Here is a 144,179-nt window from a genome sequence, read left to right as displayed (position 1 = left end):
CGGCCACATGTGTACACACAATATCCGGGGTCCACTCCACATTCTGTCGTTGTCGTTGTCGTTGTTGCTGTCTGCCTGCGTCTCCAGTTCCCAGTTTCCGGTCTCTTCTGTTTGCATAGTAATAAGTATGCATTATAAATGCCATTTTGCAGACTTTTCTCTGCTTTCACACTCACACTCACACACACACACACATACACTGACATGTATTGTATTTATGTCAATTTAACCACAAAACATTTTAAGTGAATATTAATTTGTGTAGTTTTTTTTTATTTTTTTTCTTGCCTGATGCTTTCAAAAGCATTTTAATGGCATTTAATGTGTGCACTTAAAGCTATTTAAATCGATTGGATTTATTGATCGAGACAAGAGAGTGAAGTAAAAGAAAAAAAACAACAAAATAAAAGTAGATTATAGGAGAAAGAGATAGAGAGAGAAAGAGACGGAGTACAGGAAAATGTAAACAACAAAACAACAGGCAAAGGCGGAGAAATTGCAATTTGTTGTTTAAAACACACGGAAGCATGCTAGAAAGCTCGTATCTCTAGCGGAAAATCCTTGCCAACGGAAACCTGCAACAACAACAACAACAGCAGCAGCAACTAGGGTCAGTCATCAATAACCGAGGAACACAGAGGAACTTTAAACACAAACAGCAACGGCAACAGCAAGCACACGGCAAAATAAGGAAGAGCAAGAGCGTCTAGCCCCTGGCCATAGGTTTATCAGATTAAGATAGAAGGCACATGATCCTAGCCAAAATGAAGTGTAGAATGGAATGGTAGTGTGAGACACCAGACCAGCTAGCTAACCAGTCAGCCATTTTCTAAATTTGTGGTCTCCAATAGACGTCTCTCGGCTGTCTCGTTTGGCATGAGACTAAATGCTTTTGCGGTCTCTTGATGGTTTCTGTCTAATGAACGGCGACATTAAATAAAATGTCGGTCAATTGTCCTTGTGGCTTTTGAGCACTGAACATTGGCCCCCTAAAACGAGACAAAGATGCATTCACGAGCCAGTTTGAGCTATGCGTGTGGTAATTGATTTTGTGAAAGATTTATCCCACTTTTTTGCACCCCTTTCTATCTCTCCATCTCTCCATCTCTCTTCTCTCTTTTTCCTCCTCCATCGCTGTCTGTGTATGTAGCAAAGTTTTGGCAAAACTTCTGGCGGCTTTGATGCACTTGTTAATGTTTGAGAACAAAAAAAAAACCTCTAAGAACTTGTTGGTTTCGACAAGAGCAACAAGCTAGGGGCCTTAGTTAACAGAGGAAGAGTCAAGAAATTATGACAATATTGTATGCTCTTCTATAATATTGAAAACAGAAAGGAAATAAATGTATTAATCATTTTTTTATACAAAACAAATGAAAATTAAAGATCGACTTAGAACAATGAACTTTGTTTTAAGCTCAGAATATTGAATATAATCATTCACAGAGTACTGCAAATATTCTACAGATCGAATCATAAATTAAATTTGTAGCTGATAAAATGGTAACATAAACATTTCGGAGAACAATCGACGAATTGAGGACAAATCGATGGAAATCGATGGGTCATTCGCCAAACTGTATTTTTATTCGGTCAGTTTCATTGGTTACTTATGACACAGTACTTTAGGAAATAGTTAAAATGCGGTATAAAAGTGTTGAGATCATAAAAGAGAACAGTTTTAAGACCCATAAACTGACAATGACAAAAAATGTACTCAATAATAGTTGGTAGTATTTGACGGACGACACAAGTCACTGAAAGGCATCTGAGCCTTACTTAGATAACCAATAAGTAGGGTAAAGTTTTTCTAAATAAATTTAAAACTTATTACAAAATTATTATACCCACTTTAAAAATCTTGATCTCTCAATATCTCTTTCTCTCTCTCTCTGTTTTTTGCTGTCTCTGGTTTAAGCTTTCAGTCAGCTTGTATGAAAAGTTTTCGCGTCTTGGCCAAGAGCCAATGAAGAGGAGCAAATAGGATAGATTCAGTTGGCTGTAAAAACTTGTTATACTAATGCATTCAGGAAAATGCTGCACCATTTTTTGCTTGAACGTACTGGTTTATTTTTTTTCTTTCTTTTTTCATTCAGTCAGTCAATATTTATATAGACTGTGTGAATTGGAGACTTTTTTTCTTTTTTTTTCTTTCTTTTGCAAAGTTTATATATTGAATAACCATTCAGCATAACACACACACATACACTGAAGAAAATAGAGAGAGACAGAGAGAGGGAGTAAGCTAGACAGACAGAAAGATAGAGAAAGAGAGAGAGAAAACAGACAGTCAAAGACAGAGAGAGACAGCCAAAAATAATTCAAAGCGACGCGCTTATTAAATATTAACACTTTAATCTACTCGATGGTTGTGTGGGTTTTGTTGTATATATATATATATGTATGTATATATGTATGTAAGAATGTGTATGTATGTGTGTGGGTTAGCTTCCGCCATAAAAATGGCAAGTTATCCTATACAAATATCCAAGCGACTTCTCAACAGACTTTTGTGAGCTGCATGTTAAACAGTTTTTCAGCTCTCGGGCAATTGAAAAATAAGTAAAACCCAAAAGCCAAACACAAGACATAAAACTAAAACTGAGGCAAACACGCGAAGCCGCAGCCAGTCCGTAGACCATAAATTTCGCTAAAAAGAAACATGGCTAACATAAACACACACATACTGTAACACACACACACACAAGCACACACAATAATTATATGCCTAAAAACCAAAAGACCGAACAACGACCACAAATTAAATCAACAAGCAACAGAGCAAACGCCCACTGAGAAAATTTTCATAGTTCTTGTTTCTGGATGGTTTTTTCTTTTTCTTTTTTGCTCTGTTTTCTTTATTCTTTTCGTTGGTTTGTTCTCCGTTTTGTTTGCAAAAATATGAAAAAGGCATTAACATTCACGCCCACGTTAAAAGCACATAAATAGGCGTGGCTGTGGCAACACTTCCGGTTGGCTCCGCCTGAAATTATGCTACACAAAATGTTGCATATAATTTAGTCTAGGAAGAGGCCATTAAATAACCAAGGCGCAAAGACAATTGAAAGGTGGAATAGAAGAGAAAGAGAGACAGTCAAAGAGGGTGTATATGTGTGTGTCTATGTGAGCTTGGTAGACAAGTGTTGAATTGGAAACGCCTAAGCTTACTAAAAGGAAATGATTTAGAATCAGGTAATGCAATTTATTAACCACAAAATGGAATTTCAACTCGCTCTCTCTCTCTCTCTCGGCTTACCCTAATAAAAATAATAAAGCTCTAAAAGATAAACTATGTTAAAACAACACTAATGCAAGTTGAAAGAACTTCCAGGAACTGCAAAGAACATTTATTATAGACCTTAAACACACATATACATATGTATTTAACACACACAAGCATATTTTAAACAAAGGTTGCAATAATCACAAATATTTATTTATAAAGTAAATTATTCAAGAAAAGAAACCATGTTATGTTTTTTTTCGACTTGCAGACAAAGAAGAATATCTCTCTCAGCCAGATAACCTGCTTATATCACAGTAGCAGGTAAAAGTACTTATTTTTGATCCCTTTGTAGATGGAGTCTATATAGCAGATGAATTTAAGTTTATAAAGACCACTCAATTAAAACAAATATACAAATTATATTAAATTCTAAATAAATTATATTTTTGGCAAATTATTTCATTTGGCTAAAAACTATGAATTTGAAGCGAAAATAGTTCTTTTTGTTACAATCTCTTATCGATTCGAGCTTATTTCTCAAACATTTTGCCAGCTAATTGAAAGCATAAAAATTCACACTTGTTGCCTTGAAGTTTTTGGCGGCAAAAAAAAAAACAAAAAAACGAAAGGTGTAGATAGAAGTTTGGCTTCAACCACAAACACATATTAAGCCATTGAGTTGTGATTTTTATTGTTTCGAACTTTATGCCCTAAAGGTGAGTTTTCGCCATCCGCCCCATTCCATTCTTTTTCTCCATTGTGTTTTTGTACAAAGTTTGGCAACATTAAAAAAGGATTGTTGTTGTTTGTTATAGCCAAAAAGCTCAACTTTTGGTGTTTATCTGACCCAAGACAAACTCATTAATTTTCGGCAAGTTATTTTTTGGTTAGAGGAGAAGCATTTGAATTGTTTTTAGATAATTGATCGGTTAAATAAGGTGAAGAAAAAAAGAAACAGAAAAACACATATTTTGTTAATGTAAATTTAAAATTGATTAATTGCCAATCATTTATCAATATTTATTATTCAATTAAACAAATTGCATAAGATGAACAAAAGAATTAAAGGTCAATAATTCGCAAAATGTTGTGGAATTTTTGGAATTTAAAAACATTGAATAAAATATTTTATTGATAAAATTTGAAACAAACGAACGAAACTTTCTACCCAAAATGTTGCTCCCGGTTGTGATTTTAATGATGTTCAAGTATTTAAATAGAGTGACAAAAATATTTTATAAAATAGACAAAAGAAAACTCTTAAAATAATGGACTCAAATTGTTGACCGATTCTTAAATGACTAATGAAGTTTACTAATTTCTCTGATTTGCCTGCCTTCTATTCGACATGTCATTTCCTTTTTGTTTTTCTTTTGTTTTTTTTTTTTGTGTTTTTTATGTCTGAAAATATAAACGAAACAACTTAAAAGCTTTGGCTTGTTTTTTAACTATTTGACGTTGTTGTTGTTGGTATAAAAACTTTCTAATTTCATCAAATTCACAAGCCAAAATTGTGTGCATAATTTTATTATTTTGGGCAAAAAGCACTTGAACAAACTTCATCTAAACATGCAGTCAACTTAACCCCTTCTCCGTTTATTTCAACCACCTCTTAGCAGCCATCACAGACAATTTTGAGGTTTGTTGTTATTGTTGTTTTTTGTTTTTCGTTGTCTTCACAAACAGCAATTAAAATAAATTACATTTTGCGATTTTAATTGCGTCTAATTGCAGGTAAAAGCCAGAAAAACTTTACCTAAAGCGGTTTGGCAATGAATGAATGGATGGATGAATGAATGGATGGATGGATGGATGGGTGGATGAAAGGAGAGAAATTGCTAGGGTTACTTGCCAAAAATTAATTTTGTCAGTTGTCAGTTCAGTTGACGACAATGATGAGAAGCATAATGATAATAATAAAACAGAAGGTGATCATGATGATGGCAAAGCCAAAGCCAAAACGAAACGCATTGCAATGGAATGTTAAACTTTTGAATGGCCACTCACCCAACCCACAAGCGGAAAATGGACAATTGCATTTTGCATTTGACTAAAAATACTACAAAATATACACGACACATGAGACACACACACATACAGAGAGAGAGAGAGTGAGAATACACATTGCGTATACGTAATTGTTTGCCATTAAACTTTTATGAGTGACAATTTGGTCGAGTTTTCCACCCATTGCAATTTTCCAAAGTTGATTGACACAGCAAAAAAAAAAGAAAAAATCATAAATACATATGGATGTGTGTATGTAGAATCTACATTGTATAGGTATGTATATAAAGGTAGAGAAAACAGCAATTCGAACGATTAGTGCAATTTATGCAATGCGCATAAATAATAATCAAAAGAGCTCCAACAAATGCCACCTAAATTTAAAGTTAGACGCTTCAAAATTGTTATGCAATTATGGTGATTAGCGAATGCCCAACGGGTCAGCTCCAAAATGGTGTTTAGAACAGGCATTAGAAAATAAATTTTTAGTATAATACACAACAACTAAGGTCAGTTATAGTAGAGTGGAAACGAAGGGGCGAAGTAAATTTTTCAAATTTATTTGATGGCATGAAATGTTTTCCTCCAATTGCTGTAAGTTTTGTTGTAAGCAAGTGTGGCTGAAACACAGACACTAAAGATGACAAACAGTTGGCTTAGATTAATGAAGTAAAAAGGTTTAACTACCTAAATTTAGCTTGGTATATAATCTTGTGTCTAAATTGTAGTTTTTAATAGGCATTCCACTGGCCATTGACTACAAAAAGTGCTTCACATTAGAAAAGATATTTTTGTGCCACCTTTATCTGCACTTCAAAATGTTTCGAACGTGACTAAAAGTGCAATAGAAATTTTCAGTGCCATAACTTTCAACTTACCTAACCCCACGACCTATCACACCTCTCTATACATACATTGAAAACAATTGTGTGTGCGTGTGTGCCAAAATATGGTATCAAGTAATCCCAACCGCAAAATATATTTACTGCAATTTATAATTCATACATTTCACTCCAATGGCATGTACTGAAGACGATAGAAAGAGAAACTCAATCCAAGACTTTATTTTACCTTTTCATTCGTTTTTCTTGTTCTTGTGTTTTTTGTATTGATGCCATTCTGCAATAGAGAGAGAAAGAAATAGAGAGAAGCATACAAATGCTTGAAAATTTCTCAAACTAGACATTAAATGATGGGCCATTTAGTTGAATGCGTTGAGTGTGGATTGGTTTATGGTCTGCAGGTGCTTGTAACCCTAACCGCTTCCCCCTCCTCAACTCTTCATCAATGATTTTTTCAGATATGTTATCGATGACTCTTAAAGATATGTCATCGATGACTTTTTTAGAAATGTCATCGATGACTTTTTTAGAAATGTCATCGATGACTTTTTTAGAAATGTCATCAATGACTTTTTCAGAAATGTCATCGATGACTTTTTTAGAAATGTCATCGATGACTTTTTTAGAAATGTCATCGATGACTTTTTTAGAAATGTCATCGATAACTTTTTTAGAAATGTCATCGATGACTTTTTTAGAAATGTCATCAATGACTTTATCAGAAATGTCATCGATGACTTTTTTAGAAATGTCATCAAAGACCTTTTTTAGAAATGTCATCGATGACTTTTTTAGAAATGTCATCAATGACTTTATCAGAAATGTCATCCATGACTTTTTCAGAAATGTCATCGATGACTTTTTTAGAAATGTCAAATGTAGAAATGGCTTTATCAGAAATGTCATCCATGACTTTTTCAGAAATGTCATCGATGACTTTTTCAGAAATGTCATCGATGACTTTATCAGAAATGTCATCCATGACTTTTTCAGAAATGTCATCGATGACTTTTTTAGAAATGTCATCCATGACTTTTTTAGAAATGTCATCCATGACTTTTTCAGAAATGTCATCCATGACTTTTTCAGAAATGTCATCGATGACTTTTTTAGAAATGTCATCAATGACTTTTTTAGAAATGTCATCGATGACTTTTTTAGAAATGTCATCGATGACTTTTTTAGAAATGTCATCGATGACTTTTTCAGAAATGTCATCAATGACTTTTTTAGAAATGTCATCGATGACTTTATCAGAAATGTCATCCATGACTTTTTCAGAAATGTCATCGATGACTTTTTCAGAAATGTCATCGATGACTTTTTTAGAAATGTCAAATGTAGAAATGACTTTATCAGAAATGTCATCCATGACTTTTTCAGAAATGTCATCGATGACTTTTTCAGAAATGTCATCGATGACTTTTTTAGAAATGTCATCGATGACTTTTTTAGAAATGTCATCGATGACTTTTTTAGAAATGTCATCGATGACTTTTTCAGAAATGTCATCGATGACTTTTTCAGAAATGTCATCGATGACTTTTTCAGAAATGTCATGTATGACTTTTTCAGAAATGTCATCAATGACTTTTTCAGAAATGTCATCAATGACTTTTTTAGAAATGTCATCGATGACTTTTTCAGAAATGTCATCAATGACTTTTTTAGAAATGTCATCGATGACTTTTTCAGAAATGTCATCAATGACTTTTTCAGAAATGTCATCGATGACTTTTTTAGAAATGTCATCAATGACTTTTTTAGAAATGTCATCGATGACTTTTTTAGAAATGTCATCGATGACTTTTTTAGAAATGTCATCGATGACTTTTTCAGAAATGTCATCGATGACTTTTTCAGAAATGTCATCCATGACTTTTTCAGAAATGTCATCAATGACTTTTTTAGAAATGTCATCAATGACTTTATCAGAAATGTCATCCATGACTTTATCAGAAATGTCATCGATGACTTTTTCAGAAATGTCATCAATGACTTTTTTAGAAATGTCATCAATGACTTTTTTAGAAATGTCATCAATGACTTTTTTAGAAATGTCATCAATGACTTTTTCAGAAATGTCATCAATGACTTTTTTAGAAATGTCATCGATGACTTTTTTAGAAATGTCATCAATGACTTTTTTAGAAATGTCATCAATGACTTTTTTAGAAATGTCATCGATGACTTTTTTAGAAATGTCATCGATGACTTTTTTAGAAATGTCATCAATGACTTTTTTAGAAATGTCATCGATGACTTTTTTAGAAATGTCATCAATGACTTTATCAGAAATGTCATCGATGACTTTTTTAGAAAGGTGATCAATGCCTTTTTTAGAAATGCCATTAATGACATTTTAAGAAATGTTATCGATGACTTTTTCAGAAATGTTCCTGAAATAATTGTAGAATTGCTTTTTGTACAATGAAATTGAAATAGTCAATCATCGTCTACATACAACATCATCATTATCTTTTGTGTGCTTGTGCTAAGGCAAGGAGGCTTCCTGTTTTAATTTTTGTAATATCTTTGAAGAAGAATTTGCTTTTCTGTTTTCCACACCATAGCTTTAGGCTTACAAATTCCTTTTTCATTTTCTTGACACCGCCAAAAGAGAAATTAATTATTTCGCAATCTTTATCTTTATCTTTATTTTCATCTTTGCTTTATTTTATCTTTTTCTTTCTCATAATGTTTTTTCCTTAAACGTTGGATGTGTGCCTTAGCATCATTTTGCCTTCGTTTCATTCGTGTCGTTTTCTAGAATGCATTCCGCTGCTTGAGTTCTTCTGCCATTTTGAGCATAAGTGGCAACTTGGCAAGCAAATTTTGTCAGGTGTCACACTTTGAGTGTGTGTTTTTCCACCTGGAATTTTCATAAAGTAAACTAATTATGGCAACATGGCTAAATTCCACATGAGAAAAATGACAACATTTATCTTCCTCTATTTTAAAGAAAGAAAGAAATGTCATGAGAAAACGCAAATTGTCTTACAACTCTAGATTTGTTAATGTTCTTGTTACTTGATTGTTCTGCAAGTGAAATAAAATTCTTGCAATTAAATCAATATCAGATATCTTCAAAAAATATCTTACAAAACAATTACCCCTCAAAAAAAAAAAATAAATAAAAACTTTGCTTAACAACATTATTTCTGTCAAGAATTTCATTCAGACTACACCCAAATGCAAGTTGATGGCTTATTTGTTAAAGTCTAAAACAACAGCAACAACAACAAAAAAAGAAAGGGAAGAAAACGGAATAAAAAGGAGCAAGCTTGTTGCTTTTGACTACAAACTGCTGCGCTGTTCTACACTCAAACCTTTCTATACAGCTCATCATGTTTTCCAGTGCCATGAGCAAAACTGAGCTCGAGCCACTAAGAACAAAACAAAAAAATAAAAGTGAAAAAAAAGACGACGGAAAAAATATTCAGCCAACGGAAAAAACACTTAAATTTACATAATTTCCGGTTCACATCACTGGCGATGAGGCAAATTCAGCTACTGTTCATGCTTGAACAAAGAATTTAAGAAATTATATCCACCGTCCAAGTTTAGTCATGGAACCATTAAGTCACTAAGTCACTAAGTAGTCATTGAAAGACCAAGAGATGTGTCATATTTTTAATGGAAATGAGTTTAAGGAGAACAATTTAGCTTTTGAATGTGGTTTCTGTGTCCACAAAATCTTTAATCGAAATGGCGATGGTTTCTCTTTGTGTCTTTCCTCTTTTTTTTTTAATCAGCATTTTTAGAGCCCTTAAACCACATTAATTGGAAACAACATAAACCATTCATTGAAATATTCGCCTAACTTAAAGACTTTTATTTGAATGACTTGTTAAACATTTTTGGTTTAGTTTCAATTTTCAGCCCAAAGGCAGAATGAATAAACAAAAATCTCTATATTGCATTTAAAATATAAAATATAAACTTATTTGACATAAACTAATGCCTAACTCTGTGGAGACAAGACAACAGAGTAAAAGATATTTAACTGTAGTCCAACTAACTGATTAAGACAAACTTCAACTAGTAAAACTAAACTAAGAACTTAACTTTTGACTTCTTGCCTACACATTTTCTATTGCATATCATTTTGATAGAGAAGAGCAAACACATTTTTCTCCATTTTTCATAGATACAGATACCAGATACCAGCAAGGAGCAGGAGCGAGAGTTTCGTTATTAGTTTATGCATTGCATGATTTTGTCCAGTTAAATATGAGTTGACTATTAATAAAAATTTCTCGAAATCTGATGAATGTTTCGCTAATGCGTTGAGTGTTTTATGAGCTGTTGACTAATTGCTTTAATCACGCAAACTAACTAGAAAATAATAACAACAAAAAAAAAAGAAGGGGAAAAACCAATGAAAATTCTTCAAAATTTACGCAAGATATTTTGTTGAAATTTTTATATGTCGAGGGTTGTTAAAGACGATTTATTTTTTAGCTATATTATAAAAGACTTGACTTGTGAACTTTAGGGCGTACCAATTTAAAGAGACTAGAAATAGTTAATGGAGACAGAAAATTAACATTAACAAGGATGGGCAAACAATGAATGCATTGACATTTCATCTATTTATTAAATGTCCCTCGTATATATATATATATGTGTGTATGTGTGCGTGTGTGTTTGTCTGTATGAATATAGCAACATATTGGAAGTAAAAGAAACTTATTGTAATACAAAGTGGCTATGACCACATTGCGTATGCGTAATCTGACACTCCTGCCATTTGGCATATAAACATGTAAACACATTTGCGTTTTCTTCAACAACTTCCAGTAACCCCCTCCCCCTCTCTCTTACTTCTGGTCTCATTCTCTCTCTCTCTTTTTATGACAAGCAAATGCATGCAAATCTCGAATTTTTACAAACGATAAACGCCTTGAGGCAAGCTGCTGCTCCCTAAGGTTCTTTTCCCATACAATTTATGCCATTTTATGGGCAAGATGTCTGTGGGTGTGTGTGTGTATGTCAGAGTGACTGGGTGTTTGTATGTGGGAAAAGAAAATCCTACTAATGCCCCAATGCGTATGCGTACGCATTCTATGCTCATTTTTCTTTCCATTTCGTGTTTTCTTTACTTCTATTTTTTGTTCTTTTCTTTTACTTTTTTTTCCTTCCCTCAAGAGTAAATCCGCTTTTTATACACAAATCAAACAGAAAAATCAAACAGAAATATAAAACAATACAAAACATAAAAAAAAAACCAAACACCCAAAACCAGCTAAAACAAAAAGCACAGTGAATGCAAAATCTAACCTTTTACAGTTTTCTCTTTAGGATTCGTTTGGTTTGTCCGAGTTTCCGGAAAGAATGTAAGCTTCTTTCAGCAGGTTTGCCATATCTACTTACTATTGTTGCTTATTTAACAGTTCGACTCTCCTGCTGCTGCTGCTTTTCATATTCTTTTTATTTTCCACTCAACTCAATGCGGTTTTTTGGTGAGCCCTAAAAACTATGCTATGATAAAATTGTTATCCTCAAAAATTAGTTGGCAATTCTTGTTCAAACCATTACAGATTTAGTGTAATGAATATTTAATACCCTGTGAACTTGTTAAGTGATAACTGATACATATCTAATACATTCGTTTTTTTTTTTTTTTTGCAATGTGCATAACCGCATTGCAAACGAAGGAATTCAGTCAATAAGAACTGACAAATTAAGCAACATACATATATGAAGCTAGAGCTAACATTTAGTCGAGATTATTGCATATAAACTGAACAAATTCTTTTACACAAAAAAAAAATCAAAATAAATAATAACACAAAAAAAAAAATGTTACAAAAAATTTTTACATTTTTTTTTTTACACAAAAAAAAAATCAAAATAAATAATAACACAAAAAAAAAAATGTTACAAAAAATTCTTCAATTTGTGTGGTGCTTAGATTTTGGTATATTTTTTTGTCTATTTTGCCAACTAGGTCAACTAAATATCTCAAGACATTCCATTGCTGCTAACCAACCGCAAAACCAAGTCCAAGCTCAACATTTCCTTCAAACCAAACTCCTTTCACCCCACGCATCCATCTATCCATCCATGTAGCGCAACCCTAAGAAAATGGCCAGAATTCCCCAACAAGAAGATGAATCTATATACATTATCTTATACAACGTTGAGTGACACAAGCTGCTGCCGCACTGAAACATCTGTTGTCCTTCAAGTTGTTGTTGCTGCTGTTGTTGTTGTTGTTACTTTTGCCGCTGTTGCCGCTACTTGCTGCCCGAGTCGAATAAGAGTAAAGGGAAGAAACATGGGAATCCCTCTAGGGGGTAACCAAGCAACAGCTGCATTTGAAATGAAAAGCATTTGTTTCTGACACAACTCGTCTTCGCCTCTGTTCTTTCTGCCAACCAACCAGCGCGCACAACCATTCCACACACCCCACCCCTCTCGCGTTACTACTCACCTACCTACCATACATCTAGCGTAAAAACCCCTCATATTACATACATAAATACAAAAGGCCGAAGTAGTCCTGAGAGCCAAAGAGACTAGAGTGAAGGAGCAAATATTCGCCTGAATGCGCCTCACTCGCTCACTCATTATGTTGATTATCCCAAGCGGCAAAAGCTTAACAAAAAAAAACAAACTAAACTAAACTGCGAAAAGAAATATGAATTGAAATAAATGCGCTTACTGAGCAGCTCCTTTTGACTATGACTACTTTCTTCATTAGAAATGTAATAAATATTGTGAGACAGAACAACGTAAAAGCAAAAAATGGCAACTAGAAAATAACAAAAATTTACAATAGAAAACTAGCAAAAAAAAAACAAATAAAAATAAAGGAAACAAACAAAAAACCGCACCATTAACCCTTCTTTATGGTAGCTTGTTTTGTCATTTCATTTTTATACCCTATAAACGGAAAGTAAATGGGTATATAAAGATTAACCGTATAAAGTGGAAGTCAATAAGATTATTTTTAGATCACAACAACATCTATAGCCATGATAATCGGGAGTTTTATGAAATGATGTTTTCCTCGCTAGGGGTGCTAGTGCGTAGGGTAACTTATAAACGACCCCATCTCCAACTTTCAAGTTCAGCGTTCTTTTTTTTTTTCATAGTGACCCTTTTGTTTTTTTTTTCCCCCTCCTTTTTCTTTCGTTTTTGTTGCTGGTTTTTGTGGGCAAATCTTAGTGGCCACTCGGATTTATGGTCTTGCCCCTTTTTTGGCGGTAGTATCCGTCTCCCTCTATCTATTCTAATGCAATTTCCACATTTCCTTTGCAAATTGATGAGCCACAAAGCCAACAAGCATGAAATGAAACTTGAAACTGAAATCTGTAGTCCAATTCTCGTTTTGTCGTGGTTAATGTGATAAATCAATTTTATGTGAAAATCACAGAGCATAAATTTATTTAACTAGCCCATAAGTCATGCGGGTGGTGGAGGGTGGTCCGACTGAGCTGTATGGTGCGAGGCATCTGGGGATGTGAGAAAACGTGGCGGTGATAGGGATAGGGGTAAGGGGGGTGGGTTGACTATTTGTGGCCAGAGATTTGCTGTTTGCATGTGTCCTATCAATTAGTTAAGAGTTTATATTCGAATTTAAATTGAAAAAGGAAACTGGCCAAAAGGAAGGCGCATGAACAAATTAAAGGAAACATGGCTGACAGCAAAAACCTGATTGAAATCGGAATCTATAAACCAGTCAGGACAACAAGGAAGTAAGAAATATTAATGCTATTAATTTGTTTCATCATATTCATTTCAGATTCCTTTAAATTGTTAAGCTTAAGAATTTTTCGATGCCAAAGCGTTCTCGATAATCTGAAGTAAACAATTTGAAAGCAAAATCATTCACTGTCATTCACTGAAAATATATCTACAACAAATAAGGCACAAATTTTTTTCAGAGAATATATTTTAAATGTTTTATGAATCCACTTAAAACGTAAAGAAACAAGTGGTAAACATTTAGGCTGTGGATCATAGACAAACAGACTTAGAGACAAAGTAGTATAATTTATTAAATAGATTTAAATAGAATTTATTTAATAGATTTCTAGTTGCAAAAAGTTAATAGAATTGGCTTGACTAAAACGTTGAACAAGAAAAGAAACAGTTTAACTCAAAATATTGCTACATTATTGTAATTTTCAGCCATGATAGATTACTAGAATGAAAGGAGAAGTTTAATGTCCTTTATTAACATGGTTATTATGCTTATCCAAGCTTCATTGAGTTGACTTCTTTTTCTATTATTGCGAAACAAAAAAAACTGAACAAAAAATGTTATTTGCCACGATCTCTTGACACTGACTGTACTCTCTTTCGCTTAGTCTTTGCCTCTACCTCTATATGTACTTCTCTTATCCTGTTTTTTGATTTAGACCTTATATCTAAAAATTGCCCAAAATTATTCACACGTAAAACAATAAATTTTCATAATAGCCAAGCAGGACTAGATCCTACACTCACCTACACACACATATACACTCACAAGCGCACACAGACAGAGTGAGCGAAAAAGGGAGAGGAACAGAGAAAGAGATAGCCACACACATGTCGCTTTTCACGTGTAAAGTGCAAAAAGTGCAGGCATCAGCGAATTGCTAGGCCAAAATGCAGATGAAGAGAGGACCAGGACCAGGACCAGGACCAGGACCAGAGCCGGGAACAGGACCAAAAAGATTACCGTTATTTGTATGCAAAGCAGCATCAGACCAGCAACAACAACAATAACAGGCAATAACTGCTAAGGGACGGGGTGATGGCTGGGAGTAAACTGGGAAACATGATGCGACACTCTGCAGGCCAAAGCCCAGGCCAGGACCAGGCCAGAACCCGGCCAACAACTGAACTGCCAGTCAAAGTCAGCCAAAAAGAGTGGCAAAGCGAAGTGGGGATGGGGCAGAGTGGGCGGGGAAAACCCAAGAGTAGGAGAGCCGAAGCACAAGCAGGGAACCTCGAAACGTGTTTCAATTTTTATGACATTTCAATGCAGTTTATGTCAGCGAAACGGGTTTGAGAGTGGCCACCAGCAGGAACAGCAGGAAGAGAACAGCAGAAACAGGGAATGTCGGGTAAGCAGCAACAGGGACAGAACAAGAGAAAAGCTCGTTACAATTTTTGACAATTCAAATTTGCTTCAAGCTAAAAATAAGAATAAAACGTATCACATTTTTCCCCCTTTCGCTCACTCGCTCTCTCTTTCAATTTCAATCATTTCGGTTTCCGAGTTTTAGAGTTTTGTCTACAACAATTTCAATTGGAAAAATATGTTGCATATTGCTCAAACGCCATGTGTTTACGATTTTTTTTTGTTCTCCCCTCTCATCATTTTTTTTTTCGCTTTTCTTTTCCACCAATGCTTGCTTTTATTTTTTAAAGCTCATTTTAAATGTAATGGCAATTTTTCAGGTTTTTCGATGTTTATTCTTCTTTGGTTTTTTTCCTTTTTTTTTTTTTGTTCTTACCTTTTTTTCTTTGAAGGCATCTTTTTTTTATGATTTGGCATAAATGTTTTATTTATGAGGGGAACTTGTCTGTGTGTTTGGTCTTGTTGTTGCTATTATAATGATCTATGATCTTTAAGTTGGGTTCTTGCTCTCATTAAAGCAGCTTAGACTTAGGTTAAAATGCCTGCAGGCGTTCAATAGAAATATTTATATACCTATATTTATTATTATTGTTTTTTTTTTCTCTTTTCGAATCTATTATGTCGTCTGGGAGCAGTTTCTTCAAAAGCAAAAAGTGCGCAAAATTATTATAGACACAGAGAATGAGAGTGAGAGAGACAGAAACAAAATTGAGACAGAAAAAAAACAACTGAGAGAGAATATTTTTTTACTTGAAAAATATTTTTACAGACGACTGAATGTTAACCTTTTTTTATGCACTACAATCACTAGAACGGGTATGCTCAAGACACCCAAAGATATGCAATTGTCTCGTAAAAGTCAGTTTTGAACTAAATCATTACGAGATCAATTCGAATTCTCATTCAGCTGAGGGGCTAACTCAGAAATAAGCATTTATTAAGCTTTTTCAATTCATTGACAATGGCTTAACTTGGCTTAGAGTCTATACTAACTTTATTATCTTTCCGATGATTAAAAACTTTACGCAATAATCCATACATAATAGTTGCGAATCGTAGAAGAAGAAGTAAATCTTAAAGTGAGAGCAAAGTATAACAGACAAAATAAAGGGTATTTACCAGTCGACACATTGGCATTGGCATATCGAATTGGATTGTTTCTTTTTTGATTTTGCCATGTAGTGAGTAGTGTTTGGTCCTTTGAGTAAGTAGCTGCTGGCCTTGCAGAAAAGGCTAGAGAACAGCATCATCACTAGCAACTTAAGTAGCTTCAATAAATCTTCAGCTTAACATTTTCTTTTCTCTTCTTTTGGACGTGCCCTGAGTAGCTCACACTCTCTTCATCTGTCTCTAGTCATGTGTGCATGAAAATATTATTCAAAATAGCCAAAAAAAAAAAAAAAAAAAAAAAAAAAAAAAAAAAGCTTTTCACTTCATGAGTTTTTCCTTACTCTTCAATTGGTATGCAAATACTCTGTTTCATTTCTTAGTTGACTTCATCAAAGTCAACTCTTTGTAATTAAATTTAATTAAAAAGCTTAACTTTTCCAGCTTGGTTACTCCATCAGTCAGTCAGTCAGTCGCCGACACTTAACAATTCCATTTATTCAAATGAGGCAAAAGTTGGTAAAGCAAAAAAAACAGAATATATACATATATATATATATATAGTATGCATGTACAATATCAACACCCGCCGCGGATTATTTTAATTTTACTCATCGTGTGCTTGGGCAAAGATAAAAGGTGAAAAATCTAAATGAATTTCAAATGACAATTAAGGCGACAAAAGAAAATGCCAAACGGCCGAAAAGGTAGACAGGTAAGAAAACAAAAAAAAACGAAACAAAAATATATTTTCTTTGCCTAGCAAATTCGAAAAATGAGAGAATATACCATTAAACATTTAAAATTTTAGTTTACATTTTATATTTGTACCCATCACTCAGTCTTATCAACTTATAAAAATTGAGCAACAAACTTTTTAGTTCACCGAAATCTCAATGTTTGCTCTCATTAAGCACGCCGATGAGGTGAGAACAGATAACAAGTTAATCTTTGAATGGTTGGCAAAAACCAAATCTATAGACTAATAATTTTTAGCACTTAAATCATTGCTCTAGCAGATCTTATTCCACTCGAACGTGCGAAGTAAAAATTTATTCAAATAAAATTTATTCAAATATAAATATTGGACGACCGAATCACAAAAATGAATTTACAAAGTGTTGTTTCACTTTGTGCTTTCGTTCTGCTTCTCGGATTCCAAAAAGTAGTCTCTGAAGGGAATAACCAAGAGGTGAGTAAGAAAAAAAGTGAAATTGCTGAGAGGTTTCCTTATCGTAGAGCTGTCAGTTGTTGTCACAATAAAATATTAGAAGCTTCAAAGTCTTTTTCAAGTTTTTAAACCGAAATTAATTCTCAAAAATCCATTTATAGATTCGCCGAAATGCCGATAATGATACAAATCTTTGTGCACATGATTGCTACATGGCAATTCAACCTCTACTGGCGCACATATTTGATAACAAAGAAAACCAAAACCAACATCAGAACTTTATTAAAAAAGAAAATATTGAGTTACATAAAATAAATGATGATTTACGTAAATCAAATGAAGATTTACGAAAGCTTCTTGCAGAATCAATTCAACAGCAAAACAATAATGCAAAAATTGATGAGTTAACTGCAAAAATAAATGAAATGAAAGAGACACACAAAAAAGATTTGAACAACTCAAATGAAAACTTAGAAGACGACAAGGTGATTAAAAACTTTAAGACAATAAAGAATGATTTGGAAAATCAAAATATTAAGGAACATAAAGTCTCATCTTGTAAAAACAGTTTTTTGAAATTAAATCGAATCGAGAGTGCCTTAGTCGATATCAAAGATAGATTACCATTTAGAAAGACACCAAGTTGCAGAAGTCTCCCATCGGGAATTCATCAAATTAAACTTCGACCTGGTGAATTATCTGTTCTCTGCAATGCAGATATTGACGATGGTGGATGGATAGTTATACAAAATCGATTTAATGGCAGTGTTGACTTTAACAGAAGTTGGACTGACTATAGCCAAGGTTTTGGCGAATTGGATGGCGAGTTCTTTATTGGATTCGAGAATTTGCATCGCATTTTAAAATTGCAACATTTTGAACTGTATATACATATGGTTCATTTTAATGGAACTGTTGATTTTGCCAATTACGATAACTTTCAAATTGGTAATGAACAAGAGGCATTTGAGCTAAAATCTTTGGGTGACTATTATGGGACAGGTTATGATCAAATGATCGAAAAATTAAATTGCAAATTTGCAACATTTGATAGAATCGATCTTAGAGATTGTGCAATAAGAAAGGGTCCTTCTTGGTATAGGTATTTTTGTGACGGAAAGTGAGTAATCAATTAACAAACCATTTACTTAAATGAAAATCAACAATGTATTTATTTTCTTACAGTAACCTGAATGGCAAATATTTCAACAGTTCAACAGAAGATTGGAAAAGTATGAACTGGAACAATGTTGATTCTCTCAAATCAATGCAAATGCTCATTCGACCAGTTAAATAATTATAAAGAGAAAATTCATCGAAAATATTTCAATAAAATGCAATGCAATATCAAATAATTGAAATAATGTCTTGCAATTAACCAGCGAGAGGGCCAGCAAGGGTCAAGAATTAGTTTTAATTAGTTTTAATTGGCCCAATTCTTTACAGCATCTGACTGAAGCTTCCAAATTCTTTTCCTCTACAAATGTAAAACTATTATTATCATTTTTTGTTTTTGGCTAGTAAGACTAGTAATTATAGTTAAACGAAATCGATTACGATTAAAGTTGGTTAGAAGATTCGGTTTTGTCAATTCTAGGCTCTCATTTCATGGGCCGTAAACTGAAACCCAAAATCGAATTGACATTTCTCGCCTGTTTGAATGGGTTTTTGCCTACTTATTGTCTGACAATTTTGTGTTGCTGTTGGTGTTGTTGTTGTTGTTGTTTACACACTTTACATGGTGCGTGTGTTTTTGTGTGATGACCAATTTTACTGCCTGTCCATGTGACAACACCAGCCTCATAAACACATTTTCTCTCCTCTAGCTGAATGTGTGTGTGTGTGCGTATGTGCGTGTGTGTATTTATTAGTCAAACCCACAGACAGAGAATGCTTTTCAGGCATTGCTTTTGTTCAACAAAATGACAATGCAAATACGTAAACGAATAGAAGAGTGGAGAATACGAGTAAATTCAAATTGTTGTATGTTTATTATGCAGCAATTATCATGGGGGCGTGTTACGTGTTAAATAGCAAACGAGAAACAAAACCAGAAACCAGAATCACACAATCCGAATATCTGAATCAGTGCCCCAAGAGCAAAGACAAATATTTGCACGCATCTTCATCATCATCAACATCATCATTATTGTCATTATCCTCTCTGTGGGCATTGAAACTTTTGTTCACTGTCTCTCTCTCTGTCACTCTCTCTCTTTCTCTCGCCCACTTTGTCAGTATTGTAATCGTCTCACTTATTATTATTACTACTATTATTATTGGTTTTATTATTATACAGATTCCTTTGCATTTACTGTATAGTATTATTCCCATTGGTCATGACAAAACATCTAAAGTTTTCGTCTTTTTCCTGTTACATATTGTGGCTAAATGCTCTAGAGACGCATTACGCATTGTCAGAAAAGTTTACTTAGCTTTTGTTCTTCAAGTTAGTTATTTTGTTATTGTGTTGCATATTTGAATTGAGGCCAAGAAACATAATCTTAATGCTTGGACCCATCAACCATATCGCCAAGACACATTTATGAATAAGTTTTCTTTTGATGCTTAGTAGATTAAGTTGACTTTTTTTTTGTTTGTTAATGTACTACTAGTCAATGGGCAAAAGTGTAATCCTTCATTCATTTGGCAATTGCATTTTATATTCTGAGGCTTTTGCTCTCTGTACATCTCTCTTTAACTGTCTTGCTCTCTCCTTTTCTCTATCCCTTTTTAACTTGCATTCGTTTTTTATCTCTTAAGCCAAACACAAAAAACGACAATTTTCTAGGCAAATAGGGTATATTCGATTTTCATTTTGCTGCATCGCAAGGGTTTCAGAAACGATTAAAACTAAGTTGGCAAAACCTTAGATTAGAATAGTTAGTTCACAAAACTTAACTCAAATGTAATAAATGGAAGCACTTGAGTTAATAAAATCTTGGAAAAACAATAATTGAATTTGTAAATGTGGAAAAATTGCGAATTGCCCCAATAAGTAGGCAATAACAAGTTCATAAATTTCAAAAGAAATACAGATTTACTTTCAATACATTTTAGTTTAAATCGAATATTACAAACTTCTCAAGTATATATGAAAACTTTTTGAGTGAAACATAAAATGTTAAAAAATTGTAGAATATATTTTCTTAGACAAAGGGTATGGTGAAGCCATTATCAGGATGACTTACATGAAGAATTTTTTTCTGTGGTTTTTTCCTAATGTTTTCTTCTTTCTTGCTGATTGATTTTTAAGTCGATTACAATAATTCGCCTTGCGGGGGGGTAAGGTAAAGTGCCCGCTGAATTGCTGTAAGTGCCAGTCAGTGTGTCTTTTTATACCATGCACATCAATCGAGTGAAATGGTATATTGAAGCCACCAAAAGAAGCTTCATGGAAAATGGTTAAAAAATAATAAATTGCCGACTAGTTTTTTTTACTAGAAGAACCAGAAAAGAGGCCAAGTTGATCGCTAGAGGCGGCAAAATGAGAGAGATGGAATTTTAATATATGAAAACTTAAGTTAAAATTGATTTTACCCTTGTTGCATGGTATACAAAAGTCGTCGCTGCGACTTACTTACATAATTTTTCATGGTTTTTTTTCTGTCATTAAGTTTCGTTTCACTTGCAGAACAATTTGCCAGCCATCAAAATCAAGAGCCACGCAAAGCAGGCAGAGTAGAGCAGGCCGTCAGGCAAACCAAGCTAGAAAGCGCTTTGAGCCCAAAAAGCGCACTTTCAATTTGGAGAATTTTACGCTATGTAGTTTGGTTTTGGATTTGGCTTTTATCGAAGCTTTTAGAAAGAAATAAAAAACCCTTTTCCAGCTCTCTTTTAAGGATGAGTGCTAAGCGACAGAGAGACAGAGAAATATGCAGATAGAGATAGACAAATTGTTGGTCCACCTTTTAAGTAGTCGATTTCTATTTGGGCATCACATTCTTGCTGATCATTTATCTGGCATATTTCATTGTTCTGACACAATTTGCTTAATATTTTGTACTAGAAAATTTATTCATTATTTAAAAAACCAATAGCCAACAACGGGAAAGAGGGTGCAAAAATGGCTTTTTTCATTTTTATTTATTTATTTATTTTTCTTTTCTTTTTTTATTTTTGTGTTAGAAGATTGATGAATGACGCAATGAATGAATATATAAACTTGAAAGCGGCACCCAACATAGCCACAGGTGTGAAACACTTTTGCCTAGCACATCCTTTTATGATGAATTACCTAAAGGACTTTTAGTCCTTCACCGTGTTGTTGGCTCTGCCGGCTGCTGTCGTTTGTGCTCTCCATTTGATTACCTTGTCACGCTCACTTTCCCTCGGCTGTCAATAAGCAAAATGCTAGCCATAAATCTTCACAATCAAATGTTCGACTTGAGATGAAAATACAAGTATGCATGAGCATCTCATAACTTTCTGTATAAAAGCAATTTTTCTATGACGTAATTTCTATCAAAGTTAGTTTTTTTTCTGTAAATAAAAAACTTTTCCATTTAAGGATTTTCAGTGGAACCTTTCTCACTATTAAATAATTGAATGTTTTTATTTTAAGATATATTCTGACTTAAATTAAACTCTTAATGCTCAATTATCGAGCCATTTTATATACAAAAGTTGAAACCTTTTTTTTTTGGTTTTGTCTGACTGACATTTTAATTGAAATTGTTTCATACATTCTTTTTTTTTTGTTTTTTGTTTGTTTGCTGTTAAATGCCTGTCAAAAGGGCACTTTGTATGGATTATTATTCATATTATAACGATTATTAACTGAAGTGTAAACTGAATGTTATTTAAATCTTCTCCAACTGGCAGATGAAAAAGTTTTTCTCTCGGCTGTTATTTTTTTTCTTTTAATTTTTTTTTTTAAGTCAAAACTTTGCAATGGTTTTTCTTTATACCCTTAGTTTGTTGTTGTTGTTGTTGTTTTTGTTGTTGCAGTTGTTCCTTAGTTTTTGTCTCGAGTTCCGCCTGCCAATCGGCTAGACAGAGAAGTGCAAACAAATCAAAATGGATGAAAAACTTTTCCTTTCCTTCAACTAAATGTTAGATAAAGAGAACGCGATGGAAGGGAATGCCAGCAATTGATCGATTTTCTGCTCAAGCAAGAATCTATATAATACGCATTAATGATGTTTTTCCATACTTTTGTCAGACTTTTGCTCTGATTGTGACTTTTGTTATTTAAAGTTGAATGAGTTTCAACAATACAATCCGATTATATTCACGTTTTTTTTTCGCTATTTATTTCAGATATTTGTTATTTATTAAATTATTTAAGTGAGTTTTAGTGTGTGAGTGCAGGTGTGACTGTTCATTTGTGATTGTGAGTGTGTGCGTGTGTGTGTGTGTATGTTGTTTTGTATGCCTGCCCCTAATGCATTTTTGCATTTTTTCTCTACCTGTACACAAATTGTTGATAATAAAAAGTTGGCTCTTGGCCAAAACGCAAAACTATAATCATAAATTACAGTTGCACAAAACTATTATTATGAGGAGTGTGAGTAAAAGGAAAAGAGATGCCATTAAATTGTATGTTTACAACATGTAACCAAAAAAAAATATTACAAAAAAAAACGAGAACATTTTATGCAAAATAAAATCATTAAATGTTTCTGTCTCTTGCTAGTTATATGCACATATAAACTTTAAATTATCCATAAACTATCAACACTTTAGCTAACTCAATTATGTATGAATAATCGATGGGGATTCATGTAAATTATTCATTATTGGCCAAAAGCCTTATTAAATGCCAGAGGAATTAACTAACGCAAGATACATGCACACACACACAAACGAAATGTTACTCATACGTCATGTGTGCCAACCCCAAAATTCTAATGATGATTATTTTGCTACACAGGTGTTTGTTTCTACGAGCAAAAGAATTTAACTTCATAATTAACCCATTCAAAAATGTTTACCTTCTTAGGCGTTTAACACAAACCAAGTGGAAAACCAACACCCAAATTATGTCATCTCAATCTCGGTATGTATGTGTGTGTGTGTCTCTGTATGTGCGGTGTGTGTGTGTGGGGTGGAAGCTTGACAGCATGTGGACAGCGTGTGGGAATTCATGTATGTATGAGCTACCAAAAATCTGTACACAAATTTTGTAGGCAGGGACGGTTTAAATGTAGAATGCGAGAATATTTGTGAATTTTTTAATATTTTAGTTGTTAAAATTCAATGCGAGTCTTAATTTTTAAATCTATTTTTACATCAAAGTTTCTAAATTTTTCTAAATTTTTACAATCAATGTTTTGCATACTTTTTGTAGCAAACAAAACATTCTAATTCGCTAGTTGATACTCTTTTGATCGCTCATCCTAATTAAGATAACTAAAGTTTCATTTACAAAGTAAAATTTATGTTTACCAGACAAGCTAGAAAGTAAATCTTGTCCTCAATCAAATGAATCTTGTCCTTATCGCCAAAAACATATGACATTCTATGCCCTGCCGTTTTGGTAACAGAACCGCTCCTGAACTATCGTGTCTATGTCACATTGTTTGTCACTGTCGCGTGTCACAAATGTGAGCTCAACCTGTTTGGAATGATAATGAGCCATGGTTAACTACCTTCATGTTGTTATGGCAGTAGACAACATTTGGTTTAAGTCATAAGAAACAAAACGCTTAAAGTTAATTAACTACTTATTAGAAAAGAAACAAAATAATAGGGAGAACATAATACAAATCAATGGTAAAAAAAAAAAACAAAAATAGCTTCTAATTGGTAAGAATAAGGTCAATATATGACTTATACACCTGTTGCGCTTGTCTGAGCTTTGTATGATTTTAATCAATTACAATTGCATTTAATATGCGTAAGAAGTAATTTGATTTAATAAGTAAAAGCAAACCACTCAATTATCAAACAGCTTATACGCTAATTGGTTAGCTTAAAGTCAAGTGCTTCCCGCCTCCCCTCCCTTATTGCCATCGCCCACACATTCCACCTTACTCTGTAAGTTGCTTTCCATTGGCTTGGCCCTTTGCAGCTGTCACTTTTGAAAAGTTGTTGAAGAGTTGTTGCCCCTTACCGTGTCTGAGTAAAATTTTAGCTTGGCTCTCGCTACTTATATATAAAATTTAATTAAGACGCATGAAAGTTTTTCACACTTTGACACAAATGTACAGAGAGAGAGAGCGAGAGAGACAGAGTCAGCGGAAAAGCAGCATATGCACACTGGCCAATCTGCTCGGAACCGATCTGGCTGCACTCTTATTCCTTGGGGGCTTCTACGTACTTTTACTTTACATTACTTTTACTATACTGTACAATCTGTACGGTTTGGTTTTGCTTGCTTTTGCTGGGTTAAAAGTTTCACCCAGTCGCCCAGGCGCGGACCCAAAGCGCCCAGGACTCAAGCCAGACCGTCGAGTGTAGCATAATTTGACGCTGGTAGCGGGCACAAAATTATGCGCCCTACTGAGCTCTTTGTTAATTATGCCAAGCTCCTGCAGGTCTTCCTTGCTAGAGGATGTTGCTCTTGCTTTTGCTGTTAATGTTGCTGCTGCTGTTCCTCCTTTTCTTCTTGTGTTGTGTTTTGGTATTCCTTTTCGTTTTTCTCTTGACTACCGCAAAAGAAAACCAACAAAAAACAACACAAAATAAAAAATTGGTACAGGAAAATGGGTTTTTGTTGCACAATTTGCTTTTTAACAAAGCGCGAAAAACAATTTAATTGTCACAGACGATAAAAAGTCCGAGAGCCTTTTTATAGCAAGATGCACTAGATGAGTTATTAAATTGTCTCCTCTAGATTAGCATAAATCTTTTCTTTTGGAATCAAACGATGGGCTTTACATCTATAATGTGAATGGCTTGGCGAATAGAAGGCATCGAAATTTCATGTCTAATTTAAATTCTGTTTCCATTTACTTCTATGTTACACCCTTCGACTTAAGAACTTCTGAATTTAGTCTTAGAAAATAGCTTTCAGAAGGTCTTACAGTTTTTAGAGAATAATAAACATCTTATTTGTCCTCATTTAATTTTCAATTCTTATTCTAATCAAAAATAAGAATCACTAAAACACTTTTTAAGGCTTGAGGCGTTCAAGGCAAATCAGATAGTACTAAGTATGCTAATTCCAGTTACTATATAACATTTTATGCCCAATACTTTAAGCTAGTTCTTAAGCCAAAGACCTATATCTAATTCTGACATAAGTTGCAAAAATGTTGTCCATGACTTTAGAGTTGTCTTTTGTGATACACATATCCTGTACATATATCATTTTATTTCGCAAAAGGCTAATTTAATTGTTGAAAAACTCTAGAATTCCCCAGTTGAACAAAAAGTTTTCGTAATATTTTCTTATTTTTGCTTTTCTTTTTTTTTTTTTTGCATGGAAATTCAATTAAAGTGACAAACTGTCAAAATTTATGACATGGGGGCGATACAATAAAACACAAAAATCCAAATGAATACCCAAAGGACAGGCAAACACACACACACAGGGAGGGAGGGAAAGAGACTGAGTTAAATAGAGAATGAGAGACAGAGATGGGAAGTAAAACCCTCATGCATATTCATATACAAATGCAATTTGGTGTGTGTGTATGTGTGTGTGTGTGTAGAGGGCATATCTCATGAATTATGAAATTGTAATTGAATGAAAATTGAATAATGACCATGTGGAAAAGTGAAAATACCAATGAGCGATTTATGGGTTCAATTCAACAAAAATATTTGACAGCCACCAAATGTCAAAGACATTGAGAAGATATGAATAATTGAATGCATTCCTATCCTTTTCAACTCACTTCAAACAACAAGAAAACAAAAAAAAAAACAAAAATATTTATATATAAATATGCCAAGTTGCTTGGATTTCGCCATTCAAACATTGACAATGCAGACAGCGGTTTTATACATTGGACTAAGCCAGCTACTGTGGCATGGAAGTGCCGCCATGGCAATTGGAGAGGAACCTCATCTCACTGCTCTCATGCAAAGCAGTTTGATTCGACAATTTGCCGAGCAGCACAAACACATACCAAGGTTAACTTACTTCACCTGCCACCGCAATCCTATCAACATAAATGAGGCGGCAACGACCAGCAGCCACAATGAAGGGATTCAGGTGGAGCAGCAGCAGCAGCAGCAGCATCTACAGGATTTCTATCGGGCAAAGAATGTGGAACTGATTAAACTGCTGCTATATCAAGGTAAACCCTTTATCAGGATTGTGCAAATGGATGTGCTACGGCAAGCAGCGACTGGTACCAAACGCAACTACATGAACAAAAACAAGAACAACAATGTCAAGGGTAGGCCAAAGGCTCGTGGTTCTACTTTCAGTTATGTCGACTGGCTGGATGATGTCCTCAAACTGGAAGCCCTAAAACAGTTTGTGGTCGTGGATTTGGCTTGTGGACCTTTAAGTCGTCGCTTTCTCGAGCTGGTAAGTGATGCAAAGACACGGGGATTTGTTAAAGCAAAAAAGGGAGTGGAACTTTTCTATGAATATTAAGTACTCAACTCAGTCAACATTTTGCGCAAAGGCTTCCGCCAAGATGTACTTTAATGACAAATTTCACTGGCTATTGATGGAGGATTATGCGCTGCATATGAAAGCGAATTTTCAACAAATTGAGACATCAGAGCTCCTGCTGCAGCAGACTGATGACCTTATCTCCATTGAGAGCTTTATGGAGGGACTTAATTTCTATATCAACACTGAATTAACTTTGGCCAAAAGCATGCCAGCCAACATGGGAGTTGGTTATACACTCTATGATGTTTGGTAAGAGAAAAGTTGAAATTCTTTTGCTCAAGTCTTTTACATAAACTGAAAAACTAAACTAATTTTAAGCCAAGTAAACTATTATTAAAAAATTCCAATACAAAAAACTATGCCTATACTTACAACAAATTTATCGAACTCTCGATAGCTTAAGTCACTTTGAAAAGGTCACAATCAATTAAACGGAGTCTCAATCCTTACTCGAATTGACACCAGAGAGACAAATGTATACATATACGCACCATAACCCGTTTACGAAAGCATGATAAACATGATGAACTTTTATTATCTACTCCTTACTTCTTCTGGTGACGGAAATGCTTTTAGGAATCCCGGCCTGAACTATGGCGGTCATGTCAATCTAACGGAAATTGGCAGCTTTACGCCAACACATGGACTGTTGCTACAGAGTTGGTTTCGTACCACATCGACGGTGTTGCGTCGCCAGAATATGCAGCATGCCAGAGTCCGTTGCATGGTTGTGGTAAGAGTCCTTAACGGTCAATGCTGGAGCCCTTTTTTGTATTTTGCTTTTTTTTTTGTTTTTTGCTACCCCACCACTGGTTACGTCTGCTTTGCATCCTTTTGGCAGGTGACCAACAAGAACATGACGGGCACTTTGATGTACTACCTAACGCACCCGGTATCGGGTCACATCGATACGATGAATCGTTTCAATTTCAATCTGCTGATGGCCGTCCGTGACATGTTCAACTGGACATTTGTCCTATCCCGCACATCCTCATGGGGCTATGTGAAGAATGGCCGTTACGATGGCATGATTGGGGCACTCATACGCAACGAGACGGATATTGGTGGAGCACCAATTTTCTATTGGCTAGAAAGGCATAAGTGGATCGATGTTGCTGGCCGTAGTTGGTCGAGTCGACCATGTTTCATCTTTCGACATCCACGTAATACGCAAAAGGATCGTATTGTATTTTTGCAACCATTTACCAACGATGTTTGGATACTGATTGTCATTTGCGGTGTATTCACAGTATTCATTTTGTGGTTATTGACGACAATTGAATGGAAATTAGTGCCCCACGATGGTGCTGCATTAATTAAACCAAAGGGCGGAGCACCACAAATGCATCATCATCGCCATCATCGTCATCATCATCATCCGCAGCAGCAGCAGCAGCAGCAGCAACAACAACAGCAGCAGCAATCTCAACCTGTTAGTGCTGCGGCAAAGCCAGAAGACGACAATTTATCGAGAATTTCTGTAGAGATTTTACCAATCACTGGAACATTTTTTCAACGTTGCCTCATACGCTTAAAGAACTATGTCAATCTACGTCGCTCACAGCATGGCGGCAATGGCAAGTCCCCTGAACGTGTGGGCCTATTCTTAGAGTCGGTGCTATTTTTTGTTGGCATAATTTGTCAACAGGGTTTAGGTTTCTCCACCAGTTTCATTTCGGGCCGTTGCATTGTTATCACTAGTTTGCTTTTCTCCTTTTCCATCTATCAATTCTATTCGGCCAGTATTGTTGGCACGTTGCTTATGGAGAAACCGAAAACAATTAAGACTCTAAGTGATTTGGTTCATAGCTCTTTACAAGTGGGCGTAGAAGATATACTCTATAATCGAGATTACTTTTTGGTAAGAAGTTTTTCAGGTTTAGAAGTATTTGGTTTAAATATTTGTTTCTTATTCTTAGCACACCAAAGATCCGGTTTCCATGGAGTTATATGCCAAGAAAATAACTAGTTTACCTCCTAGTAAAGATAATGAAGGAGCTAGTGGATCTGTTGGTGGTGGAGCTGCTGATGAAGAATCGGAATCAACACAAACTGGAGCAAGTGAAACTGCTAAATCTTATCGTGATATTGTTCACAGTCACGAGACTGGGGCTCATGCCAAGGACAATGCGGCTACTAATTGGTTAGATCCTGATACTGGACTACAAAGAGTTAAGCATGAACGTGAGTGAAAATTATAGAATGTCCTTTACCTCTTCTACGGATCTAGAAAAATAGATGAAGGCATTTTGTCAGAATGAGAATTAATCGAAATTGCACGACCTCGCAGAAAACTTAGTTTTAGAGATGAAAAAAGTAAAAAATTATTCAAAATATGGAAATTTCAGTGGGTATCCAGACTCTCCGGACTTTTCGCCAAGATTTTTTGGGACAAAAGCTATCGAATTGAAAGAAATCACATAAAAAATCATGAGTATTTATAATTTTTAATTTAATTCCAGGTTTCGCTTTTCATGTAGATGTAGCTGCTGCTTATCGTATCATTGCGGAGACCTTTGATGAGCGTGAAATTTGTGATTTAACCGAAGTCAGCATGTTTCCACCTCAAAAGACAGTGAATATTATGCAAAAGAATTCACCCATGCGCAAGGCAATTGCTTATGGGTAAGTAATAGACTATATAACACATACATTACATTGAGATTAATTTCTGTATCATTTGACATTTAAAGTCTGCGACGCGTTACAGAGACGGGTATATTGAAATATCATTTCAATATCTGGCATTCTCGTAAACCGCCATGTGTAAAAAAGATTGAGACCTCCGATTTACATGTAAAGCTATGCAAATTTATGGGTAATTGCTTTTAATCTATTTTTTTATCTTTTATTTAGGTGGACATGGATACAGTGAGCTCTGCTTTATTGATATTGATATTTAGCTATGTCATGACTCTATTAATATTGGCCATTGAAATACTCTATTCAAAATGGCAGTATCGCATAGTTATTAAACTTAATTAATTTTTGTAAGAGACTTTTTCACTTTTCAACTTTACAATTTCCAGTTCATTTGATATGCACAAAGGGACACCACCCAAACAAGTTGTCTTGTAAAAGTTTAATTTAATTAAAAGTAAATGGCACTTCTCTCAACCTATTCCTCTTGCTGTTTGTTATCTAATCCACTTGATTCGAATTGTTTTTAATTTATATTTAATTTGTCACTTAATTAGCTGTTGATTAGAATTCAAGGCATCATCTAAGCAGCTTCCAGCAGGCGACTGGCAGCAGGTTGGCACCGATGATAGATTTATCTTCGTTTTGGCTCACACACACACTGTGTGTGTGTGAGAGAGAGAGATAGAGATGATGTACCTTACCTATCTTCTATTTTTGGTATTTTCTATTTGCCCGCTCTTCTTCCGCCGCCGCCGTTGCTGCCGACTATCTTTGCCCATCCCATCGCAACGAGCCAAAGTGCCTTGGGCCGGTGGCACGAACAGAGTGAGTCAATTTCTATACCACAAACGAAGTACAAAATATCCATTAAGATAACAAGTTTTTCAGTAGTTTGTAACACAGTTGCCATTTCTTTTTCCTCTCAAACACTTCTTCATCTCCTCATCTCTCACTCACTCATCGACTATCCTTTGCTTTTGCCTCGTTTTTCTGCCTTTTAACCAAAAGGCTTTCTTGCCTTGGTCCTTGTCCTGGTCTTGTACTAGCATTGGCTGCCTGTTGGTTCGTTGGTTGGCTGACTGGCTGGTTGGTTGGTTGCCTGGTTGCCTTGGTTCCTGGCGCAGTGCCAAAGTGACGCTCTTAGGCATTTTTAAATTTGAAAAGACGTTTTTTTCGCCACTTTCCGTGCCCTCTCTTCCTTTCCGCTCAGTCTCATTCATATCCCTGTTGTTGTTGTTGCCGTTGTTCCTGTTGCTGTATTGTAGTGGTGGAAAGTGCCTCGCGAGTCCTTGTTGAAACATTAAGCAAGACAACCGCAACAAGCCTAGAAATCAATTACAAGTCGCCACTAGCCTCAAGTTGCTAAAGCATTACGTGGGCGGTGGGGCAAAATCTGAAAACTTGTTCACTGGCATTGGCCAAAGCTGCAAACATTTTATTTAATGTCCTTGCTCATTAGTGACACAAGAATATATATATAAGTACATAGATGTTCCGCATCACCGTAAACAATGTGAGAAAAGTGCAATAAAGACAAGAAAAATGTAACAGGAAAAACTCGGCAAGAAAAGAAAAAAAAAAACACAGGAAACATGGCATACTCAGTGAACATTTTACGCAAGTGAAAGCCAATGAATTGAGTATCATTAGGTCAAGCTCCTATCAAGTACAGGAGGATACATATATGTACATATGTGTATATATAGTAGGTCATTTCATTTCTATAATATTAAAAATTAATTTATATTTATAAATATTTGTCAAATTTTGTAAACTTTCAATGACCGATCTAACTCACAGTCGATGAGCAGTATTTATCCTCGAATTTCAATTTATTTTACATGATTTTTATAAGTCAAAATTCTTTCCTTTTCAATTGCAATTTACAGCTTAAGCATTTCAATTTGAAAACTATTTCAAGGCAAGAATTTCGTAAGACAAACAGAAAGAGAGATTCTCTGTTTTAGCCAGGTTATCCAAATGCCAGAGAACTAAAATATTTATTTAATTCTGTTTAGGCTTTGCCCCATGCTCTTCTTCCTTTACTTTTCTCATTCTTTTTTTCTCTCTACATTTTTGGCCTTGTATCTTTACTTCTGTTTTTTTCCTTTATTTGTGTTAAATCTTACATATTTTTGTTTTCTAAAATTTGTTTTTTTTTGTTACTTTTAATTTCCCATTTCGTGGTCAACGCGTAGAGCTTTGAATGGCTGAGGCGAACTCGGGGAAGTAGCGGTGGAGGTGTCTTCCCTTAGTCATATTTCCTTATTATCTCATCCCCCGCCGTCACCCGGAAAATGGAATTATTAATGGCCACTGTCCATTTTGTTGTTAAGTGGCGCAAATTACATTTTTTGTTTATTTTCCTATTTCTCTTGTTGCTTTTTGACTTGACTTTTTGGTTACTTGGCCTTGGGCCTTGTACAAGGAGGGGATGGTGTTTGTGTCCTTTTTTTTATTCTTTATTGTTTTCTTTTTTGCCAAACCACAAATATATATATAGGTATGGCTTAATTGTGCCCAGCGCACTCAAGTGTAGAACTTTAATGGGCTTTCACCTTTTTCTGTTCTGTTCATGGCAAACAGGGAGCAAAATGTTGAGAGTTTTCATCGGCAACAACAGTAAACAACATTGCGTATGAGTAATATTTTAGTTAAGCGGATTGCTTACCTTTTTCTTTCTGTTCAACTTTTTTGATAATTCAATTAAATACGCTTTAACCCCATAAGTAGGCTTAAACTAAAAAAAAAGGAAAATGAAGGTAAAACTCAAACGTAATAAATTTTACTTAGTTTTTATTTTTTATTTTTGCGGCGAGAGTTGTTATACCATACACCCATAGGGTGAAATGGTATATTAAAGTCGCCAAAATGTATGTAACAGGCAGAAGGAAGCATCTCCGACCCCACAAAGTATATATATTCTTGATCAGGATCAAAAACCGAGTCGATCTAGCCATGTCCGTCTGTCCGTCCGTCCGTCCGTCCGTCCGTCCGTCCGTATGAACACCTAGATCTCGGAGACTATAAGAGCTAGAGCCACCAAATTTGGTATGCAGTCTCGTGTAGTATGTACGCTTATCGAGTTTGTTTCAAATTTTTGCCACGCCCCCTTCCGCCCCCGGAATTTACATAAAACTGTTTTTCTTAAAAAGTATGGCAGATAGAGACATCAAATTTGGGTTATATACTTGTTTAGTTAGCGCGCAGAAAATAATTGTTCCAACTTTTTGCCACGCCCCCTTCCGCCCCCGGAATTTACATAACTCTGATTTTCTTAAAAACTATGAAAGCTACCGACATTAAATTTGGTATGTAAGCTAGCCTAATAGACGCGCATATATTGACTATTTAAAAATTTTGCCACGCCCATTTCCGCCCCCGAAAATTAAACAAAACACATTTTCTCGAAAACTAACAAAGCTAAAGTCACCAAATTTAGTATGTATATTGGCTTAGTATGCGCGCAGAATATATATATTTTAACATGTTGCCACGCCCACTTATGCCTCCATAATTTAGAAAAAACCGATTGGCTCTTGCAATTTTTTGACCATCGCGATCAAATTTAGCAGACTAATAAATCTTATCTATTTCTATCAAACTACCAAATTTGTTTGAAATCGGACTAGAAACATGCAAAATATACGTATGAACGTACTTTGCTACGCGATCCATAAGGGCAGAATTGGCCGTTGGCTAGCGGCGGCGCTAGAGTGCTCGTGTGTTTGTAGAGTGAGCGTGATAGCATATGGTATGGGGGCATGTTAAAACAATTTAATAGACATACATTTGTTTTTCGAAATTTTAAATATTTGTTTCACCTGGTGTATGGTATACCCAAGTCGGCGAGACGACTTACTTACTTAATTTTTTTAGAATGTTGTGGTCCTTAAGTGACTTTGTCTTTGAGTGGAATAAGAAGAAAACACTTGGTAAGTTAAAAGCTTAATTTTGCTTAAGCTTTGTAAACTTTTTTGTTAGCCCTCGCAAGAAAAAGCGAAAAGTTAAGAACAAAATATTTACTATCTTGCTTAAGAGCTCTCTAATGACTGTCCAAAGAAGCCTCAATAAAAATTAACAACTCAAACGACAATTTCCTACTAACAAAACCAAACAACAACAAAAACACAAAGAAGAAGTTTTCATAAAAACGACCAGGCCACTTGGCCACTTCGCTTTCCCGCCCTCCCTAGTCCGTTTTCTTTTTCGTTTCGTTTCGGTTTTTTGTATTTTTTTTTTTTTTTGCTGCGCTCGCGCGTGCAGTGAATATTGGCCAAAAGTGTCAACGACAGTTGCCAACTGTGGCCAGTGACCAGTGAAAAATCCAAAAGCCATAGCCAAAGCCAACTTCAAGTCCCTTGGACAAAACCACAACAAAAGCGTTGCACAAAAGCTGCTGCTGTTGCTGCTATTGCTGGAAAATGTCAACGGCATTTGCATGCAAATGATGCAGCTTGCAACTTGCCATGCCACCAAGAGCACGTGAAGAGAAGGGCATAGTGAGGAATGAGGGGTGAGTTGACGCAGATGAACTTGTTTTGTGCTAATGAGATCAGCATGCAAATCGCCAACTAAGGACAGGAAATTGCAATGAAGAGTAAGCATAATAGCCTTGCCCACTTACACAGGAGCAGCAGCAGCAGCAGCAGCCAGCAACGCCAGCAACTTCCTTTCTCAGTTTCCTCTTCCTTGGGCCAAAAGGAGTGCTGCAGGAGAGCGAGAAAGCGACAGAGTCAGAAAGTGTCAGAGAGAGAGGAGAGTGAGTGAGAGTGTGTAGTATATTCATCACACAATCAACAGGAATATTATGACAAGACGCATTAATCAACCCAGCAAAGGCTTTATATATACATGCAAGAGCTACAGCTTTGCCACTCAATTCCAGATGTTCAGATGTTGATGCTGATGATTTTCAATTCAACTCACTGAACTTCCCGCTCGTTCAACCAGTCACCCACACCACTTCATCTACAAATCTCACACCTCCTCTCGCTCTTCCATCGGGCGGTCGGGCACCCCCCTCCAACCAAGAATTTCTGAATTTTTTCCATTTGAGCGATTCCGACACGACGACAACAGAAAAGAGCATTTTCATGTGTAAATGGAAAATTATATGGGTCAAATGGAAAGCCAATAGGGAGAAGAAGAGCCAAACTAAGCTTGACATTTGCAAATGAAAGAGATGAGAGAAAAAAGCAAAAAAAAAAAAAAGCAAAACTGACTTAAAGTCAAAAGTGAAAAGCAAAGTTTTAATTTAAAAGCTAGAAATCGTTTCTCTTACACCTTTTGTTTTAGGATCAAGCTATGCCTGTTGATCGTGTATAATTTTTATTCTGATCAAACAAGCTATTCAATATTTAAAAATTTTTCTGATAAAGTCTTCTAATTTTAAAAGTTTCTGTTTAGCTATCCTCAAAGGTTACAGCTCCTTGAGAAATTTCAATATTTTATAGCGGCTTCTAGCTAATTTGAACTCTAAGCACATTTTTATCGATCAGGTTAAAGAATTAAATACTTTATTTATTTTAGTCGAAGTTCCGAGTTTCTCATTTAGTTCTTTTAGAGTATTTGCATGAAATATTAAATAAAAAACTTCGGAAAGGTTTATGATCCTTAATGTTAATGAATTTTATAATCTAATCTAATCTGATTGCAGGTAAATTCATTTTTACAGGTGAACCTATACTGAAAGGATGGGAAATCAAACGAAGGTGGCTAAACAAAATATATTTGTTTTTCCAATTTGCAGTTTAAACCAATTGAATTGAAAGTTATGATTTTAGTTTTAATTTGTAGCTAAATGTATGACGAAATCCTCTTGAAAGATAACGATCTAGCAACTGGTTGAAAGTCTTTCTTTCCTTCACTTGAATTTTCTAAATCTAATTTCAATTCCAACTTCTGTTATGGCTTTATTTCAATTGAAAAAGAAAGTGAGTGAAACAAATAAAAAACGAAAGAAAAAAAAAGGAGAATGGAAATGAATGTTAACCAAACATTTATATTTCATGCCACACCACATGCCAAGCGGTTTCTTTAAAGTTATGCCATTTTTGTTTGCCTTTTTTTTTTTGTTATTTGTTGTGTCGTGGCTGTTGGTCTAGAGGATTGGTTAGTCGGTTCGGTTGGGCGGTCCGTCGCTCGGCCCGTTGGTGGGTCGGTCCAGGGGTCCGTTGTCAACGAGCGCGGCAAATGGTTCAGGTGTCAAAATTGTTTGGTTGAAAGTTTTGTGGCTGCTTTTACGGGGATTTAAGAGGGAGTAAGAAATATTCTTCTACTGTTTTCCTTTTTTGGTTTTTTCGTTTAGCCCAGTGTGCCGCCAGTGTTTTTTGCTCTGTTCAAGTGCAGACGGATGGAAAGTTTTTTTTTTCTGCCTCGACTCCTTCTCTGTCTCCGTCACCGTCTTATACACACACACACACACACAGGAGTGGAAAAATATGCTGAAAATTTTTAACGCGCTGGGTAAAAGTTGGCAAAGAACCTCTCTCTGTCTCTCTCTCTCTCTCTCTCTCTTGCCCGCTGACGACAGCTTGCCTTTTCGAAAAATGCCAAGCTGGAAAACTATTACATAACACGCGTTATACAAAGGAAGGCAGAGGACAGATGAATGAGAGGGGTGGGTGGGACGTGGCGGGGGCTGTTCGGGGATGATTGCAAGGTGAGCGCAAATGCATAAAGAGCGCATTTTATTATTTCACTCGAAACTTGTTTACGAAGCGTTTTATTCAACACACCGCCAGCCCCCTCTTAAGCCAAGCTCTTTAGCCCCTCCCCACCTTCCACCATTCCTGTGTGTCTACGTTTTGCCCTTTCGTCGCGCATTCATTATGATGTAATATGTTTTAAAACATTATTTATATATTTTTTCTCTTGTTTTTTCTTCCCTTTTTTTTTTTTTTGTTGTATTATAAATCAACAAAATGCACTCAGAGCGTTTGCTTTCTCTTAGTTGACGTGGCAACTTTTACCTCACACTTTCCTCCTTCCCCCCACCATTCCTCCAGAAGCTGTTGCAGTAGTAAAACGCGTGAAAAGGCTAAAGAAGAAAAGTGCCATAAAGATTGGACTTTTGTGATTTATTTAATGCTATTATAGCTTGAAAGTGAAAGAAGCAAAAGAAAGGGAAGCAAAATGAAAAGTTACTTATATAGTCAAGGGATAATGAAAGTATTCCTTCTTGTTCTTGTTATTATTCGTTTTCATTGGTTAATATTTTTATTGCACGGTTGCTAATTAGTGAACAAAAAAAAAAAGAAAACGAAAAAGGAAAGGAAATTTGAAAGTTTCTTTTTTTGCTTTCTTCTCTGCTTAACAAATGTCACACAGCTGTCAGTCAGTTGCATTTCTTGTTTGTTTCAAGGATAACCGAGTAGCATCCTGGCTAAGTTTTCGTTTGTTCCCTTCCCCTTCCCCACCAGCCATTTTATGCTCATTCTTTTGTTTTCGTTTTTTTTTTTTTTTTGTTTGAGCGACAAGCCCAGAAAATGTCAGCGAAATTTGTCTTTGCATAATGATGAAAAATGCCACAAGACAGTTGCAAGTTGTGAAGGAATTTTTCTTATTTCCTATCCAACTTTTCGTTTTTTCTTTTTCACTTTTTCGTTTTTTGTTTTGTGGTTCATGTCATTCTTTTTATTAATATGCAGAAAAGGCAAAAGCAGCAACGGAAAATGTGAAGGAGTTGTAAAAGCGAAAGTAAGTGCTGAGCACTAAAAAAGTGAAAATTTGTCTAGTTTGCAATGGGCGTTCATTAGAAAAGTTTGTCACGCCATCTGAAAGGGAGAATTAAGTGCACTTACTCGACCAAAAGTGGCATCTTTTCTTATTTTCAATTGTGAAAAGGAGACTAAAAGAAGAGACTAACTAGTTCAATGAAACAATTAAATTAAACTTTCAGTTAAAGGGACGATCGTGACAAAATTGCAATAACCTTGAACGTTTTTAAAGTTATTTTTAACCTACTTACAGCGAAAACATAGAACGATCTACAAAGCGAAGGAAGATGTTCAGCCCACATACATGGTTTCAATTTGTTATTCCATCAATTTTATCATAGAATTATAGCTGCTAGTCTTACCAAAAGTTAAATTTGCTCTCTCAAAGAAACATATAAATTCGATGAAATAAAGAAAAGAAATTTATTTCATATTAAAGACAAGTAAATTCTACTACTAATCTATGTATTTGAAATATATTCATTGCATTTTGTATGGCAAATGCTGGGAGTCGTGTAAAGTGACAGCCACACATACATTTTGTAGCACAAAAAGAAAGATTTTTCGTTCGTTGTCTTAGGCAAATTTGTTTTCTTTAAGCAAGTGAAATTTAAATGAACTTTTCGTATGACTGTGACCTACTTACCTAATATGCATATATACTTTAGAGAGTTAAATGTACTCGCTCGCTGCTAGACATACTTTATCCAATTTCCCTTACCCCCCGTAAGCCCCGCTCACCAGCACACACATACACACATATATGCGATGGTCTCGTTTTACCCACCGTTTGGCTTCAATCAACAAAGCTCAGACACATATGTTACGCTGAATTGTTATGGAAAACCATAAATAAAAGCGCACAGACACATGTTCTACAAGCTCATCAATTTTGCACGCAAAAGTAGTAGAAATAGAAGAAGACAAAGCTCAGGGAAAAGTGTGTCTGTGTGTGTGCAGGAAAATGTGTTGGCGGGGGAATTGAAAGAGAAGGAGGGGTGGACAAGGCATTGCAGCAAAAGCAGCAGCAGCAGCAGCAAAAAGGCAGTCAAATGTCAGACGTTTGAATGTTTGTTAATCTCAACTTGGCGGCGAGTGTTGACAATAATTCATGGCACGTACCTGCAATAAACTCAGGAGCTGCGTTTTATGGCCCAAAGAGAGAATGGGAACGGATGCGAAATGTTGAGACAAGTTAAATAGAGACAGAGAAAGAGAGAGAGAGAGACCGACCATGAGAATCTCTTTTTAAAACAATACTAAAACTTCTTCTCTGTAAACAAATTAAGTCCCTTCATTTCAAACCCACCCCCTCCCTGCCGCCCACTTGTGAGGTCGTGCTGTGCGTGACCAGCTACAATTCTAATTTCGTGTAGATTAAGTTATAAACAAATACCAGAAATGCGTTGTAAAGCAACGCGGGTAGAAGCGGAGGGCTACTAATGAAGTGTTGTTTGACTTTCGGCACCCACCAAAAAAAAACCACAAAAAAAACACAAACGAAACAAAAATGTCAACAAGTTTATTGTGTGAAGCTGTTTATGGCCTCGACACGCAAACCAAATTAAGTCACAAAAAGCAAAGAGAATGAAATTGTGGGTGAAATGGACACAGACATCTGGCCAAAAAAGGAAAAAAAAAAAACAAAACCAAACGTTGTATGCCCCCCCAACTGCACCCACCCACCGCCTATCTGAGTCCCTCACTCCCTCATCATATCATTTGCATAATTTGTCACCCAAAAACCAACAAACAAAATAAAAAGAGAACAAACAAATGTATAAACATGGCGTATACGTAATCTTCAATACACAAACACATACAAAGTGCAAGCATTTGTCGCCTAATACTTTTTCATGCAAATCGACAAGGCGGAGGGCGGGTGAGGGAGGCAGAGCCCCGCCCCTGCGCTTCTCCAATAAACATAACAACAATTGTTGGTTTGGGTATACAAAAAAAAAAACAGAAATCCCCTACTAATACCAAATCCTTAGCCCTTTTTTATGCCCTTCCCTTTCCACATCTTTCAAATCAAACAACAATAAAAAAAAAAAAAAATCCCCTAAGCGATACAAATCAAGAACATTGGGATACCCTGTAACTGCTTAGCCTTTATTTCCATGACAAGCATACCATCAATCGACTTGACTGCTGATCAAGAAGATATAACTTAAAGGTTACCCAGCAAAGGCTTCTTTTAGCTGTATATACTCCAGTTCCCTTTATGATTGCAGACGGTATAGAAACCAGCAGGGAATCAAGAAATACATACACCCTTAACGCACACTCACACACACACTCACACACATATATAACACACACAAAGTAGGGGAAAGCCCCCTTTTTTATGGTTATCCCAAAATGTTTGCCTTCCCGCTAAAACGGATGAATAAAAGCAGAAAAGGAAAAGCTCAATGAAACTCAATGAATGCTCAATATAAGTGGAAAATTAAAGTTATACAATAGACTTAAAAACATGCCAAGGAAAAAACTATTATATTGAAAATGAGTTTCAAAACATTTTCCAAAACAAACACCCAGAGACTAATTCTAAGCTAAAGGCTATGAGGAAGTAATCCTCCCAGGATGCAACAACACAAGTCTCAAGGAAAATTAACTTTGTTAACTGAACTATAAAACAAGAATGAAATCTAATTAAGCACCGTTTTGAAATATACTTTCATATTAGCAAATCCTTAGCCAAAATATCTTAATGTTTTATTAATTGAAATATTTATTTCTTTGACAAAAAGTTTGTCGTTATGTCTTAACATTGATATAAACATTTTATAAAAGGTAAAATTCCCTTCTGCCGGTCCTGGTACTTCAACCTAACTATGATTAAAATGTTTTCACATTAAGCACTAAAAATAACAACAACAACAAACACTTACACTAATACCACCACAAAAGAAAAAACACAACTTTGACATTCAACTCAAACGATTTGCTCCTCTTTCTTTCTCTCTTACTCTATATCTCTCACTATCTCTCTCTATATCTCTCGCAATCTCTTTCTATCTCTCTCTGTTTATTTCTCTGTTTCCACTTTTCTCTTTCTCTGTCTATCTCATTTTCGGTTAGCCAAGAAAAACCCTAAAACACTTTTAACCCAAAAAGACTTTAAATGACTGGGCCAAGCCTCAAATCGTTGGCTAAATCCTTACAAAAACACAAACCAAAAAAGGGTTTTAATACACACATACACACACACACAGGGAATGAGAGGTGAGAGAGAGAGGGATAGAGAGTAAGTGAGTGAAAGGGTTAGAATATAGCCCGAACTTAAGCAAACTTTAAGGACAACATTTTGCATATTTAATTTTTATTTTGGGGTGAGAGACAAAAATCTTTTTGGTAAATAAATAATAAATTTTTGGATAAGTACGAAGAATAACTTGAGCAAAAACTTCATGATGAATTGTTTTTGACTTTAAATAAACTTTAACTGAAACTCTAACAAACAAAAACCATGTAGGAGACGAAGGCTACCAAATGACTATAAGAAAGTTTCTATACCCTCTTTTGGTTAACTACTAAATACAATTAATTGATCAGAATCAATAGAATTGAATAATGTGAAAATTATACTAACTTCAGATCTAAGGATAAGGCAAATTATCTCAATATAATATTGAATAATTAAACATATAAAATAATTAAAACCTTTATTGGAAAATCATGATCTTCTCTCAATAGACAATTTAATTCTACTATAAATTACTTGTTGTTTTTTTTTTATCTACTTCAGTCTTTACTTTAGTCTCTACTTTAGTCTCTACTTTTGTCTCTACTTTAGTCTCTACTTTAGTAACTACTTTAGTCTCTATATTGCTTCCTGGTTCATTTTCAAATTTTTTTTGTGATATTTCTTACCGTTACAAATAATTCAACCAAAGCTAAAATGCTCTCTTGTGAAAGGGTATAAAATGCACAATGAAAATCTATATCAAATATCCTTTTCATAAAAATTAAACAAAAGACTAGGATGCAATTTCATATAGTTGAGTCTCTAGTATTTTTGCTTTTATACGTTTTTTGACCAGACAAAAGAATATATATATGTATATATATATATGGATATATATACATATATAGCTGCTGCACTTTTTTTTCTCCGTATTTGTGTGTGCATGTGTTTGGCAAGGACAATAGAAAAGAAGCTGTTTTTAGTTGATGCTGACCGTACAAGAATTCTAAAATTTAATTCATATTAAATGGCAGAACAAATACATACGTTCATAGTTGCAACACCCTTTCAGACCTGGGCCTTGTCCCCGTTTCCACCGCCTTGAAAATCTTCTGACGCATTTGCTGGGGTTTTCTTTTTTGTCGAAGACACAAACCATGAAAACCCAGAAACAAAAAAAAAAATGGTTTCATTAAATTATATGAAACCAAGAAGAGAGTAAATTTATTCAAATTGATTTAAGCAAACGAAAGAAGAGACCAAGAGGAGGACGACAACAAAGAAGAACAAGACGAAACTAACATAAATATCTAAAGGTCTTAAATATTAATAATGTCACACACACGAACACACACACACACACGCAGAGAAATTCCCATATTCTGACACCATTACGGACACATAATTGTTTTGAAAGCCTCATTAAGCCGCTGCCAGCGACCGACCCTCTCTTACCCTCTTCCCACCCGAAAAAAAAAACAAAGTTTCCTAGGAATTGTCTGCAGGACACTTACACACAGGACATTGACACACACACACACACACACACACGCACAAGTCAAGTCAATGGCACAGCAGGAGATTATAATGATTACGATTATGAACTTTAATGAAATTTTCTTTTCCCTTTTTAAAGCCTCCTTCTAGTCTATGTATCACCTAATTCCCGACTTCTCTTTCTGCAGCTGCACTCCCTCCCTCTTTTATTTTTGTTAGGGTGCCTGTTTCTGTTTCGAATTATCCTTTTTAGATTTCCGCATAATTGCCAGATCCTGCTTTTGCGTGTTTTTCGGCTATGGCCCAATCATTTGGGCGTTTCATAGTCATTATGTCAATCTTTGCTATGCCACTCGACTATGTCACGTGTCCTTATATCCTTCAATTTGTGTCTGTGTGTGTGTGACGCAGTGTGTGCGTGTGTGTGTGTGTGTGTGTGTGTGTGAGGAATGATAATGACTGTTTCTGTATGTGTATGTCGTCGTCGTTATCTTTTCCATGTAGTTAGCCTCGTGTCTGTTTTTGGTAGTTCATTTCAACGTCGTTAAACACACGTTCAAAGTTAATTAGTTGAAGGCGGAACAAGGCTAGGCGATTGAAATTACTGTCGGGTTAGAGAAGGTCGGGGCTATAAAAAGACAGAGACGACCATGTAATTTGCCATGTATTTGAAAATATAAACCAAAGGTGTAAATCGATATTACCGACTTGGGTATACCCTTTAATAATTAACGCTCACAAACTCTGGACTTAAATGTTCCTTAATTTTGTTTATTGATTTATTCATTAGTTTATTTGTTTATTAATGAATCATTTGTTTATTTTGAATCATTTAAAAGTTCTATTCTTTTAAGTTAAACCGACTCAAAGTTGAGATTTCAACATTTTTGAAAAGCTTTATGAAATCGACGTTTAATTTGAATCATTTTGTATTCAATTATAAAAGTGAAAGAAAACTACGTCAACTGGTTTCTCTTTCAGAAGATTGACCTGAAGATGGACCTTGAAGATGGATCACAATCATATATACTTTTATTTTGTGTCTCTGGTTAGGAATATAATGACTTTTATTTCTCTCTATTTACAAACTGCAACAACTTTAAACATTTTAAAGAACCATCTACCTCAAAAGCAAAAACTATAACAATTTTGTTAAGTTTTTTATTATTTTTTTTACTTTAGGCCATTCTGGCAATAAAAAAAATAGTCTCACAAAGCGTTCAAATTGCATATTATTAACTTACTTATATTACATTTTTTTCCAAAAGTTTTCAAAGAGAATATGAGTGAAAATTTGTCTTTAGAACTTTTAGTGAGCACATGAAACAACTTATATGCATACATATATTTATTAAAAATTTCATGTAAAAGATAATATAAAAAATTTGTTTTAAAAACTTAGTTTTCTACTCATTTTCTATATGAAGTTAATGCCTTTTTGGTGTAAACAATAATTTAATAGAGCTCAAAGCTCATGAAAAATGAAGATTTGTTGAGACCAATAAATTTGTCTGCATGTCTAATTTTCGCATGTTGAACACACACACACACATACGCACACAATTCAAGTGGCATCACCATAAATTATTCTTATCTACTTCGTCATCGGGACTGCGGAGAGTTTACCTTGTCGTGGCGGTGGTCAGCAGCAGCAGCAGCAGCAGCATGTGGAAATTTAACCGCAAAACTTTTATGGGCACCAAGTGAGAGAATGTGAGTGTGAAGAAGTGCACAAAACGAAAAGAGATATTGGCGGGGTAGGGAAAGGAGGGGGGGGGGAGGCGGCCAAACGAGTGGGAATGCACCACATATGAGACGAAATACCCTTTATCACTTCCCTCCCGAATCGTTCACCGAACAACTTGCTCATATTGTCCAAAGAACAGACGCATTTATCTGATATGGCGGTCCCAAACCCCCAAACCAACCAACCAATGCAATGTGGCCATAAATTAAATCAACACAGAGAGAAAAGAGGAGGCAGAGGAATGAATGAGCAGAGGAGAGAAAGATAGACAGAGAGAGGTTGGATGATGTTGCTGCTGCTGCTGCTGCTGCTGCAATTGCAGCATCGATAGATAGATAGACCATCTGCAGACAAGACAATGGACTCCGACGCTCCTCGACTCGGACTACCAACTCTCGGTTGCCTCTTTTTTACAAGCACTTACAACCTACAAATGTCAGACTCAGTTTAAGCTTCTCTTTTCTACTCTTACCCCTGTTTTCTTTGTTCTTTTTTTTTTTTTCTTTCCCTCCTATAGGGATTTTCAGAGTGTGTGTGCATTCTTTTTTTTTTTGGACTTGCTCTGCCCTTTTTCATTCAATTAAAATCACAGCCAAGCTTAAAATTAATCGTTAGCCAATGGGATAACACTTTTATGACAAGCAAATCCATTGAATAAATTCTATAAACAGATGTAAATTCAATTCAGTTTCAGTTGTAAGCATTATTCATTGATCCTGAAATCATTTAGGGTCTAGTGCAATAATTTTGGGGCCCATTTTCATGTTGCTTTGACAACTATAGCTTTGTCTAGTCTAAATTTGGATATAAAAGACTCTGAAACACAATAATTACCTGTATCTATAGCATACTTCTTAGCGTAATGGACAACTTATCTAGCGGTAATCATAATTTGAATATTTTTTTCCTTTTTTTGGAAACTATAAAAAGATTTCGAAGAGTTTTTTCAACTGGATAGGTTAAACTCTATATATATATTTGTAGATTTATATATGTGTATACTTAACATGACCTATACAAGAAACAGTTTACCATTTTCTATAGCTTACTTCTTAGCGGAAAAAAAGAGTTATTTGATGTGTATATGTTTCAGTTTTGTTTTCCTAGCACAACTTTATGGTTTATTTATACAAAATACAAATCAATTGAAGAAATCTGTAACTAAATGGCTCAATATAAAGATAAAAAGAAGTTGCAGAACAATGTTTCTTAGCTAATGCAGTAACCACCGATTGAATTGAAATATTATTCTCTTATAAGAAGACTTTTTGTAATATAATTTTTTTTTGTTTGTTAGAAAATTTTAAATTTAGTTTTAAACTTCTTTTTTTTCTACCCTCGCCAGAGAATTCCATCAATGCTTCACTTAATGTCTATTATTATCATCATTATCATCATCATGAATAGCATCAACTGTAAAATATCTGTCAGATACAAACACACACACACACAGTCGAAAAGTGAAAATCTACCCACCACAAGCCAAGTCAATGACCCAGTAAAAGAAAATAAGCAAGCGACGTCAAATAGTATTTATTTTTATTGACATTACCATGGCAAACTGAAAAGCGAGTGCGGTGGCTTGTGTGAGGGGAGAGGAGAGTAGAAGCAGAGCCCTTTGCAGCAATCCACAACCCACAGGCAGAGTCAAGCGATTTACGTGGCGGGCAACGTTGGCGTCCATTTAATGCTGGACAGGAGAAAAACGGGAGGAAAAGTCAGGGGAAAAAAATGCCCAGCTCCACAAAGGAAAAATGCCATTTTACGTTTTGGTCATAATGAATGCGTAAAACTTTATGAGGGAAACCACCAAGACCAAAAAAAGAAAGAAAAAAAAAATAAGGAAAAAGCAAATGAAATGCCCCGGTAGAGAGGTCAATTGGTTTCGACAGGTGAATAAGGGGTCAGGGGCAAGGCAATTCGATCAGGATCAAGAATATTAATGCCCATTAATCTAAACTAAAAGTTGCCTATGAATATATTTCAGCATTATCTATTTATTCCCCTCTAACTCTCAACATCTCTTGTTCTCACTGTTTGATTCTCTCTATGTCTAATTTTCGGCAATTATTCAAATGAGACCAGGAAAATTTATGCGACAATTTTCCAGCATTCCCAACACCAACCCCACTCCCCAATACCACCATCTCAGTAAAACACATCAAATTAAGCCAAAAACAATTTGCATTTCATTTCATTTTCATTTCCCAGTCTAAGGTCAGAAAGTTCTCAAGAAAATTGGAACCAATTAAAAAGCTAAACAAAACTGAATATATATATATACCGTTGGCAGAAAAAGGAGGAAGGAGAAGGAGGGAGAAGGTGTGAGGAGTAAATTTTTGTGTCGACCAAAGCGAAAATCGGAAAAGTTGTTGAAAGATATTTATTTATATTGTATGTATGTATAGACAAATATATGTATCTATACCTGTTCATCTTAAATAGAGAAAACAAATTTGCCTAAGGACCTAACAACAAGGACCTCTTATTGCCTCTGCTTGTCGCTTTGGTGTTGGTGTTGGTGGTAGTTGTCGACGTCGTCTCTCTGTGGCTGCGGGCCGTTTTGTTCGGCCAATTGAACATTTCGGAAATTGGAAAATTTCTCGCACACACACACACACACACACACAAATTTAGTAGTTACACACAGTCAGAGAAATTGGCCCGCCCAAGTGCTGCGTGAGACGATGAGAATTGCGGTTTTTCTTCTCCTTTTTTTTTTTGCCTCTTTGGCAGTAGGACGTTGCACTACTAAACTATTCCTCACATTTTTGCTCTCACTTTTTCCTTTTTTTTTTTTGGCTAAGGACCCGCAGACCCGTTCATACGTTACGTTCATTCTCGTTTCTGTTCATATCGGTTTGCCGTCTCTTTCTCAGTTTGATTTCATTGACACTTTGTTGCTGGACATTTGATTTCCCTCGAGTAACCCCTTAGGTTCTCCCCAACTACGTCATATAAAGTGTTTATGTGGTGTCCCTTTTTCCTGTCTTTTTCCCTCCCTTTACCTATCGACCTTCTCCTCTCTTGATCTTTCTCTTTGTCTTTGCCTTTCTCTGTGTGTGGTGGCAGTATTACAAACAAAAACAACAAAAAAAAAGAAAGAAAATACCTTTTATTTGCTCTTACACACACACAGAGACAGAGAGACACACAGCTTGAGCTTTATCCTGGCCATATTTTACAAGGTGTTAAGACGACAATTTGTGGGGCATGGTAAAAATGAAAATGGCAAAAAGGAATTGTTCGCCAATTATTCTTTTTAGGATTCATTTTGAGAGGCTTATAGAATGCGCAATCATTTATATTTATGATAGATATAGTATTCTCTTTCCATATTTAATTCCATGATGGATTATCTATGACATTAGTTTCAAATGTGTTACCTTTTTGTGGACATAAATTGTATTGTTGACTTTTTCATACGCCCATGAATTTCTAAAAATTGAAAGAAACTATTAATTTTATAACGTTTTTTGCACGTTATTTAACTAATTTCAAACTTATCTTATCGACTTCGTTTTACTCACACTTTTCCAGTTGAAATTTATTATTTCTGACCTTATCTTATCATTCCTTCTTCATTATGTACATATATGTCATGTATCTTCGGGCATTTATCTCGACAGTTTGCGGTGTTATCAACTAAATATCTCCAACAATGTCTATGTATTAACCTAATCTGTAAATAAATAGCTTTTAAGAAATATATGGAAAATTTTAAGTGTAAAATTAATTTAGCCCATGTTGAGAGAAGCCCTTAAATGATCAAAGTAAAACCCTCAAGTTTTCTTTAAAAGTTCTTTGAATCCTACTTTATTTATGTTTAATTATGTTTGGTTATGTTAAAGGAAGATCTAAACTAAGTATTTAAAAGATAAAATCGAAGTTCGTTCACCCAAGTATATATCGTCTATATTCGTCTATATTCATTTTGAAATTTTCTGCATTTTTGACATAAAGAATTTCTAATGTTTACATTCGCATAATGTAAATAAAATAAAAGGACATCCAATGCAAGATCTTTGCCAACTCGATATACCTAGAAGGATATTTGCATTTAGCATCCCAGACTATTCTGCTCACTTCAGCACTCAATTTGTAGTAAATTGAATTGGATTTTTATTTTCCTCACAATTTAATTCCATTGTCTGATTAATTAACATCAACACAAGCCCCAAAGATATTTGCAATGAAAATGTTGTCAATGTTATTGTAGTTGTATCTACACACAGTTGTGTTGTGCTTGTCGATGCTGCTTCTGATGCTTTTGTTGTTGTTATTGTTGTTGCTATTGTTTAGCATTGTTGCCTAAGCAACTTTTGCCAGGGCGTTAGATATTTTGCATTCCACAAACATAACACGGCATCCGGAAGGTAGACAATATACCGCGTGCCACCAGCGGTAACAAGAATTTTCTCAGACATTTTCCAAAGCTTTTGAGGTTATGTAGGCTTGAGCAAGAGTTGAAAAGGGGTGGTCGTTGGGTAGTTGACGGAATGGTGGAGCTTGGCGCTCTTTAGTTTAGATGAAAACCGGAAATCGTCACCGCAAATGCCTAAGAAGCGTAAATTTGTCAGGCAACATCTGGCAGGCAAGACAGGCAAAGGCAAAAGCATGTTTTGCATTTCGAGGCAAACGAAATAGAATTAGGAAAAGGGAAAGGCAAAGAGAGAGTGAGAGACATAAACATATGGCAGAAATTAACCCAAGTTTTTGTGTGTTTTTCCTTTACTATCTTCTCTCTTTTTATTTCTGCAAAAATTTATGCACAACTTTTCGCAGTCTTTATTTTTGTGTGAAACTACAGTCCTTTTTTTTTTTTTTTTGTTTTGGGTTATTTATTTATTTTTTTTGTTTTGTATATTGCATGGAAATTCAATTAAAGTGACAAACTGTCCAAATTTTTGACATGGGGAGCAGCAGCAGCAGCAGCAAGAACTGTATACAGAAAGCAAAGCAGAGCCCAAAATCTCCAAATGAATGCTCAATGGACAATCTGTGCCAGAAAGTGAAAAAAAGGCACAGAGATATAACGCAATTTAAGGTTCTGATGAAAGTGTTTCTACCCTGAGAAAATATACATATAAAATAAAATTCAGAGAGAAAAAAAATAATCTCAAATGTTAAATATGGTTTGAAAAAAAAAAACTATTTCCTTCTTTTGGGTTAAATGCAAATTCCAAATTAAAGATTTTTATGTTATGCAATCTTACACTTTACTTTACTCTATGTTGAAATGCACATGAAAAAAAAACTATTGCATACTTTTTGGTAGAATTTTCACTAACTAAATTAAGCAATTTGGATTGCCCTCTCTTATAGTCCAATGAATATACCCAATTTATGCAAAAGAGTAAAACAGACTGCATACAGACACAGTTAAGTCCATTGGGCATAAATGAATATGCATTGTTCAGATAGTTGAAATCTGAACATGAAAATAAAGCCAAAACTTACAGATTATGGGGAATTGAACATTGAAAAACTGAAAAACTGATTGAAAATTGTGTATGTGAGGGTGGACGGGGGCGGGGCAAGGATAAAAATAGTTAGACACATGTATACTTGGATATAAACGAGTTGATGGAAAATGCATCTTCAAATCAAATTGATTTCCATAGAATTTTTCGTTATTAAGCAGATGTTGTATATCTGTCTATTTCTGTTGACTTGGTTTATTGATGAGCTAAATGCCGAGGCCTGGCTCATCGGCCCCAATGATTGTCATTTGAATTTTTGTTGAACTTTTGCCCAGTTTCTCTAAAGTGATTTGGCAGCAATAAAAACTGAATGCCATTTGGCCCGCTCTCAACGTTCAATTTGCATACAACAAATGTCAAGTCATAGAAAATGCTGATTTAGTATACAAGGCAATCAGTGACAGCTGCAACGAAACTCTGTTTTGAATGGACATTTAACTATTTCGAGCCATTTGTAATTTTGGACATACATATATCTTTATAGATGTAAGTATGTATGTATGTATGAATATAGAAGGAGTAGATAGATAGAAACAATTGCCGAATACAAATGAGGAGTAAAGGCAACTTCATTAGAAGTAAAAATTTCAATTGTAAGAACATTCATTTGCACTCCTTAGAAATCGTTTGTGCGTAAACAATTCGAATTGCTAACAGACAGAGGAAGGAAGCTAGAGGGATGACGGGGGATAAGGGATGGTATATAAGAGTGCGCGGGTCAATTCCAAAACAACTTACAGTTCATTTGAGTGACGGTATTGTAAGCAATTTTTTGGGTTTTTCTTCTCTTCTCTTGTTTTTTTTTTTAGCTGATCTGGAACAGATTGAACAATCAATTACTGGCACCTAGAAACGCCCACACTAGCCTAACATCCATGAAATTTTTCCACATCTCCCAATACTTCAATTTAACCCACAACGATGTAGACGATGACGACGACGACAACGACAATCTGGCAAAAGGCAAAGGCGAAAAAAAAAAATAAAGAAATCGCGTATACGTGACGTTGTCCAGGTCGTCCAGGTTCATTCGTTTCGCTGTTGCATGAAATTGACCCGCAATGCCAGGGATTTATATATACATACATACAACTATATATGCACTATCGACTACCACTACTGCTATCCATAGAGTCAGTCAATCCTCTTCTACCGCCGCCATGAGAAATGCAAGAAATCAACCAAAAACGAACGTGCGATGCATACAAAAGGCTGAAACAGCAGCCAAAGAGGGAAAACGGATTGTTTTCTTATAGGGTGTTCTAGGCGGCAGTCTGTGTCGAGATGCCAGTGTGTGTGTGTGTGTGTGTGTGGTAGTTCTTACAGCAGCTGGTAAAAATGCAATCAACTTGAGGCGAAAAAATTTCACATGTAAACGACAACGACGAGCAAAAAGGACGACTATGTGAATGTTCGTATGGAGCTAGGGAAGCGGAATCAAACCGGGCAACTCCACCTGTGCAGGTTAAGCATCTTAAATGGATGTGAGCCAACACAAAAAACACAAAAAGACATACCGCGAAAAGGTAAATTCTTTGAGCATGAGAAGTGAGAAGAGGTCAAGTACTTGTCGCTGGGCTGGCATTGTTTTCCATAATGGTTTATAATCTGTATTGTCAGTACCGAAAAAATATCTTTAGTTTGGTTTCCATCACCATTTATCTATATACATAGTTACATATATGTATCTCTTTCATAATTGAGATGTTTCCATTTAATTTGTCAGTTTTTTACCTATTTTGTTATAAATATTTATTCATTAGCCTCACACTTCTGGGGCGCAATCTCTTCGCCAAGTGTCATAAAACAGAAAATCGTAACAACTGTCGAAACAAAATGTCATTGGGGACTGCTTCTAGCACCCACCACCCCTCTCTCTTTCTCTCTCTCTCTCTCTCTCTCTCTCATCCTGGCCACACCGTCGTCTGTAAGGGGCAACAATAATGTAATATTATTGTTATTATGTTCATGTAGATTCTTACACACGAAAACTGTGTACGTTATGAGAAAGAGTGTGGAGGAGGCGTGTAAATGTTTCATATTATTTATCCCTTGGGCAGACATCCTACTCTCTCTCTCTCTTTTGCTTTACTCTGTCTGTCTCTCGACTGTCTGTTTGTTGGCATTAAATATGCAAAGGCAAGCGATTTATTCAAACGACTGACCAACTGACTGACAGACGGCCCAAAAATACAAAAATACAACCGTCAAACCAAACCGGCAAAATGTTTCATCAGCACAAAAGAAAACAACTCCAAGCGGTTCACACAGAGAGCTAATCTCTGTCAAACACCGAATTTGCAACACCCTAACAAGTTTTTTCCATTACTTTTATAAACATTTTCTAGGCTAATCCTTGACTTTCATTTCAGCAATGGCCAAATAATTCGCAACCACCAATCACTTTATTTTTTGTCATATTGAAACTGAATCGAAGACGATTTCAAATCGGAATATTCATACACTTCGACGAACCTATTAAAATTGAAAGGAAAAGGAATATATACAAAACAAAAATGTTCCACGAAAATGTATAAATTTTATTTACCTAAAAGTATAAAAGTAAATAGTAGAGAAATGTTATCAAATGGAAAATTGTTTAATGTTTCCAAATACCTTGTTTAACTTTTTGCAATAAAAATCACACCTTAAATGAAAGATAGAGATAGAGAAAGAGGAAAGGGGAGACGGGGACGGTTAGGCCACAAAATCTAACCGGAAAATCTACTTAAACGAAAGTCACAAAAAGTTGAACGCAAAATTTAATGTTTTCAATTAGCTGTCAGAAATCGTTCTACTCAATTCTATTCCCCCAACCCCAACCCCTCCACGAACCCAACCGTTGGGCACTTCACCACCCTTACCCCTTTCCCACCGCCTTTCTTTACCATTCCCACCCATCATTTTGGCAAACACAATTCGGTATACGGTATTCGAATTTTGGGGTAGGGGGAACTTTGAGGCCGTGTCCTTTTCTGCCTGGGAATTGAGCGTTGATTGTGTATGGATCCTGGCTGGGTGTCTGTGAATAATTTCAGCATTATTGCCTGGTGCTTAATTCAAATGAAATTAATTTCGGTAAAGGTAAAGTTCGTGAGGAGCAACAGCAACAGGAATAGCAGCAGCAGCAGCAGCCGCAGCAGGACCCAAGGATCACAAGGCTCAGCTCATTGTTTTGGGTGATTTAATGGCATGATGTGTGTGTGTGTGTGTGAGTTTGTGGGTGGGTGTAAGTGTGTGTGTGTGTGTGTGCAATGTGTTTGTATAGCTCCCCTCCCTCCTTCGTCCCCAAAAACCTGCTCTCAGTTTGTGTGTTGTGTGTGTTTGTAAATGAATTCATCCCTTGGGCAACATTTTATGGCATAATTTGAGGCGTCAGGAAGTTGCGGCCAAGCCAAAAGGTCAGTGCCTCATTCTCTACCACCACCCCACCTCCCATTCCCTATCATCATTTCTCAGTGTTTCTCTTTCAATGTATAGATGGACACGCCCATCGTTGCCCATCTGCCGCCATTCTATTCATGTGATGGGTGTGAATATTAATGCCTCATATTTTATTTTTAGCATTGCAAAAATTCCCCTTTTCAATCCCTTTGCGTTTCGCTTTTAACTAATTTTCTGCGGGGGCGTATTTGCTTGTTGATTTTTTTCTCCTAAACATACAGATACATATATGTTCTATACATACATTAACTTTTTAAAACCAGTAATTACATTTTATTTACATTACATAATCATTTATAAATTTCAAAGCTTTTAAACGCATTGCAATTTCAGATTCAAAAATAAAATTCCTAAACAAAATCTAATTAAACTTTAAGACATATTATTAACTAATTATTCTGTCAAGGTAATAAAGCCGTGAATAAAGCAGTGATCATTCAGATGGGAATGATATATATAAATATAAACATTTATTAAATCAAAATAAAGCCGAAATCATTACCAATTTGATTTATCGCTTTAAATTTGAATACATTCACAGAATAGAATAAACATTATTGAAAAATTGGACCATGCAAAAGGACTTTTTGGCTAAAAGAACGGGCACAAAAACAGATGTACGGATATGATTTTAAAATTTTTGGATACAGATAATGCTTCATCTGGTTAAAGCTTCTTCATCTTTATCAGTTTTCCTTCATCAAATATAATCCATAAAAGTTTATAATGTGTTAAAACTTAAAAGTGATTGCCACTTTTCCTTGAAGAGTCTTAAGTATACATTTTGATTGTTTTCAATTCTTCTTAGAGCATTCTTTTTTGGTGGTGGTGGTGGTGGTGGGGGATGGTAGGTAGAAAACCGGATACTAGAAAATATTTTTGCATTCATCACATAGCCAAACACTCGAAAATCTTTTTCTACCATAACCATGTCATTCCATTCCACTCCATTTTATATGCCATTCTCATTCCTTTTCTCTACGTTGCCGTCGTCCTCGTCGTTATCGTCATCGTCTGCTGGGAAACGCCAAAACGCGTTTCTCTTTCTGTCTGTCCGAATGTCTGATTTGGTAGATATTTTGCTATTTTTTATTACCCTTACTAGCCGAGTCAAGTGCTGCCTTTTTTTTTTGTTGCTGTTGTGACGTCAGCTTTCAACTGATTCGCTTGCCTTCACTTTGCCTCCTTTACCCATTGAGTAGATTAAAGTGTAAATATTTAATAGAGATGATTTTCTGCGGTTTTTTTTCCTCTTCCTGAGTGTAAACGTGTGTGTGTGTGTGTGTGTGAGAGAGAGAGTTATTGTTAAAGTAACTTTTAGCTATTCAGCTTGACTCTAAAACCTCAATACTTTATCTTAATGTCTTTATGTTTTGTATTTGAAACACATTAAAGTTGAAATGTTTTGCATTTGCACTCATAGAATTTGTAAAAATGCAATTTTAATTAAGTTGTTGTGTTTGCCTTAATACCCTGCAAAAATGAAGTAAGTAAGTCGTCTCGCCGACTTGGGTATACCATACACCAGGTGAAACAAATATTTAGAATTTCGAAAACCAAATGTATGTCTATTAAATTGTTTTAACATGCCTCATACCATATGCTAAGTCGCTCACTCTACAAACACACGAGCACTCTAGCGCCGCCACTAGCCAACGACCAATTCTGCCCTTATGGATCGCGTAGCAAAATACGTTCATACGTATATTTTGTATGTTTCTAGTCCGATTTCAATCAAATTTGGTAGTTTGATAGAAATAGATAAGATTTATTAGTCTGCCAAATTTGATCGCGATGGTCAAAAAATTGCAACAGCTAATCGGTTTTTTCTAAATTATGGAGGCGGAAGTGAGCGTGGCAACATATTAAAATATATGTATTCTGCGCGCATACTAAGCCAATATACATACTAAATTTGGTGAGTTTAGCTTTGTTAGTTTTCGAGAAAATCAGTTTTGTTTAATTTTCGGGGGCGGAAATGGGCGTGGCAAAATTTTTAAATAGTCAATATCTGCGCGTCTATTAGGCTAACTTACATACCAAATTTAATGTCGGTAGCTTTCATAGTTTTTAAGAAAATCAGAGTTATGTAAATTCCGGGGGCGGAAGGGGGCGTGGCAAAAAGTTGGAACAATTATTTTCTGCGCGCTAACTAAACGAGTATATAAACCAAATTTGATGTTTCTATCTGCTATACTTTTTAAGAAAAACAGTTTTATGTAACTTCTGGGGGCGGAAGGGGGCGTGGCAAAAATTTGAAACAAACTCGATAAGCGTACATACTACACGAGACTGCATACCAAATTTGGTGGCTCTAGCTCTTATAGTCTCCGAGATCTAGGTGTTCATACGGACGGACGGACGGACGGACGGACGGACGGACGGACGGACAGACGGACATGGCTAGATCGACTCGGTTTTTGATCCTGATCAAGAATATATATACTTTGTGGGGTCGGAGATGCTTCCTTCTGCCTGTTACATACATTTTGGCGACTTTAATATACCATTTCACCCTATGGGTGTATGGTATAAAAATTATGATCAAATGAGACATATAAGACAAATACCTTTCAATAAGATCAAATTTTTAAGCCGTCTCAAGTCAATTCTGAAAATTACTTTTTATTAAAAACTGAGCTGGAAATTACTTGAGATGTTTAACGATTTTACTTTAAAGAGTTTGTTTTTAACTTTTAACCGTATTAAAATAATCTTGAATAATTTCTATTTTTGGTAATCAAAAGCTTATATACCAAGTTTCATTCCAATAGCTCTTAAATTAAGTGAAAATGATCTGTTGAAATATTTCTGGTTACTTGGCTTCTCATGCTGATAAAGTATATAGATACCTTATGGGTTTTCACAGGTAAACTACTACAATTTTATGAACTTTACTACATATTCATTCATTATAAACATTATCAGAAAAGATTTGAGTTTTTAACTTAAGCCTTACGTTGGAATTTTGGTATTATAAGCTTTGTCAATCTTTTTCTCGCTTTGTTTAGTTGCCATTCCCAAGTAGTTTAAGCGTTGAATTTATGGAGTTTTTTTAGCAATGTTTTTGATATAGCTATATGGACATACTGCTTACCTTTTTGTCCTTCCTTTGAGATGGCTTAATGGTTTGATTTCAATTTAAAAATATTAAATAGATACAAAAAACAGAGCAAACTATACAGGTCATGGCAAAAGTCGACTTTATTGAATAACTCTATAACTCTTAGTTGGCATTTTACTTATATTTTTTTGTTTTGTTTTTTATACATTTGTTGTTTACAGTTGATTTTTTGTGATTAAATGCAGGCAAGTGCTAAATGAAAGCAAAAAGCAAAAAAAAAACGAAATGTTACAACACAGTGTGAAATCCATTGGCCCCACATTAAACTATTATAAAACATTATTTACTCAACTTTTTTTTTTTTGAATGGTTTTTATTTAAACTATTTTTTATTTTTTTATTTTTTTTGTGTGTTTGTTTGGTTTCATTTCAATTAAAATATTTATTGCAGAAATTACAAATTTAATTATTTGATTTGAGTAAAACGATAATGATGATGGTAATATTTAATGGCCACCTGTCGTCTATTCGTGCAATTGTGGAAGGTTTTTGTTTTTGCTTTTATTTTTGGATTTTTATTCATGACTTTTTCAGACCCAGAAGATTAAAGGAAAGAATTTTAATAAAATTATTTTGATTTCACATCTTATGTGGGAACTAAATATGTTTATCTAACAATGGCAAACATTTATTTCAATGAGCTATTAAAGTGGATTTCACATTTGTACCTTGGTTAGATGGACGCTATAAAATCATTATCATCCACATTTCCCGCTGATGTTGGCTTGTTTTGGCAGTTTAATTTAAATGCCAAGCCAAAAAAGATGATGATGATGGCATAAAATGTGAATGGGATGTGTACATTGTACATATAGTTTTGGGGCTGACTGTGCTTGCTGCTGCTGTTGCTGTTGCTCCTCTTCATTTTCATCCTTTTTGGCATTGCCTTGAAGTTTGTTGCCAGTGCCAAATGAAAATAATTTTAATGACATTTAATTTTAAGGCAAAATGCCATTAAAAGCTTTTCACTTTTCCACAATTTCACCCCCTTCTTATCTCATTTCAACCATTTCACTTGTGTGCAACGAGCAAAATCTGATTATTTTGTGCGTTAGTTGGCACTAAAATTATAATTGTTTTGTCAGCTGACAAAACGTTAAATTAATGTTAAATGGAGCAACAATATAATGCAGAAGTAAAAAAAAAAAAAAACCCAAAAGAGAAGAACTTTTTCCCATCCCAAAATCCTACAAAAATCCAACAAACACTTGAGTAATGAGTTAGCTTCATCTACATACATACATATACCTTTTGCCACTCAACCCCTCACCTCAACTCTTTACCCTCACTCTCACCATCACCCTATTTGCCCCTATGAAATGCAACCAAAAAGCTGAACCGCAAAAGCATTTTGTAGATGCGGTCAAAGTGGCACAAAAGTAAAAGCTTTGTGCTCACCATTTCTGTCTGCACTAGACCCCAAAAACTAAAGGGCTAAGCCCTCAAAATGGACAACATTACAAATGTGCGGTTGACTTTAATGTAGAAGAACCTCATAGAGTGAACTCAACCGAACTGTTCTGGAGTGGGGGGAGTGGGTAAGAAGAATGAAAGAGTGGCTAGGGGGCACTTACAGGTCGGGATTATTATATACAATTGAATAATTACGTGAATGAACACAAAGGTAAAACTTTTTGGTTGAACACCAGCAATAACGTGTCACAGAAAGTTGGCTAAACGAATATAGTTTTTTTTGGGGCAAATGTATTTCAATATATTTGTTAGATTGAGATCCGGTTGTTTATTTTCCTTATATGTAGCTTCAGGATGACCTCTTGCCAGTTTGATATTGTTTGAAAAGTCCTGCAGGTAAATGAGACAAGAGCAAGCAATTAACTCGAGTATCCTTTCAAGGATCAAGAGAAAAGTGTAAAAGCAAACCCATGTAATGTATGACTATTGAGTATATAAAAGACAATCAAATTTTAAGTAGCATTTTACCTATTTTGATTTTTATGTATTTTTTTACCAAAAAAAAACTTTAATATTAAATATTATGACGATCAAATAACGATTAATCAAAGCTTTAATATTATGTTAATATAAAATATATATATTAAAATTGAAGAGTATATTTTTTATATTTAGTAAAAACAACGTATCTAGTTTTTTTTCAAAGCTATGTAGTTATCTAAAGACATTTCAATGCAAGGTACTTGAATATTTTAAAATGTTTTAGAACCTTTAATCCGATATTTCGTCGCTATTTTCTCTTTAGTCTCAAAATAAATTGCAGTAAAATAGGCAAAAAAAAGAAAATTGTATATATATTTTCATTTATCATTGAAGATCTCTCAATTACCCTAACTCCACCCCTGGCATTCTATACGCTTCAGATGGTGATGAAGAAGTTAGTTGTGACATTGATTTGCAATATTTTATGCACAGAGTCATCATTACTTGGCTGCTTTGTTTATCCATCAGCTTTTGGTATCATCATCTAAAATATGTATACTTGTCAGAGCTTAAATTAAAAACAAACAAAATCAAACCAATTCAAACATTAATGCAATTCTAGCAAAGTCAAACACACACACACACACACACACACACACACACACTGGCACACACTGGCACACACTGGCACACACTGGCACACACTGGCACACACTGGCACACCCACCAATCCACCAATCCTGTTGAGATATGTTTTAACATAATGTTTATTTTTTCTGTTTTTTTTTTTATTATTATTTTTTATGCAGAAACGTAAATGTGTAACTTATTGATTAATTCATTGATAAACTTATTAGTTAACTCATTGACAACTTATTGTTTAATTCAGTTATTTTTTCAACAGATATATGAATTAAGATGTTAAAGAAACTTATTGACTTGCTAAATACAGTTCTAAGAAATGCCATACAAAACTAGGAAAAGTGCCTAATAAATGTCAATGAGGTAAACTTTAGAAAATTTTGAAAAGTGGAAGTCATTGTTCCGTTTTCCAAATGATTAATTTCCAAAATATTTAAGTAAAAATTGAAATCAAGATGATGAACTTGGTAATTAGACAACCGAATGGATATTAAGATTCCTAAAATTTAAATAGCGTAAACATTTTCTTTGCCAAGATTTTGAATTACATGATAAACCATTTAAAATTCAATCAAAAACTTTTGATATTCCTCGTTCCTGTTCTACTCTACCCCCCTCCCGCTGCTAACTGTGTGATGCCTGTTTTCTGGCCAACGTTGTTATTGACTATCTTCAATGCAATCAAAAGGAAGCAAAAGAAGAACGAAAAAGTCATGGAAATCGCAGCAGCAATTATCCAGCTAACGTTCCGTCCCTCCCCCCAAACAAACCGACAAGGATTTCCATCCTCTCTGTTTCTGCTTCTGTTCCTCTGCTGTGTGTGTGTGTGTGTGTGACCCTGTGTGTGATGCCTGTGAAAAAAAATATAACAAACTAAAATCCAACAAACGTTGTTCAGAAGCAAAAAAAAAAAAAAAAAAAAAGGAGAGAGAGACAGAGAGGAATGAAAGGAAAAAATAATATTTACTTTTGCCATGACAATGTGCAAAGCAAAAGGGACAAGGGAAAGAAGGCTGACTGTCTGTCTGTCTGTCTGACTGACTGACTGACTGGCAGAATGACTGGCAACGGTTGTCCCATCGCGTGGTCTTTGGTATATGCCCCTTCCTTCTGATTCTGGTATTATTGGCTTCTGATTGGGGATTATGTTTTTAATTGACAAACTTGAATAGATAACGACGTTGTCAGCACAAAATGTTCCCTTGTTGGAGTTAGTTGATAGAAAAGAAAGTATAAAAAGTGCCGACAAACGAATGCATAACAAGCAGGATGCATTCCAATAGATTCAATCTGGAAACCCCCAAAAGGAGACCAAACTGAAGCCACTGAGAGAGGCAGATGTAAAATGTAAATTTCATATGCCTAACGCTGGATTGTAACGGACTCAAGGTAGATTGAATAAAAAGCCAATTGACTTGCCAATAATTTTTACAATTGGCCAAATAAAACAAAAAGTTCATTCATTTTTCTTTTAATTTTCAAAGACACAAATCAAAGAAATTGCATTTCAGATTGAAAGAATTTACTTCAATTTGAGTTGATTTTCCAATTCTTCATATTAGTTTATCCGCAAATCTTTTAAACACACTCACACGAATATTTACCTCAATAATTACGCAATAAACAAAAAGGTGTGTGAGTGTGTGTGTGTTGTTTTATTGTGTGTTGTGCTGTCAACTATGGCAAAAACACTTAACACTCGACACTCTTATGGGGATTAAACACACACACACACACACAAACAAATCGCTTGTTAAGTTCTCAACACACACCCGAATTTCGTGGGCTGTGTGTGTGTGTGTGTGTATGCCCCCAAAATTAAACCAAACAAACAAATTGGATAAACATCTACGACAATATGAACAATAATTTCCATTACAGAACTTGCCTCACTTCATCTTACCACACACACACACACACACCCATACACACGCATTCACACACTTACACACATTCTAACCCAACAGACCAATGCAATTAAATGCAAATCGATTTGCTGTAAATGTGTTTGTGTAATTTATTAAGTAAAGGTGGAACGGAGACACGCCTACCGTTACAATTGTATTTGTATGTGTGTCTGTGTGTGTGTGTCCATGTAATGAACTTGCCTTCAAAACTTTAGGTAATTGACCTTTACCTCATGTGGGAAAGAAGTTTTTGCAAACAGAAAATAACTTACAATTTTTATAAAATTTTCTTACAATTAGCCAAAAGCAAGGAAAAATGGCTCTATATATATGTACTTTATGACAAATGTTTATAACTAATGATTGGAATCTGATTTGTCTGGGAAGAGATATATTTTAAAATAGGCTCCAAAGGGGTTAAAATTGTCAGAAATTCCACCAATTTTCCTCCGCCTATATGCATTTCCGCCAATTTCTAACCAATTTCAAAAAGTTATATACCAATTATATTGTCACTTAGCGTATTTAAAAACTACATAAGAAACTTGGAAATAACCAAAAAAATGTTTTTTTTTTTTAAATTCATCGTGTTGATCAGAAATTTTTGCAAAAATCTGAAAAGTTTCAGTTTTGGAGGTTTTAATTCGAACTAAAAGATTACTTTCCAATCACAAGATTGAAATTTGAATTATGAAAATCTGTCGAAAATTGAAAAAATTACAAATTCATAAAGTTAGTCTTTATCGAGAATATTTGAGATAGTTTCAAAATAATTTTTGGTGGTTTCACCTATTTCCGTCGGTCAATTTCTTTTTTTAGCATATTTAATAACGACATTAAAAACTTGGAAATATATAAAAATGATTATCGACTCGATTAAATAGGAAAATTCATCGTTTTGATTAGAGTGTTTACAAAAATCAGACAAGTTTTAGTTTTCGAGATTTAAATGCAAACTAAAAGAATATTTAAAAAAAAAATAATCGTTTTGATTGGAAATGCACACTAAAAATTTTTTTAAAATAAAAACAAGGTATTAACTTTCACAATCGATTAAAAATTGGCCAAATTACAGATTTTCAAAGTTAAGAGTTTTAAAGAAATTTTTAAAAGTAGTGCAGAAAAGTGTGTTCTCCAATCGCAAAACAAGTATATCCACAATTTATTCATTTAATACCAAACGACTAAACATTTTGAAAAGTTTTCAAAAGTCCAAGAACTCCAAGAACTTAATCAGACCTCATTAGGGAATTTGCAATTTAATTAATTTATTAATTTTTTAATTTGGTACTTAATATGAAAGAGACTAAAACCTAAGCAACAGTCAAAAGAAAAACTATTCTGGCTTATTCCAATATGTGAAATACCACGAAATTTGTTTCGGTGAGAGTTATTTTGATATAAAATTAGATTCGATGTTCTTCTTAGCCAAAAATCGACGCCCTCGAACTTGCCTCATCCTTCTGGGGGTCGGCAGTCCCTTATTTATGAGCCCATCATCGTAATGAAGAATATATTTTCTTTTTGGCTTCTTTTTTTCTTTTTTTTTTTTTGCTATTTAAATAATTGAATACAGACAATTTGCGTGTGTCTAAAGACATGACATTAATTTATCCCTTATTCGCACGTTTCAATGCCATTTTACAATGGACGAGAAAATTTACAATAGAATTATTTATTACAACCAATCAGAAACAGAAATTCCTGGCAGCATTTCCATATATATGTATGTATATATATAATCCACTTAAAAGGATTTCAAAAGAATGATTTTAAAATAAATTAATCTATTATATAAAATTATTAATAGCATTTACTTTAAGAACTTTGGTGTGCTTTTCAAATGAAAGGATGCTTTTGTATTATAAGTGGACCGTTAGTCTTGGCATTATATTGACTTTCTTGACTTTCTCTCATTAAAATGCCATTAGTTGTCTACTTCTACAGGTAAAAGTGGTTTATGATTATTATTCATTTTTTTGGTTTTAGATGACTCCCACTCAATGGGAACGAGGGAGTCAGAGTTAGAGTCAGGTCCCGCAAAAATTTAAGTGGGTCAATAAATCTTTAGGCCTTAACATATGTACGTACTTACCGTATGTCTGCTGAGAGACCTTTTTGGCATAAACGTGACTAACATATACGATACGACATGAATGTATGTATACATTTTCAGTAGATTTTCGTAGAGTGATAAATTATAGCATTTAAAACACACACACACATACACACACCTATACACACGCACACACACACACACACCCACACGCAGACAGAAAAATGGCAAAGAAGCCCATGTCTTTGCATTTAATAACACAAATTGCAATCGAAAGATGCGCACCAACAATGAGAGAAGAGAACAGGCAAGAAATGATACGAAAACGGAATAAGAAATGAGCCAGAGAAATGATGAGAGAAAGGCGCTAGGAGAAAGAGGTTTGGCATAATGTTAATGTTAACTCAATTTGGTTCACAAAAAAAAAAAAACGAAACCAAGAAGAGGAAACGCAAAAAATTAGCTTAAAGATTAAAGATTGAGAAGTCCAACAAAAGACGACGACGGCGACGACGACGACGACAAATCAACTTTCAAGCTGTATGAAGCTAAACAGGACAAAATAGATATAGAATGGGAGAAAAAGAAAGTAAATACAAATAAAATGTACTGCAAACGGATACACAAATATCAACCTTAAGTTTGTCTTAATCAAACATCCTACAGATATCTATTCTAGCTCGTCTTACAAAATAGTGTGAAATCAAAGACTAAGTTCCTTCTATTCGAGGGTTTACACTAAAGTTTTTAGCCTGCTAATAAATAGGTTATACACATCAGTGTTGAGAAAGTATAAAAATTCGCTAAAAAGACTGCATTCCCAAACTAGTGTTGGTAATGGGACATTTTTTTAGCGCTTCACTGCATATTTTGCCTCTAAGAAGACTTAAAGTGAGTGTGAGATTAGCAAAATCAACATTATTTTAATTTTTAAAATTTATGTATTTAGCTTAAGGCCTAGTAGCTATAGCTAGTAAGAAGATTGGCTTTAATTCACAATCACTGCCCAATCACAGTATAAATAAATAAATAAATAAAATTTATGTATTAAGCTCTCTAAACAAAGGATTGGTACATCCCCAAGAAGTCATCAAGGATCGTTTCTTTATGCCTAGCTGATCTCTGCAAAATGGAGAAACAGGGAAGTATCAAGAATTTCCGAACGAAATGACTGCAAGGTTCCTCTTTATAGTTATATATTTCATTGTTTTTTTTTTTTTGTCAATTTTATAGACGACCCTCGTAAGAATACATTGAGGAAATTGTAAATAAAGAACAAAGAAACTGAGTAGAACAACTATAAGATACGTTTCTTTCTAGCTGCGGGTCTTAGTGTCTTTTTAGTGGCCAATTGCACATTTTTGGCAATTGGAAATTGGAGAAAATGGGGGAAATGGAAAACCTTCATCAGTTACCAAACAAACACAACAACAAAAACAATTCCAACTCCGATTCTAACACTACTGATTGACGCCCATGTCTTTCCTTTTGATTTCCCTTGGTGTTGTTTGTGATGACGCACTAGAAAATCCTTTTTCGCCTCCAGCTTGTCATAGGTGGGACATATCGGTTGGTTTTATGTGCCAAATTTGGGTCAAATTTACACACACAACAACAACAACAACAACAAGAGCAAAGAGAAATGAGCAATGGAAAAGGCAACAAAGGAGCAAAAGGCTACATATGTATGTACATATATGTACGTTTGATACAAATTTAACTTGATTAAAGATTAACCAACTGTAAAATATTTTCCCAATTTGCATTCTTTCTCTCTCTCTCTCTCTCTCTTTTGCAGTCTGGCTCTCTCTGGCATTCTGTCCCTGCACTTTAATAATTTCTATATTCAATTTTGGCAAATTTGCACATTTTCCTAAGAAAATGACATTGTTTTTGCGAAGAGGATGAGAGAGAGAGATTTTCCGTGCATAGTTAACACTGCAATTTCATTTTCATTTAATTGCATTTGCATATTTTGATCATAAGCCAAATAAGACGCTGGGGTTGAGAGGGATTGGAGGATTGAAAGGGGGGAAGATAACGAAATTCAAGAAAAGGAAATTTCCTTTGCAATAACCAAACGGAAATTTAATTGCAACCATTCAAATAGTTTCTCTATCTGTCTCTCTCTTTCTCGGTGGGTGTGTCTTTGTCTGCGTGTGTGCGTATGTGTGTGTGTGCGAGTAAAAAGGAAATTCCTAACTAATTATGTGACATGTGCGTATAATTAGATATCAAAATTAGCTATAACTAACTGTGTGTGGACTAATCAAACAATGAATGGAATATTAATTTTCTATTCAATTTTTGCCGAAAAATGAAATAATTAGAAACTAATAATAAGCGAACGATGAATTCAAAGAGAAACTAGCATGTGTGTGTGTGTGTATGCTTCTTCATGTATGATGAGTTAATAACAGATCAGCAACAGATATTATTTTGTTTATTTAATGAAGAATAGTGTCAAAAATTATTTCCATTTACAATTTACTAACCTTTTGCTTTAATTAATTCAGAATCAGAGTCATTTTGTTTTTGCTTTCAGGGCTTTCTAACAACACTTTTACACTCAAAAAGCCAACACTATCACCATCTCTTTTTCACTCAGGACATCAGCCACATAACTTCAACACTTACACAAAAAAGAAAACAAAAAAAAACACACACAAACATTTTTCATTCACAAAACAAAAACAAAAAAAAAAAGAAGCCCAAGCGAAAAACAAACATTGTTAATTCACAATTACATATTTCATTTTTAATATCACCAAGTTAAGTTTAATACTCAACGAATTTTTGGACCGATCGCACTAGCCATTGAGAAGGCTATATAAAACAACTAAACATATTTCACCACACAATTGCAAAAGCAAAAACTTAACAGGAGCTTCCCGCCGACTAACGGCTTGATAGATAGGGGTGATCGATATTTTGATCCTCACATATCGATAAGTTATTTCGATGAGAAATTTATGTAGATCATTTATTATTATTTCAAACTGAACTTATTTCGACTGTAAATATTTAAAAGCATTAAAGTCAATGCAAGCGTAAACAATATTATGTATTTAATATAAATTTACATAGAGTGCTTATGTGTTAAGCTGCCATAATATATTATTAAATGACTATATCTACACATTCTGTGAGAAATGCTTCAAAATTTTCATCTGTTAAAAGTAATGTAAGTCTGTAACAAGTTGTCGTTGACTTTATAGTTTATAATAAATTCTATAGACAAATAAATATAAATTTTATATCAAAAGTTGGTAGTGTCATAACAGCATAAAGCTCAAAGTGAGTCGTTTTGGTTAGTGCCATTCTGGTTTAGCTCATTTTTGGCCCTATCGCAACGCAGCGATGAGCAATGCAGTAACAACAACAGCAAAATCCTAAAATATTAGATTCTCCAAAAAAAAGGCAACAACTGTTTGCGAATTATATTAAATAATTTATATTTATCACATAAAATACCAATAAAATGGCGGCAAAGGTGGCAAGCAGCACAAATAAAGTATTCCAGAATGTAAGTAGTTTGGCAAATGAATCACGCCGGGAGAAATATAGAAAAAGCCAAAACTCAACCTCACTTTTTGTCTGCCTGTGCCCTTCTAATTATTCTCCTCTCGCCCTGTTCTAGCACGATGATGTCCACATTTCTTTCGAGGATCAACAGCGAATCAATCGATTTGCCAAGCATAATGCCCGCATGGATGACCTAAAGGTTGAACTGGATGTAAAGAAAAATGAATTGAAGTGTGTAGAGGAGGCTCTCGATGAGATTGAGCTGTTTGATGAGGAGGAGGATATACCATTTCTTATAGGAGAGGTTTTCCTTTTGCATAAACTGAGCAAAACCCAACAATTGCTGGCAGAGACCAAAGAGCAGGTCTTGAAGGAAATCGCCAGTGTTGAGGCCAAAGCCAAGGGCATCAAATCGGAAATGGATGAACTGAAGGCGCATCTATATCAACGTTTTGGTAGCAATATTTCCTTGGAAAACGATGATTAAAGAGATTTAATTGATTTACCTGTTCGAATGTGAAAATCTACGAGTTTTTCTTGATTAGTGCACAATATATATTCTGCAGACATGACTACACCATAGAATTTGTATAAAATGAGTCATAAAATAACCATCTAGATGTTTTACACCTCTTTGGGCTGATTCCCCTACCAAGTGAAGGAATATATGGAATGACTCTTTGTGCTCTAGTATACATTTACACACAATTTATTTGATATATCAGACTAAATAGTAAACGATTAATCCTATAATTAGCAGCGTAACGACTACTCCACCCCAAAATATGCGACGATCCTCGACCAAGCGCCGTTCAATCAATTTCATTGTATGATTCGACAAGCCCAATGTGCTGCCAATGGCAAGAATCCTTTTGTGTGCCCCACCCAATGTCATACGCTGTGATATGAGGCTCTCCAGTATGCCACTACCCGAGGCAATCATATCATCTACACCCCGATGGGCATTGCCCAATTGTGTGTGGTGCTGTAGATCATAATCCAACTGTATAGACGTTTCACCCGCTCCCGCTACCGGTTGCTGGCTATTCGCAGAGAAACGATGTTGTAGCAATTGTTCCCTCTCCGAAATCTCTTGCTGGCGCCTTTGTCGCCGGTCTTTGGCATGCTGAAGAGAAGTTTGCAAATGCCTCAAATCATATTTCAGTTGATCCACACGCAATTTGGAGCTTTGCCTCTGTGAGGGGGGCACTTTGAAGAGCAAGACATCGAGGCGATCGCAGTTGCTATAATTGAATGGACATTAATTAATTGGGAAATTCTTCGTGTAATTCAGCATTGCAATTTACCTATTGGCTTGTGTAATTTTCAATTTAATGTTATTTTCCTCAGCTATGGTCTCTTCGGTGGTTGCTAGTCTGCTGAGGCGTTGAAACGCCTGTTCGATCTCTTTGACCGTTTGATTTGTCTGATGATATAGCGAGTCCATTTACTTAAATTTCATTAATTTATTATTAATTTGAGTGCTGACGCGTCGCAATGTTAATTACCAGCGACAGCTGTTGCTTTTGACACTGTTAACTAACATGCTCACAATGAGACTGTTACTTAACATTTTCAATTTGAGACTGTTAATTAACAGTTTGCCAAAATTGTCAGTTCAGTGTAGCCAGATCTTGTCATTCCAGTGTGTCCAACGTGCCCATTGGTCACACTATTTTATACCACAATGGCGAATACATCGGCGAATAGTACCGGCGTTGGTAAGAATTAATAATTTTTTGGACAATTTTGCAAACAATTTGCCAAATGTCTCTGCCCGAATGGCCTAAGCACGTGCTAGTCCAATCGCCCATCAAATTATGCAAATGCGTTTGCTGCCCCCAATCACTGTGCTGTCGAAGCCAAATAAAATGGAAAAAAATGTGATTAAGAGAGCAAGGCGTCGCAGTCGGCTTCGCCGTCGCTGCGGTAGATGTGAAAATTGAAAAGAAGGCAAAGGCAAAAAGAACCAAAAAAAAGAAACGACACACACAAAAGCCGATAAAATTTGCTCGTATGTGTGCTAAGCGTGTATATGTGACCATGTGTGTGTGTGCGTGCGTGTGTGTTAACAATTTTCCATTTTCAGTTGGACTTCAACAACAAAAAAATTACTTCAATCTGGCCGAAAAAGAAATTGCAGCAGCAAACATTTTTTCTTCCTTTTTTTTTGCTTCTTTCTCTTTCCTTCGCAGCAGCAGAAGTTTTTTTTTTGCATTTGCTTTTGCCGTTTTTTCTTTTGGTTTTTGCTTCGTGACTTGACAATTTTGGACTCCTCTCTGCAACTTTAGCGAGTTTCTTTTGGTCCCCTGGCCTGCTGCTGCTCTCTCCCTCTCTTATTGTTTTTGTCCGCAATTCAATTATTTTTTTTTTATTTTGCAAAAATTTTCTAATTAAATTAACAATTTCTTGTGTCTTTGCAAAGGCACAAGAAAAAGAAATTTTAAAAAAATCATTGCTTTTGCTGCGGCGACGGCCGCTCCCCTTCCTATGAAACTAGAGAAAGAGAGGGATAGAGAGAGAGAGGAGAGCGCGAAGAAGTAGTAGTAGAAAAACAACAACAAACACAAATTTCCATTCCATTTCTTGATTAATATTTTTGTTTTTAAATTGTGTGCTTCTTTGTTTCTTTGCAGTGGTTCCACGAAATTTCCGCTTACTGGAGGAGCTGGATCAGGGCCAAAAGGGTGTGGGCGATGGCACCATCTCCTGGGGTCTTGAGAACGATGATGACATGACGCTAACCTATTGGATTGGCATGATCATTGGTCCGCCACGAGTAAGTTACTACTAACCACCCACCCCCTCCCCTTCGAGGATCAAACGCACCTGGCCCCGTGGTCGGTCTGTGACGAGGCAACAAACTTAATCAGTTTGCCTATATACCCTGTAATAGATCCCCCCTTCGGTTTTTGGGTATATCGTAGTACTAGGATGGTTAAACTATATACATATAGATCCTTCAACCATCAAATAAGAAGAATCTACTATCATTTAGATCATTTAAATGTCTCAATTCTTAATTTTGCTCTAACAAATAATGTTAAAAGCATTACAAGGTATCGCCTTGTCGTTCTCAAACCTTTGATTTCATTTTGTTGATAATTTTATCATTTTTAGATTGCGTAAAAGGTTTTCGTTGTGCCCAGCCGTCGCCTATAATGAAATTGTAATGGGATATAGCACATAATCGAAGCCCCTCAAGCCCCCCAATCCCCTCTATTGAGCAAACAATGGAGTTTCAACAAAAACCCAGAGACCCATAGAAAGATCACTTGAACTTGAATCGAAGAAAGAACATTAGATGTTGGTTGTTTACGTCATGAGCAAAGTTTATGGATCATGTGGCAAGTGCCAAGGCGCGACAGCTTTTAAACAAATGTTTAAACCAATTTCAATGTATAAGTATCATTAGCTGCAATCTGATCCTCTTATAAAGGTTCTAATGTTACCAATTCGGGGGATTTATAGCCCCTATAAACGTTATTATAGTCTGTAGGAAATGGGAAAGTAGGAAATGATTATCTTCGAGAATGTAGATTTGCCTAAAATTGATCTTCAGTTAGTGTCTTTTGGTGATTTCAGCTTTTAAAGGTTTCAGTTTGGCAAATTAAAGTTTAGGTTCATTGTTCTACTATTCAACGATTTTGATTTTAAGATTTGGAGTTCATCATTTCACCCATCGACCACGCTTCTCCTTCATTTTAAAAGAATCTTTTATACTTATACTTTGCAAACCACAAAATTTAAATTTTATAAATGTTATATTTACTTCAAAAAATTGTTTGCCCTTCCCAGCTTTTTGGGTTATTAATGATCCCCCTATAGAGTTTTTAAGGTTTCCGATTCAGTTCAACTGACATTGAAATGAATTGTCAGTCAGTCAGTCAGTTTTCCTTGATAGTTTTTCCCCTTTGAAAAGCTTAAGAAATGAACTTCGTTTCCATATTTAGGGGAGACAAGATCAAAGGTTTTATTTATCAACAAGTTCATGCCAATGAATGGAGTCTTCCCTTTGACCTTGAACTTTTCTTAAAACTCTCAGTTAAATCTTGATCAAAGAGCGAGAGGGAGAAAGAGAGAAAACTGAAAAGTCACCTTGAAAGTAAACTTAAAGATTTGATTATTTATTTTCTGTAGAATTGATTTGTGTTGAATTATATTTTGCCTTACCTGCTGCAATTTTTTTCCAAATGCGCGCGCCGCGTCGTTTTTCTGCATGAATCACAATTTTTAAAACAAAATGGGGTGCAAAATGAGGCGGAGGAGGAGTGGTGGAGGGAGTTTCTAGTAGTTTGGTTGCAACAAAACTAACCAACCAACCGCACCAAATGACTCATCGACACTTGACTTGGCAAGGAACAGAAACTGCGAGAGGGAAATTTGTATAAATTATACGAAAAATCCAAACGGAAAATTTCATAGCCGTAAATTTTATGCCCTAGCAGCTAGTAGATCAGCAAAAAAAGGATATAGAACTTAAAACAGGAACCTTTAAGCATCATAATTTATTAAATTAGTTCAGGTTCATTTCCTTTCCCCTAAAACTAACTCAAAAGTTATCTTTTGGTGATCAAAAAAATATATAAAAGAAATGTTGTTTTGATTTAAGGATATATGCCTCAAAAGATAGAGTATTTTCACATAATAAACTATATATTTAATATATAATTAAATGCAAATTGAACTTGCTCATTAACATTTTTGCGACATTTCCTTCCATTTGCAGACGCCCTTCGAGAATCGAATGTATTCATTAAAGATTGAATGCGGCGAACGTTATCCCGATGAGCCACCAACGCTCAGATTTTTAACTAAAGTAAATATTAATTGCATTAATCAGAATAATGGAGTGGTAAGTACCGATCGAAGAGAGTGAGATAAAGAAGAAGAAGAAGGAGAGAATAATTGTGATTATTTGTTTGCAGGTTGATCATAGATCAGTTCCAATGTTGGCCAGATGGAGTCGCGAGTATACCATTAAAACGATGCTTCATGAAATACGTAGAATTATGACCATGAAAGAGAATTTGAAATTGGCACAGCCGCCAGAAGGAAGCTGTTTTTAGTCAAGATGATGATCAGCGCCCTTAGAAGAAGATGATGATGATGATGATGATGATAAAATGTTGATGATGATGATGAAAAACACAAGAAACAGAAGCGGAACCAACCAGCGAGAAAGAAAGAGAGGAGAAACATAATACAATACACACACACACCCACACCCAACACACACACACATAACATAAGCTAAATGTGTAAAGAACAAGAAAAAAAAAAGAAATAGGAGAAGCTGATGCGGAAAGGCTGGAACAGGAAGAGAGTTCAGCAAAAAGATGAAGACGAAGGAAAAGAAAGATGGATAATGGTTGAATAGATGATTGAGATAAGGATTGGCTTGGATTGGATTGGATGCAGTGCAGCGCTTGTGTGAAGTTCTAGAAATATAGATACGAAAACGAAAAAAAAACAAACATCCATGAAATGAAAAATGCATGTTATACTATAAGTAAAACAACCAACAACAACAACAACGTCACTAAAAATGATCGTCGTCCCTTCCGTCATCATATATATATATATATAAAAACAAAAACAACTAAAGAAAGATCCAGATTTTAATCATTGTTTTTTTTTCCTCGCCCCTCCCCTTTTTTTTTTTAATTTTCTGTCACTTTCATTCTATTATTTTTCCCCTTCTTCCTCATCCTCCTCCAAAAGAAAGATTAAAAACACAAAACAAACATACATATATATACAACTCAAATTTTCTTCTCTAAGAAATAAAACCATTTCAAAAAAAAAACAAAAACAACAACAAAACAAATACTAAAGAAATCAATCAGAAAATCGAACTAAGAACGAAAGTAAGAGAAAAATTGCAACAACAAAAAAAAGAAAGAAAGGCTTATGTTTTGCCCCTCTCCCGCCCAAAAATATTTGCCCAAGGGACACGCCCAAGACCCTTTATCCAACCATCTATCCATCCATCCATCCCCTTCCTTTCCTTACCTTCCACCTCCCCCTACCCCTCGTTCCACAAGAGCTCCAAATTCAGTAAAGGCAATCGGAAGCGTAATTATTGTTTGTTTTGTTTTCTGCCTAAACTAAAAAATTTATTAATTATATACATAAAAACAAAAACAAAAAAAAAAAAAAAAAAAAAACAAATATATAAATATTAATTTAAATAAAAAGAGAAAAGAAATTAAACAAAGAAAAAAAATAATAATAATAAATAAAAACAAAATCTAAAAGAATTTTTGTAGCAAAGCGAAATAACAACACGGATTGAGAAGAGAAGATGCGCGATTTATATATACTTAAACAAAAAAACGAACCATAAATGCGATCATCTATATATATATATATAGATATATCCTATATAGATATATATATATATATCGCATACTTTGAAGAACGTACCGAAAAAAGAAACGACGATAACAAAAAAGAAAACAACTTTACTTTACTTTAATTTAAGCTTCTAAATAAAACAAAAGAAACAACAATTAATAATCCAATAAAACTGAAAGAAAAAACAACAACAAACACAGAAACAACAACCTGAGTAATAAGCTTCCCAAAGAAGATTCTAAGAGAATCAACTTATGTTAATTGGATTAGGTTCCAATATTATCCTTTTCCCATTAGTTGTCTTAATCTTGTTCGTGTGTGATTGCTTAAGTTATATATCATTAGTTTTTTATGTTTATTATCCTTGTAAATCCAAGACAATTTATTTCAAGTTGGTTTCTCCAACCTTTTCAAGCACTCTAGACCTTTTTGGGATCACTTTGACCAAAGAAAATGTCTTTCGGTCCTGAAAAGGGTTAATAATGGGCCTAATTTTTACGCCTCAATCCTAAAGCAAGTTAATTCCTTTTTAGGATCTATTAAAAATAGAAGGAACTGATAAAATTTGTATTCATTTTGAGGTTTCTGTTTGAGTTTGTCTGACCCCTGAAATGTTGGCTAAGTCAGACAAAATCTATTTTTGCCATGGTTAACTAATGGAAAACTATTCCATCTTGATCTCTACTTTGGCTCTAATGGCATTTTTTACATTGTCTAATAAATTTTGACCAAAAAAAGTTATTTATCATGAGATCAAGAGAGAAGTCAAACACTAAAAGTTGTGAAAGTTCATTTAGAGTCCTAAAACATATTTTAAACTTTTCTAATGCCGAGATAAATCTTATTTACACCCGATAAAGTATCAATATGTGACTAATAGGAACCAAAATCCTCGAGAAAGAAAAGATTAAATCGAAAAAGTTTATACTTCATTGAATAAACTTATTTTAGCATAAAATCAAGTGAAGCTTGATGCTAAATTTAGCTATTTCTTAGGTCTAGCAAGGACTTTTATCATGTATCTCTGTCACTTTCATGCAAGGACAACAAATAACTGATAGGCAAAACAATTTTATACAAAATACATAAAGAAAACACGTGAAAGAAAAGAAAATCAAGGGTTTTTCATACTAACTAACTAAACTGAATCATCATGAAATGAAAACCCTTTGTAAGGTCAAAGTCTATTAGAGACCTAAGCGAAATGTATCAATTGAAAAAGTGAGTTGAATTATTTGTCAATTATTTATTTTAAATACATTAATTGAATTATAGATTTTAGTTTTGTTTTTGTTTTTTTTTTTTAGTTTATACACACAATCAATATGCAATATTTATCCATAATTCATTAATTTTACTAGGATTCATCTTCTTCACTACCCCAAAAATTCTATAATGGCAGCATTCTCACTCTCTCTCACACTCTCTTCTCTCAGTGATCTCTCTCTCTCTTTCTGATAATTGAATTTTTTTTTATGTGGGATTTTGGATCCTTTAGAATTTGTTTAAATTTTTTTAAGGTTTTCTTTTTTTTATTGGTTGATTTTGCTTGTTTTTTGTTTGTTTTGTATTTTTGTAATTTTTGCTTAAAATTGATTTATTTTTTGCATTTTAACACGGCATTTACTTTATCCAACATTCACTTTGCGCTCAGATCTTCTACGTCAATTTCAAACAAAAGTTGTTTCTAATTCATCTCTCTGGCATTGCATCCATCTATTTCTCTTTGGGTGTGAATACAATCTTTCGCGACTTGAGTGAGGACCACTTGTGTCGCTTAATGTAATACGAGATGACCGTGAGGAAGCCAAGAATGCCAAAGACTTTGATCAATATGCGTTTGCGATCATCGTGCTCCGGCTCGGAGGTCCACTTAAGGAAAGTGGCCACATCCTTGGCAAATTGGCTCTGTGTTGGCGGTGTGCCATCCTCGTATTCAATCACCTAGAAAAACAAATTATTGAAATCTTTACGTTTTCTTGTTTTGCTCCAATCCTTACCTCATTGTATAGCACTTGAGCCATGGAAATGGCTCCACCCGGGAAGTACGGATTAAAGTACTGACCATCGCGTAGCACCACACCGGCTGGCGCATCATGATAGCCGGTCAACAGCGAGAAGATGTAATCTTCACCACCCTTACGGGCCGATACAATGTAACTCAAATCCGGTGGATAGGCTCCATTGTTGGCAGCACGGGCCGCCTCCTCATTTGGATACGGCGATGGGAAATAGTCCGACAACTTGCCGGGACGATCGAAAAAGTTGCCACTATCATCGGGACCATCCTTGACCTGCAAAACAAGTAGAATGAGAAAGATTTCAATTTAGTTGTCTACAGTTTCTATCTCTAAACTTAATTTAAAGTTTAAACAAAACGCGTTACGCAATTGCCTTAACATTTTTGGGCATTTCTCGAAGAGATTGGCATAAAAATTCACTCGAAAGTGAGAGCGAGTGACAAACTCTTGAAGATTATTTCTATCTCCCAGGCTGAGGCTCAGGATATCCTTTTAAAGCTACGATTATCAGTTTGTTTAAAGGAATCCTCCTTGAGCAACCTACTCCTATTAGTGGGCGACGTTTGCTTATTGTCCTAAGAGAATGTCATTTTCCTTCTCTTCGTTTCCTTTGATTTCACTTACCGTAATCTGCTCGGCTTCCGCCTTAGCCTCAGCTTCGGTATGGGTAACGCCAACCAAGTTACGGTAGGCGATATATTGCATCGAGTGGCAGGCGGAGCAGACCTGCTTGTAGACCTCATAACCGCGACGCACACTAAATGGAAAAGGATAAAATCAGATATTTAGATTACACTAATCTTTGATAGATATTCCAAGCTGTATACCTTTGGTGATCCAGCGAGGAGAACAAACCCTTGTGATTCCAGGGTTGGGCAGGTGAATGGACCTCAGAGCCGGATGCCTGAACCGATTGTTCCAATGCAAACAATAAGGCACCAACGCCGCCGGTTATAGCTCCAACAGCGCCGATCAGCTGTTCGTTTGGCATACGCAGGCACACACGCACACACACAGCCACAGAGAGAGAGCGAAAATAAGCGAGAGGGTGACAGTTGGCGTAAGCGAGAAAAAGAGAGAGAGATTGTGTATTGAGGTTATAGACGAATTTTTGGCTATTATGAAATGGTTTTTAAGTTTTTCAACAATATTGTATGACTTACTTTCTTATTGTTGCTGGCCCAACTGCCGGCCGAAGAGAGCTGCTTGGCCTGTAAGTAAACGAAATGGACATTCAGTTACAATCAACTGCCATAGGACAAGTCAAAGTGGTTACATAATTTTTGGTAGGCAATTGCCACTGGGACTCTTGACTCCAGTGGTAACACATTAAAAAAAATACTCAATCTGCTTCCATTGATAATGTATCCATTGCATTATGGATCTATTATCCACATTGCCAAATTTATTTGAATATCGTGCTATTGGGTTTGAAGGGATTTTGAGTTGGGCTCGCTCTGGAAATTCGTGTTACACTTCGGTTTTCAATCCAATTTACCTGCTGCAGATTCAAGGCCGGCGTCGATTTAAGCAATCTCAAGCCATGGAATCTTCGCAATGTCGCTGCCATTGTGGCCGGAAAATGAGTTTTTTATGCGTCGTCTGGGTTCGATCTCAAAAGGTAAATCAAAAGATTTTCTAAGGGCAGTGCAAAACCACTGGCACTGGCTCTCGCTCTCTCAACGCTGTTCGTTTGGCAGATGTTTACTCGCCGGGGCTGGCTAGAGATACCCCAGTCGACCTCTCGATGGTCAACTCGTTGCCATTGCGTTGGCGTGAGAAAATACCAGATACATGGTATTTTTGATTTTTATCGTTGAGATACAATTCACGGATTTTCAATAACTTTTACCATTAAATGCTTGCAATCATATAGAATTAACATTCAGTAGGCATATGAATTGAATTTATCCCTCATCTGCGTTTTTACATCATTTCTTTTTCAGTTATATTTTATAAAATTAAACAACTTTATATTTTTAAGACTGGTTTGCTACCACTAAAATAATAGATTATAGATCTAAATCCTTGAGGATTCTTACTATATATTTTTTTTTTCAAATATTTATAATATTATATCTATTTATTCCATTTTGTCTATTTTTATCTATTTATTTCAGTTACATTATATAAGGTTATAATTTTAGGTTTATTATATTACTTAAATGGGTAGCAATTGAGGTGGAGAAACTTTAAAGTAATAAAAATGTTAATATGTATAAATAAAATTTCAATTACAAAATTCATTGATTATATTCAATCTAACAAAAAGATATACAATTTCTTGAAATGTATCTTTCAACGAGCATCTGCAATATAAATTTAGTATTTTTTAGTATTTTTTGTCTTATTAGACTTCCACCACCCGCGCATAGTTGGTATTTTTCGACAAACCGTTGCGTTTAGTGTGTGGAAATTTGCACACAAACAAAACGACACAAAAAAAAAATAAAGAAAGGAAAATAAAAAGAGAACCTCATAGCAACGGGGTGCCCCAAACAAACAAGGGAGAAATAAGAGGCCTATCAAATCGATAGCCAAGAAAGGAAAATTTAAGGAAAATTCAAGACAAGATGCCACAGGGACAACCAGCATCAGCAACACAACACCAGCAAAAGCAGCAGCAGCAACAACAACAACAGCAGCAACAACAACTCGATGACGAAATCGAAAATGTTCGTGTGGTGGTGCGAGCTCGTCCCATGGACAAAATGGAATTATCCTCATCCTCAACGGGCAGCGGTGGTGGGGAGTGTGCCATAACGGTTGATAAAATCAATCGTGCAATAACCGTAACGAAACCAAACTCCACCGCCAATGAGCCACCGAAAACATATTACTTTGATAATGTATTCGATGGGAGCTCCAATCAATTGGATCTCTATGTGGATACAGCCAGACCAATTGTCGATAAGGTATTGGAGGGTTATAATGGCACCATCTTGGCCTATGGCCAAACGGGTACTGGAAAAACGTATACCATGTCCGGGAATCCAGATTCACCGCAAACCAAAGGCATTATACCAAATGCATTTGCCCATATATTTGGACATATAGCCAAGGCCAAGGAGAATCAAAAGTTTCTGGTACGTGTCAGTTATATGGAGATTTATAATGAAGAAGTAAGAGATTTACTTGGAAAAGATGTTAGCAAAAGTCTGGAGGTGAAAGAGCGACCCGATATTGGTGTCTTTGTTAAGGATTTGAGCGGATATGTTGTACATAATGCCGATGATTTGGAGAATATAATGCGTTTGGGTAATAAGAATCGTGCTGTCGGTGCCACCAAAATGAATCAGGAATCGTCAAGATCTCATGCCATATTTTCGATAACTGTTGAACGCAGCGAACTTGTAGAGAATGGTGGCCAACATGTACGGATGGGCAAGCTGCAATTGGTCGATCTGGCCGGATCGGAACGTCAGTCAAAGACTCAGGCAAACGGACAACGTTTGAAGGAGGCCACTAAAATCAATTTATCCTTGTCGGTATTGGGTAATGTGATTAGTGCTCTGGTTGATGGCAAATCCACGCATATTCCGTATCGTAATTCAAAGTTGACACGCCTACTGCAGGATTCACTGGGCGGCAATTCAAAGACCGTAATGTGTGCCACTATATCGCCAACGGATTCGAATGTTATGGAAACTATATCGACTCTACGTTATGCTAGTCGTGCAAAGAATATACAAAATCGTATGCACATCAATGAAGAGCCCAAGGATGCTCTGCTACGTCATTTTCAAGAGGAAATCGCCCGTCTGCGTAAGCAACTCGAAGAAGGTAGCTTTGAGGAGGATCTCCGTTCCACCGAAGAAGATGACGAAGAGGATGAAGAGGATGGTATAGAAGAGCCTCAGGATCTAGAATTGACACCATCATCGAATACCCTACAGAAGGCACAAAAGAAAAAGCGTGAAAAGACCGACGAGGAGAAGGAGGAGATAACTCAGCGTAAAAACGAACATTTACGTGAAATTGAGCATGCGAAAAGCGAACAAGAACAATTGCGCAATAAACTGGTCAATCTCGAAGGCAAAATATTGGTGGGCGGTGAGAATCTCTTGGAGAAGGCTCAGACACAAGAGAAACTGCTAGAGCAGTCCATAGCCGAGCTGGAGGAGCGTGAAAAGTCAGAAGAGGCGCTGCGTCAAACCCTCCAGCAGAAGGCCACCGAGCGTATTGACATCGAGGAGCGTTATTCATCGCTTCAAGATGCCAGCACCGGGATAACAAAGAAAATTCATCGTGTCATGCAAATGTTGATGGGTGTTAAGTCTGAACTTCAGGATCAGCAGCAGGAACATCAACGCGAAAAGGAGGGAATCTACGAGAATATACGCAGTCTATCCCGGGAATTGGCCCTATGTGAGCTTGTGCTTAATTCATATGTACCCAAGGAATATCAATCGATGATCAATCAGTATACCCATTGGAATGAGGATATCGGTGAATGGCAATTGAAATGTGTGGCATATACTGGTAATAATATGCGCAAACATATATCCGCCCATAAATCGAATGGCAAAGAACCAGATTTTGTTGATCTATCGCATGTCTATCTTAGCTATAACACGGATAGCGTTTCGAATCCTTTGCGTTCGAAATCGGCGGCCAGGCCAAGGACCTCGGGTGTCCCTAGGCCAACTACAGCTAGGCGTTATTAAGAAAACTCCCTCCCCTTCCCTCCCCAAACCCCGATAGACCATTCATCCATCCATTGATTCATTTATCCACTCCTGTAGTTTTATTTATCCCCTCCCCCCACTGTCTATCTCTCGCTCTCTCTTTCTCACTCATCATTGTTTTGTTTTTAATTTGCTCAGCGAATTTTTTGTTGTATATGTTCATTTTGTTAATTTATTTTTAAACAAATATATACCAGGTGCAATTTAATTTTTAACAAACAAACGAACAAAAAAAAAAAGATCGTGCTTTTACATTTATGTATTATTATTATTAATAAATAAACTCACTAAATAAATACAATGTAATTTAAAAACTGGCACTGAAATCTTTCAAGTATATAAAAATGGGTTTTTGTTAAGTGAAAGAAGATTCCGACAAGGACTAATTAATAAAAATGACACAAATAGAAGGCAAAAAAAAATGAATTAACAAAAAAGAATACATGTTTCCGCCAGGGATCGAACCTGGGACCTTCTGCGTGTTAAGCAGATGTGATAACCGCTACACCACGGAAACAGATATCTGGGGCGAGCCCAAGTTTCAATTTCCATTAAGTCTTACAACCAAATTGATTGAACGACTTTTCGTTTGCCCAATTGAAAGCAATTATTGAAAATTTCACTGAATTTTAACTGGTTGATCAACTTTTTAAGTAAACTCAAACAAGTTCAACACTAAATATCACATTTAGGGACTGTCTTTAATATATTTACTATATATTAAAAAATGGGTTAGCTAGCAATTTGGGTGATTTGCTTATTTAGGTTGAAGTTCATTTCAAAAACCCTTGTCAACTCTTTTCAAAAGTCAATTGAAATGCCTTAAAGCAGACTATAAAAAAATAAGAAAGTATTCTTTCATTTATGTAGGTAAGAAAACTGAAATTTGGTTGCCTTAGCGACATCTGGTTCCATAGTGTAGCGGTTATCACGTCTGCTTTACACGCAGAAGGTCTCCGGTTCGATCCCGGATGGAACCATGTGGTTTTTTTTTTTAGTTTTTTTATGTGGGGTTGAAAATATTTTTTGTTTTTTTTTTCTTTGCAACTAGTTTTTTATTTCTTCATTATCTTTTTTTGCGATCAGATCAACTGGTTCCATAGTGTAGCGGTTATCACGTCTGCTTTACACGCAGAAGGTCTCCGGTTCGATCCCGGATGGAACCATGGGGTTTCTTTTTTTCTTTTTTCAAACGTCTCAAATAGTTATATAAAAAAAAAAATTTTTTTTAATAATAACTGAATAAAGTTTTATTATTTGCTGGGATAATCTTTTTTAAGGCTTAAAGAGAACTTTATAAATAATCAAAGAACTAGAGAGCAGTATGTTAGGCAAAAAAGCATAGAAAAACATTTCGGAAACCTTTTTTGGCTATAATGTGTCCAATATTATATAGATAAACTTCATAATTTGCTATATAAGGATAGTATGTTTGAAATACATGAAATAATACCTAAAATAATAAGTTTCTATATAACTTTTTAATTGAAAGACTTTACACTCGCACTGTATGGTTTGTAATATCATAACTTTCACCAGACTTTAAAAAAAAATAAAAACAGACTGAAAAAAAAAACAAAAAATTGACTCAACCAGAATCCTGGTTCCATCCGGGATCGAACCGGAGACCTTCTGCGTGTAAAGCAGACGTGATAACCGCTACACTATGGAACCAGTTGAAAGCCGCAGCGACAAAGTCTCTGTTCAAGCAAACGCTTTAAAATGTGTGCAAGTATCCGACATTTGGCATTTTGTATAATATTTTAAATATAATTTGAAATTATTCGGAAATTTACGTTAACAAATTATAATTATATGCTGCCATCATATCGTCAAGTTTGTCATTCAATTTCTTCCGCTCAGGTGTTTCATTTTTCTATTTCGGTAACTCATTAGTCACAATCAGAGCGGATGTTCTTATATGCAGGTACAAAAACAAGGTATTTCACAGGTAGCCACAACTCAGATAAAAAAAAGTACAAAAACGAACTGTACTTTTTTTTTTGTTTTGTCCTATTTTAGTTTTCTTTCCCTCTTACTCGACCGCCCCACTTTTTTTTTGTTGCGGCAACTCTTATCGGCTGGCACGTTTTCTGTGATATATTTTGCACACGATATGGATTTGGATTGGCTTCCATGATATAAGGGGGAGTCATATATACATATATGGGGGGCGTAACGTTTTGTGTGAACCAACAAAAATTTCAAATCAAAAATCACTCAAATGTGACGTGTGATTTTATCAGACAATTGAGTTTGACGTCACGGAATAACTGTTCAATTTGCATAGTCTCTGATACTCGATGAAATATATTTTTACATATTTCAGAGGACAGAGACAGTGTGAGAGAGTGAGAAAAAGAGAGAGAGAGAGAGAGAGAGAGAGAGAGAGAGCAGTTGCTATGCTTGAACTCAGATCACATAATAGCAACAAGAGAGACACCTGGGGTGGGGAAGGAGGAGAAAATAGAGAGTTCGAGATTGCGAGAGGCAGCGGCATTAACTGAAAAAGTATCTCAAAAAGTGAGTGAACTACACTAGACTACACAATATGTGTTGCCTTTAAAGTATGAAATCGATCGGAAGTTTGTTTCAAAACCCAAGTTCTAAGTTTAACTCAAAAGTTTCAAAAACAACTTTAGAGATAACCGGCATTTCATTTAAAAATATTAGACTTATACCAATATAATAGATATAAGGAAACATCGGTGACTTTCTATCCCAATTCCAAAGCATTTAAACCATTTGTTCTCTTCCGATAGGGGTCCATATTATTGATATACATACATATATGCGAGTGCCTTATGAGACTTAAAAGGATCAGATAATTGACTTAAAATTGATCTAAACTTTACAACAATGATAAGGTTAAAAAATGTTATACCCATCTATATTTAGAAACTTGAAACAAAACCAATTACTGTTACTTTATTATTGAAATATTGAAAAACCTATTGAGGAAGGTTTTTGAGACATATTCAGGAAAATGTTTTCTGAAAAGATGAGACTAGTCTTTTAGTACCTACTTTTGTAGGTAAGTGTGTTTGAGTCCATGGCGCACGTCTCTCGTTCGACTCTCGCACATTCTGCAGACAGACCCTGAGAGTTTTCACTCAACTGATACCAATGGGAATGCTAATGCCCTCGCTCGCGCTCTCTCTCTCTCTCCATCACGGGGTTTTTTTTCATACCCTTGCAAAAAGGGTATATTAATTTTGGTCAAAAGTGTGCAACGCATTGAAGGAAGCATCTCCGACCATTTAAAGTATATGTATATATTTTTGATCAGCACGATGAGACGAGTTTATAAAGCCATGTCCGTCCGTCTGGATCAACGCAAACTCCTCTTAGATTGGTAAAGCTACAGGGTTGAAATTTTGCATGTAGGTTTGTATTAGAGTCCTGCACGAATACACTCATTTGCCTCAGTCTTTCAAATACTTACAAATTTTCCTATATTTGATTTGATAATATTGCTTCGGAACGAATGAAACGAGATGAAAAGTCTCGAAGTTTTGTGTTTCGTAGTTCCTGAATGTATCAAGCCGAACAAACAAAAACAAAATCAAAGCAAGCCGAAACAAATAAGAAAGACTACAAACGAAACAAATGAATACGGTACTTCTTTCAAGTTACTTGGTACTTCCAAGTACTCGTGAGTATGGTCATACTTATGAAATGTCAATAAATTTTCGAATGCCAATTTAATTTCGGTTTTGTTTTAATCTCACTGGAGTATTTTCCTAATATAAATTAAAGTAATAGCTTTGGTGACTTATAAGTAAAACGCCGAGTAGACTACAAGCAGCTCGACTGTGTAAGGGTTAGAGGTCCTGCCTAAAATCGACGAAACTCTGGTTCAACCCCGGCCAGAAACTAGTTAGTTTTGGGTTTTCATTTTTTTTTGCTTTTTTAATAATTATTTTTGTCTAATAGCGAATTAGGTCTTTCGATGATTTGTAGGAAAATATAGAATAGTGCGCCGAAATATTTCACACAGCTACAATTGACGGGGTATTCTACAACATATCCAAAATTCATCCAAATCGGTGATTTGCATACCTGAAGTTCCCCTTGTAAGAGTACTTTTAAAATTAGTTTAATATTCATCTATGTATGTACATATCCAAATGTATAAGTACACTATACATATACATATCTTTTTAAATTAGCATGGAATTCGGAAAGCTCAGAAGTAATCGAGCATTTTGGATCGATTAAGACCAAACTGCTGACAGGAGAATATAAATTTAAGAAAAAGAGAGGACGGAGTGAAGTCTGGAATACATTTGGTCTGGTCATGGATGAGAATGAAGAAATAGTCTTAGATTATTCATATCTTCACAAAAAATATTTGAAAATGTGTTAATAGTTAATGTTAAGCTTTCATTGTTAAATTTAAAATAAAATCATGTTTTTATTTTTATTAAATACTGTAAATATTTTTATAAAATGAATTTATTTTCAGATGTTTCATATTATATACATTGAGTCTGGTGTCAGGTACTTGCTTCACAATTCGGTATACCGAGAACGAGCAAGACATTTGAACAGTACCTAGTACTCGGTTCGATTTTTGGTATTTGCTTCTCGATATGCTCGGATTTGCTTTACCGGATTTTTCGGTATGCCCTGCTCGTTTAAACTCATTCGTTCGTTTGAGATGCTTGATATACTCGATTTACAAATACGAGTAAGTGTGAAAACGAGTTCCGAAAGTGTAGAGGGATTTCGTTTTCAGTTTCGAATGTACTCGTGCAGGTCTCTAGTTTGTATACAGTTTGTAGATCTCGGACTCAGACGGATCGGAATATCAATATATAGCTCCTATATAAACGGCAAAGTCACGAACTGTGATTTTTCTCAATAAATTTAAGACTTGAACCTAACTCTAACCTATTGTTGTTAGGTTTGTATATCTTTTAATGACGATACATGTGATAAAAATCGGACGTCAATATCATCCTATATATATCATAGGAACAAACGGTCGAAAACAGTGATTTTTCTGCTAATGACTGTACTAAATTTGATAGATCCCATAGAAACGATCGTTGGTAAACTGTGACTCTTATCAAAACCTTCCTTACAGTTTGACTGTGCCGAATTTGATCAAAATCGGATTACTATATTATATAGCTGTCATACAAACAGACGATGAAATGACATGTTAAAATTTCTTCCAGCCTAAAATTGAAGGCCTTTCTTTACTCCTTTAGGGAAGGCAAGATTACCAAACAAAATCAAAAAAAAAACTTGCAAGGGTAGTCAACCCCGGCCCCTAGTTTTTAGTTGATATTCGTTGGACGGGCGATCGTAAAACATTTCACACACATACGCCACACACTCAAGAGGGAGGGAGATAGAGCGCGAGAGTGAGAGAACGAGCGGGCGGGCAAGAGAGAGAGAGAGAGAGTGAGCAAGAACGCGAGCGAGAGACTCAGACTCAGGAGACAGAGATTGCAAGGTTCATTTTGATTGTGCATGTGTGTGAGTGAGTGAGTGAGCGAACGGGCAAACGAGCGAGCGAGCGAACGAGTATGTGAATGAGTGAGGGCCCGAGACACCGATACGACACCTCAATTCTCTTTTCTTCGACGTTCGACTCCAAGGTTGCATGTTCGACTCGATGGTCGGAGTTTGACTCTTTTGCTCGATTGAATGGTCGGAGTCTGACTCCTTTGCTCGAGTTCGACTCTTTTGCTCGATTGAATGGTCGGAGTCTGACTCCTTTGCTCGAGTTCGACTCTTTTGCTCGACACGATGGTCGGAGTCTGACTCTATTGCTCGATTCCGACCATTTCTCACGATTTTCACTCGATTTTTACTCTCTTTTGCATAAACAGCGCTCTTTTGTTGGATGTTGCATCGAGTTGCATGTTGAATCGAGCTGCGACATCGAGCATCGAGTTGCGAACCCCCCCAGGAAATCGGCTTACTATATATTTGTATAACTATAGCCGTCTATATTCATGATCGATTAACCTTCCTTCTCGCCTCCACCAAACTCTGCGGAACAGACAGATAATTCAAAACTCTCTCTCTCACTCTCGCTCTGCGTGTGTGCGCCTATTTTCTGATAATTTCTTTCGTAAAATCGTGAAATTTTTATATTTTGTAATACGCTTTAATTTGATTTTTGTGTTTTTTTTTTGTGGTGTTGTTGTGTTTTTTATTTGAATTTCACTTGAATGTACAATTGCCGCCCCGATACTAAAAATACAACATTAACAAACTAAATAAATTTCTTTTTTGTTCAACGAAACGCCACGTTCTTGTGTTCTCGTCCATATAAAAATATATTCTCTCTCTCTCTCCTCTACACGAATATATATGTACATATATACTATATAATTATATAGTAAATACCGCTTGGCAACAACAAATATTCCAATGATCTGAGAAAAAAGCGTTTAAAAAACAAAATCATCAAGTGCGTTTCCAATGTAGCCCTTCATGGTTAATTAACACGAACTCGTGACTATATAATAACCAGCAGAATTCGTGTTAACAAAAAAAAAAAAAAAAAACAAATTGATCAAATATATTAACTAAAACCATCAAAATCGAAAACACAAGAAGACAACAATAAAATTTCACTAAACTTTAAGCAGAGACATTGGGAATTTCGTGTGAGTCACTGCCTATCAACAAAAAAATTATAATTTTCCGGTAAGTATTTTCCTTATCCGACTTCTCTCTGTCAATGTTTTCTTATGCCACTCAAGTGTTAATTGGCGGCTCTATTATTTATTAAAAAGAGTGAGCTCCAGCAATTTAAATTGGGGTAGAAAATACGTTTTCATAAGAATAATATTTGGGTCATTTCACTCGACATTTTTGTATTTTTTTAAAACGCAAATCGTTTTCGCCAATCAACTGATAAGACGCAGTAAGCAGCGGCGGTAAAAAAAAACAAGTTTCAAAAATATAAAAAAAAGGGACGATGTTTAATCCTGAAAAACCTTACACTATTTTTTGTTTTGACAAACTGTGGTGAACTCGTTGCTTTAGAAACTTTTACCATCAGAATTCACTTGGCTTGTATATCCATATTGAAATGTATGTATTAGTTGATCAAATGGTGGGTAAGCCGCATATAAAGCTCTTTCAAGAACCACCATGTTCTATCATTAAAGTCTTCAGTATTAGTTAAGGCCTTACCATATCTGCAGCGCTAAAACTAGTTGAGAATTACAACAAAATGAAAGAAAAACCTAGTATCTTTTAGTTTTTTATCCCTCTAGTCAGAAAAAATGAAAGCCGCCAGCCAATTTCTGTCATTAGAAGCTTTTTCTAGGGACTTTAGAATTTCATGGACCTAATCCAAATTTTAACGCTACAACTAGTTGAGAATTACAACTAAAAAATGCCGAAAAATGGATGAAAAAGTTAAATTTCTCATTGTTTTTGGATATATTCAAGTTCTTTCATCCTATAGTCCGGAAAAAAAGAAAGCCGCCGGCCAATCTCAGACAGAAAATGTCAAAGCCGACGGGATTCTATATTCATATATCATCATAATTATAATCACAATAATCAATCATAATCATATAATTTATGCTAAAATCTTTATATAAGTATTTTTCATTCTTAAATCATGATTATGTCCAATTTCCAATCTCAGGGGCTTTTAGAAATTATTAGATTTTGGCAAATTAGCCAATACATTTTATAAAATATTTTTCCAGATTGATCAAAGTGTATAAAACTTGGGACTTTAATCAATCACATCGATATGGCAGAGTTGCCTTTTGACTAAAGGCGCCTCAAAAACGAGTGGAAATTCGCTCATACAATTTTAATCACCTCTCCATTTATGCCATGTTAGTTCTTTCTTGTTGCTACTTACTGATAAGCTATAATTTTGCAGATGGTTTCATATAAAAATTGGTCACAATGTTTATTTTAGATATAGGCAAGCGCAACTGGTTTGGGAATTTATAGATAAAGAAGCACATGCAAAACAGGATCGAAAACAAAAACCAACTTGAGTTTGGTTAATTTGGTTATTGAATTCTAAAGCCAACTGTATCTTGTTAAGCTCTGTAAACTCATAAGCATTTTGAATTGTGACTTCCTGGTTGAAGAAACAGGTGTAAGCCCATCCTTTCATTTATTTTCGTTTTTGTCTCTCTGATTATAATTTAAAGACCTTTGTAAGAAAGTCGACATGAAATTCCATTGAAATCAGTTTATATATTTTTAGTTACTGGGTCGATTATATGTCATTTCCGATTGCCATAAAATGGCCAAGCAAACATAGCAAATTATCACTTATGATTCATCAACAACCCATAAAGTTAACAGACAACTCATAGCAAGTGTTTTTAGGGTCACATGAGTGTCACTCTAATAGAGCTGATCTATATATACACACACATACATACGTACTCGTATATTTGTATGGCAAAGACAAGGCTAGGAGACAAGATCACACAGACAGTGTGTTTGGCAAATAAAACTTCCAAAAAAAAACAAAAAATACTTGATGTATTTACGTAGGTAGCTGCCAACATTTTTCTCTAGAACTCCTTATCTTGCCATCTGTATCAGAGATAAAGAAATCTTACTTACATTTAGGTTTTTTTTTGCACACAGACTGACAAAAGAGTTGGACAAACATAACAAATTAGTTTGAAAGTTAGTTGCAAAAGAAACCTCATAGGCAAAACCAGTGCAAAATTTATCAAATCAGATAAAGAATAAACAAATTAATATATCAAAGAAACCCACGAAATTGTCTTTTTGTTAAGTGTATATCAAAATAGTAAAGTTAAAACATAATATAAACTTTTTGTTGATTTTTATCTAATTTTTAAGGGATTTGAGGTAAAAATTAATGTTTGTACATTTTTAAAATATTTTTTTCTGGTTCTTAAAAGAAAATGTAGATTTTGGCGTGTGATATCTGTCAGTTTAGGGAAAAATCTATCTTAAATTTTAGAAGTTTTAGAGAAGGAAATTAATCGTAATTCCTTTCCCGAAGATCTGGCACTGAAGTAAACTAAAAAATGTTTTAACAGCCAAAGTTTGAATAATTTGCCAACAAAGTATATATTTTTTGGATGCTCTTTATATAATGCACCCAAAAGTAATAAAGCCGACAGCAGTTTTTGCGCCCTCAATTGGAAAAACTCATTTTCTCTGGCAATGTATAAGGCTTTATAATCAAATTTAGTACTCCAATAGTTCCTATCAGTATCTATCGATATTCGAAATTTCATACAAAATCGGATAAATATTAAATAGATTATCGTTCATTATTTGAATCAGCAAAAACTCTAAAAAATATACAAGATTATACCAATTGTTTTTTCTTACTAAATTTAAATATTGTAGAGACTTTGAAGCAGCAATTTTCATGCCTAAACTCTAAACTTGCTGACTTAAAAAAAAGAAAAACCAATTCACATATATTAAAAGTAAAAGTTCAACGACAACAAAAACCAAAAAAAAACCGAAGCCAATGGCCTAGAATAAGCATCCAAGAGGGAGAGGCAGACATCAACAGAGTGAAGGGGGAGGAGGGGAAAAAAAAAGAAGAATGAAAAAAGTCTCATATAACCTCAAAGGGCAAGCCGATCTTGTGGGTTTATGAAACTTGCTTAGCAACAGACAGATAACTTCTTTTTTTTTTGGTTCCCACTAGGGGCAGAGTTAGAGGTTGAGGTAGAGGCAGCTGCTGGAGGGGCCAGGGCAGGTTCATCAGATTCTTGGTTCTTCTCTTTGTCTCCTACTTCTTGGGTTTTTTTTTTCTCTTTTGTTGTTTTCTGTCTGGCCAAGCAAACAAATAAAAGGCAATAAAAACTATTAAAACATCAGACGTGATATAGTAGAAGGGGCTATGGTCACTTATAGAAGAAGCTGAAGTTGAGCACGAAGGAAAGGAAGGGAATGAGGCAGACAGGTCTTTTCCAAGAAGACCAAAGCAAATGAGGTCAAAATCCTTGAAGCAGAGGTTCTTGTCCTTTTCGGGCAATGATCGTCGTCGGCAAAGGGGATTAGTTGAAACAGGAATATCTAAAGAAGACGCCAATCGAAAGATCACACTCGGAATAATGACAATTGTTTCAAGATTAATAATAATAATTTTCTTATGTAAATGTCTGTTTTGTGGGAATTGAATTTATTTAAAAAAAAAAAATAAAAAATTCCATTGAAGCAGCCTTTTTAATTGAAAGAAATTTTCAGACAATTAAAATATGACATGAAAGTGCAATGAGTTATGTTCGCTCATGGGAAAATTCATTGACAATTGTCAATATCAATTGTTTCAAAGAAATCATTTTCCATTCACAATAGTTGAAGGCAATTTTATAATAATGATAATTCAGGAGCCACAGCTTATATATAGCTTATGATCTCTATTTAGATAAGAACACTGCAATATTTTCTAAATAATTATAAATTAGTTAGATAACATAAAAATTTCAATCAACTCTAAGTAGAAAGAATTAAAGTTGAAAAACTTTATTCAAACCTTTAAAAACTTAATTTCAGTAAAAACTTTATTCAAACCTTTAAAAACTTTATTTCAGTAGTTTAAATTCTTTAAAAGTTTGTTTCCTAGAGTAATTTAGACTAAATAAGTCTAATAGAGCTCACTAAACTATCTTACTTACTAAAAGTTAATAAAACAAACCTAATTTTTGCAAAGTCAAATCCATTGGAAAATCATATTAAAACTAAAACTACTCTTCGAAAGGTTGAACAACGTCCGATAATGAAAGATCTATAAACAAATTGTTGTTGTTTTTAAATTAATTTCAAAGAAAACCAATTTTCAAGTATTGTCAGTAAATTTTGAAGAAATATTAAGTAGTATATGTACATAAGTATGAAAGTAGAAAATAATTTTAGCAAATTGAGTAGTAAGTATGAGAAATCATTGTTCTGTACGACCATGACATCAATTGAGTATATTGAAGACCTACATACGTATGACAGATAAATACGTATATACGGCAATTGGATCTGGCAACATGAAAACCGAACTTGATCACGTTTCCGTGGGTCTTCACCTCGAAAGATAACTACTACTGACATATATTACTTACTTATAAAAAAAAAAAAAAACACCTGCTTAAAATGAGAAAAAAATGCTGCTTTTTTTTAAGAGGTTTTTCATTTTGCCTTCTACAGCTGATGGCCAAGTTCAATAGAACAAACTTTTGAGGCGGCGATCGCGCCAAAAAGGCAAAGCAAAAAGAATACGAAAAAACTGAACATAGCCAACCTACCCGAAGCATTTCTTGAACAACGCAAAATGGCAATAACGCTGCAAAAAAGAAAAACCGATCCCAACAACGATCCCAGCGATCCCCAACGAAAGCAACGTAACAGAAAAAAAAAAAAGAATTCTTACGGAAAGACACAAAATTGCCGAGCAGTTTCATTGGCAACGTCAAGGCATACGGATCGGGAACGGAATATAAAATATATTATATAGAAAAGAAAATTTGTTTAACCAAAGAAAACCCACGCTCGCACCCGGGCCCCCCCTCTCTAGCCACCCTCTAACTCAATCAGAATTGACGTCGTGCTTTATCTTTTAAATATATTTGAATTTAGACAAGATTTTTCCGGTTTATGGCCAGTTTTATAAACATCATAATAATATATAAAAATAACAAAAAGTATATCTAATAATTGGACAAAAATTTTACATCGTATTCCATCTATATTTATATATTCCGATATATATTAAAGTGTCTCTGTGTGTGTGTGTGTGTGTGTGTGTGTGAGTGTCTTTGATAAAAGTCCAAGTCAAAAAAAAGGTAAATGAACCAAAGTTTAGATAAGAGAATTGGTTACATCAGCTAAAATACGAGAATTTTGGCTAGATAGTATAAAGGAAACTTTTCAATTTTACAATGACTAATAAAATTTATGAAATTATTGTAAATGCAAAAAAAAAAAACAAAAAAAATAGTTTGAACTTGTAAATTCCACTAAATATATATCCGGTATTTGTAGTCGTTTTTCCCTTTGATTATATCAACTTTTGCCACTTTGATCGAACAAAAACAAAGGGCAATGTATGTAAATATAAGGCAAAATCTTATGTAAAATATATTATGACATTTAACAAAATGTTTCGAAATGTAACACATTTTCCCTTTTTTGTTTAGGTTGACTAAAGGAAATCGATTATTACGTATATTTGTTTTTGCTAAAATTTCGTAACCATATAGATAAATGGAGAATGTAATTTTAAACATTTTGTTTTGTTGGTAATTGAAAGTGAATATACAACAAGATCGAAATGATTTTTGAAAATATAATGTGTATATAATAGTATAACGACCAGTAATACCTTATTTTTTTGTCAAGTGGGATAAAGGGTTTATTAGAATGTTTCGAAAACATTTAGAAACCATCTGAAGAAATTAATTTGAGCACATATGTAATTTGTTCATTTTGAGGAATATAATATGGCTGCCATCGAAATTAAAGTTAAAATTTAATATCTTTGGTATTCTTCAAGCGATTGTAATATCTGTTAGTTTAATATACTTAATAATTAATCTGTCAAATTTCATAAAGATCAGGCGACTATACAATAGCGGATTCTAAGGGTAAAAAGAAAATTAATACATATTTCTTTTCATTTCTTCTAAAATACAACTATTTAAATATAGAAATATTAAGTAAGCACAAATAAAGTTATCAATAAATTTTGATTGATTACATAAACCTAAAAAAAAAAGCTCTTCAAATAGATTTCTTATCTTTATTTTGATTGATCAGGGGCCAGATAGAGTGCTAGCATGAGTCAGGCATAGAATGGAATGTAATCTTTATTTCCGTTTGTAGTCACGGAATTCAATACGGAACTTCTTAGAATGATAGTCAGTGATTAACTTAATATTATGCATTTAATTGAATGCTTGCCAAATGATAAATAACTTTGTTTGTGATCTCTGGATTTAACCTCGACATTTATTCATTTTATAATCAAGTTCCATGTAAAATGTAATTTATATAAATTTTCCACAACAAGCCCTTTTTTCTCTCTCTCTCTCTCTCTCTCTGTCTCTCTTGATATTGACTTGACTATAACAATTAACATTTCTAATCTAATGCCCGACCTATAATCAGCCATATAAGCTGTCATTCGATTTGCATTCGTTTCTGTGGGATGAAGTTCAATATTTAAATGTTAATCGTCGCTGACGGGTATACCCCCTGGCAAATATGTGTAGATAATGTATATCATGAATTAATCAGTTGAATATGGCATGTTAATATGGGCATGCCCAGCCATTTAGCAGAATGTAAGTAGTGTCTGGTATCTCCACGTGCCCCGTCTATATGAAATTTTGCCTTCACTTCACTTTACTTTACTTGACTTGACTTTGCTTTATTTCGCTCCTCATTTAGCAAGGTTTTCGCAGACGTCGCGACGATGTCTAAATAAATGACAAGATTTTGCAGTCTCTCCCCTCTTTTGTTTTGTCGCTCTTTCCCCCTCTTCTGTTGACATCTACCTAAATATATACATATACACACAAGATTGTCTGATATTACAAAACACTCTGCAGTAACCAGGCCATAGCAACTCTTTGGTTAACGTATGAGGAAAAGAGGGAAGCGTTTCAGTTCACATTCCTATATGGTTATATAGAAAGATAGCCAGACGCGTGGCATGTAGAAAATTATAATGTCAATTCATCGATTTGTTTTGCATTTTCATTCAGCAAAAAAAAAAAAAAAGACAATGAAATAAAATACGGAGGGAAATACAACGATTTGTTTGAAAAATTCCCACCAAATTCTGAGTGAATGACTTATTAATTTCTGTTCACGTGTTTAACTTATGATATTTGAAACGAATAAAAAAAAAAGAAATAATTTTTGCCTCTCTCCACATGTGGCGCCAAAAAGAAAACCACTTCAGTGTGGGTATTCGTGGAAAAGCACGTTCATTTATTACGTATTACTTGTAGATGTTTAGTTCATAAATTAAAAAACTTCATATATTTTTCAATTTTTTTCTTTCCATTTTTATGCTTTGTTTAACCCAAATATTATATATATTATTTGTGAGAACTATTTGAGTAATTTAATTGATTGCTTGTTTTTTAATGTGGTAATAAAAATATTTCAACGCTCAATTTGTGGAAATTTTTTTGAAATTCTTGTTAGTATTAAATAAATATTAGTTCCAAGATCTAGAACATGGAAAATTTGTGCTGTATTTTAGTTACTTTTCAAACGTCGGGTTCACCATTGATAACAATTTAGATTTTATCGAAGCTCTTGTTAAGAAAACGCAATGTTATACTGTCAATTTTTGGATTTCTTGTTAGTATTAAATGAATATTAGTTACTAGACGCAAAATATACTACAAACGTCGGGGTCACCATAGACAACAGTTTTACAAAAACTGAAGTTGCTGTTAAGAAAAATCAATGTTTTGCCATTGCCAAACTTAGATATCATTCATTAACCTTTCATTTCCTCGACGAGGTCACCATTGATTGATTGTTCTTGGCTCTTGTTTCTCCCTAAAAGTGAGGTTAACGACATACAAGTCCATCTCTTTCTCTCTCTCTCTCTCTCTCTCTCTCTCTCCTTTGGCTGTCCTCTTTGAGTTCTTAAGTAAATTTGTATGGTATTTAAAGCAAAAATAAAAGAATTTAATTGCAAATTTTGAACAATTGTTCAAGTCATTGACGTGATTTTTAATGAGCTTAGTAAATTTTCAACTTCCTATAAAAAGAAGCGTTACGTTAGGCATCGGGGTCACCATTGCTTATGTATTTGTGACTCAAATGATAATTAATATTTCACATATGATTATTTTCACTTGAAGTTGTAGCTTTTTGCATATTTTTTTTCACTTGTCATGCCATCATTAGTAATCATACTCAAATTATTATACCTAATGCCCGACACGAGCTGATCAGTTCATTTTAATTTCAATTCAATTCCGTTTTGTCTTTACTTGCAATTCATTTCACAAGCAAGTTTATATAGTCAACTTGTTAATGTAACCAATAAAGTAATTCCCTAAACAACAACAAAAAAAAAAAAAAAACTCAACTGACTCATATATAGAAAAATATTATAGCATTTTCTTTATTTTGTTGTTTTTTAAATATGTATAATATGTGTTTCAAGGCGCAGATGTTAAAGTACAATACTGAAAAGTAAACAAGTTCAATTGCAATTGTTCATTTTCATGTTCGATTTCAATTTCGATTTCGTTATGAAAATAAACAGGCAGCCGCCCAGAACGAGGCTAAGAAGTGAAAACCTTTCCTATAATTTGGCAGAAATGATCATTATCTCATTTGCTTGAAAAGTTTATAAAAAGTAAAATGTTTCTTTCACGTATTGTTGTTTTTTTGTTAAACATATTAAAGCTTAATTGATTTGCATCATTGTAAAAAAAAATTAAGAGACGTATGTATGAAGACCAGAAGTCGATCTGTCAATAAAGAGAATGAGATTGTCTATATCTTTTTAGAATGATGATGATCACTGACGTCAATAGAAATTAGCTAAAAACAGACATAAAAACAAAACAGTTTTTGCAAAAAAACAAAAAAAAAAGAAGGTAAAAATAACTAAACGACTGACGTCTTTTTTTTTTTTTTTTTGCTGCCTTCTTTAACGTTAGTTAAGTAAGTTAATTAACATTATTATCAAAGTAAACAGAATTGTTTTCACTTGGATTTTCACATTATATACCAAGGCATTATATGGTCTAACTCTCGTGGCTCATGTGAGCAGCTACCACCTACTTATATGTATATCTAAGAGCTTAGAGTTTAGATATGGATATTTGATCAAATTTTATGACTCGTTTTTGTCAGTTAATCAATCAGCAAATATTTTTCTTAACTTACTACGCTTTGTTTCCAACCGCTCGAGGCATATTGATAAGATTGCGTGAGGTTTATATAAAAAAAGAAAAAATGGAATATTTTAGTAGTAAATATTAAGATATGTTGTCCAGACAGGTCTTAGTCTTTGGTCAATACATTGATATTGCTTTTGAGTGGCATTTTCAGAGCGTAAGTTTAACAATGGTTTATTGCCATCTAGAAGCATGACAAAATCACGTTATGTCGGCATGATTGATACTAACTAGATAAACAAATATGGTGTTAAATAATTATTTTTAGAAGCTAATTAACAATCAACTAATATGGGGGACCCGATGCGTATAAAATTTTTAGTTGTTAGGCACGAGGTGAAGCAAAAAAAAAGAACATAATGCAGAAGAAGCAAAAATTTATCATAATGGTGACCCCGATGTGATCAATAGAAATGTCTTACAATTAGTAAATGTGACAAAAAAGAGTTCAACATCAATTTCTATTATTTTTTAACATCAGTATAAATATTTCTCCAAGTTTGTTTACAATTATTCAATTTGGTGACCCCGATGTGTTTAAAACTTCCAAATAATAATCAATTTGGTGACCCCTACGTGATAAGCTTCAGTCTTTTTGTTATAAAAATCTGACAAAAAGGTAAAGTATCCATTTAATTATATTCCCATTCAGTTTTCCTTCGCCTATGAATATGTTTGGAATGTGGTTTTCGAATACTTTATTCGTGAGCTTATTTTGGAGTCATATTTTTGTTTACACGCAATTATGTAAATCAAAACCAGAACATATCTCAACTAACTGATTGGTTTTACAAAAATAATTAGCAAGTATTTTTTTGATAAATCCAAAAATTTGTTTAGTTTTTATTCGTTATGAGTTTTTACATCATTATTTGCCCTATTTGCACATTAATTCAAACGCCTTCACATGCAATCCAATTCCACAATTTAGCACCAAACCGAGACATGTGTCTGACTCTCTGTCTGTCTGTGTGTCTCTGAGTGTGTGTGTGTGTGTTTATAGGAAGACCATCTACAAATTAGCTGTGTCAAATATGTGGAAAACCAAACGAAAAGTCAATTGTCAACGCGTGCGCAGAGTACTAAATAAACAAAATATTGAGACTTAAGCAATTGTCGGCAAACATGAGACAAATCATAATAAAAACAAAGAAGAAATACAAAAAAAAAAAACAACAAACTTAAATGAAAATAAACATTAGAGAGAGCTCCCAGTAGTAGAAGAAGCAGCAATAAGTGGGGCGCCTCAACAAACAAAAAAAAATTGCTTAATTGAGATATAAAAAACAACTAAAGACTATATATAAATTTTCCCTCTTTTTTTTTTTATTTTTTGTTCTTACAGTTCTTCAAATGGGTTGATTTGTGACATTACAGCTTCCTGGACCCGGGAAACAAAAGGTAAGAATTTAGCAATAAGTTTACCTAATCGAAATTTTACGTATAGTTTTTATAAATATTTGGGTTTAGAAACAGATTTCCGGTAAAGAAACACACACACACACACACACACACATTAATTTGCACGTCTAATTGTATTAAACTGTTGACTGATTGATAGCTAAAGATGATCAGATTTTTGGATATTTGCAATTGTTTAGCAATTTAAACTTTTCGCCTCTTTCCTCCTCTCTGCCTAAATTTCCACGTGCCTTAAGAAAAACCACAATATTCATTCGAGCATAATAATAATTGAAAATGAATTGAAACGTTATATGTTTTGTGTGTGTGTGTTTTTGAATTCAATTTGGAATTTGTAATTACATTCAATTGACGTAGGGGCGGGGTATAAGAAGGGAAGCATTATGAAAGAACTTTTTGTTCCACATATGTGAAGTTCTTTCTTCATTACATTCCAATAACATTTTGGCATTGGCTTTGAGATTCTTAAAGAGATTATTTATATAGCATATAGCATCTGGTTTTGTAAATACCTTAAAAATCATATTTCAAGGCAAGGTAAATCAACAAAAATAAAAAGCGTAAAACACAAATATAAAATATAAGTTCATGTTTGACCCTGTGGGCATATCAAGTGTTTGGCTATATTTGTATTATAATTAGTTAAAACTTGTAATCTTAAATTGATTTAGAATATGGGGGAAACTGAATCATGATTTTAGAAAAAACTTTTATCCAAATGTATTTGATTTTTTCTTCAAAGAGTGACTAATTTGTGGTTTTTTAATGATTCACTTCACACAATGTTTAGATAATGCTGAAAACTATTTTCTAAAAATCTATCAAAAAAGACAAAAACTTTTTTAAGGGAATTCAAATTTAAATTTGGTCGTTTCTTCTATGAAGATAATTTGTTTGACTTATTTAGAGTCTCTTAGACTATGTCAATTAGATGTAGTTTGTGTTTGATTCAGTCATTTGATTACATTAATTTGTTGATGTAGACATACCCAAAATAATGTGAATATTTAAAGAACTTTGAGTTTTTCAATGAGTTTCTCAATCATTCATACGTTGTCGTACTGATTCAGAAGTACTCAAAGTAATCGGAGCTTTAAAGTTAGGATCATTATATACTTATTTTATATCATTTGCGATTTATTCGTTGTCATTTGATTGAAGTTTCTAAAAGTTTTTTGCAAACGATTACTCACTTTAATTAGTATTCGAATAACTGATACTCATTGAGGAGTACTCAAAGTAATAAAAGTTTTGAATGCATAGTGGGTTTAAGCACTATATATCTATATAATTTTATTACTGATATAGTAGACTGATTTTTGCAAACAAATACAAGCATGCGATCAAAAATTCCTTAGGGATATTATGGTTGAACAGGTGTACGTGGTCTGCTGCTTATCTTAAAAACATTCACCATAAAAATAAAAATTTCCCTCACTTCACTAACACTTGAGAGCAATAAAATTAATTTATTAGTTTTACAAATGCTTTAATTTTGTTTATCTTGGTTTTTTTTCGCTCATTTCTTTTTTTTTTTTTTGGCAAATTTTGCGTTGGAGTGCGCAAGCATGCAGAAAAATAAACAAGGGAAATGTACTTAGAGATCAAGTATATATATATATCAAGAGGAAACATATTACAGATATGTACATACATACAGACATAGATGGGGAAAATTTTCTTTATGAAGATTTATTATACAAGTAAAATGAGTGATGGAATTTATTGATCAATTGATCATTTTCTATTTCAATTACAGGGATATAATATAAACTTGGACCTCAAAAGAGACCAGAGACCAGCAGCAGCAGCAGCAGCATCCGCAGCGAAGCGTGTCCAGCATCCGCATTAACATCCGCCAATTCGCCACCAAAATCTCAAATAGTTCTCAAACCTCAAAAAAAAAAGAAAAACAACAACAAAAAACTAGAGAAAGTCGAATCAATTGAACTTTATATCCAATGAACCATTTGGCCGAAACGCTTTCTAGCGCGGCCACCGTGATCACTGACGACCATCAGATTACCATCATTCATCATCACACTGGCCATCTAATCGCACTGAGATTTGGTCACTCCTATGCGGCACGAGCCGATCTTAATTATATTGCATAGCGTCCTTTTAAAACTTGCACAAATACATTTTTCCAACTGAAAGAACTGATTAGATACTAAAAAAACAACAAAAAAAAAGAAGAGCACAAGAAAGCAAGAGCAAGAAAGAACAAGTGTGATTGATATTTTAAAAAGGTTTTATTTTGTTTAAAAACGGCCGGCACAATGCTTAAAGTTGTTGGTGCATCATGGCAAAAAACGCGGATAGGTACCTATATACTGATCGGTGCCGGTTTATTGGTCATTGGAGCCTTCTTCATTGGCTATATGGAGCGACCAGAATATGATGGTACTTATTGTGCAACAGCATTGTGGAATCAAAAGGTTGGTTTTCAAATTGAGAACTGGAAGCAGCAAAACGATTTGGTTAACATTCCCAAAGGTGTGGCTAGAATATGCTATAAGGATTCCGTCTATGAGAATGGGTAAGTTGAAAAATATATCTACCAAAATCGTTAATAAGTATTGTATTGATGACTCCATATAGTGGAGAGCTCAACTAACCATAGCCACAAAGGAGACGATGAAAAAATACTTAAAAAAATAATAAATATTTCATTTATTTTTTGCTCATTTTTATACCATCTTAAATTAAAAACTCAAAACTTAAAAAACGAACAGACTCTAGTTCATTTATTGAGGAGGTGTTCTGTAAAGAAACATTTCAAAAGTTATTATGAGATTTTAAATGCCTAAACTAGTTGCGAATTGTAACAATTGAAAAAGAAAAGTTTCACAGTAGGATTTTGACATATTTTTCACAATTAACATATTGTATTTTACTTAAAAGCAAATAGATAAAGATATAGTTGAAGAGGGAATAAGTTTAAGGACGATAAATATTATGAAAATAAAGAAAAGAAATGAATTAAATGCGAAAAGGTTCTATGGGAAAGCATATGTGAACAATATTTTCATCGTAAGATTAAGCTAGAAAGCGACTCTCTGGTTAAGAGTTTAACCATTTAGTATGTTGTCTAAAGTGATTAGATTTTTAAACACCAAACTCCATGTGATTGGCAACAAAAGTTTGTAGCTTTCGATTGAAATCAAACAGCAAAGTCTATTCAGTCTCTGCTAGTTAGTGAATTGTAACAATCTTAAGTTATTTTCAGAAACTAATCCATTTGTTTTTGTCTTACTTCGTTTGTAGATGGGCCCAAATTGAGGTGGAAACGCAGCGGACGTATCCCGATTGGGTTCAGGCCTATGCAGCAGGCATTTTGGAAGGCTCATTGACCTGGAAGAATATATACAATCAGTGGGCAAAGTAAGTATATACTAAAAAAATTAAAAAAGAACAAGAAATACTTATAATATTTTCTAATCTCTTAGCACCATATCATCGTCCTGTGAACGGGATGAGAGCGCACAGAAATTCTGCGAATGGCTACGCGAATTGTTGACCACAAACTATGCGAAGCTAAAGAAACAAGCAGAAATACGAGCAGAACACGATCATTATTGGCATCAATTGCATTTGTTTTTCAATCAATTGGAGGGTCTTGAGACCGGTTATATACGAGGAGCATCACGTGCACGTTCCGATTTGGAGGAGGAGATACCATTAAGTGATTTTCTGTTGATGAATGCAGCAGCCGATATTCAGGATTTGAAAATCTACTATGAGAACTATGTACTCAATGGCAATATGACTGTGGCCGATGGTGGCGAACCAAAGAATTTCTTTTTGCCCAGTGCCACAATGTTGACGAAAATCCTTCGCGGTGATCAACCGAAATCGTCATTGCAATTGCTATTTGGTCACAGTACGGCTGGCAGTTATTCATCTATGCTGCGGATACAGAAGAGATATAAATTCCATTATCATTTCTCACCAAATCAACGTAGTCAGACGGTGCCCGGTGTGGATATAACATTCACCGGATATCCTGGCATTTTGGGATCCACCGATGATTTCTATGTGGTCAAGGGTAGACAAGTTCAATCGATTGTCGGCGGTGTACAGATCAAGAATGAGAATCTAAAATTATGGCAAACGGTCGATACCAAGGATATTGTGCCATTGGTTGCCCGAGTGATGGCTGCCAATCGTATTTCACAGAATCGTCGCACTTGGGCCCGTGCAATGACACGACACCCATTTACGGGGGCCAAACAATGGATAACCGTCGATTTGAATAAACTGGGCGAACAGGATAATCTCTATAATACATTGGATAGGGATGAGAAACACGATGATGCCGCCGTTCAATTGAGTGATAAGGATAAGGCTGCCATTCAGGCTAGACACGATCAATTGCAGGGTATGATTTGGATAGCCGAACAATTGCCAGGACGCATGCATATCAAAGATGTCACCGAACATTTTCTACTCTCGAATACATCCACCTGGTTGGCGAAGGGTCGTCCCTATTTCCAGGAGATACGCGAAGCAAGTCAATATGTCGAGACCGAGGAGTCACAACTAACGCCAGCCGATGAAACACAATTGACAAATCTGGAGGCAGTTGATAAATATTTGCGTTCTCATGGTTTTCGTGGTGATCTAATGGGCGAAGAGTCCATTGCGTATGGCAACATTGATCTGAAATTGTTCTCCTACAATGCTCGCTTGGGCATGAGTGATTATCATGCCTTTGCCGGACCCATTTTCTTGCGTCTCCAGCATAACAATATGGCGCGTTCGCTGGAGGATCAAGAGGATCAACAGGCATCGTCCATGGGTGATGAGCGTTTGAGCGTTGTCATTGATGAGGACTCTCAATCCAATTTGGCTGAATTGGAATTGATCACCGAACGACGATCGGTGCGTAATGATATGAAGGCCATTGCCATGCGTAAAATTGGCAGCGGTCCCTTCAAATGGTCCGATATGAGTCAACTCGAACAGGATCATGAGGGTCATCCAGATGAATGGAATTTCGATCAAGTTTCACCCAAATGGGCCTGGTGAAAATTCCACAACATTTTCTTTAATGTCTCGTTTAAAAATTCTCTGTATGTATGTGTTTTGCATGTCTTTGTGTGTGTTCCTAGTACGTATATATATGTAAATCAAGATCCTTTGTCATCGTCCATAGATTTTAGATAAACGAAAATCAACTGTGTCAAATTGCTTGTCTTCCAACAATTTTCTTGGTTTTTTTTTTCTTTTAGAAATGTCAAAATTGTAATATATATCTATAACGGTATTTTTTTACGTAGCAGCAAATTTTTTTTTAGAAATTTTATAAAAACTAAAAAATATAGAAATCTATAAAAAAAGAAAACACTAAATTGTTTATTTTTCACACATATAATTTGTTAATTTTCATTACAATGTCTAAAAATTTTGCGTTTTTTAAACGAAACAATTCGTTGGTAAGTAAAGGCTGAAAAAGTTGGTAGTTAATATATATGTATTTAATATATAGTAAAGCTCAGGCTAAAAGCCTGAAAAGCTACCTACTAAAAAGACCAAGCCCACCTAAACATACCCTTCATCAAAGGCGAAATATATATTGAATCTCTCTCACACAGCTTTAGTAGACCAAGCACTTGAGCGCACCTAGCGGGCAATTTTAAGCCATATAATAGTAATAGCCTGTTAGATATGGATTTGAATGATCTTAACACGAGATCAATTATCTGATTTTTTAGAAATAGCAACGCTATAGCGACACAGAAACTCAATGATTCTTATCTTTAATACAGATTGAAGAAGAAGTTGAGAAATTGTTTATAACGATAGGCCTGTTTATACACTAAACTTTAGTGACTAAAGTGACTTCCAAATCTGTAGGGATAGATATTTTATATATGATGTACATATGTATTAAACGGTGAAACATGAAAAGTACTAAATTTTTGGGCAGTATAAAGTATTACACTAGAGTTGAATATGGTCCTCATTTCGACAGTCACAGCTTATGTTTAAGGATTAAGCTCAAGAGACCCTCGATAAAATTATGCGCATTCTTTGAGAACAAAGCCCCGATAATTGTGCCTGAAGCCAATCTTCAAGCGTCGAGCGCAGACATCCACAGCCAGGCTGACGAAAAGCCATATTGACCGTCTTGACAGACATATCAGCACATTGGCCATCAAACTGCTGGACAACAGCACTTCAATCCGGCGCCGAATAAGATGGGAGACTAACCTGTGATTCTCATACGTCCAAACACCTCATGCCCCCTACCATATTATAAGTAATGTCCACTGGTCCGTATCTATCTCTAGTTGTTGGCAACTTTATCATTTCTGAAGTTTCTTTGTAGTCTACTATTTACCAATAGTAAATGGATTAGTTTGCAGTTTTAGAATTACAATAAAATGCAGTAAACATGTGCATTTTGTGTGTCTATTATGTTGAAGACATGCCCAGGCAAAAAAAAGGGCGATGTAGTCAATAAATATTTATTTAGAGACTGGAAACGACAATGTCTATAAAAAATACGTAAGAGATGACTTTATAAACAAAATTCATCTGTAGCAAAAAAAAATGAGCCATTTCGTATTAATAACAGATAACAAAATTATGTTTAACAGCTAATACATAGGAAATATTATCAGAAGAAACGCCAGAAATATAATATATGTATGTATATATAATCGAAATTTGAATATTTAAATCATTGCAATTTGAGAGATGTCAGATGTCAGTCGAAGGAGAAATTTGAAAATATTATAAAATTAAAATACTTTTCAAAAAATGCATCTACAAATTGTTTTTGCACTTTCTTGCCTCATTTTCTTTTTTGAAATCCACAAAGTAAAGTCAACATCTTCCTCTTGGACAGATGACGAAGGAGTAAGTACAAAATAAATGAGTGAAGTGTAAAGTGAAAATCGTTTTGATTGTGAAAACTATTTTATAGCATTGTAGATTCTCAGATGAAGAAGATGAGTTCTGTGCTTCATATTGCTATAAATCCGTAAAGGGTCCACTTGAATATATAATTCAATTAAAAGAACAGATTAGACTAAACGAACAAAGACATATGGCAAAAAATGAGATGAGATAAAGAAGCTTAGGGAACAATTACTTACTATGGACTATATTAAAGGTCAAAATGATGAGCTACTAAAAGCAGTTAATCACTTGAGTAAAACAAATGAAGATTTGTCTAAAAATCAGCAACAAAAAAATATTGCAAAAATTAATGAATTAAAAGCCAAAATTGCGAAAATTGAGGAAAAACATCAAAACGAATTGAATGTTTTGAGAGATGCCTTAGAACGAAACGAGAAGAAGGAAAAGAATGAATCAAAAGATGATCCGAAAGCACAAAACGATAATGAAATCGATAAATTGAAATCTCAAATTTCATCTCATCATAACGAAACTCAAAATTTGTCAAGTGATCTAAGGGAATGTGAAAAAAGGCTACCGTCAACTGGATGCAAAGGCCTCTCCAAGGGCATACATAAAATAAAAATTCATGGATTGGATCCATTTAGTGCTCTCTGTATAGCAGATATTAGAGGTAATGGATGGATAGTTGTTCACGAACGATTCGATGGCAGTGAAAACTTTAATAGAACTTGGACTGACTTTGGCAATGGTTTTGGTAAATTAGATGGCGAATTCTTTATTGGCCTTAAACAATTGTATCGCATTACCAATACGGAACGTTATGAACTGACCATACAATTTGGTCACTATAATGAAAGTGTCGATTTTGCTAACTATGATAATTTTCGAATTGGCAATGAAAATGAGGATTATGCATTAAAGTCGTTGGGACAGTTCAAAGGAACAACAATCAATGAAATGAAGTCCAATGTAAATGGAAAATTTTCTACATTCGATCATGATAATGATCAATATGAGAATTCGAATTGTGCATTGACATCAGGTGCTTCCTGGTATACGGGTTGCTATGGACCGTAAGTAATCATTTTGTTTTAGGTATTTTAACAATTGAAAACTTTTCTCTTTTCTTCTAGCTACCTTAATGGTAGATATAAGAAAACTCAAGGCGATGAATGGGGTATTATGAGTTTATATGGACATAGTTCTCTCAAATCGGTAAGAATGCTTATTCGACCAAAGGTTTCAAAATCTTTCTAAAAACTTTTACAAATAAATCTGTCAAAATATTGAAACAAAAATGTTTATTATTTATTTCATTATTTAAATATATCAAAATATTCTTTATGGTGTTCAAATTACTTGGTAATTTCAATGTACCCTTTCACCCTTTTTGTGAGTAGGGTATAAAAAGCTTAGTTTAGCTAGAACTTAAACCATATGGCAATGCTTTGACGAAAGCTCTTTTTTTTTTGTTAACATTAACATGAAAGTAATATTTATGGAATAATTTTTCCTTTAAGTTTTAGTTTATAAGTTTTATCTAGTATTATTTTCAAAATATTTCAGTTAGCAATAGCTTTTGAAGAAACTAAAGTACTTAATTTTATAGAGACTTGGAAAAATCATGAGCTTTAGTCACACAAAACCTTCAAATTAAACAAAATTAAAGAATTAAACAAATAAAAATTGGTTTAAATAATGTTACACACAAAATAAATGCTGTGGTTGATTCTAGGAAGGAGAAATGTGGAAAACTTTACCATCAAAAACGAACTTTTATCTTAGAAACTGATCAAATTTTATACCAAAACAGCAGATTTAACCCGTTTCGATTTCAAAAAGTTCTTAGACGAAGAAGTTTAAAAGATTTTTCGACTTAAGATTTAGAAATTTTTGACATTTCGCTGTTGGCATTTTGACAGTTAAAGAGATTATAAAGAATGTTAACTACCACTCCAAAGAATGGGCGTAAAGAGAGCCGAAAATTATTTGAGAGATCTATATCTCAGAGTTATCCAGTAGTGATGTAAATTTCAATAAAAATATCGATGTCTATCGATGGTTTCAATGTTAATTTGATGTCTTAACATTGAGCTAATATCTCAATGTCTAATGTTTTTCTAAATTAATAAAGTTCACAGTTCACTAATAAAAGTTTTCATAATAGTATTCAAAATTAATCTTAAATGGATAAGGTATTAATGAAATATTAAAACCCGCTGGTCTTTTTTCTCATTGTTAGCCTTATCTTTCAAAAACTATTTGATAAAGTATTTATGGGCTTTACTTTCCGAATTAAAATTTCGTTTATCTTATTTGGGCTTATTCAATTTATTGTATCTGTTAACATTTTGTGAAAGTCGGTGAAAAATCCTGAAAAAAATGCACTTCAAGTTATAGCTTAAGTAACGTTTGAAAAGGCTTTTTAAAGACAGCTTTATCTAATTATATGATAAAATTTGAAAAGTGGCAAATAGAAGCGATGTTTTGGTGAAACATTGATACATCGCTGAACATCAACATCGACAAAAACATCGGTAAACATCGCCAAGAGAACATCGATGTATCGATTTTTTCTTACATCACTAGTATCCAGACCCTCCTGGCTTCCTGGACCCATCCAAGTAAAAAGCAATTTTAACATCCGGCTCTCTGGATTCATTTCTAAATTTGATTTTAATTTGGAAACATATTTTGAAGGAAAATAAATAAAATTCATGAATTCTTTAGCATTAGTAATTCCCTTTCTTTCAAACAATCTACTTACATATCTAATCAACCAACAACACAAATATGTCTATATATAACATATATTATATATACATATATATACATATATGTACGTATTCGTATTTCAGATCTATTCAAAACGAAAAATACTTAATTAGAGCGATCTTGGCTCGTAAATCTGCTAGAACTTTGGATTCTTAATTATTTCCTTTGACTATAAAGACAATTGAAACCATATATTCTTGGCGGCTTTCTAAACATAAATGCAAAGCCGATTACTAAATTCAAATAGATCTATTTGGTAATTCAATTTGCTTTTTAGCCGCCAAACAAACGAGGCCAATTACTTTTCAAATATTTTCTCGTTTGGTTTGAAAACTTTTAGCGACAGAGAAAAAAAAAAGAAGAAAGAAAAAAATTTCTGTTCTTGCCTTTTGTCTATGGGGCACGAGAAGCTGCAAGTGTGATGGTGACCAAAGGGGCAAAGGAGGCGTGGCCGGGGAAAGCGGCTCTGATGGTGGGCAGAGAGAAATCCCTTTTATGCTTTGATTATGGTAATTTTGCGATTTGTTTTTATTGCAGTGAAACATGCAATTTTCTTTACTTTGCAGGCAACTTTTCAGATATATATACTTATTCACTTTCCATGACAATGGCAAAGTCAAAGAAAGAGGAATGTGGACAAGAGGTAAAGCAAAAGAGAGGGTGAGGAATTTGCATAAGTTGTAGTGCAGCGAGAAAAAGGAATTACGGCCAAAGTATTTTGCATACATCAGACCAAAGACAGAGAAAGAGTGAGCGATATACATACATATAGTATAGTGAGATGCTCTTCGACTTTTCAAAATCCCCTCTGGGGTGGGGACGAAATTTACAAAACGTAAATTTACCTTGATGCTAATGACGCTAATGCCATTGGCAAACAGAAAGACAAACAAACAAACAGACAGAGAGACAAACATGCGGAGTGTTATCCTTATTGAATTAGATTAGACAGTTTTATGTGGATATATCAATAATCATTGTCCCCTGAGTAGATGGGGCATGGGGTATATGAAATTAGTGCTGAAACAAAATTCAATTTCCACAATTCTCCCGACCTCACCTCTATATGACGAATGTCCAGGTGTTGTAGACTGAAATTTGATTTATGGCCCCACCAGCATTTTTGATCTCTGAACAACGGGGAGTCCCATTTAACCGCAAAAACAACACACACACACCTCCAGCTTTTTTGTGTGTGGTTGTGAGTGTGTGTGTGTGAATGTGAGTGTGTGTCTGTGTCTCGCTGTGCTTATGTTGTGCTTTAATTAGGTTTTACCATATTTCATCTGCTTTGTATATCAAATACACATTTTTGCACTTAATTATTTTTGAAAGAACGTTACTTTTATATTTAAATTCAAATTAAATGTTAACTTAACAGATTTCACCACAAGCACTGTTAATTTAACAGTGAATGCTGCGAGCGCTGTTAACTTACAGCGATAACTTAAAGAAAGCGCAGCCAACTTAATAAATTGCTTAAGCTCGATCAGGCGTCGATTTTTAAGTGTGGTCACACTGTTCGTTTACCGTTTGCCTATTTTTCAATGTGTTCAAAGTTGTGTTCATTTTTTTCTTTTTTAAAAGTGGATAAAAGTATACAAAATTATTAGTTAAGCGTTGCTATAGCGAATCCTAGGGCTTATGCTCTCTCATTGTGCAAAAGAATGTGATGATCACAGAAACAACAAACGGCAAACGCCAAAAAAAAAACGCGCGCGAGTGTATGTGTGTGTGTGTGATCTTATTGTTAGTGTGTGTAATAACGGATAAATGCAAGTGTGCTCAATTTGAGGGAATTTGTTAAATTGTGAAGGTAAGTGATCTGTCCTCATGTATTCCTCAACCTCTATCTATTGATTTGAGTTAATTTTGGTTGAATTTTGTTAGGATATTTTAAAAACTTGATGAAACTGATCATTTCTTTCTATGCGGATGCAATCTTAGCATAGTAATAATGTATGTAAGAAAGACTAATCAATATAGGGGAAGAAGAAGCAAATAATTAAAGAAACAAATCAAAACAAAATCACAGTGTTTTCAACGTTTTAACCAAAATGAAGTTAGTTAAAGATTAAAGTCCTAAGAAACTCAAAAAAAAAAAAATAAAAAAACGGCAAGTAACATTTCATTTAATGAATAACTAAAAGAAAAAAAAGAGAAGACAAATTATGACTAACAAAAAAAAATTAAGAAATCATAGCAAAATAAGTTGTATATTGTGCCGTTACTTTGACTTAAACATAATGATAATTTGATGAACTAATCATGTGCCATGTCCACCTACACATACATACATAGCCATACGTATTTACATATATAAAAAGTAAGTATATTTTTAGGTATTGTCAGATTTGCAGTGCTTATCGGTTTCGGTTGGGCAAGTTGGTTATTTATTTGCTCATTTATTTGCGGCAATTTTCATTTTGGAAACGAAATTTGTAAGGCTTAGGTTGGCAGAGACACACACACACACAAAAGAGTCGATGAGCAGGATGCTCTCAGCTGGCATATATCCTTTGCGATAAGCCTTCCCTTCACTCTTCGACTTCCCTTCGTTGACTTTAAAGAATTTGTTTCTGGCGCAAACAATGAGCTGTCCCCCTGGCCACGCCCACTCTTTTTTTGGCTAAATTTTTGTGCGAGGTCATTGGGTCATCAATTTGAAAAAAAAAAAACGAAAAAAAAAGGAAACTGAAACAGATTTTGTTTGCTTTTTATGTTGTTTCTGTTTTTTTTTTGTTTGACTTTTGCGGCATGTGGCTGCGGATTAATACATATTGTGAATTGGTCAACTGATGGAATCGCTAGAGAATGATGTGGGCAGTGGGAGATTGGCCGAACCCGTGTGGAATGAGTTGTTGGGTTGGGTTCGCTGTCCGTGTCGTATATCATCAAAGTGACATTTGCTGCAGTCAGCTTCTAATTGTCGTTTATTAATGGCGCGCAGAGAGTTTTCACGTTATTCATGTTGAGTTTCTTTTCATTTGATACCCTGCAAAAAGGAAAAAAATATATGACAAAAGAAAGTATAACATAAAGAAAATGCTTTAAATCTATTATATACTATATATCTCTATATATCTCTATATAGATTTCTTACTACAGAGTATTTCAAAGTTGTAGCTCGGGTTTTGAAAGCTTTTTTGTTGCTTTTGTAAGTTTTTTGAAAATGACAAAATAGTTGATGGTTGATAAATGATTTGTGAATACTGCAGATAGTTAAGTGGAGAAAGATTTCTACTGGAATGAGAGAAAATGAGAAAAAGACTGAAGTCATAGACGACTTTTGTAACATTAACCATAAACAAAAGCTATAGATCTTTAGTTCACAAATGATTCGCTTTATTCAAAAATTCACACAAATTTTGTATTTGATAACACCGAACTGCGATTAATTTAGATGATGCTATACAACTTCTTAAAACGTAAAACAAGCTGCAAATGGTTAACCAAAAAGTACGAATAATGTCGAGTAGTCTAGGAAAATTTTTACCGTCAGATTTGATGGAAAAAAATGCCAAATTGGCATCATTACTGGTCAATTGTATATCTCTATATAGTTAGTCTATAATTTAGTCTATTTCATGATCAAGAAAACTTTAAATTTATAACTTTATCTTTGTGCTTTAGCTTTGGGCTTTCGGAAACAGAAAATAATAAAGCAAGAGCTTTTAAGACACATATTCTTATGTACTTACTTGATGTATTATTTGCTCCTTAAAAGTAATTCACATGATAGGCAAAAAAAAAAAAAAAGAAGCTGTATAAAGTTTGAGAGTAAAGTTGGTAGCAATAACTTTAATGCTATTGCTATTTGACTTAGCTCAACTCCAATTCCAATTTCATACTCAATAACTCAAACAGAGTGAAACTTTCCAATGCCAATCACTCGAAAGCAGACTTTTCCATTTGCTCTCTCACTCTGACTGTCTTCTGTGTGTGTATGTGTGTGTGTGCTTACTGACTTTACAGATTATTTGGAGAAAACAATAAATATAGCCTACAACCAAAACCCATTGAATCGCACTCAAAGTTGGCTCTGCCAACTCCTTTTGATTTTCCAGCTGCTGCTGCTACTTTCAAGATGAAAAACAACAACAACAACAACATCCACAATCCCAAAGAAAAGGAATGAAAAAACAAAAATAAGGGGCAAAGGGATGGTAGAAAAAGGAAAAACATTAGAAAATCTGTTACAAAACATGACAATGACAAAAACAAAGTCATCAACGAAGTTGAGAACAATTGCAATGAAAATTGTTGGAGGAGCTAGCTCCTAGCGATTGGATAGAATTGGATGACGAGAAGAGTGGTTGGGTGTAGGGGTGGGGGTGTGCGGCGGCGGGTGGAGACGGGTTGAACTTATTTTGCATGCGACCGTGTTCTGGTTTATGATTAAAGTAAAAGCATTGCATGAATATCGAATCGATTTTTTTTGTTGTTCTTTGTATTTGGCTCATTGCAATACTCTTTCCACAGTTTAGATGATAAGATCTACTGATACCCTGCCAGCAGAGAATCATGCACATAAAGTAATCGAGTCCCTAGTCATTCTGGAAAGTTATGGTCATCTACATGGATAAACAAAAGAAGACAAACAAAACAAAAAAAGAAACATTTGATAGTTGACTTTGCCGGGAAGTAATGCAAATAATAACAATTTGGCACATTTAGATCTATTCAGCAAACATTTCAACATTTTATTTTAGTCCAAGTAAATAAATAAATTGGTTACAGCCTCTATAAGGATTCTCGAAATTAAAATTAGAGCATCAAAGATACGGTCATGATCTTTAAGTCTCTCTCTCTGTCTGTCGTTCGCTCTCTCTCTCTCTCTCTCTCTCTCTGTGTCTGTGTGTGTTACTTTCTCTCTGGCATGACATGGGAAACTTCATCATTGTGATAAATGAGCTTTTTGGAACAACACGTTGAGGACTCGACAAAAAATTGATGCACATTTTTCAAACCAAAAAAAAAAAAAGAATCCCTTTCCCCTCCAAAAAAAAAAGAGTGGAAAAAGTTTTGCTTTTTAGTCGAATTGTTATTAACAAGTTTTTAACAAAAAATGGATGCAAAGAAACAAAAATAAAAAAAAAAAAAAGTTCAAAGCTCGTGGATTTAGTTCTATGGGAAACTAACTACAACAAAATAACAAACTTTAAACATTTTCAAGCGTTTACATTTCATCATTATCGTCATCATCATCATCGCCATCATCATCATCATCATCATCGTCATCATTATCGTCGTCATCATGATGCAAATGTTTGACATGCTGAAAAAAAAATGGCGAAAAAAAAGAGAACGCAGTGAAGCTTCTTGAGCAAACGACTTTGGCACTTTGATGCCACTTTTGGCACGTGCTCCCTTTCCCATTTACCCGGCCTTGCCCCTCCCCCTACCTCACTACCATTCCCTGCTCTCCTCATCATTCAGCACCCACTTAAAACTTAGTTAGTTTGATTCTGACTGGTTTGTTTGGTTGGTTTCGGTTTAGTTTTGGTTTGCTTCATTGTTATCCACAGCCAGCAATTTGCCATAGTATAGAAATAGTTGCGTTGGCGTTTAGAATAGTTTCAGTTTTCCACCCATCCATTTTAATACCTTTGCAATGAATAGGGTATATTTATTTGGGTAAGGAATTTGCCACGCAAACAAAGAAGCACTTTTGATTAAATAAAGTTGGTGTATCCATAAAAAACAAACATTTAGTCGGGACGTTTTTTAAAAATTCCCTGGTGATTCCTTAAAAACTTTCTTGAGAAATTTCTTAAAGATTCCTCGAGATATGCTTTAAAGAATTCCTTGCGAAATTTCTTAAAAAATTCCTTGAAAACTGCTTTTAAATTCCTTGAAAACTTCCGTTAAGAACTCCTTGAGAATTCTTTCAAGACTCTCTTGGGGATTCGTTAAGGAATTCACTGAGGATTTCTTAAGGTCTTCAAGGTCATCTATTGGGATTCCTTAAGAACTGATTTAAGAATTCCTTGAGAGCTACTTTGAGATTCTTTAAACAAAACTTTAAGTAATTCCTTGAGAAATCCCTTATACAGTTTTTATCAGAAATACTGTTTTGCTTCTTGATCTAAAATTTTGGCTAATTTGATTAAGATCAGTGAACTATTTCATATGCAAACATGTGAGCGTATACAAACTTCGGCATTTTGCAAGTTTTCTTGACTCGTTGGGTTTTTTTTTTGCTTGTGGTGGAGATTTGCAAACAGCATTTTGAGCGATTGCCAAAAACGCATTAGGATCTCAGCCTGCTGCAGTTGCTCCCAGGCAGTGGCCTGGGAAATCCCCCAACAAAATGACTTATTCTGTTGGTGATGGCTTTTGTGTCACTTTTTTCTGGGGTTTTTTTTTTTTTCTGCAAGTTCATCTTTGTCATATCAAGTTATTGATTTTTTTGTTTGTTTTGTGGGAGCAAGTTTTTATTTGAGTTTTCCCTTTTACTTAAACAGATCAAATGGCATAAAGAGACTAGTATTAGCGGTGATCAAGTTGAATCAGAAAACAAAAACAAAAAAGAGAAATCAAAGAGTCAAAAAACAAAATATAAATAAATGGAAATACAATTGAAATGAAGTAAGTAAGTCGTCTCGCCGACTTGGGTATACCATACACCAGGTGAAACAAATATTTAAAATTTCGAAAACCAAATGTATGTCTACTAAATTGTTTTAACATGCCTCATACCATTTGCTATCTCGCTCACTCTACAAACACACAAGCACTCTAGCGCCGCCACTAGCCAACGGCCAATTCTGCCCTTAGGGATCGCGTAGCAAAATACGTTCATACGTATATTTTGAATGTTTCTAGTCCGATTTCAATCAAATTTGGTAGTTTGATAGAAATAGATAAGATTTATTAGTCTGCCAAATTTGATCGCGATGGTCAAAAAATTGCAAGAGCTAATCGGTTTTTTCTAAATTATGGAGGCGGAAGTGGGCGTGGCAACATATTAAAATATATGTATTCTGCGCGCATACTAAGCCAATATACATACTAAATTTGGTGAGTTTAGCTTTGTTAGTTTTCGAGAAAATCAGTTTTGTTTAATTTTCGGGGGCGGAAATGGGCGTGGCATAATTTTTAAATAGTCAATATCTGCGCGTCTATTAAGCTAAATTACATACCAAATTTAATGTCGGTAGCTTTCATAGTTTTTAAGAAAATCAGAGTTATGTAAATTCCGGGGGCGGAAGGGGGCGTGGCAAAAAGTTGGAACAATTATTTTCTGCGCGCTAACTAAACGAGTATATAAACCAAATTTGATGTTTCTATCTGCTATACTTTTTAAGAAAAACAGTTTTATGTAAATTCTGGGGGCGGAAGGGGGCGTGGCAAAAATTTGAAACAAACTCGATAAGCGTACATACTACACGAGACTGCATACCAAATTTGGTGGCTCTAGCTCTTATAGTCTCCGAGATCTAGGTGTTCATACGGACGGACGGACGGACAGACGGACATGGCTAGATCGACTCAGTTTTTGATCCTGATCAAGAATATATATACTTTGTGGGGTCGGAGATGCTTCCTTCTGCCTGTTACATACATTTTGGCGACTTTAATATACCATTTCACCCTATGGGTGTATGGTATAAAAACACTGTCAAGGGTACTTAAGTTAGTTGAAATTGGTTATTTTGAAATATCAGTTGGCTTGCTCGGGGGCTTAAGCGTAGATTAAGTGGGTTTTTATTAGAATTGTTTTTATGCCCACCATTCAAATGCCTTTTTTATAATTATTGTTCTCCATCTTGGATAGGTATAATAATTTCTTTCCATATGTTTCACCAATAATAAGCAACAGTTTCAAGCTATAATATATATTTTCATAACAAATTGTGTGCCAATTGAAAACCTACAAACTCTTTGAACGAACACACATTTTCAATTTTAATTTTGTAAGAAATTCTACTCTTTGAGTTATATAAACTGAATAAGCGAATAATACAAAACACTTGTTGGGGGAAAGTTACTTTAACTGAATACTTGTTTAGTTTCTTGTTAGTTAACAGAATGAGTTTCAATTTTCTAAAGGTTCTGATATTTTTTCTTTTCTTTTCTTTTCAATTTTTTTGCGTATTCTTCGTTTTAGTTATTTGGGGCAACTTTATGAAATATTACCCCAACCCCACTGAATCCTCTCTCTCTCTCTCTTCTTAGCCATTGTCGTGAAATGTGAAAAGGCTTTGCTTACGTATTAAAAATTATGATTTTAATTTTTTTAACGAGTAGCAAGAAGAAGAAAAATAAAAAAAAACTAAACGAAAAATGCACTGGAACGGTTTTTCCGTTGAAAGAATGAATGAGAGCAAGAAAGAAAGAATGAAAGAAAGAAAGCGGCATGGAAAATAAAGCAGTGCCATGTAATCCAATTGAAAAAATAAAGAAAGCACAAGGACAACACACTAAGGCACATGCAAAAGGCGGCATTTAATTTAAGGGCGTGGCACACAAACACAAAATATGTTAAATAAATATGAAGAAAGCCAGAAAATGAGTGAGAAAGAGGGAATGGGAGAGAAAGAGGTGGTAGTGGGGGGGTTAAGTAAGTTAAAGAAAAATTTACATGGCTGCTTTTTGCCTTTACTTTTAAGTGGTTTCCCTTGTTGCCATTTGTATGAGTGAATGTGCGAAAGTCTTCCTCTCTCTCTCTCTCTCTCTTTCTCACTCTGTATGTATGTGTGTATGTGTGTTGGCCACATTTTGTATTTTTCTTCTTCCATTTTTGCATTTGTTTTTTGGCCCAACTCGTTCGTTGGCTGGTTTTTATTTTATTGTTGTTGCTGTTGCTTTGAAGTAAGTGCATTTAACTTTCTTTCTCTCACTTAAAAAGTGTTAAGTGCGCTTGAGATTTAAACCCTTAGCTGACTCTTTGTTAACCTTCCAACCCCACAATGCCGCCGTCCACCTCCCACCTCAACCCACCTCCGTTTTCCTCACCATTCTTCAGCCCATGGGAATATAGCCTTTGTGTCAAGCCTTGTTTATGCTGTTGACTTTTGTATGCAAGTGTTTTCTATACCCCCTAAAATCTGATTTCGAAAAGTATATTAGCATTATACAACATTTCTATAGACTCTCTAGAGTCAATAAAGTTTTGAAGTAAACTAAAGCATACAAAAAGGAACCACTTTTAGGTAAAGAGATCCACAAGGATCTCCATAGGACCTTCTCTAGAATAAGAGATTCTGATAACGATCAGAACGTTGAGATACTAGCTAGTTAGAGGCTTTAAAACAGGTACAAAACACTTACTACAATCGAAACTATGAATCTCTTAATGCTTTAAAAAGACTTAGAAAAGCTCGTCACAAATAGTCTTTGACTTGATGTATTATGTGTTTTGCAGGATAATCTAAAGTCGTTGTTTCCTTAATTTTTGTTTTTTTTCTCTGTCAAGATTCTCTCTGTATTCATTATGGAAATTTGGTGCTGACCCAATTGTATGAATTACACAGCTGTTTTGTTTCGATTTCAGGTTACACAATTATATATATACATATATATCAACGTAACTGTCCCCCATTCTGTCCCCCCACCAAACTTCTCATTCCAAACCAAACAAATGGTCGGGCCATCACAATTTTCTGTCTGTCGGTCTGTTTGTATGTCGTTGTTTTCTGTGACAATGTAATAAAGGTCCAAGTTCAGTTTAAACCTGGTCGGTCCCTGCATGTAAAATGAAATTATGCAAATTGTCTACAATATGAAACTTGATTTTCCATATTGTTTAACAAAATATATACATACATGCATAAAAAATCATCATTGTTTAAAATACTAGGTAATCCAGTGCATTTCTTTGATTTGATGATAGTCTAAAATGATTTGAATGTAGAAATCATTTGTAATCTAATAGACATTGAAATAAAATTAAAGCTAATTCAATAGTAATAATTACAAAAATCACAATTAGTTCTACAGGCCAACTAGAGAGCTAAATGTACCTAAACCTAATCAAATAAATTAGGTTTAAACCACGAAAATAAATGAAGTAAATTTTGTTGCTAGAAAAGTACATAAACAAATTCTTTTATTTGTTCAAAACTCGAAAAAGAGAATTGAATAAACTGATTAAGAAGAGAGACTACTATAGAACTAATTAAATAAATTTAAAATTCAGATATGAATAGGTATTAAAAATCTTAATAAATGATGATATCAAAATGTAAAATTTGGAGTATAATACATAATACATAAAGAAATTGATATCTTCCGTTTATTGGGGTATTTCCAATACCAATGATATATGGTGACGTAACGAATACATTCGAATATCTATATATATATAGAGTAAGCGAAACAAAAACGAATATGAGGGCGCCTTCTTTTAAACGAATTGTAATCAATTTAAACGCTGAAGTTATGAATATGTGTAGGCTAACGCTAACTCTCACTAACACTAAGCAAAGCCCTCCTAGCCCTGAGGATGCTTGCCGGGACTTACCAACATGAGGATGCTTGCCAGGGCTTACCAACATATGCAAGGGATAATCATGCGAATAGATACATACATACATATGTATAAATGACTTCAACTTTCAAATACATATTCGCACTTCCTTGTCTTTCTCTCGCCCTTTCTCTCTTTCTCTTTTGAATCCATCTCAAATGATTTGCAGACACATTTTTAATTGTTTATTGATTAAATTAAAATATTAAATATTTAACAAAACTTGTTGCATATGAATATTTTACTTGTCTCTCTCTCTCTCTCTTTCCACCACTTGACTAATTAAAATTTTTAAATTTCGCATACGAAATAGAACGAGAGGAGTGGGGTGGGTGGGTGTTGACTAGGTAGATCGAGGTGGCAAAACAAATTCTTCTTTTCCTTTATATTTCCCATTTCTTTAAATCCAAGATAACAACAACAAAAAAAAGGAAAGAAAAAAAAACTTTATTTGATAATTTATGACATAAGGCGGCGTCTACGATGGCCTCAAGAGAAAACTAAGAAAAGGTAAGAACATTTTGGTGGCAGTATCCCCTCGTCCCTCGTCATCTTGACTCTAACCACCAACATTGCCACGAACAACAACAAAAAATTCAATTAAATGCTCAAGTGCTGCCTCAACCACAGAGACATTCATTGTGCGTTTTTCGTATGTGTGTGTGTGTTGGCAGACGCTCGTGTGTGTGTGTGTGGGCTTCCAAGGACTTGTCCCAGCCGGTGATTCCCATAATGCCGAGGGCTAAGGTTAAGGAATTTAATTACCTTGCGGTTTTCGAGAACATAACTTTCCAAAAATGTTGCAAAGCGGACATCTTTTTTTTATCTCTTTTGGTTTTGTCGTCTTTTGTTTTTTTTTTGTTTTTCCTTCATTTTTGGCTATTTTCATTACACAATTGACACTTAAGCTGAGAAAAGTTGAGAAAATATTTAGCATTCTTTTGTGACGCTATAAAATTGATAGAAAGTAACCAAAAGAATTTCACTTGCTAAATATTCTTGCATGAGCTTAAAGAGCAAAATGTTTACGATAGATAATAAAGATTAAAATTTTGCTTTATTAAACCAAACTAGAGTTATTTGTGTAAGTTTTGTAACATCAAATTTTTAAAGTTTTCTCTATTGGCATTTATTTCTACATGACTAAATTTAATATTTAGCAAGTTGTGTTTTGAAATTGTTGCCTTTTAAGTTTTTTAATGTCAAACTTAATAACAGCAAAAAACGATATTTTATATATGTATAATAGAATATACTATATAAGTATTGAGTGTTTAACTTTACTGCTTAAAAGACTTAAATAGACAGATTGCTATCCAAACAACTTGAATTAAATTAATCCAATTAGGCGTACGAATTCACCAGATTAAGGTAAACCATTTAAATTATCTTTATTTATACGATATTAGAGTACGAAGTAGGAAAGTTCAATAATGACAAATCATAGCAAAGGCTCGTTGTTTGGACCACATACAGATTTGTGTTAAAAGTTGTCAATTTCAAAAAGAAGTTGACTTTCTGATCTTTTACTATCGGTTTGGTTTAACATTGCATTTTAGTTTATATTTATTGATATTAATTAAAGGGCATTAATTGTTTTGCAGATTACTTTACTGCTGGGTGCACGGTTCTCAATTTACGCTAGAGATATTTTAGTCACTATGATTGTTATCCTTTCGGCCAAAGGGTCTTCAGAAACATTGTCTGCGTCTTTTTATATTTCCATTAATGTTGCTAGTACTTGGTACTTCCCATGGAGCTTAAAAGGAGATTAAACCTTAGACGCAACAGAGATCGATCGTCATGTATTCGGATTCAGTTCAATTCTATTATGCTTACTAAAACTTGTTCACTAAAATAATTTTACAAGTAAATATAAATTGAACTTTCATTTTAATAGATCATTTAGTAGAGTTTGCTTTAAGTGTAGCTACAGAATTGCAGGCAACTAATCAAAAACTAGAACCGGGTATTACACACGCACACACACACACACACACAACCATGACAACCAGCAAAACGACAAGCGACAACCACATGGCAATGACCAAAGTTCTCCCTTCCCTTATGTCTGTCCCTCTCATTCTCTCTCTTTAGCTATTTGCTGTTGGCTTAAACCGCCATCACTAATTTGTTAACATTTAACAGCAATGCAATACCAGAGCAACTAATGCCCAGTCAGCAGCAGCAGCAACAGCAACAATAATAATAACAACAACAACAACAACAACAACAACATAAACAACAACTACAATGAGAATCGTTGGAAATGCATCAAAATTGCAGTCAGTTCAAATTGTAATGCAGCTGATGAATTAGCTTGGCTAAGAGTTGGCTATGAGAGTGCAACACAAGGGGTTGGTATTAGCCATAGAAATGAGCAATATGCAACAATTACTTACATACATACGTACACACACACACACACACACACACACACACACACACACACATCACATACATACATCACATGGCATATGATTCAGAAAGAGAGTGAGAGAGATCGAAAGAGTGAGATTTAGTAGAGGATAGAGTTTGTGGGCATGGATAGAAAGGGAATTGTCGTAATTAGGCTAAAAACATAATGAGTTTTTATTGTATGAAATTAAAAATCAAAATTCATTTCATGTGAAAGGATTCCATTTTCCATTGCATGCCCAATTAAGTATGCTATGTTTTTTTCTTTCTTCTTCTTTCTATTCAATTTAGTAGATATTTATTTATGGAATTGTAAAACGTATCGCCTGCCATTTAGTGTAAGCATTTACAATTGGGTCATTTAATATTGATTAGTCTAGCCTGAAAAGTCATTAATCGTATTAATAACGCTTGTACATTACGATATAACGATTCATTTGATGTTTTGATGGATTGTAGAAATTAACAACAAATGGCAGATGCATTTTATCGAAATGTAAATTTAGTAACAAACAAAAGAACACTATAATGAATAGACATTAAATTAAAGATTTGCAATTTGAAAAGATTTTAATTTTAATTTTTTAACGATTAAAACAACTCTTTTATGCTTTATTTTTGGGCATTTCTTTTGTTTTTTTTTTTTTTTTGTCCCTCTGATGATGATGAAAGTTTTCTTTTGTGCATGAAACTGCTTAAGTCACTCTCAGTGGCAGTTAGTCAGTGAGTCAGTCAGTCAGTTGTTGCTTTTGGGAGGATGGGATTTTTTTTGTTCATGGCAATTGTAATCCTTTAAGCATCTTGTCGAGGATAAATGCAATGCGCTTCATTTAAAATTTACTTTTTTATTTAAAAGTCTGCCCCTTCTTTTTCTTTCTCTCTTTTCACAACTGTTCTCTCTTGTTACAACTGTTGTTGGCTTTGCTCTTTTATGGTCTACTTGCTGCTGCAGCTGATTGTTGTTATCACAATTGACGAAGATTACGTTTATGGCCTTGCTACAAGAGGGAAGGCAGTGGGAGTCAGAAAGGGATGCTTGATAAAAAGGTCAGTTAAGAGGCGCAACTGGCATTTCGTATTGTTCGAGTTGTTGTGAGTTGTAGTTAAAGTTCTTTTTATTTTCTAGTTAAGTGGGTTCATTTGTGTTTCATTCTGTTTTTGTGTTTTTTTTTTTATTATAGCACAGATAAAAAAACATGAACACACACAGCAAGGAAGATGAGTAGTAACTAAACTATGCTTTAATTTAAATGATTATTTCTCCTAAAATACTGAAAAGACCTTCATTTCATTCATAAATCAAACATTCACTCACTTCTTTTTGTACATACATACATAAGCCAAAAAGCTCTACAATGTGCGGTACTTTGACACATAAACGTTTGATTTATGGGCGTCAATGCAATTTTAGTTTTTTCTTTTTTTTGCTTGTTCTATTCAATTCAATTTCATTTTCACAAGTGCCCAAAAGAGCACACAACAAGCCACATAGAGAGAGACAGAGAGAGCGAGACAAAGGAGAGGTAAAGGAAGATAGAGAAAGAAACCAAGGCACTATATAAATTTTTGATATTTTATCGGCGTACAGCGAGAAAAGCGAAAACATAAAACATTGACCATGTGGCCAAATTTTTTTTCGCATTTGGTTTGCCATTTGGCTAGTTTTTTGCTCTAGATTACCTTCAATGTCTTTTGGCAAACGTTAAACTCTTTTCCCAAATGTTAGTTCATGGTAGAAACCAAAATTAAAAGAGACAAATTGAAATTCGAATACAGAAAAGAAGTGCCCATTAATAAATTTATTGATAAATGGAAAAAAAAGAAAGGAGATGAAGATGAAGATATTCACAAATTTAACATGTTGAAGGCCCATAAAGAATTCTGATTGACCAAAAACCATAGCTAAAGTCAATCCAATTTCTTTAAAAGTCTTCGCTACCATCGAAACGCTTCTGAATAACCATCCAACCATCATCTGCAATAACTGAATTGCAAAGGACATTGAATGGTTTATTTCCAGCAAAATTGCCCGTTGAGAGACCCTGGCAACTTGACGTTGATCTTTCTTTACATTTATTTAGACTTCTTTTGGTTTGGTTTCGTTTAATTTGCTTAAATTCCAAATAGCTCATAAATACATAATTGGGATCTTAACTTAATTCGTTCATGGCTCGTTTTCTGTTACTTGTGACTTTAGTAGGACTATTGCCAACACGCTTTCTTTTTATACCCTTGCAGAGGGTATTATAAAATTGGTCAGATGTTTGTAACGCACAGAATGAGACGTTTCCGATCCCATAAAGTATATATATTCTTGATTAGCATGAGAAGCTGAGTCGATATAGACATGTCCGTCTGTCCGTCCATCCGGCCGTCGGTGCGTATGCGTTTTACTCAGCCATCTTAAGAGCTATCGGTCTTTTTATTACCCGGTTAAGATAACGTATGAAAATCATCAGGATCGGACTACTATATCATATAACTCTAGAAGAAATATTGGAAATATTTATAAAATTGGAGAATCCCTATTAAATTTACTTATGTGATAAGTTTAAGTCAATTTCTATGTAAAACTCACGTGATCTGAAGCTGATAAGGGAGACTGAAGTACGCATGGTATTCATTAAACTCTACGTCACTTTCTTTCATTCATCATTGGAGTTATGTTTTAGCTCAGCTTTATTGTGTTGCCATAGCCGTTTCTTCGCTTTTGGTTCATTATGTGTGGCAAAAAAAATATTGGAGCAACAAAACAAAAAAAACAAAAATGAAGAAATAAATGCTTGAATGATTTTTGCGGTTTAGTTGCACTACCCGGCCTCTGTGCACCGTGACTTTTTGCTGGCTAAAGGCCAAAAGTCATGGACATTGTTGTCATCAGAAGCAATCGACAGACGGTGGGTCGGTCGGTCGGTTGGTTGGTTGGTTGGTCGATCAAAAGCTTCCAAACGATAGTCGAACTTAATTGCCATTGAGTGAATTTTTATGGTTCCCAAAATGTTTTGGCAATTGAATTGAAAGGCATATAAATTTTGCAGTTTTATGGTCAAAAAGAGGTAGGGCGGAAAGATCTGTATTGGTGTGAGTGTGTATGGATGAGGGTGCGGGTGTCCTTCATGGCTAATTAACTGCATTTTTCGCATGTCATGGCAAATGGCAATGGATCTGATTCTGAATCTGAATCTGATTCTCGCCTGCATACATTCTGAGTGTAATTAAGGTCAACAGAAGTCAACTGCAACTTGATGCTGCCACTTAAGTGTGGCATGCCACCCCTTCAGTTTCTCTGCTGTCTCCTAGTTGGTGTCACTTGGCTATGTCTGTGGTTTTTTCGTTCTCTTTTTTATTTTTGGCAACTGGGCCACCACCACACAGAGAGACAGAAGAACATTTTCTGCTTTATATATATATATATACGTATATATATATACATATATATCAGTATTACAGCAGCTACTTGCAAGAGATGCTAAAGATTTTAGTCAAACTCTGCTTGCTTCCCTTTTTTTTTATATATTTTTGTGGAGCGGGTGGCGACCTCTTCCTCAACTTAACTGATTTTTGTATGGCTTAATTGCTTGTTTTTATGAGGACATTTTTCCCGGTATAATTTGTCATGAAAGTTGCAACTTTTAGTTTAGCTTTATCAGCAAGAAAAAAAAAGGAGCCAAAAACAAAACGTTACTTATGTATATAAAAGAAAGTACATGGCGCATTAATGTCGACTTGCTGAAGCTAAAGACAAATGAATTGAAATCTGAATTGAAAGTATTAAAGTTTACACAAAATACAATGAATTTAAACTGAAGGACAACCGATTAGGACCACGCGTTTTTGTTTTTTTCAACCGAAGCTCTAAAACATTCAAGTAAATATTGTAAGAATTATAAACTTTTTTAGTTAATTTAACTACATAGAGCGTTAACAGACTGAATAAAACGGAATAAATAAATAAATAAAAAAAAACACTAAAAGTTAAAAAACTTTCAGAAAAAACTGAACTTTAATAGAACAACATTTTTAAAATTATTCGTTTGTCTGAATTAACTTAAGAGAAATTTTCTTTTTAATATCTTTGTGCTTACAAATTTATCTATGTATTGTGCCCTTTGACCTTTTTGCATGTTAAGTATAGTTGTTTTTTATTTTTTGTTAACCATTAAATATTATCTTTATAAGCTTGGCAAAAAACAACAAAAAAAAAACCAACAACTTCATTTGCTGTCATTAAAAATTTCATTGTCAGAAGATAAAAAAAATTTGCAGACCCTCCCAAACAAAAAAAACAAAAAAAAAGGAAACCTGAAAAGATTATTAGTTTTTATTTAAAGCTTTACAGTTTATGAGCAAGTTAAATTTTGTTGCCTGTTTTTCGTTTTTTTTTGTTTTGTTTTTAATAATTTAAAACGTTTAAGCTGTTTTTTTTGTGGTGTTGTTGTTGCTGCCGCTGTTTCGGTCTTGGGCCTGGGCACTGTCAGTCTTTGAGTCTCTTCGCATCAAGTCGCTTAATAAAGTTTTCATATTTGCAATTAATTTCATTTCATTTTGTTCATGAATAAGTTGTATACGAGATGGAGAATGAGACAGAGAGTGGGGTCAGAATGGTTGGAGCTGTAATGGAAGTGAGATGAGACTGCGACTGAGACTGGATCCTGCAATTTGCTCGCCATTCAATATAAGTCCTGCGAGTCCAGTGAAGAGAGCAGGAGATACTGAGACAGAGAGAGAGAGATGATGATGATGATGATGAAGGACCAAAATGCATTACAACATGACGTATACGTAATATATATACATACATATGTATATATTCGTATACGTAATATTTGCTGGCGGGTGCATATTGCTTGCCCTTGTTCCTTTATTCACCTCATCATTTTGCCTGCTCATCATTCTTGGCTTCGTTTCCTTTTTTTTTGTTCCTTTTATATATATATTTTTGTTGCAAATTGAGTTGGCTTAAAATAATTTTACTTTTAAATCCTTTTTCTATTTGATTTTGCTAAAAGAGTTTGTAATTATGACAAGTTTATCGTCTTGCTCTTCCTTTAGCAATTTAAACATTTTAAGTGCTTTTTGGGTGTTAATAACACACACACACACACACACACACAGATATCAGCTCACATATATGTATGTATATGTATGTATGTATACATCATCGTCATATCATCGCCTCGCATGTTTCATTTGCCTGAGTCAACAGTTTAATTAGAGTTTGTCTATAAATCATTTGCCTAACCAATCTCCCATTTGTATACATACATATGTATCTACATACATGCATACATATGTACATATGTATGTTGTCTATGTATCTAACCATTTAGAGTTAAATATTTGATAGCTCTCGCTTGCACTTTCTCTGTCTTTGTCTTTTGTCTCTGTTTCCCCTGCATCCTCCCAGCCTCTCTCTCTCTCTCTGCCTCTTAATTTGTCCTAATAGCTTTAGTTTGAATTCGTTTGATTTGTTTGCGCATTTTTAAATGTGTCAAATCCATATACACACATAAAATGTATAAATATAGAATAAATATATTTATCTTTTCAAATGGAGTCAATGAGTTTCTTCTCCCTGCATCTTTTCACTAACTATTGAGCTTAATTATAGGAAATTTCAGTCTGATTGCGTTTAAGACATCTGACTTAGCATGCAAGTAAATTTATATTGCAAAACTTGAAATTTTTTGTTTTTTTTTTTTTTGTTTTAAAGAGATTACTCATAACATTCTTGCCCTGCCAAGTTATGCGATTATCCAATATGTTTTCAGTTAAAGTGCTTAACGTGGCTAGATTTCATCATGTCAACCGATCCAACCAAATGCAATGTGCAAAAATGTACAGATATTTTTGTAAATTTCAATTCTTTGATATTCTTCATACAAAGAAAGAAAAATGTAATCTTTGCTTAATATTTTTTTAAATTACATAAAATCGTTGAAAGGGATAAGAAAGATCCTTTTCACTGCTCAGAGTATTTGGTGCGAAAAATTTGACCCAAAGATGATTGACGGATCAAACAGTAAAAAGTTTTGCTTCAAATTTTGTTGCTAATATTCTAAAAAAGGAGTTAAAAAAAAAAAAAACAAGGTGTACAAAAAAAGATTTTCGTCAAATTTTATTAAATCATGTGAAACATAATCTGAAATCAAATTTTGATTAATTTTTATGTCAGTTCACAATTCACATAGCAATTAAGATATTACTAACTTGTGGGATTTATTCCTAAGTAATTTAAAAAGAAATTAAGATATTTTTCCTTTATTAAGATCACTTTGGCATTAAGGCACAACATTGTTAATTAAAGCAACTGATTTGAGTTAAAAACCTTTTTTAAATTTTTGCTAACAAATATAAATTGATATGTAAATTAGAGATTCTTCAAATTGACTTTGTTGGCAATTTGATTTTTTATACATAACTTTTCCCCCGCTCTTGCTTGGGCTATTTCTTTCACCTTCTCAGTCTTTCAGTTGTGTTTGTCTGGCATATGGCATGAGCCCATAGTTCATAACCATTAATAAAGTACTTCAACCGTGGTAGAATCAGAGCCAGTTCATACTGAGCTGAAGCGGCAGTCGCAGCAATGGAAGTAGAAGCAGCAGCAGTTGTGGCAATTGACAGAGTTAAAATTAATAGAGCTACCTAGGTCGCTTTTTGCCGCCTCTTACCCCTTCTTAGCCACCCAGTCTCCTTCTCCCTCTCTCTCTATGTATGTTTTTGTCGGTGTGTGTCTGTGTGTGTGTGTTCTCTCTATGTGGAGCACGTGGCGTATACGTGATTTATGTTAAATGGGCAAACCTCATTTAATTGAAATCGAACCATTGCTGAAATCTCTCTCACTCTCAGTCTCTCTCTCTCTCTCTCTCTCTCTCTCTATCTTTCTATCTCTCTCTGTCGCTAGGTTTGGTCGCGCGCGACTGTTCAACGGTTTTCTAAATCTGATTTCAATTTCAATATAATGGCGCATACGCGCCGTAGGAAATCATAACTTTAGCCATGAATAGATAAATATTGATACCAGATTTCTGGCCTAGGCTTATTAATGACCAACTCAAATTGCAATGATGATGTTTTCTTATGACTAATTAAACTAAGGCCGAGCACCAGCAACACTTGACGTCATAAGCAGAAAGAGTGAGAAAGAAAATGAGACAGAGGCACAATCAGACATAGAGACAGACATGCAGAGAGAGAGAAAGAAACAGAGATTCAACAGAAGGGAGCGAGAGAGAAAGAGCAGTTTTTTGGGCAACAGCTGTTTCAAAATGCAGGCCCACCCAAAAAAGCATCTCATACTACAAGCGGTCTTTCGGCTTCGTGGTGCTATGTGTGTGTGTGTGTCTTTGTATGTGTGTTGGGTGTGTGCATGTTGTGTGTGTTGTGTGTATACTCAGTTGTTGAGCCTTTATAATAATAGTGGGCTCGGACTTCGTTTCCCCGGCTTTTATCTAAGCGCAAGTCCTTTACTCAGGCATGCGTCGTACATTTAGCTTCCACTTTTGCGGAATCTGCACAACTCTCAGTTTTTTCTTTCTTTCTCTCTCATTTTCTCTCTATCTTTTTCTCCCTCGACACACACACACACAGAGAGGAGCCGGCGTTTTTGGTTAAATGTTTAAAAAAGTTTCTGTTTTTCTTTCGGTGTGTGTGTGTGTGTTTTTTTTATTTTTCGTATTTTCGGGGGGTTTTGGGTGGGTTTTCTCCTGTTGCTGCTCAGTGCCGCCATCTCTTGTTCTCATAGGCATCTCGACATCGGCATCAAAAGTTAATTAAAACGCATACTTAATGCGTTCCATAGGATGACCAGAGCTAGCTCAATTCCCGTATGATTATGTCACACATATGTATGCATATATATGTATATGTATATGTGTGTGTGCCTCTGTGTGTATGCCTGTGCGTCAATGTGTGTGTGTGTACGTTATGTTTGGCTTTTGATTAATTACCACAGGTTTTTTTTCGGTGTTTGAGTTTATCCAACCAGACTAAAATTTTTGCCCAAATGATAAAATAACTTTTCAAGTCTCGCTTGAATCTATTTTTACAGCAAAATTCGTACAATTTAGTCAATTTTGGATTGGATTTTCGTTTTTGACATCAGACAACATTTCTCCTTTAATTTCCTGCTTCGAGTTTTGTAATTATCATTTACTTTAGTGATCAGGTTATTAAGACTGTGTTAAAACACTAGGAGTATAATAAAACATATAACAATTGTTAAGATAATAATCGAACTTTTGTCTCGTTAGAGTAGACATTAGCAGACCTTATTTCTCGAGTTCCAACCCCAAAGTACTTGGCAATTCTCGCCCGATTAAGCATACTGAATGGGAGTTAAATCGCAGATAATGAAAGTGATTGGGCACTGACAAATATTTCTTCACTATGGCTGAATCTGTGTTTAAAAATAAGTCTTTTTGTTTCTCTCTACAGTTTTCAATTTTTTTTTTAAGCTACTCAGTGTGTTAAAAATAAAATGTAAAGAATATAGCATAAACTTTAACTCCCACAAGACGGACTCTTAATTCTTGATTTACCGAATCGATTGATGCAAATAGTTTGTTTAAGATTCTTTTCACCACCTCGCTCTTCTGACCTATCATAGAGCGTGGCACTTCCATAGTCCAGTCATAATTCCACTTCATTATGAAAGCCAGCAGACTAGGATTAAAAAAGGTTTCTGTTCTTTTGGATTCGGTTTATCTTTGCTTTCTTCTCTAACTAACCTTAGATTTAGCCTTGGTGTTTCTATATGAATTATTGGCTCAAGTTAATCCTTTTGACCATGTTCTAAGCATCTCTTTAACCCTTTATCTCGGTCATTTCAGGTTCTTCGCCCTGATTGCAACCTTCTTTAACCTGTAATCAGTTTGAAGTCCTTGTTTTTTTTACTAAAAAAAAAAAACTTTATCCTTTGCTTATAGTTAGCTGTAGTTAAAAATTGTATAATCTGTTTCTTTGTTTTTCTATATTAATCCATATAATTCGTTGGGCAAAAGGTGGGCAGCTTTCTGCTTCGGTTCGCGTGAAAGAATCCTTTTCCTTGGTGTCATATGGGACACCTGATACCCTAGTTAGTGTGTCAAGTTATTCTTTCATTCTCTAGTTTTCAACCAAATTTTGAAAAGCTTTCCTAAGACTCAGTTTAGAATACTTTGGAAGAGCAAAGCAATGTGTACTCAATTTTGCAAAAGAAGCTAAAAAAAACATATGAAGTAATATACTGATTCAATTAGTCTTTATTTAAGTCGTCAGACTGTAGAAAATGACAGGCTAAAGCATTCTTGATTCTTTAGGTTGTATATATTCTCCTAATCAACTGAGTTGATTTTGCCGTAACCTATATGATCAGTTAGATCTGAATATAGGGTACTTAGCTTTTGCATCTACCTTTTACTTTGTTCTGTTGTTTTATGTGATTTAAGTTTTAGCGCTGTTGTTGTTGTTGTCGTTGTTGCTTCTCTGGCGGACTGACAACTGTTTTCTTTAAATAAATAATCGTAATAAGCATTTAAATATTAATGATTTCAAATGACAAAGAGCATATAAGACGACGAAGAGATTTTGTTTAGGATTTTTGCTTTGCTTGTTGTTGCTGTTTTTTTTATTTGCGTTTTTTGGTTTTTTCTTTTTTCTTTTCACTGGCTAAATGTTTCCCTTGAAACCGGATGTATGGGCATCGTGAAGGGAGCGAAGGGTTAGTGGGAGCTGTAGAGTTTATGTTGTGGTTTCATTTTAAACAATGAATATTGCACATGTGTGTGTGTGTCTATATCCTTAACCTTTTTATGACTGACCCAGCCAAAAACCTCCCAGAAAAAAAGGAAAAAAAAACGCTGGACAAAAGGCAAAAAAAAAAAGAAAACGCCAAGCCATGGCACGAAAAATTAGAATTGCTAATGTTTGTGGTAAAAATTTCATTGCATGTGTGTGTGTGTGTGTGCCCATTCTCCCTCTTGCCTCGACCCCTTTTTGGCCAGTGTCTCCCCCTTCTTCCTGCTGTATGAACTGTTTGTGTTGGCTCTCGGCTTGCAGAAGCATGAAATTAATTTAAATTTTGCGCACTTGGCTAATTTCTAGTGCCAAAATATAAAAAAACGCAAAGAAAAAAGACTAAGCGGGAGCAAAAAAAAAGGATAAAAAGAAGAAGAAAAAAAACGTATGGCGTGTCAGAGAAAGAAAGTGGAAGAGAGAGTGAGAGAAAGACAGGGCAGAAGGAGAAAAAACTAAAGGTCCTAGATAATAGTTTTAATAGTCTCTTGGGTGACTTTTCGAAAAAGAACAAACAGGCAAAACGCAACGCAACGAAATGAATATATGTATTCAGTTCGCTTTATGAAACCGATAACAACCGAACCAAGGGAACTGAACTGAACTGAACTGAACTCCAGCTGTCCAGCTGGCCAGGACAACGTTCTCTCTCTATCTCTCTCTCTCTCTCTCTTAGTCGCTTTCGCTCTCCTTGACTCGTTTGCATTTCAAATCGCTTTTACATTTGCTGTCTGTATAGAAGCGCAGAAAGGAGCCTAACCATTTGGGGATTTACATGTGGGCTCGAGCATATATAATCTACTATGATTAGTTATAAACGTTAGGAAAAGGTAGACCAACCAACCGCCCAACTCCGCCCAACTCATCAGCAACAATAGCAATAGCAACAATAGAGTCTCTAAAGGGAACAACTAGACTGAATATCCAAGTAAATATGTTAAATTTTCAGCATTGGTTAGTCTTCTCATAACTTGTTGAAATCGAAAAGCCAATTTATATTATGTCTGAGGGTCGTATGAATATTTTATCGAATATTTCAATCTTCTTTGAGCGTAAATCTATTGACCTAATTGAAGTTGGGCCCCTAAATGTATACTTTAAAAATAGAAAAGCTAGTTTACATCATAGATAGAAATAAAAATAACTTTTAGAATAATCTCTGAGTAGATGAAGAATCAAAATGGAAGGAGGATTGAAAATTCATGGTTAAGATGTCTCTAACATTGAACGGTTCAAAGATAAATATCTTGGGACTATGAACACGTATTGATAAGACATACTAATTGATAATATTAGCTGCGTCATTCTATACTGTAATTAAGGCAAATTTGTTGACCATTTCCAACTCAAATTTTTCGCCTTTCTTTCTGTTGCTAAAGTAATTAATCACAATTTGCGGATACACAAATTGTCGCAGTAAAAGTCACATTTCTTTTGCGAAAATCCTCAAAAAAAAAAAAAAAAAGTACAAAAAACATCCAGCCAGACAACAAATAAAATTCGGGCCAAATAAGAAATAAAACTGAATGAGAAAGATATATACAGAGAGATGAAGAGATGGCAACAAAAATTGAGAAAGAGAGAGAGAGAGAGAGAGACAGTGTGGGGTAGGGTGAGGGGAAAAGAAAACTGGCTGCACTTCCGTTGCAGCGTTTCCGCTGCTCTTTTTTTTTATTTCTTTCTTTTTGTTGTTGTTAGTCTTTGGGTCGGTTGGCTGACTGGGTGGTTGAGTTCGTCCTTCTCATTGTCGTTCTTCAAACTCTTTCCTTTCTGCTTGCCGCAGTCAAATAAATTTCGCTCTTAAAAGAGGCGAGCCAAATTCAAACTCAGTTTCGGATTCAGACTCAGACTTGCAATGCTCTCGTCCCTCATTCGCCTCAAACTCCCGCTACCATTTGCAACCATCCAGTTTCAGTCACTATTTGTCTCACTAAAAATGGCATAGAGACCCCCAAAGCGAGAGCTACCCAAGCTACGCGACTGACAGACTATTCCGTTGGACCATTTTGGCCTGGCCATTCGCATCCATCCTTCATTCAAGGCTGTAAGAATATACTATATAAAAAAGGAGAATGTCGTCCGTCGTTCGTTGCCATTTGTTTGACTTCTTTCTGGCTTTGGCTTTGGCTTTGGCGTTGGCTTTTTGGCCTTTTCTTATTCGCCAGTCGTCGACTTCTGCTTATATATTTTTTGGTTTTCTTTTTTTTTTTTTTTCATTTTTTATTATTCTTAACAAAAGTCAATGGCAATTAAGTTGAAGCCGACTTGAACCTGACGCAATGCGGTGATGCGGCCCAAACACACAGATGCAACTTCTGTTTTCCGGTCAAACAGAAACGAAGGAACGACAAAAAAAAAAAGAAAAGAAAAAACTTTTCTCTTTGTCGCAAAATTTTGAGGCCACATACAACAGTTATAACCATCTCGTTTTTGGGTAATGAGTGGGTAAACTAATAAGTATACACAAAAGGCAGCATCGTTGACTTATTTACAGGTCAAGCAAAGTGGCTAGAACGATATGAATGGGATTGCCAATTGCTTTTGATACTTTAGTTACAGGCTAGTTTATTCATTCAAGGTTCGAGACATGAAATTGCCCAAGTTAAATCTTAGGATTAGAAATAAGGATTTTCAGTTGAAAATATAAAGAACACTATGGAAAAGTATCAGGGATATGAAGAAACTACTAGAAGGACATATTCCTTTGATTTCTGAGATATGTTCCATGTTTTCCAAATGCATCTGCTTCTTAGAAGTCCATTGATGGTTAACTATAATTTCATTTATGCTTACATATATGTATATAATTTGGGAAACACAAGACTAAATGAAATATTCAACATAATGCCATATGTAAGCACAAAAATATATGTGTAACCAGAAAATTATAAAGAGATGACAGAAGCTTTTAGATGAGGGAGGACATTCTAAGAGTAGATGAAGAGGAAAATAAGGCAAAGTAGAATGGGGAGCAAGATGGAAAGACACATGGCAGATGCGACAGTCGTAGCAAAGAATGTAAAGCATTAAAAGCTTAAAGACTTAAAACATTAACACACACATACACACACACACACACCACATGTGTAGTAGTGAGACATATATAGAAAGACATGCCTGAGCATAGCCAAACAAAACTATTTTAGAAGGACAAAGAAGGAAAACGACATGAAAAAGGATAGCAAGAAGGATGGAGAAGGATGTATGTGGTATAGCAGCAGAGGAAGTCAGTCAGTGAACGGCAGTTGAGCTCATGATAAAATTTAAATCCGTCAGGTGTTTTTACACACACACACACACACACACATGGTGCACATACACATGCACACATGAATATAATTTATTATGCGCCAAAATCAAGGCAAAATGCATTAAAATTTTTGCGTCTGTGGCCAAAAATGTCTGAAATGGTCTAGATATCAGCATGAAGGTAAAGAGAGTGAAAGAGAGAGAGAGTGTGCTCAGCAAATGGTAGAGGGAGGTTTGGGTATAGAAAAAGAAGCAGAAGAAGAAGTCGCTTTGGGTTTCTGTGGTGAATCTGTTTGTCAAATTTCCTTGGTCTCGTGCTCTCTCTGTGTGTGTGTGTGTGTGTGTGTGTGTGTGTGTGTGTGTGTGTGCTTCATATTGTGGGTGTCGCCACGGAGATAGAGCAAGAGAGAATTGTGTGGGTGGCAGTTGACTGAAGGTGGTATTTGAAGAAGGGGAGTAGAAGGAGTCGTACGGGGGAGGGGGCGTCTAACCATCTCTGGCTTGACAGCTCTGCGTGTTTGTGTGCGGGCACAAATGTCAACAACAAGATTATGACCATGCCCATGTTGTCTTCTTGGTTAGCCAAAGCAGCTCAAAACATAAAACCAAAAATAAGAAGAAAATCGTTATAGTCATAGTCATAGTAGAAGGCCAAAAAACACTAAACTTATATCAAGAAATGGCAGAAAAGTATGCATAATCCATCAATTAATTCAACTGACAAGCATTTAATTAAATCTGTCGTGCCACAGCTGTTTAAGACTTAATCAAGCCAAGATACTTTGCCTGCTACCCACCACAACGAAACAAAAAACAAAAAAAAAATGATTACAAAAACTTTTACCACCCAAAACCAAAACAAACAAATATTGCCAAATCTTTTGACATAGCCCATAATTAATGCTTATTGAAATTGCTATTCAATATGACTAAAAAATAAAAACATATTTGAACAATTTAACAATTAAATTAACTATTGACCCAAGGTCCCCTTTGACATGCCAACAAAAAAGTCAAATAAATGTCAACAAAAATCAATCAAAATCACCTTCAATATGCATTTTTTGTTTCTTAATATCGTTTGGCATTTGTTTGTTTTTATGAATCTCCTAAATAAAATAAAATTAAGAGTATATTTATCAGTTATTTATCTATCTAAGCTGTCATTTCTGCCTTCTGTGTTTGTTGGATACATACGTAAGATTGAATTTCTTGGTCATTGAAGTGGATGATGGCCAATTGTAAGAAATTATTTAATTGCTAAAAATATATTTTATGCATTTGACATTAGTGTAAATTATTTTATAGAAATTGCAGAATATATTTGATTTCATTTAAAATATAAGCAATAAGCAATTGAAATGATTGAAGAGATCTATAGTCCATTCCAATGCAAATTTTATCAAGGCGGCTAATAGACGGAAAAACTATAATAGAAAAATAAAATTTTTTAATTGTTGAAAACATATATAAAATTGATTACTTACGATTCATGAAGAAATCGATAAATTTAATGCAAAATTATAATTTATTTATTGATCAAATTTTGAAATTTGAATGGAAGACTGATCCAGCGATTTTAGTATGTATTTTCATCAACAATTCATAGCAATTTCTGGAACAATTTGAATCCCTATCCATTAAATTGTGTAAAAGTTTTGCACAACTTTTAAAGATTTTTGATGAGATTGTCCTGAAGAAACGTACTTCTGGCCTTGTCGGTAGTTCTGTGCTCCTTAATAGCATTAATACCATTTGATAGATCATCATTTGACAAAAAATGAAAAAGGGAATATCTCATTTATCTCATTTTCTTTCATATTTTCATTTTGAGTAAAGTTGAGACAGTTGGCTCTGCTGCCTGTGGCACTCTGACTCTGACTCTAGCTCCGCTTCCGTGCACTGACTGTTCGGCCTTTTACCTTTCATTTTGTGTGTCGTCATACATTTCGTTTGCTCTTAATCCTTTATGCACACTCTGGGTTCTGTCTCTCGCTCAGAACAAAAAACCTTGATAATGGCAGCTCGCACAGACACAAACACACACAGTATGAGAACGAGAGAGAGAGAGAGGAAAGTAAGAGCAGGGCAGGATGCCTGGGTTATATCCGTTTGCGCACATATATGCCAAGGATTAGTGAACATGAATGTTGATAGGCAACGTTTCACAGTGTTTGACAGATGAGTTTTATGGGTTTTTGCGCTTGTCAGACTCTAAGAGAGGCAGAGTAAGAGCGTGAGAGAAAGAGAGAGAGAGAAAGAGACTCATCTTGATGTGCATGTGAGTCATGTGAAAAGGGGCGGCCGGGCGGAGGCGGAAATGGCGGGGTTAACAGGGCGCCATAATAGCGCGCCCAAAATTGAAAGCATAAAACTCAATTAAAGCAACTTTATGTGCAGTCATTTCTACGGTTTATGTTTGCAGCACCTGGCCGCAACTCCTCCTGCAGCTCCTCTCATACCATTGCCATACCACCACGCCCCCTTTAACTCTCATCCTAGCTGACATTTCCTAATTGCGCGTCACCAACAACCAGCAGAGAATAACAACAGCAACAACAACAACAACCAGGACAACGGATATTCAAAGAGCATATCCACACACACACAGACACACAAATAACTACACACACACACACACACGCATAGAATTGAGAGCAAAATTGAAACTGCAAACAACTTCACTTCACTTCGCTTCATTTTCAGTTCACAGTTTGCTAACTATTCAAAAAAGCTCACCCCCCCACCACGACCACCGCCGTCTCCTAGTCCCATTCTACCAACATCCGTGTATCCGCTTCTCCGCCTCAGCCTCCCCCACCAAAATACCAAAAATACCAAATATTTGCAGCTGCAATCTCAAGAAGGAACCAAATTGAACGCAACGCCGATGAGTAGGAGGAAGAGGAACGTAGAGTAGTGAAGATGCTCGCATACCTTCCTTCTCTGCGTAATTTGTTGTAACTGCATCATTTAACATTTGAAAGACTAGTTCTCTACCTCTATCCCACTTGCCACTTCCCAACCACCCACTCAACTAACCACCAACCCACCTACCAACTATCTACTACCTACCTTTCCCTTATGGCATCTTCTTCTTCTTCTTCTTGACTTTGCCTGACCTGCCACTTTAGTTGCCATTTGCCAAACGACAGCTACAAACGTTTCCTCCTCTCACTCACTCAGCAACTCTTTCTCTCTGTGTCTTTCTCTGTCTATTGGTTCGCTCTTCTAGTTAGGGTTTAATGGCAACAGACAGCAGTTAATGTTCCGAAAAAATGCACTACAAAGTGTTAAAAAAAAAGAAAAAAGTGAAAGAAAAATAAAAAAAAGAGAAGCCAACTGAAAACTAAGAAAAATCAAGACAAGCATTTGCTCCTGTCTCCCTTCTCTTTGGCTTTCTTTCCATCTCTTTTAGTTGTTTTTATATAGTTGAACAGATTTTCTTCTGCCAGAGTACATACTTCGTTTTTTTCATTTTCTTCTCGTCATTTTTGTTGTTTCCTCAATTGTAATAGAAGTGCCTGAGTAAGTGGATCTTTTGAATCTTACACACACCACTTACGCACACACACATATCCAGATAGAAGACCAAAGGTAAATTGAATAAGGCAAATTAATTAAATGACAGTAGAAATGAAATAAGAAAAAATCAAAGAGAAAAAAGAGGTATTAAAAGAGAGCAGCAAATCGCTCCACTTTACAGTTTAGTTAAGATTCTGAAATGAATGTAAAACAGACTTGATTAGTCTTTTATTGGTGACCCCGACGTTTTTCATGTAACTAATCTAACTGAGTTTCGTAATTCCGATTAACGAATTAGTTTATATACATACGAATCTAACGTTACTAATGTATTTCTTATCCAACTATTTTATAACATAACGTTTAAATAATGCTGAGAAAATAACATGACAACTTAAATGTAATTATATCTAAAAATACTAAAAAAGAACTAGTTATTCCCTTGTCATCTGGGTTAATCCATAAGTTGCGTCCATTTTCAATCTCACGAAATGATGAATGAAGTTTCCTTAAATTTATTCAGTCTTTTACATTTTTTGTATAGTGTTTTTCCCCCTCTCTCTCTTTTTGTTGGAAGTCGTCAAGTGATTGATCCTTTTGCAAGATTTAATATACTGCTAAGAATAAACTATGCAAAAAACTCTCTTTGCACTTGTTGAAATACATTTTCATCCTTTAAAACTAAGCAATCAATCATCAAATAGCAACAGATTTTCCTTTCGTTTGCACATAAAAATTAGTTACGATTTTTGTGGAATTAATAACCAAAAATTACGATGAAAAAGAAAAAGAAACTGAAAGGAAAACCAAACCGCCTTCTCTAATGGAAGTTAATGGGCACAAGGGCGCGAAGTTGGGGCCGAAGAGAAATTGGGTATCTGGGGTATTCCCCTGATATATCTATATATGTATATCTATATATATGTATATAATGTTGAAATAAGAGGAGAAACCACAGAAACACAGATGCGCCGCACATATGTGAGATGATATGTGGCAAAGAGTGGAGTGGAGTGGTGTGTGGTGGGGGGCTTTGGCTCTGTCTCTGGCTCTGGTTTTCGCACTTTCAGTTAATTCCCTTTACTTGGGTCGTAAACTTTACGCATTCACTGTAATCAAATTTTATGAAAATGCTCACACAGAATGAGTGGAGTGAAATGAGTCTGTGAATGTGAGTGGTGGGTGGTTCGTGGTGGTGGTGGTGGTGGTAGTCTTTGGAGGCATAAGGGAGAAAGGTGTCTTTAATATCTGTTTCTTGGTGAGAGCGCGGGTAGAAGTGAAAGGGATTTTTTGGTTAGAATTGCGGCCATGTGAATGAAAATTTTGCGGCATAGATAATTAAATAATAAATAAATGTAATGTCTACCATTTGGTTCACACCTAACCCCGGCTCCATCTCCCACCCATCCATTGATGTGCATGATGGTGGCCTGAAAAGCCATAAATGATTTATATGCACATTGAATGCGTCGACAATAGATTTAATTTAACGATGTCTTGGCGACGATGACGATAATGATGACGATGACGGCGAGGACGACTAGCTATGAGCAAGAGTAGAGTAGAAGGAGGATGACGAGAACAAGGACAACGTTGGCAACGCCATTTTGGCTTTGCTCCCATGCTTACCAAGCTCCTTTCCTATCTCTACTCCTCATTTCTTCTTCACCCCGTTCTTGTTTTTGAGGTAATTACGCGTAAGTGTACATATATATAGACTATATATAAATATAAGCGCGCGCGTGTGTGTGTGTGTGTGTGTCTGTGGGAGGAAATCATTGGCATATGAAACATCAACATTCCGCATATATGTATTTATTCCTCCTACTTCTCTATAAGCATTAAATCTATGTCATTTTATATAAATTAATTTTTGCCAATGACAATCAATGTCTAGCTTATTGTATAATGTTTTCACATAAAGGGGAGAGAGAGAGAGAGAGAGAGAGAAAAAGAGGGAGACTTAGGGCATATCTATGCGAGCAGAAATAAGAGGGTGACATCCTTAATGTAACAAGTATTAAATGCCATCAAATCTATGTTAATAAGCTGGGAAAGCAAGTAAGTTGTAAATATATAACGTTAACTTTCAATATGAGCAAGAAATCTGTCAATTGACTTAAGATTAAAAGGATTTTCTAAGCCATAATTCGAAATAAATTTACTTCCCCATTAAATAAGAATATTTTATATATACAAGTAGCTAGAATATGTGCCAATGGGGGAAATAAGTACATATTTTGAACCCCATAGGTTATCTTCTGATCTCGATAAACGAATGAATCGAAAGAGAACCATTATCTTTAAAAAGTTGAAAAAAGCATCTCAAGATAAATATAGTATATTTATCTTTTATCCTGATTAGATTGATGTGTTTGATTTGTTCCTTGATTATCATACAATTGTTTCCTTGATTATTATACAACCATTGACTCACTAAGGTAGAAATATAAGATTTCCCCACACAATTCCTTCTCTCTTTTACCTCTAGCTGCCAATTGTTCAGATAAATATTGTAGAAATCCAAAAAAAAAAAAAAAAAAGGAATAGCAAGGCTGCAAATTGATTTGGATACTTTGCATAGTTCAAATTGTTGTCCACTTGGCAAATTTAGCTTTCAAGATATAGCCAAGTCGGCGAGGCTATCTATTAAGTTCCTTTCACTCTCTTCGTAATCTCGTAATGAAGAGAAGGCTAATGAAGAAGACGAGATGTGCCAAAGTAAATTTTGATCTAAGTGCAAAATGTACCTTATTTTTATACTCGTATCTCAAGCTAATTAGATTTGCAGTCTTAAATTAGATACAGTAATCAACTGCAGTTTGAAGCTCACTCTAGCTCTCAGGCGAGTTTGTTTTTTGCCGCATCCTTGTCAATGTAATCTTTAATTTGCTGTAACTAAAGACTGGCCTTAGAATGTCACAGGACAAGAGAGGCAGCAGTAGCAGCATACTAACAACAAGGACAATTCCCAAGTAAAACCACTGGACAAAGCCGACAACTAAATGTTTGGGGAATACGTAGAGCTTACACAACGCCCACCATAGCATCCTTTCTCTTGGCCTCTCTCTATCTCTATCTCTCTCTCGCCGCCTGTCTCTCTGCCGTTCCGTTGTGTGTCTGTCTGTGAAAGGCTTTGAATTACACGAATGTCCTGTCAAAAATACTTAACACCAAAAAGTAGCTGCTAGACCTTAGGGAAAGAGGATTGCCAATGACAGGCACCAAGATACATACATATATGTATATACATATATATGAAAGCCCAAAATGTAGTCCCACTTTCGGACGCACTCACTTGCCCACTAGCTCACGAGCTCACTCACTTACCGACTCACTCATACACTTTAAATTGTCGTTATTTATTACCTAGACACATTGGTACATTGATGTCCTCATCCTGTCTTTTAGCTTTCCTTCTTCTTTTTTTTTTCTCCATTTCCATTTTTTTGGGTTGTGGGTTTTTTTTTCCCCTATTTTATTTTTTTTTTATTTTGGTTTTGGGCATGGAACATTTGCTGCTTAGCCAAGCGAGCTTGCTTCAACTTAAACGAAGTCTTATTATCGAACAGGGGGTGAGGTGAGGTGTGGTCTGGAGATTAGCAAGGGGAGTTACGGGAAGCGGACAAGCTGGCGGGGACAACTCCAAGGTGAATGGGCAATGTCCTGTGGCGCGTGATAAACGCAGTTTTTAGCCTTTTAAATATGCCTCATGAACGCAAGCTAAGTGGCTCAACTTTACCTCATTCTCTCCTCTTTCTTTCCATAGCCTTTCTTCTCATCGTTTTCTTTTTCCTTTTTGCGCTCCACGTTTTATTATTATTTTTTTTCCTCTTCTTTTTGATAAATTTAATAAATCATTCGATTGGCAATGAGAAATGGAAAGGGAAAGACGGAGAGTCGAGTAGAGAGAATGAAATGCAATCGTTTGTATATAATAGATGGCATTTTATTTATGGCCTTGCCTTCTGGCTAATGAATGCTTATTAATAATGCGATTAAGCTGCGGGTTGTGTTCAAATGCCAGCCAACGAAATATAAAAAAATAAATAAAAAACAATTGACAGATTAAAGCAGCATAAGAACATTTTAATATTGATCAAATTTAATAATGGATTAGCATATCCTTTAACAATGATACACAAAAATTTCCATTTCGCATTAAAGCTATAACAAAGTTGTATACTTTTTTATTTTTATCAATACATCAATATAATTTGATGCCATGTAATTGGGAAAGATTATATTGAAAATCACTTAAGCATAGCTGATCTGGTGACTTTGATGTATAAAATGTTCCCAGCCAAGTAGTATTTAATCATAGAAGTGAATCTATAACCTTAAGAAATTACAAAGGATTTTTACAGAGGCTAATTGCTAAAGTGTTTGCTGACTGAACGGCATTTAGTGAAACATAACCTAGAAATCATTATTTTGGTGACCCCGATGTGGTCTTTCATGCATGAGTAAACTAAAAGTAAAAAATGTAGTAACTCATGTATAATAATTCTAACTCAACATGTGAAATAATTATTATAATGGATGTAAACTTGGAAAACCTCGGAAAATATCGGGAAAAACTTTATATGAACTTCTCTGTGGAGCAATGTTATATGGAATAAATTCCTGGAAATCAAATGTCTTTAGGAACGATATTCTTGGGGACAAATTTCTATTTTTCAACAGTCGAAATTTATGATAACTCAGAAACAGTTTGCTTTTGCGTCTCGGTCTTCTTAATCTTAACCACATCTCCTTCTAATAATCCCTTTTTTTATGCCAATGCTCTCAAATGTAAGTAAAAGCTAGTGTATAACAGAGAAGCCAATGCGAGATGAAGATGTGGGAGATGGTGAAATGAAATTCCCATACAGCGCCAAGCTGTCGCAATTTTGACAATCTAATCTGCTTTGGTATTAATCCTTTGCCACAGAGACCGACAACCGCCAACCATCCCTTGGCAACCCACGCCATACCCGCCATACTTCTCTCCCCGCATCAACCGCAATAATTCGCTCAATCCACAGTGCTCTCCTTTTTCTCCCCCTACCATTTACATTCAAACTTGGCGTAGGCAATATTTGCGGTTGTACTTCTATTATCTTCTCAAGTCCGAGTGCGAGCCACAACGACTTCACCCAAAATGTTTCAACAAGCTGGCCGCAGAGTCGCACCACTCAACCCTCAACCCTTCACCCCTTTTGCCAACTGTTTGCTAACGAGCTTTAAACCGCGTAAACAGCTGTGCGAACAGAGTTGCAATTGCCTGTCTCGATATAGATAAGCAATGAGAAAACCCTTTTTACTACAAATACCAAAAAGGAGAAAAAAAAAGAATGAAAAGGACAAATACGTGAACAAGCGCAAATTGTATCTCAAGTGGATTTCCTTTGTCCTTGTTAAAGATTCGTGTTTTTATTTTTTCGTCTTTGTATACCCTCGCAGAAAGTTGAATAGAATCGATGAATGCTGTTTAGTAAATTCTTATTTAGTTGTTAATTAAGCCAGCCATAGGATTAGAGACTGTGTATATAATGTATATTAAGTGTCTTTAGTATATGTAGGGGATCTATGTACTAAATCTATTTGTCCTCTTTCTTCGCCACTTGAATCATGTCTTGTAATTCCTCGTCGCTTATGGTCAAAAACATCTCTTTGACAGCATGTTTGCAATTGTCCAATGACATTTTGCCACTACACAAATCGAAAAGGCCACCGACGAAATCATATCCAAAATTCTCTTCAGCCATTTTGGCACAAATGAATAGCATGAATGTATTCAATGTTACGCGACCAGAGTTACTCTTATCAAAAACCTTCATCAGGTTTTGGATTTCATCAGTGTCTGGCTCTATGTCCAAACGAAGCATGGCCAGCCTCATCTTTCTTACCTCGATGCTGCCAATTTGTTGAAAATCGTATATATCGAATGTCTTCTTAATTGTCGTGATCTCGTCTGGCTTCAGAGTGAATAAGGGTTCCTCTAAATCCAATTCAAATATCTTGAAATCGATCCAGTTTCCCAACGCCATATTCTTGGATTCTTCCATACTTTTTTCTTAATTTTTGGTTTTTTAAAATTGCAATTTATTTTATTTTGGATTTTTGTCATTTATTTTATATTTTCAATCTGGTTGTAGTTACTATACTAAGCATATAGCTGAAAAGCATTCTGACATTCACAATATCGGCCTACTTAATATTAAGCAATATTTTCTAGAAACCGATTGAAGGATATGTATGTATATAAACTGTGTCACTGCCAGACTTGGGATCAGGAATGTTTTTCTTATATTCCATAATATAATTCCATTTAGGACTAATCACTTATAGTAATTAAATTAAGAAAATATTTATAGAAGAGTATTTAATATTCTTAATATTTCATCTTGCCGTAGCGAGGGAATATTTTGTTGTATTCGTATTTTCAGCTCTTTTTTTTTTGCTTCTTTGTCTTGAAATTGAATTAGAGCAGTCTGGCATCTCTTCCCTTTTTTCTTTTTGCTATGTGTGTGAGAATTGATTGGCTTAGGGCTTAAACTAATTTCGATGAACGTTCATTGAGCTTGAAAATGACAAAAACAACAACAGCGAAACAAATATAGAAAAGAAAATAGATTATTTGAAAATTTTACTGAATTAACTAATTAAAAAGTGGAAACATTTAAGCTAAACTATTTCAGTGCTCGCGTGGTCTTTAATGTTAAATAGTTTTTGCAACAAAATTTGCAATTTCAGTTATATTGAATTCAAAAATTGTTGCATAACATTACACACATCGAATGCGTTGAACACAAGTTTCCATCTATTAATTTTCATTAATAGAAATTTTCATTATTGTAGCATTTCACACACACACACAGACCAGCACAGCATTGAGGCGGCAGGACATAGACACACACCACTCACACACACATATAAGCCGCCCGCACAATTCAATTTCCCTTTGCAATGCTCTTGCAAAAAAGTTATATCAACAGGCATATGAAACATAATTTTAAAGTTTTCCAAAAAGAATTTTAATGGGGAATTAGAACATATTGAAAGATTAGTTAAATAATTACATAATAAAGTTATTAACAAACTGACTAATATTTGTATTTAGCAAGCGTATAGAGACTTCCTTATAGACAAAACTTTGACCGTCTAGTGTTATTTTTATGCTCTTCGTTTGCTGTCGAGAATGGAAAATTTCAACTATGCACATTAATATCCTAGAGAAATCCTTTATGTGTATGTGATAGCCTCGCCTTGCCTTGCCTCGACTGGTCTGGCCTCGCTTCAACTAAACTCGACTCCGAGTATCCCCGCTCTTGCATCCCACGGCCATCGAATCGAAACATAAATTTCACTAGACTCGAAATAAATAAAATTCTCCAACATTTTGCCTCTGACCTATTTATTATTGTTGTAATATGTGTTTGTAATCCACCAGCAACAGCAACAGCTAACGCATCTAATTACAACAAAGAGAGAGAAAGAGAGACAGACAGATCGAAAATAATGGCATGTGTTGACCTTTTGTAAATGACCCCAAAATAGATTATGCAGTTGATTCTCTGAAACTGCAAATCGTAAAATCCTTGCAGGCAAAAACTTGAAATTACATGAAGCCTACACACAACGCGATGAGCATAAATTGCAGTTCCAATTTCCGGTTTCTGTTTCAAATGTTGCATGCACCCCATAACCCAAGCCACCATATCATTGGCGCACCACCCACCGCAGCCGCAACTCTCCTTCGCCTCCTCCTCCTCCTCCTCCTCATCCTCACCATAAGCCTCGAGTGAGCAACGTTGCACAAAATTGTGCAATTCATTTAATATATAATTTTTTTTTGTGTATTTTTTCTTTTTTTTTTTTTTTTTTTGCTGGTCTGGGGTAACGAATGTGCAACCGACTCTTAAGTAGCAAAAGTTTCAATTTGTTGGCCTCGTGTATAAAATTTTGTTGTTGCTACTGCAATTGTAGTTCATATATATTTAACCGCCTAAATACTGTTTGCCAAACGAAGCGAGGAGGAAAGGTTGTTATCGGCACTAACCAAATGGCGGAAAATGTAGCCCCCAAACAAATGAAATTGACGTCAACATTTCGTTTTTCTGTTGCTGATGTTGCTGCTGCTGCTGCTGTTGCCGGTGTGGCATTACGGGTGCAAGTGTGTCACTATGTGTGTGTGTGTGCCAGTGTGTGGGTATTTCTCTGTTCGTCTGCGTTATCGAACAGAGAACATTTTAGTTGCAATTTATTTTTGTTGAACTGCATTTGTTGTAAAACATTTCTCTTAAATATATCAACATTAATGTTTTTGCCTTTTTCCCTTTTCTTTTTTGGTTTCTGTTTTATTTTTTTTTTTTTTTTGATTTTTGTTTCTAGCTAGTTGTGTGCTAATTGTTAAGGGGAGGAAATAAAAATACCAATGGAAGTCGTTTTGCTTCAGTTCATTACGTACAAATAATGTACTTTCTTTCAAATGGTGGAAATTGAATTTTTAGGTAATTTTGTATATAGAAATCAGCTGTTAGTACTTTAAAAGAACATTTAAGAGTTTGAAATATATAAAAAAACTTAAAGTTCGCTTAGAATAATTGTCCGTAAAAATAATACTCAAAGGAAGTGTTTAAAGAGGTAGTTACTCAGGCTGAAAAGTTTATAAAAAAGTAGTGCGATGATTTTTGCATCTATAATTGTTTGTATAACAGTTTGTATGACAGTTCGTATAACAATCTGTTTTTTTTTATAAATTATCCAACAGTTTGTATAGCGTTTTGGTTAAAAATATTTAATATAACAGTCAACAAAAGCATATGTATAACAGTTTGTTTGGCATTTATCAGCTAAAAGCAGTTTATATAACATCTAATTCGTATAACAGTTCCTACTTAATTTTGCCGCAAAAAT

The 144,179-nt window shown here is 34.8% G+C and overlaps 8 protein-coding genes, 2 long non-coding RNA genes and 4 other non-coding genes across 15 annotated transcripts; 8 read left to right on the top strand and 6 right to left on the bottom strand.

The window, feature by feature from the left end:
* The first annotated feature begins 26,307 nt into the window (after positions 1 to 26,307).
* On the top strand, positions 26,308 to 29,937 carry LOC6639372. The gene is made up of 8 exons (XM_047012107.1): positions 26,308 to 26,859; positions 26,960 to 27,201; positions 27,529 to 27,685; positions 27,794 to 28,813; positions 28,872 to 29,136; positions 29,415 to 29,577; positions 29,646 to 29,748; positions 29,809 to 29,937. Exons 1-8 carry the CDS (start codon positions 26,308 to 26,310, stop codon positions 29,935 to 29,937), a joined length of 2,631 nt encoding a protein of 876 aa, XP_046868063.1.
* A 16,962-nt stretch (positions 29,938 to 46,899) lies between these two features.
* Positions 46,900 to 55,959, bottom strand: LOC124460668. Its single transcript, XR_006954676.1, has 3 exons — positions 55,775 to 55,959; positions 47,281 to 47,432; positions 46,900 to 47,188 (listed from the first exon to the last, which is right to left on the bottom strand). It is a non-coding gene; the product is annotated as an uncharacterized LOC124460668 (long non-coding RNA).
* A 9,551-nt stretch (positions 55,960 to 65,510) lies between these two features.
* Positions 65,511 to 66,350, top strand: LOC6639373 (probable prefoldin subunit 4). Its single transcript, XM_002061998.4, has 2 exons — positions 65,511 to 65,828; positions 65,943 to 66,350. The coding sequence occupies exons 1-2, from the start codon at positions 65,784 to 65,786 to the stop codon at positions 66,312 to 66,314; spliced, it is 417 nt and encodes a 138-aa protein (XP_002062034.1). The 5' UTR covers positions 65,511 to 65,783; the 3' UTR covers positions 66,315 to 66,350.
* A 150-nt stretch (positions 66,351 to 66,500) lies between these two features.
* Positions 66,501 to 67,357, bottom strand: LOC6639241 (probable Golgi SNAP receptor complex member 2). Its single transcript, XM_002061999.3, has 2 exons — positions 67,135 to 67,357; positions 66,501 to 67,071 (listed from the first exon to the last, which is right to left on the bottom strand). The coding sequence occupies exons 1-2, from the start codon at positions 67,272 to 67,274 to the stop codon at positions 66,549 to 66,551; spliced, it is 663 nt and encodes a 220-aa protein (XP_002062035.1). The 5' UTR covers positions 67,275 to 67,357; the 3' UTR covers positions 66,501 to 66,548.
* A 114-nt stretch (positions 67,358 to 67,471) lies between these two features.
* LOC6639242 (ubiquitin-conjugating enzyme E2 variant 2) lies at positions 67,472 to 71,578 on the top strand. Its single transcript, XM_002062000.4, has 4 exons — positions 67,472 to 67,548; positions 68,464 to 68,606; positions 70,557 to 70,682; positions 70,756 to 71,578. The coding sequence occupies exons 1-4, from the start codon at positions 67,515 to 67,517 to the stop codon at positions 70,894 to 70,896; spliced, it is 444 nt and encodes a 147-aa protein (XP_002062036.1). The 5' UTR covers positions 67,472 to 67,514; the 3' UTR covers positions 70,897 to 71,578.
* Positions 71,579 to 73,697: 2,119 nt separating this feature from the next.
* Positions 73,698 to 75,909, bottom strand: LOC6639243 (cytochrome c1, heme protein, mitochondrial). The gene is made up of 6 exons (XM_002062001.4): positions 75,707 to 75,909; positions 75,372 to 75,419; positions 75,036 to 75,184; positions 74,833 to 74,965; positions 74,188 to 74,481; positions 73,698 to 74,131 (listed from the first exon to the last, which is right to left on the bottom strand). The coding sequence occupies exons 1-6, from the start codon at positions 75,776 to 75,778 to the stop codon at positions 73,904 to 73,906; spliced, it is 924 nt and encodes a 307-aa protein (XP_002062037.1). The 5' UTR covers positions 75,779 to 75,909; the 3' UTR covers positions 73,698 to 73,903.
* Positions 75,910 to 76,616: 707 nt separating this feature from the next.
* On the top strand, positions 76,617 to 79,030 carry LOC6639244 (kinesin-like protein KIF3A). Its single transcript, XM_023178666.2, has one exon. The coding sequence runs from the start codon at positions 76,782 to 76,784 to the stop codon at positions 78,873 to 78,875; it is 2,094 nt and encodes a 697-aa protein (XP_023034434.1). The 5' UTR covers positions 76,617 to 76,781; the 3' UTR covers positions 78,876 to 79,030.
* Positions 79,031 to 79,340: 310 nt separating this feature from the next.
* On the bottom strand, positions 79,341 to 79,413 carry Trnav-aac. Its single transcript has one exon. It is a non-coding gene; the product is annotated as a tRNA-Val (tRNA).
* A 390-nt stretch (positions 79,414 to 79,803) lies between these two features.
* Trnav-uac lies at positions 79,804 to 79,876 on the top strand. Its single transcript has one exon. It is a non-coding gene; the product is annotated as a tRNA-Val (tRNA).
* Positions 79,877 to 79,989: 113 nt separating this feature from the next.
* On the top strand, positions 79,990 to 80,062 carry Trnav-uac. Its single transcript has one exon. It is a non-coding gene; the product is annotated as a tRNA-Val (tRNA).
* Positions 80,063 to 80,497: 435 nt separating this feature from the next.
* On the bottom strand, positions 80,498 to 80,570 carry Trnav-uac. The gene has a single exon. It is a non-coding gene; the product is annotated as a tRNA-Val (tRNA).
* A 4,687-nt stretch (positions 80,571 to 85,257) lies between these two features.
* On the top strand, positions 85,258 to 98,152 carry LOC124460667. 2 transcript variants are annotated; one of them, XR_006954674.1, is made up of 3 exons: positions 85,258 to 85,568; positions 96,114 to 96,169; positions 97,950 to 98,152. It is a non-coding gene; the product is annotated as an uncharacterized LOC124460667 (long non-coding RNA). The 2 variants fall into 2 exon arrangements; XR_006954675.1 differs by lacking the exon at positions 85,258 to 85,568 and adding an exon at positions 90,311 to 90,676.
* A 159-nt stretch (positions 98,153 to 98,311) lies between these two features.
* LOC26528788 (putative phospholipase B-like lamina ancestor) lies at positions 98,312 to 101,492 on the top strand. The gene is made up of 3 exons (XM_002062004.4): positions 98,312 to 98,729; positions 99,458 to 99,574; positions 99,640 to 101,492. The coding sequence occupies exons 1-3, from the start codon at positions 98,470 to 98,472 to the stop codon at positions 101,219 to 101,221; spliced, it is 1,959 nt and encodes a 652-aa protein (XP_002062040.1). The 5' UTR covers positions 98,312 to 98,469; the 3' UTR covers positions 101,222 to 101,492.
* A 39,368-nt stretch (positions 101,493 to 140,860) lies between these two features.
* On the bottom strand, positions 140,861 to 141,310 carry LOC6639097 (centrin-2). The gene has a single exon (XM_002062005.1). It carries the CDS (start codon positions 141,308 to 141,310, stop codon positions 140,861 to 140,863), a length of 450 nt encoding a protein of 149 aa, XP_002062041.1.
* Between the last annotated feature and the right edge of the window lie 2,869 nt (positions 141,311 to 144,179).

Source organism: Drosophila willistoni (genome assembly GCF_018902025.1).
Source record: "Drosophila willistoni isolate 14030-0811.24 chromosome XR unlocalized genomic scaffold, UCI_dwil_1.1 Seg144, whole genome shotgun sequence".
Taxonomy (NCBI): domain Eukaryota; kingdom Metazoa; phylum Arthropoda; class Insecta; order Diptera; family Drosophilidae; genus Drosophila; species Drosophila willistoni.
This window is presented reverse-complemented; position numbering and strand designations above follow the sequence as displayed.

Coding starts and splice junctions, on each gene's coding strand:
- LOC6639372 (XM_047012107.1), top strand. CDS start 26,308: ATGCAGACAGCGGTTTTATACATTGGACTAAGCCAGCTACTGTGGCAT. Junction 26,860..26,959: donor GTCGTCGCTTTCTCGAGCTG/GTAAGTGATGCA, acceptor TTTTGCGCAAAG/GCTTCCGCCAAGATGTACTT. Junction 28,814..28,871: donor ATAATCGAGATTACTTTTTG/GTAAGAAGTTTT, acceptor TCTTATTCTTAG/CACACCAAAGATCCGGTTTC.
- LOC6639373 (XM_002061998.4), top strand. CDS start 65,784: ATGGCGGCAAAGGTGGCAAGCAGCACAAATAAAGTATTCCAGAAT. Junction 65,829..65,942: donor CAAATAAAGTATTCCAGAAT/GTAAGTAGTTTG, acceptor GCCCTGTTCTAG/CACGATGATGTCCACATTTC.
- LOC6639241 (XM_002061999.3), bottom strand. CDS start 67,274: ATGGACTCGCTATATCATCAGACAAATCAAACGGTCAAAGAGATCGAA. Junction 67,072..67,134: donor AAAATTACACAAGCCAATAG/GTAAATTGCAAT, acceptor ATTCAATTATAG/CAACTGCGATCGCCTCGATG.
- LOC6639242 (XM_002062000.4), top strand. CDS start 67,515: ATGGCGAATACATCGGCGAATAGTACCGGCGTTG. Junction 67,549..68,463: donor GGCGAATAGTACCGGCGTTG/GTAAGAATTAAT, acceptor GTTTCTTTGCAG/TGGTTCCACGAAATTTCCGC. Junction 70,683..70,755: donor TTAATCAGAATAATGGAGTG/GTAAGTACCGAT, acceptor ATTTGTTTGCAG/GTTGATCATAGATCAGTTCC.
- LOC6639243 (XM_002062001.4), bottom strand. CDS start 75,778: ATGGCAGCGACATTGCGAAGATTCCATGGCTTGAGATTGCTTAAATCG. Junction 75,420..75,706: donor CGGCCTTGAATCTGCAGCAG/GTAAATTGGATT, acceptor GTTTACTTACAG/GCCAAGCAGCTCTCTTCGGC. Junction 74,482..74,832: donor CGGAAGCCGAGCAGATTACG/GTAAGTGAAATC, acceptor CTTGTTTTGCAG/GTCAAGGATGGTCCCGATGA.
- LOC6639244 (XM_023178666.2), top strand. CDS start 76,782: ATGCCACAGGGACAACCAGCATCAGCAACACAACACCAGCAAAAGCAG.
- LOC26528788 (XM_002062004.4), top strand. CDS start 98,470: ATGCTTAAAGTTGTTGGTGCATCATGGCAAAAAACGCGGATAGGTACC. Junction 98,730..99,457: donor GATTCCGTCTATGAGAATGG/GTAAGTTGAAAA, acceptor CTTCGTTTGTAG/ATGGGCCCAAATTGAGGTGG. Junction 99,575..99,639: donor ATATACAATCAGTGGGCAAA/GTAAGTATATAC, acceptor CTAATCTCTTAG/CACCATATCATCGTCCTGTG.
- LOC6639097 (XM_002062005.1), bottom strand. CDS start 141,310: ATGGCGTTGGGAAACTGGATCGATTTCAAGATATTTGAATTGGATTTA.